This window comes from Haliotis rufescens, unplaced genomic scaffold (assembly GCF_023055435.1).
Source record: "Haliotis rufescens isolate VD_foot unplaced genomic scaffold, xgHalRufe1.0.p SCAF_12, whole genome shotgun sequence".
Taxonomy (NCBI): domain Eukaryota; kingdom Metazoa; phylum Mollusca; class Gastropoda; order Lepetellida; family Haliotidae; genus Haliotis; species Haliotis rufescens.
In genome coordinates this window covers 33,822,024-33,966,202 of record NW_025963802.1, presented here as the reverse complement: position 1 = coordinate 33,966,202, position 144,179 = coordinate 33,822,024, and positions in this window count along the sequence as shown.

Here is a 144,179-nt window from a genome sequence, read left to right as displayed (position 1 = left end):
GGTTGGGCGGTCGGCTAGCCTAGTGGTTCGCGAAGACCCGGGTTCGATTCCCGACATGGGTACAATGTGTGAAGCCCATTTGTGGTGTCCCCCGCCGTGATATTGCTGGAATATTCCTAAAAGCGGCGTAAAACCTCACTCACTTATTCCTTCAGGTACGAAACTTTACTATTTGAAATCTGTTAAATCTTAACTATGTTCTGTTACCTTCTGATATACCTGCAAGTTCAAATGTTATTTGAACATGAAGTCAGAAGCTAAATAATATAATCAACATTCGCGTTTCTGGAAACGTGTTTTTATTTTAGCATTCATTAAATCTGGCCGTGGTAAGATAACTTGTAATGTAACTGCTCTAGTGTAATTGAAAATGCTCTTGGCGTCTGTTCATTTCTCATTTCGCAGACGGGGGCAGTGGCCCATGGGCTAGCATTGTGGTTAAAGCGTGCGCTCGTCTCGCTGAAGGCCCAGGTTCGATTCCCCACACGGGTGCAATGTGTGAGTTGATTCCCTACTCCCAGGTTAATGAATGAAAGACATGTCGTTATTCAAGAACGACTCCGTATGTGTTGACGGTTTCCATATTACTTTGACATTCCGGTGTCTACCATTTCTCAAGGGTATCTCGTACGAGTCTCTGATTCATATGCATTGAAATAGACATTCTTCCACCAGCTATCTCCCTACCTGCATCGTTCCTAGTTTGAGATAACTGACATGCGACGCACCTAATGCTTCATAAATGTCTCATTATCAACGAAATGATAAATGGTTTGTGTTTTAGTGGGAGCATGTGCAATAAGAACTTATGGTATGACCATCAATATTCATAAACCACAACTGTAGTCAGACGTAGAACGCTTCACAAAACAAATACCACATGGTACTTTATCACCTGCAAATACAGAAAAATATTCGTATTGGACAGGCAGTATGATATACGTGTATTCACGAGCAGACATAGGAATTCAATTATCTATTGGAGGCTGACCACACGGAATGAGGGGAAATACATCCCCAGTCTACAGGTTGTTGGACTCAAAAGGAGGCAACCGAAGTTGTGGGGAATGGAAAGGAGATCGGTACGATGGGGCGTCGCGTGTGTGTGTGTGTGTGTGTGCGTGCGTGCGTGCGTGCGTGCGTGCGTGCGTGCGTGCGTGCGTGCGTGTGTGTGTATTGATCACTGACTTGGACCCACTTCCTGTGACACCCCCACCTGCAAAACTTAACTCACATGGTCAAACAACAGAGATCGGCCCAGGTCTCCGGAGAAGACAAGAAGACAAATTCCAAGGCAAGTCGCGGCGGCGTCTACGGTCGTCTCATCACCAACGACGAACGACGATAAAGATGCTGTAAGTCACAGAACAGGCCACCTCCCATCAGCATCTCGATGCGCGACATTATGAACCAGGGTGCCGTTTCACGAAAGCCTCTCATCGCTACGTGAGTGAGCGAGTTAACAGTATTCCAGTTATATCGGGCGTGTCAGCTTAATGTGGGAGGAAAGCCTGAAGTGATGCAGGTCTCAGACGTTTACCACTTCGGTGAAACCCACGAGCACGGGTATGGTCTCCCAGCGCTACGACCTCCTAGCCGCTACCACCTTGTTTAGGATGCCCTAGCTAAATGTTTTACGACCGTTTCACAAAGGCATCGTAAGCCCGTCCTAAAACACTCTTAAGACATACTTACTTGCATAGCAAGGCTATGCTATCTCACCGGAAATGGAGTCGCACCTGTATATATTTTTCCCAAGGAAATGACAGATGACAAACATGAATGAAATAAAGTGTATAGGGTAAGTAACAACAAACTAGTTGAAGTATAATGATAGTCTGTTACACATCGAAATTCCATCATTAGTTTCCAAATCTGAGGGTTTGGATGGTGAATCTAGCGACATTTACCTCCCTCGGCAAGAATAGTAACTCTCCTGTTTGGAAACACGGAAGATTGTAATATTAGAGTTATTTCCCTTCGAAACGGCAGACGTAACAGTAATATATTATGGACGCTCCTGAACTGAATATAAGAAAGAAACCTTCTCCATGGCCTACACAGATGACATTGTGTCAGGTGTGGAAATGATTTTAACACGCTGAATTAAGCCTTCTCTGGTACGGTGACAAATAATGCAAAGAAGGAGATTTGGAAAGATTTCCCCACGAAGTAAGCGCCTTTAATTTTTTCCAATATGTTATAATGAAACACTATTTTTGATGACCCTTATTCAACCTTAACCCCCCCCCCCCCCCCCCCCCCCCCCCATCTCCCCCCATTCCACACACACACACACACACACACACACACACACACACACAAATCAACCGAGCAAGGGGCAGAAGTAGCATGGCCTCCCCGCTCAGACACATGATGCTGGCATTTACCCCGAACGCCGAGCACCAGACAGGGAGACAGGGTCACAACAAGTACCATCACCCAACGCCTTTACAATGCTGTCAAAGTTGTGGCCGTACACGTAGTCCGTTGGGACAGAGGCTTCTAGTTTGCAATATCCTGACGGGTATTAAGTGCTAGTGTCGTTCAGCAAGGACTGGGCCTCCTAGGCGGACACAGCTGGTAGTCAAATGTTATTGTTATAAGACTGGAAGCAGGTGAAGATACGTTTGCCTCGCTTCAAAGCTGGTGCTGTGCAAAAAGCTTTATATGTTTTTGGTTGTTTTCTTGTTGTTGTTGTTGTTGTCCTTGCTCAATTCTATTGTGCAGATTAACTTAATTGCAAAACAATAAATCAGTATTTCGCCATCTGGGAGGATTTTGTTTTTATTTGAACAGCTTGGCGACTTGGGTAACAAAGAGATGAAAAAAGTTATTAATTAATATAAAACGTCAACGCCAGAGACAAACAAGATTTGGATAAAAAAGTAAGTGTTTTTTGACGCCGCACAGCAGTACATCTGCCATGCGACGGCGGCCTGAAACTACAACAGGCAATCGATGGACCTAAACATCCAGAAAACATGGAAACTGAACCATCCAGCTCCACCTAGAAAGAGACTTTGAACCTTCGTAGAGTTGTAACATTGTGGAACTTGTTTGACGAGTCACATCTCAAGGAGATATTTCTTGATTTAATTCATATTTTCATATTTGTTAACGTTAGTGCGGTGTAAAACACCATTCACACACAGCATCACATGAATACATATACACGCATGTCTGAACTCATACATTGAATTGGACTGAATTATACACGACTCTCGACAAGAGACAGGAGACGTGTTAAGAGGATGAATAATGCGATTTACCTGTGTTATTTGGCAGACAAGCACTACTTTATATTTTTTCCCTCCACTGCAATGTAGCTACACTCGTGTTCATTATCATTCCGCATATAAGAAAAAAAACTCCATGGCAAACACACTGGCTTTTCAGGCACTCGAAGCCCGCGAGAATAACTTACTCAACAAGCTTTACCACTCAGAGTTTTTTTTCATTTCTTTTTTTTCACCCCATTGTAAATTCGATCTCGTATCGAATGGCGCATTGACAAGGAGATTTGAAAAGCGCTTGAGAGAAAAAATCCTTGTAAGAACTAATTAATCAAATTCTTGCCACAGGCCCTACTTTATGGTGAAAGTTACACCTTGTTCATAGCCAGGCGAATGAATACATCCTTGAGGAAAAAGTCCGGATTAGATTGCAAAGTGTCACTTCTGGAGGATCGACTTGCAATACGTGCTTGTGAAGAATTTACAGCCTTGTTGTAAGTTGTGGTTTAATTTCATTACATTTGGCTGCCCAGGTATACATCAAATTATATGACAACAATTCTGTGTACTTGAATGTATTTCAATTTAACGTAGGCCGATAGACATGAATTGTCATTTGAATCCACTGCAAGCCTGGAGTCATATATTCAGCTGTAAGGTAGGGGTTTGACAACCGTTTTGAAATTCCAAGCATGATCATCTGTTTTTGTCCTCGGGGATAACATAAAGACTTGCTAATTTAACTAGGTTCGTGAATATTCGTCCAGCGTATATTTGTTACTGAATGATTTAGCATCTAGCATTTTGGGGACGGGAGAAACTTACAATATATTGGGGTTACCGTGGGCATTCAATTATGGAGTATCTGTCCGTATGTGATTGGTGCTTGATTGCTGATTCCCGATGAGATTCCTCTGGCTGAGATAGTTGTAGTGTTGTCCAGTGTCGTGGTTGTAAGGTATGTGAGATGTGTCGGCACTGTAATGCATATGTCAAGTGAGCAAGACAACTGTATTTCAGGTGTACGTCAGGAGAAAAGGGTTGTAGGTATTTAATAGGTAAAAACAGCAACTGTAGGTGTGAATCAGGTGAATAAGACGAGTTTAAGGTGAGGTGAGGTGAAATGGGGTTTAACATCGCGTCCAAGATTATTGCACTTATATAGCGACGTGTGTGCGTGTGTGTGGCTACTTGTACTAGTCCGGACTGATGCCAGTTTATAGTGCTAGCACACTGAGATACCATGCCGCAATTTTAACATGAATACCCCACTCAGACACAGTATATTGAATCCGAGCCGACCAGTCCCTGTTTTAGCCCCTTAATGCCGAGCGCCAGACAGGGTAACAACAAGTACCATCTTTTAACGTCTTTTTGTATGACGCGCCCAGGTCATGTAAATGTGCTCATCACTGACGTTGACCATGCCAATGAAGCCATGAAACAGATACGGTATCATTATAATAGTAGATAATCTTGGATCCATTTACCCGTTGTGTCTTGAAGGCATAGGAATTATATGAAATCTAGTTTAATGTATGAATTCGGTCATACACAATCCTACTTGTGTAAAGATATATAAGTACTTATAACAGAGGCTCCCCTTACAGCCGGGGCTTGACCGGGTAGAGCGCCACGTGACCGGGTGTCCATGACAACTGTTGTGTCAGGTACACGCATGCTGTCTCGCCATTATTGCTAAATAGTAAAATCAATAGACTTGTTTCTGGAAATGTGGTTTTATATTTAGTGTTGAATAAATCTGGCCGTGGTAAGATAACTTGTAATGGACGCCCTATTGTAATTGAACATTTTGTTGGCGTTTGTTTATTTCTTGTTTCGCAGGAAGCGGTGGGGTAGCCTCGTGGTTAAAGCGTTCGCTCTTCACGCCGAAGACCCGGGTTCGATTGCTGATATACGCCAACCTGATCTTGCTGGAATATTGCTAAACGCGGCGTAAAACCATACTCACTCAGCCACTATTTTGCAGGCAACCTTTTCAAGAATGTACTCGTATTTACATTGAAACATTTATAAACTGCCTTAAACTAAAGAAACGGCTTAGCAGAATAAAACTAGGATCAGCTGTTGCTCACATTCAAAATTATAATTTTTCTGCTAGTAAACGACACTCATCGGTGACCATCGCCCTCTTGGAAGACACCTGGGAACGATTCCTGTTCTTGAACAGCCATGAAAGTTGTATTTGAAAGTTACAAGCGGACTCTGCATTAAACAGGATGATATGCCGGAACAATTTTCACTGACATATGGGGGCACGGGTGGCCCAGTCGTCTAAGGCGCCGCGATTCGCTGTGCAGAGTTGCGTCCCTTGGGCACCCCAGAAACCTATGATTGTGGGTTCGAATCCCGGTTAGCCCCGATTATGTTTCTAGGTTTGTCGGCCCCATACCCGTGCTCGTGGGTTTCACCGAAGTGGTAAACGTCTGAGACCTGCATCACTTCGGGCTTTCCCCCCACATTATGCTGACGCGCCGTGATATAACTGGAATACTGTTAAAAGCGGCGTTAAAAACCCAACTCGCTCGCTCATTCATTGACACATCCATCAACACAAGTTTTATACGGAGCCTCCATTGATTCATCTCCATCAGTGTAACCAGCGTCATACTGGCGCCTCATTTACTGCTGGGCGTGTCGTGTTCTCGCCGAACAAGTCACATTGACGTTGTAGTCAAGTTAAGACAAATGGACATCAGTATGCTTTACCAATTGCACGTCCACTTGACTGGTCTTTTAACATTTTTTTCATTCATTGCGAATAAGAGAAAGTGCAAGATATCAAGTCTGGCCACATTGGTACCGCTGTGTCGATACGTCTGAGTAGAGCGGAACACGGGGCAGTGAAGGAAATGACACAAGTTCCTGGAAATAACTGTAAAGTCTGCCAAACTTGTCCAACTCAGTTGAACACATTCGGGGAAGGCGTGACTTTCAAGTAATGGCCTTATTGAGTTTTAAAGATAGCTGTGCTTGTTGTCTTCGGCCCAGGGTTGATTTGTCATGGCGTGAGTTAAGAAAGGGGAAGTATTTCTACCACTCAGTGTATAACACATATTCATATCTAGCCGTACAGGTTATAACACACGTGGAACATATTACACATCCAGTTCCATGCACTTTATAACAGATTTACCACTGCACGCAGTGTGTGACACATCTACTGGTATATGCAGCGTGTAGCCTTGATTCTGCGTGTAATTGAGCTGGCACCGTGAGCCTCGATTCTTTGTGTATTTGCGCTGGCACCTAAGTCTTGATTCTACCTGTATCTAAGCGATTCTACGTGTAGCTAAACTGGCACCTGGGCCTCGATTCTGCGTGTAGCTGAGTTTGGGAGCCTCGATTCTACGTGTAGCTAAGCTGGCACCTTGAGCCTCGATTCTACATGTAGCTGAGCTGGGGAGCCTCGATATTACGTGTATATGCGCTGGTATCTGGAGCCTCGATTCTACGTGTAGCTGAGTTGGGGAGCCTCGATTCTACGTGTAGCCAAGCTGGCACCTTGAGCCTCGATTCGACGTGTAGCTAAAGTGGCACCTGGGCCTCGATTCTACATGTAGCTGAGCTCGGGAGCCTCGATTTTACGTGTATTTGCGCTGGTATCTGGAGCCTCGTTTCTACGTGTAGCCAAGCTGGCACCTTGGCCCCGATTCTACGTGTGGCTGAACTGGCACCTTGGCCCCGATTCTACGTGTGGCTGAACTGGCACCTGGGCCTCGATTCTACGTGTAGCTGAACTGGCACCTGGGCCTCGATTCTACGTGTAGCTGAAGTGGCACCTGGGCCTCGATTCTACATGTAGCTGAGCTGGGGTGCCTCGATTTTACGTGTATTTACGCTGGCATCTGGAGCCTCGTTTCTACGTGTAGCCAAGCTGGCACCTTGGCCCCGATTCTACATGTGGCTGAACTGGCACCTTGGCCCCGATTCTACATGTGGCTTAACTGGCACCTGGGCCTCGATTCTACGTGTAGCTGAACTGGCACCTGGGCCCCGATTCTACGTGTAGCTAAACCGGTGCCTGGGCCTCGATTCTACGTGTAGCTGAACTAACACATGAAGACACGGACATCGCCACTGATCATGAGGCGCAAGACACAGCCAGATGAGATACACCGCGTATTTAAGCTCTTTTACATCTTGTATTTATCATACACGCCGACGTGTTGACGTTCATTTATACATCCGTTATTGCGGCTCACGTACAGCTTTCAACTGAGTTCAAATACGAGAACGGAAAACAAACATCCTTAGTGAGCAGGACACTATTTTCATGGATGGGACATTCTTCGTGTGCCCTAGCTTGTGGCTGCAGGTGTACACCATCCATTTGAGTTGTGAAGATGACCTCATATACAAAATGAAATTACAGTATCAAAAGTCATTTACATTCTTTGTTATCTTGTTTGAAGAGTTCATTTTACTTAAGGGATAAGGGTACAATTGTGATGTGCACTCATCAATAAATTTGTTTTGATAGTAGTGTAGGCGATATGAGGTGTAGGCCAGATGAGGACAGGCCAGAATATTACCTCAGTGCAAGTATGGTAACAAGACCACCGATTATATTCTTAATAAACATTCATATTTCTTTCAGAAGAGCTTTACCTTTAAAATGATTGCGGAAGTCTTCAACAGAGAAGAACTGCAAACTCTAATTTACAAACACTTCTCACGGAACAGTGAGTGAGTTGAGTTCTAACGCCGCTTTGAACAGTTGTATCACGGCATATAAGCTTGATGTGGGAGGAAAGCCCGAAGTAATACAGGTCTCAGACGTTTAACACTTCGGTGAAACCCACGAGCACGGGCGTGGTGCTGACTTACCTAGAAACATAATCGGGGCGAACCGGGATTCAAACGCACGATCATTGGTTTCTGGCGTGCCCAAGGGACGTAACTCTGCACATCGAATTGCGTCGCCGCAAACGACAGCCTTCCTATCTGTAAATCTTTAGTGGTACTGTTGGATAGCTAAAAGCTACATTTTCCGTATTGGTTTTGTAGTTAGTTTGCAATTCGGGTTTTCCCTATGTTAGAAACACACTTAGTTAGGCTTCTCAGGCTATTGTCTTCCCATTGCTGACCAGGCTGTCCTGGTGTTTTACCCTTGGGCTTCGCTAGACCGTTTGCGGATCTTCTTTCTTCTCTGAGGCCATTCGAAACCCGTTCGTAAGTGATTAACTAGTACTGACTTACACTGGTTGTGATGAGCTAAACCTATTAGCATGGGTTTCCGTGGATAACCAACTTTCCCGTTATTACCTAGCTATAGTTAAGGTCAAGTACCTATTTACGACCTGGAGTCAAGTTACTAGTTGGTCAAGTACCTTTTGAATGATTGTGGGTCTACATACTCAAGTACTTTATATATTTGTGGACATTTTGCAACTGAGTCTTTAGTCTATAAGACTAGTTTGATATTCAGACAATTTTCCACTAGTTTATTGTCCAAGAGACTTATTTTAGGCTTGGGCCCTCAGTTTTTAACCCAGCTCAGAATATTCACTCATTAGAGTGTTGAGTTAATTAACTCGTAGCAGCAGATTGGTCGCAGCCGACCTTATAGGCTGTCAATGCATCTTGTCAATATATTGTCAAAGTGTAGTTTTAGCTCTTCTCATTCTATTACTGTCATACAGTTGCTTAGCTAATCAGCTTGTGTATTTACTCTGATTTAATTAATCAGTGATCTTTGTCAGTGTAAATTGTTTTTTTGATCCTTCATATTGTCGTCTATTGATACAGTTAGCTGATGGAAATAAATCTGTGAACCTATGTCCGCGTTTTCGTTATTACTTTATTCTAGTTTAATGACAGCTTGGTCTCGGAAGCACAGCTCCATGACATTACATACATGTAACTTTCAATTTCAAAATTGAAATATATAGAATTGGTATAAAAGATCACCCGAACTGTACATGTTCGAATACCTGTGAAAATGCATATCATTATCTCATGGAATGTACATTGTTTAGTCATCAGCGTGAAATTATGTTAAACAGCCTTAAAAATATTGTTCATAACATACCTGTTGATGTACACTTACTGTTATACGGCAATGCAGATCACGTTGTTACAGAAAATGAAGCTATATTTAAGGCAGTACAACATTATATATGTACAACTAAAAGATTTGTGTAAAGAACTGTTCATTCAACAATGTATCTCTCTCTCTCTCTCTCTCTCTCTCTCTCTCTCTCTCTCTCTCTCTCTCTCTCTCTGTCTCTGTCTCTCTCTCTCTCTCATCTATAGTGTTGTATGCATATATATTGAATTTGAAATTGTGAAATGTTTGTAAATACCAGGGAAAGGGCATTCTAAGTTGGAATAACTTGTCCCCCAATCCCGTTCACTCCTTGTGAATAAATATGTTTAAATATAAAAAAAATCAACTATCAAAATGTGGTCATGTTTCATACTGATGGTCATGTGAGCCTTCAGAGCTTGAATTGATATTTGCCTTCCAGTTTTATAAACATGATCTGTAAGTTTGTGTTCGAAATTTGACTCGAGCTATGGAGTTGTATATAATAACGGCCGGGCAAAAGTAGGTATACACCTATGTTTGATGGTGGTTAAAAATGAAACAAACAGGAAATCGTTAATCGATTGTGATGTATGTATTTGATACGGGTTTCATAGTTGTGTTTTGCACCTTAGGTTTGCACTTTTTTTCGGCGACTGTTTTCTGTCACGTTTGTGTCGTGCAGTTCAGATGAGTTTGCGAATATCTCCAATAATCCGACATCCGACCTGATGCTAAGCAAGGATGACAGGTATAGCCCTAACGCTCTGGAACGAAATGTAGTGGGGGTCAAGTCATAGTGTACGATGTAAATAAAAGTGGTAAACCTTTTTTAATAAAAATAAGAAATCTCTGCTAAAATGGGAGATGATGGTACGACCATGGGATGAGCATGTATGTTGGAATCACTGTCATATAGTGATGATACCAGGTGTTCGCGATAAGGTCATCGTATCCTTCCTACTGGTGGCACCTGCCACAAACACATGCAAGGGCAAATTGTGACCGTGCAGGAAAACCTTGGCAAGAGAACAGTTGCCATTGTTGGTCAGGAACAGATGAAGCACTAAATAGGTCATGAAGTTGGCAGAACATGTCTTGGAACAGTTCAGACAAATACCAATTAAGAAGTGTCAAGAGTGTGTGATCAACTTGAAGGGGGTCTAATTAAACCACGAAGAAGCAGTTCGATCAGGACTTTGAGCCATGACAAATTGCCTAGACTTTTGAGCAGTGGCGAAAATGGAAAAAGAGAAGGAGGGTAGACCTTATTAGTCTGCAGTCAAATTACAAAACCGTCACTGAATGACTTGATGAAAGTATCGCTAGATATTTTGAGGGGCGGCGACAAGTTGTTCAGAAACTAGACTGTGTGGTCCCGGACTCCTCTAGGGGGATTAACGGGATCGTGTGTGTGTGTGTGTGTGTGTGGGGGGGGGGGGGTTGTGTGTGTGTGTGTACTAGTCCTGACAAATGGCGCTTATATAGTGCTAGCCCAGTGAGATGCCATGCCGCAGTATATAATGGCTGCCCCAATCAGACCAAGTATCCGTATAAGACTCCGTATACATTCCTTATTTTACCCCTTTAATGCCGACCGCGAGGCAGGGTAACAACAAGTACCATATGTTAACGTCTATTGGCATGACGCCGCAGGGGATCGAACCCCCGACCTTAAAACTCTCCTGACAGTCGCTGTGTCCACTGCACCACGTAGGCGGTCAATAATTGAAGAAGACAGGACGCGAGTTAACGTTTGTATCAATCAACATTTTGCCGTCCTGGGCGTATTTACATTATAACAGAAGGACTATGAAGGTTTTCATTTATTTTAAGAGTGACTGAATGAGTTGGGGGTTAACGCCGTTTTGACCACTATTTTTGTTATATCACGTCGTGTCAGCGAAGAATGCGTGAATTCATCTCAGATTTGACAAATTTACCCATGAGTGAGTGAGTGAGTGAGTATGGTTTACGCCGCTTTTAGCAATATTCCAGCAATATCACGGCGGGGGACACCAGAAATGGGCTTCACACATTGTACCCATGTCGGGAATCGAACCCGGGTCATCGGCATGACGAGCGAACGCTTTAACGACTAGGCTACCCGACCGCCCCAATTTACCCATGAGCACCTGTATGATGTTCATAAACCCAGAAACATGATCAGGGAAAACTGGAATAGAACCCAAGATCAAACGTTTCTGATGCCTAAGGGAAACAACTCTGTATGGCTAATTGCGGCGCCTTTGACGACTGAGCATAGTTATATCAAGCTTCTACACAAGACAGACATCATGTCCTCGAACCCCTTGTACAATGGTGACGTCTATGGTCAGAGGATAGAGTCAGAATATGATAAACGTTACGTATGTGGCAAAATTCATAACGTATAAAGACTTTGACCAATAGGAAATACTTGTCGGTTTACGCGTAACCACACTTGTAACGCGCGAACGGCATTGCACGCAAAGCTGCACTGACAGCCATAGCAAAGTTTACCAATGCAACTTAATTAGTGACTTTCACTGTCCACTCACACTCCAGACACGAAAGTGTAAGTAGATTTTAGTGACTAGTAAGTAATGTTTGCTAATTAGATTAGTAGGTGGTCTATCGTATATGTACTAATCAGGTAGTAGAGATTACTATTTATCTTTCAAAGAATTACTGGTTTTATATGGTTTAATTATGCTATGACCGAAAGGCATTACGAGCAAAGCTGCACTGACCGAAATAGTAAAGTTTACCAACTTAAAAATTTACTTTCACTGTCCACTCAGACACAAACATGTCAGTAGACTTTAGTAACCAGTAAGTAAATGTTTGCTGGTAAGACTAGTAGGTTTTCTATCCTAGATTTACTTATCAGTTAGTAGAGGCTACTATCAATCTGTCACAGAGCTACTAGTTTTATGTAGTTAATTATACTTTTGTTATGAGTGATATTAACTAATCCTTATCTTAAAGCTGTAATAGTATTTTTAGTGATCTTCTAATACGGTTTGCTGCACTTTAATGAATTATCGTTTCTTCGTCTTTCTGCGCTCCCTGTTTTCATCTGCTGAATACAATTTACAACAAAAACAATTAAATAATAAATGACAATCATTAAAGTTGAAAGATACCATACAAAATTATAATGATTTGCAGTGCCATTTTAAGTATACAGTTAGATCAATCGGGTCCGATGTTCAATCGTGCAAGTGGTCAGTTAAACCCCTAAGCTCGGAGCGTCGAGGGGTTTAACGGACTGTTTTAACGATTAAACATAGCAACCTCCGTCAAGAAAGCGAATCTGTGCACGTAAACATTCGACTCCCGATGCTCCTCCAAGAAACTTGATGTGGATCTTCCAAGAATGGAAACTAAATTCATTACCATGCGTGATTTGGTCACAATGCCGTATTTCCCCAGTGTCAGGTTTGTTTCAATTCCACGTAGGCGAGTGCTCTTGAACCCAAGTTTAATGCTCACAGAGAAGGAACATATCATTATCTGGATATTTTGCTTTAATGGTGACTTACTTTACTTTCATGTAAGGGGGCGGTGGGGTAGCCTAGTGGTTAAAGCGTTCTCTTGTCATGCTGAAGACCCGGGTTCGATTCTGGAGACCCCGACGTGATATTGCTAGAATATTGCTAAAAGCGGCGTAAAACCACAATCACTCACTCACTCGCTTTCATGTAAGAGTCCTCTTTCGAATCCAGGTTTTCATGCTAATAGAGTTTGGATGTCTCGCTATGACTTTGTTTGAAGGTGACTAATGAGATGTGTGGGGGTTTTGTTTGTTTTTTTGTTTTATGTAACTGGCAATCGTATCTATATATCCCAGTGCCAGATTTAGTTTCCATTCTATCAAGGGTACTTTGTAAAACCCAGATTGATGCTAATTAAGTTCATCACATTATAACGGACATTACCATGGAGATATTGTATTTTATTAATGACAATCTGATGCAGAAGTTCAGTTTATAGCGGGGGTATGTATCTCGTTTTCGTTCAAATATTTGATGTGTTGGAGCTTTTATGTTTAACTAGATAGTTTTGCAGATATTTTTAGATAGTTCTATGGCTATACTACTTTTTTATCGCATTCCTTGTAATATATAAGTTCTAAATGCCACTTAGAGAAGATATTAATGTCCGTTTACAAACTTTAACCAGTGATTGAGTTCTTTTATTCCAATTAAGGGTATTTTCTTACCCAATATTGATGATTGATTGACATTATCGCATTTCAATAGGTAAGTTTGTATGGTGACTTTCGTTTGAGTTTTGTTGATATTAAAAATCAGTTTACAGATATATTTTGCGAACTATCTTGTTTTCTCCACAAAATGGAATATTTTCAGGGGACAATGTGCTACTTCATTTAGAGGTTGTTCACGTTACAATACATAAAACCTGATCAACAAATGTAATAGCGTTTAAGTCTCCAATAACGTATTTTCCACTAACGTACTTTCAACTAACGTATTTTCCACAAACGTATTTTCCACTAATGTATTTTCCACTAACGTATTTTCCACTAACGTATTTTCCACTAATGTATTTTCCACAAACGTATTTTCCACTAACGTATTTTCCACAAACTTATTTTCCACTAATGTATTTTCCACTTACGTATTTTCCACCAATGTATTTTCCACTAATGTATTTTCCACTAATGTATTTTCCACAAACGTATTTTCCACTAATGTATTTTCCACTAACGTATTTTCCACTAATGCATTTTCCACTAACGTATTTTCCACTAACGTATTTTCCACTAATGTTTTTTCCACTAATGTATTTTCCACTAACGTATTTCCACTAACGTTTTTTCCACTAATGTATTTTCCACAAACGTATTTTCCACTAACGTATTTTCCACTAACGTTTTTTTCCACTAATGTATTTTCCACTTACGTATTTTCCACTAATGTATTTTCAACTAACGTATTTTCCACTAATGTATTTTCCACAAACGTATTTTCCACTAACGTATTTTCCACTAATGTAATCTTGGTAAGCTTTACCAACTATTTCTGTCACTGCAGTTTTGCGCGTAATGGCTTTGGCACGTTACAAGTGTTGTGACGCGTTAAACGACAAGTATTTCCTATTGGTCAAAGTCTTTATGCGTTATGAATTTCGCTACATACGTAACGTTTATCATATTCTGACTATATCCTCTGACCATAGACGTCACCACTGTACGAGGGATTCGAGGACATGATGTCTGTCTTGTGTAAAATCTTGATATTAGTGGGCTCCGTCGTCTGAGGTGCCACTATTCGCTATACAGAGTTGTGTTAGGCGTATCAGAAACCTATCATGGCGGGTTCTATTCCTAGTATTACCTGATTATGTTGCTAGGTTTAATAGCAGCATTCACGTTCTCATGGGTTTCAGTGAAGTGGTCAACGTCTGAGATAACTTAAACCTAACTTAATAACTCACTCTTGAAATAAATGAAACACATCCTAGTCCTTCTGTTATGTAAATATGCCCAGGACGGCAAGAATTTGGTTGATACAAACATTAACTCGCGTCCTGTCTTCTTCAATTATTGACCGCCTACGTGGTGCAGTGGACACAGCGTCTGTCAGGAGAGTTGGATGGTCGGGGGTTCGATCCCCGTCGGCGTCATGCCAATAGACGTTAACAAATGGTAATTGTTGTTACCTTGCCTGGCGGTAGGCATTAAGGGGATAAATCAAGGAATGTATACCGAGTCCAATACGAATACTTTGTCTGATTGGTGTGTCCATGTATTACTGCGGCATGGCATCTCACTGGGCCAGCCCTATAAAACCGGCATTGGTCCGGACTAGTACAAGCAGAAACACACAAACACACACACACACACACGTGAACGTCGCTATACGTGTAATGATCATAATACGATGTTAAATCCCAGTTTAACCCATCTCCCTTCTTTAATCATTACAATAGTACCAGCGTAGCACGCTACATACATATACTTGCATCAATGAAACAGAATCTTTCCAACAATTCGCTATGCATACTAGACTCCAACACTTACTCACACTCACTCACTCACACAAACACTCACACACACACACACACACACACACACACACACACACACACACACACACAAAAACACACTCACACACACACACACACACAAACACACTCACACACACACACACAAACACACACATACACACACATACACACACACACACACACACACACACACACACACACACACACACACACACACACACATACACACACACACACACACACACATTCCTGTGATAATTAGGTTTCCTTACCAACACCAACTGGAAATACCCCCAAAAATATAAATTATGAAACATACGACTGTGACTCAAGATACTGTATCATGTGCATACCTTTGTTGAATTGAATACTAGATTTTACATACATACAACTTATAAATACTTTAAATATTTACAGTCAAAAGCATAATTCTCTGCGTGACGCACGGTTAGACAGATCCTTGACTGACAATCAGCACCGAATATGCCATGTTTGAATATGTCGTTAATTAGCCCTCAGATGGGCACGAGAGGCTAATTAAGAGAACAAACTGTGTGAAGGAGACACAACACCTTAAGGAAGTTTATCTGGGCGTTGAATGCTGTGTTAATTAAATAGTAGCATGGACGGCACCTGGCTCTGTGAAAGGCATCATTATAATATTGTCGTACTTGCCACCAAATGCTGCTCAGCTCATATAGCCTCGAAGGTTTCCGTATCACGGAAGTATGTTGTTATTTTTGTGTTCCGTGTCTCTGTCATAGGTTCTATCAAAGACTGCAAACAGAATCTCATCTCGTCAGCTTTCTATTAGTACAAGCGCACTCCGGATTTAATGGAGACACAATCATTCTACCAAAGAGGAATTTATTGCATTAATTTCACCATAAGTTTTCATAAGTAAATTTCATGTTTGTAGTGTGTGCAAACTAATGAACTTCCGGGTTTATCTTATTGTGACATCAGCAGACATGTCGGGTAATTAGGAGCCTGGAAATAGTCTCCCAAATATGGCGTCTTTGGCAAAAGATGATAAAACATGGCATTATTTTTAGCGGTCTTCCAAATTACACGAACTGAGCTGATGATCAAACGACTATAACACATCAGACATAAACAGGGGAGGATTATTGGCCGCGTGCTCAGAGCCGAGAAATGACTTTAGTTATTTATTAGAATGTTTAACCAACCTTTGGCAGTCCTACCTGGCATACACAGCATAACGAATGAAAGCATACAAAACATTTATAGTTAACATTGTTCCAATAACATATGAAGGCATACACTACATCCATAGCGAACATTGTTCCAATAACATATGAAGGCAAAGACAACATCCACAGCTAATATTGTTTCAATAACGTATGAAGGCATACACAACATCCATAGCGAACATTGTTTCAATAACGTATGAAGGCATATACTACATCCAAAAGCTAAAATTGTTCCAATAACGTATAAAGGCAAACACAACATTCATAGCTAACATTGTTTCAATAACGTATGAAGGCATACACAATATCCATAGCGAACATTGTTCCAGTAACGTATGAAGGCACAAACAACATCCAAAGCTTACATTAATAATGTTCCAATAACGTTTGGAGGTCCCACATAGCAAAGTACAAATTCTAATCCGGGATTCGAACCCACACTCTCAGAGTACTAGGATTTGTACTTTACCAAGAAAGTGCTATCCCAAATATAACATTAGTTACCCATCTATTTATCACCGTAACGTGTTTATCTATACCAAGCATCATCGGAAAGTTTATATGTCATAAATACATTCTGTTTGTGACACCTCCCTGATTGCAACCTCTATCATATATGATCGGTGTCTAAGATAAATGAAAGCGACAAAATCCTATTCATAATCATAAGAAATCTCTACTAAAAGAAGTCCGTTGTATGATTCCTACCACATCATTGGGCATGCAAAAGTAATCGTGCGCTGCCTCATATACTCCAACAATGTATTCCGACTTTATCCACGACTGTCAGTTAGGCGAGGACAAGTGATCGTTGCAATACAATTTATTGCTGATATCGCTCCAAGAATCATCTCGGTGTATGTTATCTTATAGAAAACACTACCACTGTAGTGTCCGTATTTCATCCCTACTTCCTGGCTTCTGGTGTATACTGATCGAATGAACTATTTCAGCAAAACAATGTTAAAGCTCTGACTTGGTTTCTTAACATAAAGGGCGGTGGGGTAGCCAAGTGACTAAAGCGTTCGCAAGTCACGCCGTAGACCCGGGTTCGAGTCCCCACATGTGAAGCCAATAGCTGGTGTCCCCCGCCGTGACACTGCTGGAATATTGCTAAAAGCGGCGTAAGACCATGCTCATTCACCCTTATGAACATAAACTGCCTCCAGCTCAACAGCGTATCTTTTTCCTTTGGCCGTCCAAACTATATATGGAAGACAATTTAGGTTGTAAACTTATATATAGTTTCAGTATCAAACAAAACATGTTGTTTTCTGAATAATGAAATCTCCCTGGAAATGGAATTTGAAATTAATAAAAGTAGGATAAACTTTTACAGAAATACTGCGTGTGTTTAAAACTGATGTTTTATAAATATTAATGTACACCCATCATATTTCTAACTGGCATAGGTATATTGACCAGTACTGGTCCTGTAATGACGAATTACGGTAACCAGTCTTAAATTAGCACCACGTGTCTTTTCTACGGTATACGTGAGAAAATGAAGCATACAATTTCTGCGTTGACTTTGAAATCATTAAATTCATATTTCTTTGATAATCGACTAAATTTCAAGCATTTTTTCGCATCATATTCTTTCAACGTATTTGTTTACCTTTAATCAATTGTAGAACTAACTGTAGTCTGTGTGGATGAACCGATCACCATGTGCCTGACACACAACAAGCTACATCAGACACTAGCTCCTTTTAGCTATTGAATTATGTATTGCTTGATTTGGTTCACAAGTGGGGCGCTGTCACGAGCTTTGAAATACAACCTAGAAGTTTGTTCAATTATATGTTGTTATTAAGCCAAGTGGTGGCCAGCGAGGAGTCATTACTGCAACGAGTGCGGCAGCCAGACATCAGAAGTCCGACAACTTGCAAACACAATGAGGCGGGACGGATGTGGCATCCTTGTCTCCTTAATTGTAGAATTAATCACTGCATCGTGTACCTTCGTCCGGTCATAATAACTTGAGGCCTTTACAAATTGGAGGCTGTTTAATACGGCGTAGTAGGGTCAACCGGGTTGAACCGGCGAGACATATAAAGACGGTATTGTTTGATTAATTATTTCACAGGCTTCCTCACATGGAAACATACTACCGTATTGTCCAATAGCCCTTCATTGCCCTCTGAGCTCTGCAATCCATTATATAACGCTCTGATATAGGAAAAATATCCACTAATTCAACGCAATATTCAATCGTCCAGTAACGGGTTGACATTCGTGTCAGTTCTTATAAATTATATAAAACGTCAACGCCAGAAAATAGTTAATTCGCCGGAACAGATTCCATTGGGAGTAGAAAGGAAAAATGGTGGTAAACATTGTATGAAAATTATGAGTTATGGAATCAGGTTTCTACATTATCTGCATTGTTGTGTTTTTTCTGGACGTATCGGTCATGCTCGTTGATCTGGTTGATGCATGACATCGTATCTCAAATCCGTAGATCGATGCTCATGGCGTCAATCACTGTATTGTCAGGTCCAGAATCGGTTATTAACAAACTGACATCATACAGCTAAACTATAGCTGAACAACAACAAACAAAAAAATAAACAAACAGCGCGTTATAACACCAAGCAAAGACTTTAGTTTGTAGCGATGAGTAAATGAGCGATGAAGATATCAGGCTGTGCTCTGCAATGTTCATGTCATATCACGAGGGGAGGCATCTTGAATTGGAGGATGGCGTCACGAGATAAAGTTTCAACCATTAGGTTACCCAACCTGACAGAGTTAAAATTGATAAGAAATATCAACCCCGAAAAACATATTAAAGGCCACTAAATATAAAACGTCAATGCCAGAGAAGGACCAGGGTCGACTTTCCACCAACACAGATCCCAGTGATCGTGAAAGGCAAAATTGTTATGACAATTACATGAATGGAACACCGAAAATCAGCGATAACACCAGGGGTCGCGAAAAGGAGTAGGTCAGCAAACGGTTGATACAAGGTCAAATGACGTGAAATTTGTTCGTAAGGTAAGATTCATGCCTTGTTCTTTTATCCTTCTGTAATTAAATCTGATGGGGTTTCCTGTAAGTATACAAGGCACTGAGAATAAACTTGTACGGACTCTCCTGAAGGTTAATTTACTGACCGCGCCGTCTTGGCTTCAGCCCTATCGCTCGCGGATGACGTTTACATTGCAATTATATAATATCCGGAACTAGGTCTGCACTATTTGAATACAGAAAATGGATTCTCCAATTCTACAAACAAATTAATAAACAATAACGAAACCTATTGGTTACGTGACAGTTTGTAACAAATGGTGCAGCGATGTGTAATGAGGTACTCAGTAGCCATAAGTGTCCACACAGCTCGTTACCGTGCGCCCTGCACAATTAAGGTTCATGGTAGAGGTCACTTGCTTCCGCTAAGTGCCCGGACAAAGATTTATGATAAAGTAGTCATTTGTGACACTTTTCTTGACCAACGATCCCTGATTATATCAACTATTATAATCTCGTCAGACTGGCTCTGAAAGAGCCATCAAGGAACAAGGAATGTACGCTCAATCTTCTGTCCTCTCTTGACCTGTAATATTATCATCAGTGCAGGATCGGTAAATGGCACATATCATTGCCTCATTTTTTGTATATTTACTACTTTTGTGAATACAAAGGTTTGAATAATATTTTATTTTCTGTAAGTATTCTCGAGAAACAAAGGCATTTGGGCTCTGAACGCGAGGTCACAAAGGCAGAGACAACGATAATCAGATATTCAGAGGGTTGGATACTATATAAGCTTATCAGAAGCTTAATCGACAGTTGCAGAATTTCCGACAGACAGAGAGTTAGATAGATAGATTTTCAGAGGCATTATTGCACCGTGAGTTGCTTACCAGTCCGAGATTTATGTAACAGTAGCGAGACATTAGTCTTGTGAGGAACGCCTATCTTGAAGTATCGAGGGTCATGAAACAACAATTGTGTTGTATAGTTTAATTACAACCATATGACGGCTTATTACAGGCTCTCTACCCACATATATCATGTAGTTCCTGGCAGTGGAAGCCTTCCATGCTCGCCATATCTTCCTAAGTATTCAATTATGTGGACGAAATCAATTACAGTTTTTAGTCTTCAGTTGACATGCGCAGTGTTACTTCTTTTATTGGCCAATAAACATGTCACAATGTGTAAAATACCCGGATGCAGTGCGACATGATAGGGAATTTATGCGACGTTATATAGAGTTTCAGACGCCTAATAATGTTTCTGGAACGATTTCGACATCACATCTTTATTCATTCGTCATACAGTTCCTTTCCAGGTTTCCTTCTTAACACTCCAGTCCATCTTACTTTCTAGCAGTGATTAAACATTATCGATCAGATGTTTAACTTGCTGTAAAACGGTCCCCTTGGTGTGCTAAATTATATATCAGTCGATGAATTCTAATAACATGTCAACGAAAAACTTCCAATTACTCTCATGTGAGAATTGGCCGTAAGGAAATTCAGAAAATATCACAGCTCACATTTATGTAATTTATTACCGCATAAATTCTACCAAGCTGATGGTTCTATAGCTCTACCTAGGCGGAGGCAAAAGTCATAAATAAATTCAAAAGTGGAATTGTTGATTTTACGGAGTGATAACGAAAAGATTATATCATACCATTTCAGCGTAAACGTCACTTGGATTGTCAAAATGTAAATTTGTTAGAGCACATGTAATATTATCCAAGCCAAGTCTTTTCATGTTATATATTCTGTAATTAATTGTATGTAATTCATCAGTACAATATACATAACGTACTGTGTCCGAGACAGCTTAAAATGTCCGAAACGTTGCTGATAGATCCTAACTATCACCGAAGGAATAGGCTGTGCACACATTCTTAAAAGAAAATCATCTTAGAAAAATGGTCTGGTGGTTCGATTTGACATTTGATATATTCCCACATGTACGATAGGTTCTTGATGGCAACGAAATGACACGGGGACACCGAGAGAGCCTTGATCCCAGTAAATATCACAATGAGGCTTTGCAGAACGTTGTTCAATAACAGTAAGAATAAAGGTTCTACGGCACTTTAAGGTCCCTACTAGGACTAAACCTATTATGGATTCCGGGTGAGAACTGGTCCCCACAACCGATGTTTGTCTCCTTGTATGGATTCCGGGTTAGAACTGGTCCCCACAACCGATGTTTGTCTCCTTGTATGGATTCCGGGGTAGAACTGGTCCCCGAACCTATGCTTGCCTCCTTGTATGGATTCCGGGGTAGAACTGGTCCCCACAACCGATGTTTGTCTCCTTGTATGGATTCCGGGGTAGAACTGGTCCCCGAACCTATGCTTGTCTCCTTGTATGGATTCCGGGGTAGAACTGGTCCCCACAACCGATGTTTGTCTCCTTGTATGGATTCCGGGGTAGAACTGGTCCCCGAACCTATGCTTGTCTCCTTGTATGGATTCCGGGGTAGAACTGGTCCCCACAACCGATGTTTGTCTCCTTGTATGGATTCCGGGGTAGAACTGGTCCCCGAAACTATGCTTGTCTCCTTGTATGGATTCCGGGGTAGAACTGGTCCCCACAACCGATGTTTGTCTCCTTGAATGGATTCCGGGGTAGAACTGGTCCCCGAACCTATGCTTGTCTCCTTGTATGGATTCAGGGGTAGAACTGGTCCCCACAACCGATGTTTGCCTCCTTGTATGGATTCCGGGGTAGAACTGGTCCCCGAACCTATGCTTGTCTCCTTGTATGGATTCCGGGGTAGAACTGGTCCCCACAACCGATGTTTGTCTCCTTGTATGGATTCCGGGGTAGAACTGGTCCCCGAACCTATGCTTGTCTCCTTGTATGGATTCCGTAGTAGAAATAGTCCCAACAACCGATGCTTATCTTCTCGTGTGGATTCCGGGTTAGAGCTTGTCCCCACAACCGATGCTTGTCTCCTTGTATGGATCCCTGAGTAGAACTGGTCCCCACAACCTATGTTTGTCTCCTCGTGTGAATTCCGGGTTAGAACTGGTCCCCACAACCTATGCTTGTCTCCTCGTGTGAATTCCGGGTTAGAACTGGTCCCCACAACCTATGCTTGTCTCCTCGTGTGAATTCCGGGTTAGAATTAATCCCCCAACCAATGCTTGTCTCCTCGTGTGAATTCCGGGTTAGAATTGGTCCCCCCAACCTATGCTTGTCCCCTCGTGTGAATTCCGGAGTAAAACTGGTCCCCACAAGCTATGCTTGTCTCCTCGTGTGGATTCCGGGTTAGAACTGGTCCCTACAACCGATGCTGGTCACCTCGCGTGGATTCCGGGGTAGAACTGATCCCCATAACCTATGCTTGTCTCCTCGTGTGGATTTCTAATAGAACTGGTCCCCACAACCTATGTTTGTCTCCTTGTATGGATTCCGGGGTAGAACTGGTCCCCAAACCAATGCTTGTCTCCTTGTATGGATTCCGGAGTAGAAATAGTCCCAACAAACGATGCTTATCTTCTCGTGTGGATTCCGGGTTAGAACTGGTCCCCACAACCTATGTTTGTCTCCTTGTGTGGATTTCTGATTAGAACTGGTCCCCACAACCGATGTGTGTCTCCTCGTGTGGATTCCGGGGGTAGAACTGGTCCCAACAACCGATGCTGGTCACCTTGTGTGGATTCCGGGGTAGAACTGGTCCCCATAACCGATGTTTGTCTCCTTGTATGGATTTCTGGTTAGAACTGGTCCCCACAACAGATTCTGGTCCCCTTGTGTGGATGTGTGGTTAGAACTGGTCCCCAAAACCGATGTTTGTCTCCTTGTATGGATTTCTTGTTAGAACTGGTCCCCAAAACCGATGTTTGTCTCCTTGTATGGAATTCTGGTTAGAACTGGTCCCCAAAACCGATGTTTGTCTCCTTGTATGGATTTCTGGTTAGAACTGGTCCCCACAACCGATGCTGGTCCCCTTGTGTGGATTTCTGGTTATAACTGGTCCCAACAACCTATGTTTGTCTCCTCGAGTGGATTTCTGGTTATAACTGGTCCCCACAACCGATGCTTATCTTCTCGTGTGGATTCCGGGTTAGAACTGGTCTCCACATCCGATGTTTGTCTCCTTTTGGGATTCCGGAGTAGAACTGGTCCCCATAACCATTCCGGGTTAGAACTGGGTACCGTTGTACAAACCTACCTTAGCACTACGATTGTTGTAAGTCTATGTTAAGGTATTGGAGCTACGATCACCTTAGGGCTAAGATCGGTTTGTACAACAGCACCCTGCTCCACCAAACCGCCGTCACTTCAAGTACACTGTCAGGACTACTATCAGCTTCAATGTTTAATATTTAGTTCTTAATTTCACAACTTTTGAGGTGCAATTGAGCATGCTCTTTTTTCGAATTCGAAGTTTTCAAAGGGAGTCTTAGATTCTTGTTTAAAAGTTGTTTGATCATGGTTAAAAACAATCAAGGTCCAAGTATCCCTTTCAAAACGTTTTATGGATTTATATCGTTTTATGATTACGCCTTGGGCAGCAGAATGTTGATTGATAACCTTAACTCGCGTCCTTTCTCGCGCATGTTCTTCTTAAATTATATAAGGTGTACTGGACAGAGCGTCCAGATTCCCGGCAGCATCTCTCTCTCTCTCTCTCTCTCTCTCTCTCTCTCTCTCTCTCTCTCTCTCTCTCTCTCTCTCTCTCTCTCTCTCAATCATATCCGATGCAATTCGAGAATTCCCCTGGTCTTTCCAGGTGAACAATTGACTTGCATTATTTCAATGTGTTTGTGGTTGGGGTACCGGATACGCTCCCCTTTTCGTGAAAAGAATGGTATCATCGCCATTAGATAGTGATTCATAAACACATGCTCATGGCATAGTCGGAATCGTACAATCGACTACAGTGTATGCTTTCAGCAGAGATTGCTTATGAATATGGGAAGGGTTTTTATTGCTGTTATTTGCATCATTATCAGTTCATTACCAGAACTACTAATACTGGTTATAGGCCTTTTAAAGTTCACAACTAAAACTGCCAAAACCTATCTAACGCACTTTGTAATTTTACTCATGCGAAATCTACGTCACGGTATAAGTTCATGATTTTAGAAGTTCTTTACTTGGACTGCTATTCGCAGTCCCTCGTGACGATCAGGGTTAGAACGTATCTTCAGTAACACATGCCTGACGTAAGAGGCGACTAACGGGATCGGATTGTCAGGCTCGCTGACTTGGTTGATGCACGTCTTCGTCTCCCAATTGCATAGATCCATGCTCATGATCTCAATTACTGGATTGTCTAGTCGGGACTCGATTATTGACAGTCCGCTGTCATATCGCTGGAATATTGCTGAGTGCGGCGTTAAACAGCAAACAAACAAACCTTACATATGTCAATCATACAAGCCTCGGAGGACTGGAATTAAAGTAGGTTAGTCAAACTGTTTAACATTTGATAACTCCAGTCATCACATACCAAATAAGGCCCACAAATCTGTATTAACTTAATGTTATATTATCTCCTAATTTCTGGTTGAATTCAGGTTAGTTTTCGAAATAAATCTCATATATACAGGTCACTTCTTAAAGAGCCAATTGTCTATACCAATCACTGGATTGTCTGGTCAGACTCGATACTATATAGCTGGAATGTTGATGAGTGCGGCGTTAAACAAACACACAACTAGTACAACTCCTATGCCATTGTTTTATGTATATCATAATCTCTTCTTAAAGCAAAGTCCATCGCACGATCTCGACTATATGATAAGCATGTGTTCATGAAAAGGTGGGTATCCGTCACACACGGGAACACAGGGAAACATTCAAGCCAAAATGAGAAATTAAATCGGACATCATTTTGGGCACTGCTACGTCAAATTTGGATATCTCATCCAAATGTTTACCATAAAACGTTTTGAAGATTTACTGTTACCTAAATGTTGTAATCTTGATCAAACATTTGAGCAAGATTCTTATGATGGGTTTTGAAATCTATGTGGAAAGAACATTGTCGTTTGTGCCTCCAAGCGTTGTGAAACGTAGTCAAACAAGATGGATTTGCAAGCATATAGATCAACATAAAGGGGACTACTGGAAGATTGAAGTTAACTTGTCATGCAGGCTTGTGAAGCGTTCACTTCAAGAACTACAAATACAAGTTCTATGGCACTTTAACTTCACTTGATGAACCAGTGATTATGCCTCTTCTACGTAATTTTAAGTCAATTACTACTTCCCCGTGATCTACGTACGTCAATTTATAAACTCACAACCAGAACTGCTAATACAGATGATTCTACGTCACCTTTTAAGTTCCCTATCAGAACTACTATCCTGTATTGACACAGTTGTCTGTCAAAGACCAATGATTATTTCGGGTGTTCCTTAATCTCATAAACCCGACCGTCCAGACCGTTAGATAGACCCTAACTCACTTTCATGCCTACTCGACGTGCCATAATCCAATGTACATGTTCTTCCCAGTATCTGTCGGAGTTCGTCCAGGGAAAAAAGTGTTGCCTTTGTCTCATCCATCTATATATGTTGTCCTCCGTGCCACTAATATATAATCATACAGTTATAAGAAGGCGTAGTCTGGAGACCCGCGAGTTGGGTGTTGCGCCAGTAGGTAACAGCGTGTATACATCAAGTCCAGCGAACGTACAAGGTCGACAGAAAGTCGATAAAAGTGTTAGAATTGGACAAAATATGTTTTAATATATGTCAGGAAATCAGCACTATTACCAAGGTAACTTTTTTTTAATATATATATATACTGGATTTGCAATGTTCACGTAAATTATAAAAATTATCCTCTATTAAAGGTATAAACTGATTGTTTATCTTTGTTTTACGCCACTCCACAATATTTGAGCTATATGACGGAGGCCTGTAAATATTCGTCAACCAAGTGATTGATATCATGAGCATCGATCTACGCATTTGGGATACGTTGACATGCTCAACTAAGTCAGCGAGCCTGACCACCCGACATTATTCAGCATGGGATACTGAAGACCTATAAATCCGATCGTAACGGGGAACACTGATTGTGAGCAATACGGTCTCTCCACACTGCAGCAACGCTCCTGTGTGTATAACAGATATACACTGATCCTCCTATGTTCTCAATACACTGCACTACGCACTGTATAAATATCCCACTTGCTGCAATATGGATGAGATTCACAAATGTCCTCATCTGGCCATCGACCACGAGTTGTCTGCCATGAGAGAACAAGCCAACCACCACGCTACCCGAACATGGGATGTTGATTCAGAATTAAATTTTATAACGCTGTTAAAGCTGGTGTGACTTATCAGCGTGGTCGAGGAGACTATCGCGGTGAGACTCTCGATCCAGCACAAGTCCACATTGACCATCCTAAATTACTTCATATCAGAACAAACCAAGGTAAATATTTTGTCTCGTGAACATGTTTATCCACGAGGGGTTGGTCGTATTGACTATTCATTGACCTCTTAGAGACTCAATATGCTGTTGACATGACAGCTGTGTGAAGTGCAAGAAATCCGTGTCCTTCTGGCCTCCAGGGTTTCTCAAACATATGGATTTAGCGTTATTCAATAACAGTTGTCATCCTACAAGTGTTGGCGTGTGGAAACTACTAACTCTCCTTCAGGGGCTAGTGTCACGTATTTAGTGAGTCGTAATATAGCTTTTGTTCGTGTCTCCGATATGACAGATTTCACGTCTAGTTGCCCCAAGTCCATTAGTACAGATGTTGCCAGAGACAGCAATCTGGATGATCTAAAGTGCACTCGGTGAATTGACTTCTCAGCGGCTCTGTATTTGGCTAGATAAATGTAAGACGGGAATGGGTTTTGTAACTTGAAAGTTTATTAAAAGATAACACAGGTTTGGGAAAACACCTTTAAGTCATGCTCATCTTTTGAATGACGATGGCCGAAGGCGATTGATTATTTCTGTGTATACGTTATTCTATGATCGTCATGCGATAGAGAGTTAGACAAGTCTATGCGTTTCACACCTGGGTCTTTCCCAATATATTATGGTAGACGAATCCATACGTTTCACACCTGTGTCCTTCGCGACATGGATAGGTAGACGTATCTATACGTTTACCTCTGTGTCCTCGAGGCATGGGACCGCCTCCGTGGTCTAGTGGTAGAGCGTCCGCCCGGAGAGCGGAAGGTGCGGGGTTCGATCCCCGGCCGCGTCATACCAAAAGACGTTAAAAGATAGTACTTGTTGTTACCCTGTCTGGCGCTCGGCATTAAGGGGCTAAAACAAGGACTGGTCGGCTCGGAGTCAGTATACTGTGTCTGAGTGCATGTTAAACTGCGGCATGGTATCTCAGTGAGCTAGCACTATAAATCGGCATCAGTCCAGACTAGTACAAGCAGCCACACAAACACACACACGTACATGCACGTCGCTATATAAGTGCAATAATCTTGGACGCGACGTTAAACCCCATTTCACCTCACCTCACCTCGAGGCATGGTTAGGTAGACGAGTGTATACATACATATGTATCATGGTCACTCCCGTGACATAAGGTGTACCTCCACACAGCAATACATGTACATGTATGTATACAGATGAAATTCTCTTCAGCATAAAGTTGGCCATATTTAATTCCAAATTATGCCTTGCACTGATGAAGCGTATTCGTCCACAATTTCGCGTACTAACTGGTATTTCTATTGTATTATCATCATGTTTAAAGCCTTGCATGTTGCCAGTGTGCAGACAGAAGCACACAACATGAGTTTGCCGAGTACAGGTATAAAGAGTCAAATGACGCTGTAAAGTTATCGTTATTTTACCAGATCTATAGGTCCAGATTGGCATTGACTCATTGTCTGCATGACTGAGTTGGATACAATCTGGCTTTGTTTGATGTAATTTTCTTCGGACTTGTTTCGTCGGCATCGACAACTTGGACGTCCCGTCAACAAGAACGACAATGCAGGAGCATCTAGTAGGTGTGGTCAAATAGGGTAAACTGTCCGTGTGGTGAATTCATCGGCCTGTACATGTCACACCAGTCGACCTTGTCACACCAATGTTTTGTCTTTTAGCAATGGCAGAAGAGGTTGAAATAATCCTGTTTTAAAATCTAGAGAATCCGGGGTAGAGTAGGTCTTCAGCAACCCATGCTTGCAGCAAAAGGCGACTACTCTTGTCGTTAGAGGCGACTAATGGGCTCGGGTGGTCAGGCTCGCTGACTTGGTTGATGCATGTCATCGTATCCCAATAGCGTGGATCGATGCTCATGATGTTTATCACTTGATTGTCTGGTCCAGATTGTCTGGTTATTTACAGGCCGCCGTCGTATAGCTGGAATATTGATGAGTGCAACAAAAAACAAAACAAACTAAAACGTGGAAATGTGACAATGACATTCCATACAATCCGAACGATTTATGCTGGCTCTCTGACACACACGGAGAAATAAACTGAACGGGCTACTCGAACTTGTGGTAGGGCGCGACAGACAATCAACTCCCCAAGAGATTTTGGTCTTGGTGCTGAAGGATTGAACCCAGCATCTTCATCGAATATCTGGAAACGAGTAATCTTCCCTTCTGCTTTCTATGCATGTGAGTTCTGGTATAATATTAACAATCGTGAGATCAGTGGGCTGGAAACCCTACAGAACTACTGGAGATCCTCGACAGCTGCTACAACTGAGGTTCTAGGATTGTGGTCAATGCTTGGCAAGGTGGAGAAAATGAAGCTTCTATTTCTGGGACGACTCTGTAGAAATCAACCATTGTGAAGCCGAACATCTATCTGAGATTCTCCCGGTATGCCACCACTCTCTCACATAATACCAGATCCGTAGCATATGATATACTGAATGTAGCACAAGTATGGATCATCAGACGTACCAAACACACACATCTCACTCATCAAATCTGGATAAATTCCACGTAAGAGTGTATAGGAAAGCGTGGTTCAACGAGCTTAGTGTGAGTCCGAAAATATGAAGTTGAGAAACACTCTGTAACAACGTCCAGATATGCATAGGTTCGGTGATATCCACACCCGCCTTGGTCCACTTCTCTCTGTGTGAATGGCATGATATTGCTTCTCCCCCTGTATATGCCCTGGTACAGCTCGGCATATTACCTGTAACATCAGGACTGTGTCTGCTCTGCAACTGTGAATGTGATGACGTTGTGAACACCAATTGCTTTACTGTGGCCGTCTCATGGAACAGAGAAATGTGCTGAGTGAGTCTCTATTGTCCTGACAATGTTTCCCTTGATACCTATATCAGAACTGAGGACACTTCTAGTAATGACGTCAAGGTTCAAACATACTTCCGTGCCATTGCAGATGTGGTCCAGGACATGACACTTGACAGCTGGGCTACATTCATGAGTATCGTGGCTAAACACGTTAGCTAATGGAATTTAATATGTCACATAACATGTAAATACAGTTTTGCACATATCACTTCATACCTGCTTACACAGTTCAATCTGTCATATTTATATGTCTCTTATATTTGTCATTGACAAGTACCAGTACACGTCATACCAGTACATGTCACACAAGTCGAACACGTAACACCAGTACACGTCACACCACGTCATCCAGTACACGTCACACCAGTACAAATCACACAAAGTCACATCAGTACACTATCTGACCACGTCACACGACTACACATCATACCAGTACACGTCACACCGTACACGTCACACAAGTACATGTCATACCAGTCGACCACGCCACACCAGTACACGTCACACCAGTCGACCACGCCACACCAATACACGTCACACCACCTCACACCAGTACAAGTCACACCAGTACACGTTAAACCAGTACACTACACACAACGTCACACGACGCCACACCAGTACACGTCACACCACGTCACACCAGTACACGTTAAACCAGTACACTACACACAACGTCACACGACCTCACACCAGTACACGTCACACCAGTACACGTTAAACCAGTACACTACACACAACGTCACACCAGTACACGTCACACCACGTCACACCAGTACACGTTAAACCTGTACATGTCACACTAGTCGACCCCGTCACACCATAATACGTCACACCAGTACACGTCACACCAGTACACGTTAAACCAGTACACTACACACAACGTCACACCAGTACACGTCACACCACGTCACACCAGTACACGTTAAACCTGTACATGTCACACTAGTCGACCCCGTCACACCATAATACGTCACACCAGTACACGTCACACCAGTACACGTTAAACCAGTACACTACACACAACGTCACACCAGTACACGTCACACCACGTCACACCAGTACACGTTAAACCTGTACATGTCACACTAGTCGACCCCGTCACACCATAATACGTCACACCAGTACACGTCACACCAGTACACGTTAAACCAGTACACTACACACAACGTCACACCAGTACACGTCACACCACGTCACACCAGTACACGTTAAACCTGTACATGTCACACTAGTCGACCCCGTCACACCAGAATACGTCACATCAGTACACGTCACACCAGTTCACGTCACACCACGTCACACCGGTACACGTTAAACCAGTACATGTCACACTCGTCGGCCACGTCACACCAGTAAACGCCACATCAGTACATGTCACACTAGTCGACCCCGTCACACCAGCATACGTCACATCAGTACACGTCACACCAGTTCACGTCACACCACGTCCCACCAGTCATCCACCACGTCTCATTACGGTCTCTGCAATCACCATGCTTCCAGCTGTCCAACGAAAATGAAACCAGAGAAATTCAAACGTACGAATCAACGACACCAAAACAACACAAGAATGACGCACCGACATATAATTGTCGAACCACGATTTGTCATGTGTAACCGTTAAACATTAATAAATGAAAGGTCGTAGGTTTCTTTTGCCACAGACTGTTATAACACATGCCACGTCACATATATTATCATTCAGTTGGAGTCATCTGTACCTTGACATAACATGTAGATACTAGCATCAACATTCATGTCCATAATTATCTATTTTAAAATTGAAATTAAATATCTTCTAAAAAGTGACGTTGGAAACTCAAACATATATAAATGTATCTGAAAGAGACGCAACGTTTTGTTCGTCCTTGAACTTCTTATTACTAAACTCCTAACCCGATGATCCATATCATCCAACGCAAGAGATAGTTACTCTGAGGTTCCGTCACAACACATATCTCTAATTCAATTTGTCTGTTGAATTGCCAAACAAATCTACTTTCACTTTAATAATCTGTCAACGATCTTCGTCTTGTGCATGGCTGACGGAGGATTGGTGTATATATAGCTGATTCTTGTCATTACATTAAATGCTGTAAATCGCCGCTATTGGGTGGAAGGGGATGTCACTTATGGTGATATAAAACCGTATTAGAAGCTGTAATGGCATCCGAGTCTAGACAGATGGAAGAGCTATTTGATGGCTGCCTTTCCCATGAGAACACATTGTCGTTAAAGTGTAGAACATCGAGAGCGACTTCTCTTTTGAAATTTTGTAATAGGAATACCTCGTGTTGATTACAGACTGTGATGAGGCAGTAAGTAAGTAGTTTTATTTTATCTGTCAGTTTACACGTACAGTAAGCGAGGTTCACAGATACAGTCTGTTTGTCATACAAACAGTCATATCACAAAAGTACCGTTACTCTGCTGCGACACGATTAACTCTTCGCATCGAGAAAACAATCATCGGCTGCTGCTAGACACATATTGTTGTCGTAAAAGTGATAATATCATGTAGGGATGATCGATATTTTAAAGTTTTGTGATAAAGTGTTGTATGGACGAAAGACGAATAGATTGATCCTCTCAGTTGAGGCGTTAGTCTGCAATAGTTTCAAAACAGCAGTCATGAACTTATCTGAAAGTAGTAAACTGTCTTTTGCTTCTCTAACGAAATGTGGGGCAGTCGGGTAGCCTAGTGGTTGAGGCGTTCCCTCATCACACCGAAGACCCGGGTTCGATTCCCGACATGGGTAAAATGTGTGAAGCCCATTTCTGGTGCCCCACGCCTTGATATTGCTGGAATATTGCTCAAAAGCGGCGTAAAACCATACTCACTCACTAACGAAATATATAACTACTCTTTGACATAGTTATTATTCTGCATTTCATAAAGCTGTTCACATTTCCACTATTTTCTGTTTTGTCATACATTATATAGTGAATATCACAATCTTTTCTTTTCTTTTTTATCAATATACCAACACCAGTCCATAACAGTTTAAACGCTTAGGGTTAGATTATATTTTTCACAACAAATCATTCGTTCTAGGTTTATAAACAGTAATAACCAATGTCTTGAGTGTACAAAAGTCAGCCAGTTTAAGTGGCTAAGAGATCAGTGAAGTCATTTGACTGTGGTGTCATTGCAGTCAATGATGTCACATTGGTCTGCAATTCATTGGAATGCAATCTCCAAGGAGGTATCATTTCATTTCATCCAAGCCATCTTGACCCATCCACTGGGTGGTCAGGTCCCTGAATTGGTTGATGCATATCATCGTATCCCTGCTGCGTAGATCGATGCTCATGATGTCAATCTCTGTATTGTCTGATCCTGACACGATTATTTCAGACCGGTGTCATATCACGGGGATATTGTTGAGTGCGACAACCATCACATTGCGGGAATATAGTTGAGTGCGACCGCTATTATATAGCGGGAATATTGCTGAGTGCGATCGCCATTATACAGCAGGAATATTGCTGAGTGCGATCGCCATCATACAGCGGGAATACAATTGAGTTCAGTAGCCATTATATAGCGGGAATATAATTGAGTGCGATCGCTATTATGAAGCGGGAATGTAGCTGAGTGCAATCGCCATTTAATAGCGGGAATATTGCTGAGTGCGATCGCCAGCATATAGAGGAAATATTGTTGAGTGCGACCACCATCATATAGCGGGAATATAGCTGAGTGCGATCGCGATTTTATAGCGGGAACATTGCTGAGTGCGACCGCCAGCATATAGAGGGAATGTGGTAAAGTGCGACTGGCGTCATATAGCGGGAATATTGCTGAGTGCGACTGCCAGCATATAGAGGGAATGTGGTAAAGTGCGACTGGCGTCATATAGCGGGAACATTGCTGAGTGCGACCGCCAGCATATAGAGGGGATGTGGTAAAGTGCGACTGGCGTCATATAGCGGGAATATTGCTGAGTGCGACTGCCATTATAAATTATAGCGGTAATACTGCTGAGTGCGACCGCCATCATATAGAGGGAACGTGGTTGAGTGCAACTGGCGTCATATAGCGGGAATATTGCTGGGTGCGACTGCCATTATAAATTATAGCGGTAATACTGCTGAGTGCGACCGCCATCATACAGCGGGAATATTGCTGAATGCGACCTCTGTCTCTTTGATGGAATATTGCTGATCGCGGTGTTAAACAACAAACACAAGTCTTCTATCCTGGCGTCACGACAAAATGAGCATGACGGTAGCCATGAATATAAAACGTCAATACCAGAGAATAACAACTCTATATTACTCGCCGAAACAGATTCCATTTGGCGAAAGGGCCAAATATCTGTGTAAATTACATGAATGGACCACTGAAAATCAGTGAAGACACCAGGTGTTCGCGAAAAGGGTAAGCATGTCCCGCCCTACCTGTAGCACTCACCATTCACTTAATTTGCATAAAAAGTCAGTATTCTTTGCCTGACACCGCACAGCAATACTCCTGCCATGCGACGGCGGCCTCGAAACAAACTAGACAGCAAATTGGTCGATGGAAAAGAAATTCCAGTGCCACGATAGTGCATTTACTGGTTTTGTTAAAACAAATAAGAACGGTGTTCTAATTTTGAACTACGTCTGCTGTGTTCAAGTGCAGAGCTTCTGCTGCTTATAAGTAAAGAAAACTGGTTAAGAAATATATTCGGTTTTCAACACAGTGGGGAGCAGTCTTTAATGTCTGGGCCCAAACATTCCTTTTGTTGTTGGCTCTGCATAGAAAAATGCTACTGAGCTTATGATGAAACTCGGGGACTTCAGTCCACCAGCAGGAACACAGACCCAGTTCAAGTAAATATAAAACGTCATTGAAAGAGTGAGTTTAACGCCGCTTTTAACATTATTCCAGTTATATCACGGCGTGTCACCTTGATGTGGGAAGAAAGCCCGAAGTGATGCAGGTCTCAAACGTTTACGACTTCGGTGAAACCCATGAGCACGGGTATGGTGGGGACAAACCTAGAAACATAATCGGAGTGAACCGGGATTCGAACCCACAATCATAGGTTTCTGGCGTGTCCAGGGGACGCAACTCTGCACAGCGAATCGCGGCGCCTTAGACGACTGGGTCACCCGTGCCCCCTCATTGAAAGAGAATAACAGGTCTTGATTATACGCTGAAACACATTCTATTTGGCGTTAAGAGCAAATTGAGTTTGAAAATTATATCAATGAACCAGTGAAAATCAATGATAACATCAGGTGTCCGCGAATATGGTAGGCAGTGCGTGTAACACCAGCATGCGCAGTTCATTGTAAAGAGTAAAAATACTGAAAATGATTTCCAATTATAATACGTGACGTTTCAAATTTAGGCATTTTGCAACAGATATCAATCTGGCGAGGGCTGGACGTAACCCTAGACTTTTCCCGATACTTCAATCGGAATCGGATTAGATATAGGTATATGTATATATACATGCCTCTCAAATAAGACATATGAATAAGTACGGATAAGATATATGGATATATAATGCCTATCTAAGAAAATATATCAATAAGTAAGGATAGGATAAATGGATATACAACTGCCTCTCCAAGAAGATATATCATTAAGTAAGGATAAGCTATAAGGATATAAAAATGCCTCTCCATGAAGATATATCAATGAGTAAGGATAAGATATAAGGATATAAAAATGCCTCTCCATGAAGATATATCAATACGTAAGGATAAGATACATATATAGAATACTAAACGAGCTCCCGTGTAATACTAATTTTATGTAACGAGTGAATAGTTTTGGTATCTGACGAGCGAAAGCGAGTCAGATACAGGAACTTTTCACGAGTTGCATTAAATTGGTACCACACGGGGCGAGGTTAGTATTTTATCTATTACTTGCCGTTTAAAACTTCTTTTTAGAATTTGAATGCCGTGTGTGAATATAGGCAGACATCTACGCGATCCACAGCATAATCCAATTAAGTTTAAAAAAACAATACTTCAAACACGCCTAAAGTTGACAGGTATTGATTTAATACCATAAATCGGTCCACCTTCCAGAAAATTATCGTAGCGCTAATAAACCTAGACGTACAAGTGTACGTGGAAATGGGTCCTGCACCACAAAGTTTACAATCACGTCACAATACCCTATGACGTAATTTGTTAAAAATGTTGTTGCAAGATCCTCCGGCGAAACAATGTCATGTGACGTCAGCCTAGCAACAAGGTTGCTAGGGTCATCGAGTGTGCATAAGCTCCTTTCATTGATCTATCATCTCTATACGTAATGTTGTTGAATAAGCCCAGGGATGTTAGGAGTTTTCAATATTTGTTCATGAAAGTTGTTCCCGCAGTACATTAACACGCGCTTTGGTGTTACACAATGTGTAATACAGCTGTATGTTTATTAAACGGGTGATCTCTTCACGGGCAAGTCATAAATGTATATGGATATATAAATGCTTCTGCAAAAAGATATAACATAAAGTAGGATAAGATATATGGATTATAAATGCCTCTCCAAGAAGATATACCAATAAGTAAGTTATGTTTCTCGTGTCACTGTCTAGTGTCCTCATTGCTCCCCGTCTTTATTTCCAACACCGCTCGACAAAGTCAGGCGATCGTCGTCCTACAGTGTCATTACATTACTATGTTAGTGATTTAGTGACCCGACTACAGTAAACTACAGTTATAACGAACACGTTTATAACGAACTGACAGATATAACGAACTTATTTTTTAGTCCCGGCCATTTGTTGTATATATGCTTATAACGAACTACGGTTATAACGAACCAAGATTAGTGGTCCCTTTGAGTTCGTTATAACCGTAGTTTACTGCATTTCATTCTCTTGTGACGTAATGGCACACTCATACCATGTGTTGACTTGATGTTATCGCTTATACGTTTTTTGTAACTATTTTCAAACATTAGGGGAATTTATATGTACACTCAGACATTTTTCATGTATTTATGATCAATTTTGCTTCCTCACAGTTTGTACATAGCTTGTTGTATATCTTTAATGACACCGTTGGATAGCTTATGTTCAGTGCTTTATTTTGATACTTGCATTTTCACTATGGATATAGTAGTTAGTTTGCTGGTCGTGCTTTCCTCGTGTTTAGAAACACAGTTTGGCTAAGCGCCTCTGACTATTGTATTCCGCGGCTGTCCAGGAGAGATTGCCCTCACTGAAGTCCGCGCGTTGTATCAATAGACTCTTTCTTGATCTTGTGTTTTTACCCCCAGGATTCGTTAAATCATTAACTACGGTTTTCTCGCGACTGGGTGGACACGTTCGAAACTCAGGTTTCGTTAGTAAGTGGGTACGGGACACCTGTGAACTTCCACTGACTTACTCTGGATGTATTGAGCTAAACTTGGTTACTGGGTTCGTAGTACTCAGTTGTTCTAGCAATCGGTGGATAACCAACCTTCCCGTGATTGTCTAACTTTATTGGCATTTTAGTATTTTCTTGCTCCGTCAAAGACACCGAATTTGTAGTCGATTAGTCTAGTCTGATATTCATACGTTCTCGTCTATTTTATAGTCCAAGTGACTTATTCTAGGCATATGCCCTCCGTGTTTATTTCCCGTCATTTAACCCAGGCGATGTTAATTGACTCAGGTGTTAATTAGAGGAAACCTACTTAATTAGCTGTCTACGCATCTTCTCAATTAATAAACCTGTGAACCTATTACCACGTTTTCATTATTGTTTTATTCTTATTTAATGACACCCCTGATCATTCGAGCACAGCTCCTTAAGCTTGACAATGTCTCTCCAAGGAGATACATCAATAAGTAAGGATAAGATATATGGATGTATAATGCCTCTCCAAGAAGATATATCAATAAGTAAGGATAAGATATATGGATGTATAATGCCTCTCCAAGAAGTAATATCAATAAGTAAGGATAAGATATATGGATGTATAATGCCTCTCCAAGAAGATATATCAATAAGTAAGGATAAGATATATGCATGTATAATGCCTCTCCAAGAAGATATATCAATAAGTAAGGATAAGATATATGGATGTATAATGCCTCTCCAAGAAGATATATCAATAAGTAAGGATAAGATATATGGATGTATAATGCCTCTCCAAGGAGATATATCAATAAGTAAGGATAAGATATATGGATGTATAATGCCTCTCCAAGAAGATATATCAATAAGTAAGGATAAGATATATGGATGTATAATGCCTCTCCAAGGAGATATATCAATAAGTAAGGATAAGATATATGGATGTATAATGCCTCTCCAAGGAGATACATCAATAAGTAAGGATAAGATATATGGATGTATAATGCCTCTCCAAGAAGATATATCAATAAGTAAGGATAAGATATATGGATGTATAATGCCTCTCCAAGAAGATATATCAATAAGTAAGGATAAGATATATGGATGTATAATGCCTCTCCAAGAAGATATATCAATAAGTAAGGATAAGATATATGGATGTATAATGCCTCTCCAAGAAGATATATCAATAAGTAAGGATAAGATATATGGATGTATAATGCCTCTCCAAGAAGATATAACAATAAGTAAGGATAAGATATATGGATGTATAATGCCTCTCCAAGGAGATACATCAATAAGTAAGGATAAGATATATGGATGTATAATGCCTCTCCAAGAAGATATATCAATAAGTAAGGATAAGATATATGGATGTATAATGCCTCTCCAAGAAGATATATCAATAAGTAAGGATAAGATATATGGATGTATAATGCCTCTCCAAGAAGATATATCAATAAGTAAGGATAAGATATATGGATGTATAATGCCTCTCCAAGAAGATATATCAATAAGTAAGGATAAGATATATGGATGTATAATGCCTCTCCAAGAAGATATATCAATAAGTAAGGATAAGATATATGGATGTATAATGCCTCTCCAAGAAGATATATCAATAAGTAAGGTTAAAATACATGGATGTATTAATGCTTCCCTAAGGAGACATATCAATATGCATTTATGGATGGTTTTCATTAGTCATTCTTCATAAAGGGGGCACGGGTGGCCCAGTCGTCTAAGGCGCCGCGATTCGCTGTGCAGAGTTGCGTCCCTTGGGAACGTCAGAAACCTATGATTGTGGGTTCGAAACCCGGTTCGCGCCGATTATGTTTCTAGGTTTGTCAGCACCATACCCATGCTCGTGGGTTTCACCGAAGTGGTAAACGGAGACCTACCTCACTTCGGGCTTTCCTCCCACATTAGGCTGGAATAATGTTAAAAGCGGCGTTAAACCCAACTAACTAACTCACTATTCTTCGTAAAACATCGTATGACAATTTGATTGTCACAACGCTGAAAATGACAAATTTAGGATGCTATATAGTGCCATTTATTGATGAATTAGCATTTTGACGTTACTTAAACCAGATCAGGTGCACAATCACATATACGATCAGTGAATTAACGCGTTATATATATATAGACCGAAGGATCATGAGAATTTGGGCGAAGATGTAGGTTATTGCATATTGATGAACACCGAATACACACTGATACACATCCATATCTTTCAGATCCGAAAATGACACATTTCACATTTAAAAACAGAAGTGTATCTACTGTTCCAATATGAACTAAAGAGATAAACTAATGCGATAATCTACCCCGCAACTCAACATTCCATATTTATAATCAAGTGTATAGGTAGTTATAAAAGGCATATCTACATTTCATTCCAAATTAATAGTCAATATGTCCTATGCTAGGTCTACAGATATTCAAATAAGAAGACCTATGGTCAATATAGACACTACGAAACGTGAAATATATTTGGCGAATACTTTTGAAACTGATCACATGGTACTTATACGACGCTTCTGTGATATTAGAATATCAAGGTATCGTATCAAAAGTATACATTGGTGATTGCAGTTTATGCTTCTTCCAAGTAATGATGGAAACAATTCTCCCCGGTAGTGATGGAGATGTATGATCATCATTATTGATTGAGATAAACATATTTATTGTTGTAACGGTTTTATTTGAATTGGAACGTCAAAATGTGATGTAACGCCAATGTTGGCCGTTTCAGTTATACAATGGAAATAGCAAAATATGTATAGAATGACAGACTCCTGTCAGCCGTCTCAGTTGTATAATGGAAACAGTAAGATGACATGTCACCTTCACGTCACAACCTCAGTCGTATAGTGGAAACAGCAAGATAGCATGTCACCTTCACGTCACCATTTCAGTCGTATGGTGGATACAGCAAGATAGCATGTCACCTTCACGTCACCATGTCAGTCGTATGGTGGAAACAGCAAGATAGCATGTCACCTTCACGTCACCATTTCATTCGTATGGTGGAAACAGCAAGATAGCATGTCACCTTCACGTCACCATTTCATTCGTATCGTGGAAACAGCAAGATAGCATGTCACCTTCACGTCACCATTTCAGTCGTATGATGGAAACAGCAAGATAGCATGTCACTTCACGTCACAACCTCAGTCGTATGGTGGAAACAGCAAGATAGCATGTCACCTTCACGTCACCATTTCAGTCGTATCGTGGAAACAGCAATATAGCATGTCACCTTCACGTCACCATTTCAGTCGTATGGGGGAAACAGCAAGATAACATGTCACCTTCACGTCACCATCTCAGTCGTATGATGGAAACAGCAAGATAGCATGTCACCTTCACGTCACCATTTCATTCGTATGGTGGAAACAGCAAGATAGCATGTCACCTTCACGTCACCATCTCAGTCGTATGGTGGAAACAGCAAGATAGCATGTCACCTTCACGTCACCATTTCAGTCGTATGGTGGAAACAGCAAGATAGCATTATATCTTCACGTCACCCCTCAGTTGTACTGCCAGTATATCAGCCACACACATCTATGGAATACTGGCGTTCTCGCGATCTCGCATTCTCGTGTTTTTTTTGCATATTTAGCTTAGAGATTCTTTATTTCCTCCAGATGTCATTCCGAAGATTACAATGAAAATATATTCAATTACACGCAGTTAACACAATAAAAGAAGGCATAACATATTTACAATTACACACAGTTTATCAAATTCAGATACCTAAATGAAGACAGATATTCACCAGAAGATATATATCAAAAGATGCCTTAGTTTGTACAGATATGAGGCGAATTGTAGTATAATAGCTTCCCAGGTGTGTTGATTGTGAGTAAATTTTGTTTCAGCCCTAAATAAGACTGATAACATATCTGTTTCGTCTTGGATTTCAAAATCAACATATTTTTTAACGTCAAGTACGTCAATGAGAGAAGAGAAAAACGCATTTCTCTCTGATATCAGCGCTTCACAACGTAAAATAATGTGGCTGTCATAGTCGAAAGCATGCCTATTACAGAGCATGCACTCTTTCGAAAGTTTACTGCGTGATGAGACTTTCACACAGAGTTGTAAAGCAGGTCGATATTCCGGGTACAGAAAAGGTAATTGCCAAAGTACATGGTATGTTAATTTTCGTATGAATTCTCTTATAACGGGACATGCTTGCGTTATTTGATACATTTGTGAGCCATGATTGTTCTTCGTATTTGCAAATAGTTTCGTTAACACGATTTCTCCATTTCAATTTTGGAGGGAAAGTACCGTACTGAGTATATGTACAAAGGAAGGGACCCAGATTGTATTTATCAAGTGTTGATTTAAGTCCTCAACAGATTGTCCTTGAATTGACAGGGCTTGCAATGGACGCGCAAAAAATATCTTTTGCAAAGTTATTACAGTTCAGATTGCATAAACGACCAAGAAATAAAAATTTGCATTTATTAATATATGCAGTAATTGTCCAAAGTCCAAGGTTCGAAATAGTAGATTCTGATGGAGATCTTTTATCAAGACCCTATATAATGCGTGCAAAATATCTTTGCGTGCCTTCCAACAGAGCGGCATGTTGACCCTTGATGTCATAGAGTAATTCACATCCATAAAGGCTGGTTTTGAGTATCATTCTGAGCCGTATTTTCACTCTTGAAATTGGATGAAGATCATAACTATTTAATCCTTAAGATCCTAGGGAGTTAATATTTTGTCTTGCTTTCTGACAGTACTTTTCAATTCTTGTTTTACAGGACAGATTGTATGTTAGAAGTATTCCACCATACACCGTAGAGTCAGTTGTAGTAATGTGTGTATTACCAAGTTTACGATGACAGTTATACCCCTTGCGTTTTGCTTTGTTGAACACAATTATTGCACTTTTTGATGGATTATATGTTAGGCGCCACCTTGAGGCATATGTATGTACAATATCAAAGGATGTTTGTAAGCCTCTCGGTGATGCGCTAATAAGTGAAGTATCGTCGGCAAGCAAGACTGCCATACCATATGCACGAATGCCACTTTGTGCTTGTCTAAGGGCTGTAATGAGGTCATTTATAAAAACAAGAAAAAAACAAGCAGAGATTACTCTGCCTTGGCCAACACCTTGTTGAACCATATATCTGTCTGATTATTCACCTTGGTAGGAAATATAAGCATATTAACTATTTGTATAACAATGATGTAGTAATTAGGGTACATACTGTAGTTTCATCATATGATTAAAAAGTATACGTAAGGAATAGATAAGATGTTCTCCTGCATAGATAGTATGTTGATTTGTAATTGTATCGGACCGGGGGATTTATTCCTGCTGAGGGATTTGACGGCCTCTCTTTTCTCTTGACATGTAAATTCTTTTTTCAATTCCTCGTCAGGCCTCTCTCGTACTTGTTTTAATATATGTACCTTACTAGTTATATCTTCTTTAAATACATCATCAAATCCTCCTGAATGGTAGGGTTTGGCTAAATCTAAAAAATATTTACCCTATAATCTGCAAATAACTGAGGGTGTAGAACCACATTCATCCTTATAGTTAAGTATATGTATCTCGGCCACCCGCCCTCGTTGTTTTCTAATAGTTTCATAAAAAGAGTTTATATCAAGTTCAGCTGACCTCTCAATTTCCCTTAGGGTATTCTTTTTGTTGGGTCTTTTCGATTTTCGATAGAGGCGCCTGAAGTGTCTCTTTTCGGTTTTATAACAGATGCGAGAATCTGAGTTTTCGTCCCTGGGTTTACCGTTTTTTAGCCATGCACGTCGAGCAACCCTCATACGGTAATGTGCATCATTTAATCCATCAGGTTTCCAGAATGGTTTAAGATAAGGTTTATATTCACATTTAGGGATACATTTGGAACTTGCAAGTAAAAGGCATTTACTTATATGGTCGCTATATGTGTCAACATTTTCAGGCTGACAAGAGAGATTACAGTCGTGAAAGGAGTTAAGATATAGACCAAATTCACATTGGTACATGCGTATATCATCTTGACTTGACTTGCTTTGTTCCATTTAATATGGTTAATATTGAGATTATTTCGACCAAAGGCTCTCAATGATATAGATAATAAACATGGGAGGTGATCTGACACCGTATAAGGGCATGTATCTATAACATGGAGATCGATAACATGGTCTTTTATCCACGAGGGTACCAGGATATAGTCAATCATACTCTTTAAGGTGTTATCCTTGGATCGACATGTATAACGTGGGGAATGGGTTGCAAGCTCATTAATGGTGTGTAGGAGGTGTCTATCAGATATAGCAGTGCTAACTAGCTTATCCCGGCAAGAGAGATTGTGCTTACAAATATCTGTATTAAGATCACCAAGGATAAAAGTATCACCCTGTTCACAGAGATCATCATACGTATCTATGAGTTCGTTAAGGGCGTCACAATACACAGAATGTAGTACATTAGTTGAAGGTAGGCGACATGCTATTACATAAATATCACAGTAGTGTCGCTGAGTTAGTTTGATAGCTATTGCGTGGTCTGTGCTTACAGTGATAGTGTGAGTTTTCCACTCGCTGTTGCTATTCACTAAGATCGCTAATCCATCTGATCCCCGAAAACAGCATGTTTCCGGAGAAACAGCATTACAGGATATCAAATTTCGATCCTGAAACATATTTAATGTAGGGCCACAACATCAACATGTCGAGACAATGTCTGACGAATATAGTCCGTACCGTGGAGAACTCCACGTGCATTCCATGTTAATAATGATAGCGTCATTAGGAGTACACCCACCTTGATCACAGTGTCCCTTCTAAACTGGATGTGACACATGAATGATTTATTACCTGTGGGTATGAGAGTCGGCGTTACGAGATGTCATCCGGGTCTTGGGTACATATTCTCTCGTTTTAATACCTGGAGGCCAAAAATCTGGATTAGTAGAAACGAAGTGTTCATAGTCGTCATAGTCGATGTTCACTTGCACAGTGTAGGTGTGTTGGTACATTGTAGTTGTAGGGTTGGTTCTTCTTCATTAGTCGGACAAAGGTGACACGCACACGCATATCCTGGGCGTACTCGTATATCAGATGTTTGACAGAGTCAAATGGTTCATCAGCTTTGATGTTGTACAAAACTGGTCGTTTTGTCCGGATTCTCGGTACACCTTCTAGGGCGTGATACGTCTTTGCCAGTGATCTGATGGGGTAAGATTTCGGTTTCTCGTGGGTGAGGTGGTTATCAGTGGGGGATCGGTAGGTTTTGCTCGAGCTCATCTGTTGCCACGACTAGGTGAAGTCATAGTCGTAGTTCCGTTCAGTTAGATCAAGGTAATTGTGTCCTGATTTATCCTTGCCCGTAGCGATGTTATCTTGGGTAGGTGTTGGGGGTCTGAGTGAACACATGGCTTTGGCCTGTCTTGCGCTGATCTGTTTTCATCCGTGTTAATATCAGGACTGGTGTATTTGACATCGATGCTGTTGGAGACGTAGTTGTGGGAGATGGTCCAACTGTTTTATGTGATTCGACTTCATGAGTTAGAGTCGCGTTGTGTTTATTTTCATCATTAGATTTATGCTGTCAGCCGTCTCAGTTGTATAATGGAAACAGCAAGATGGCATGTCACCTTCACGTCACAACCTCAGTTGTATGGTGGAAACAGCAAGATAGCATGCCACCTTCACGTCACCATTTCAGTCGTATCGTGGAAACAGCAAGATAGCATGTCACCTTCACGTCACCATCTCAGTCGTATCGTGGAAACAGCAAGACAGCATGTTACCTTCACGTCACCATCTCAGTCGTATGGTGGAAACAGCAAGATAGCATGTCACCTTCACGTCACCATCTCGGTCGTATGGTGGAAACAGCAAGATAGCATGTCACCTTCACGTCACCATCTCAGTCGTATCGTGGAAACAGCAGGATAGCATTATATCTTCACGTCACCCCTCAGTTGTACTGCCAATATATCAGCCACACACATCTATGGAATACTGTAAGGGGCATTCTGGCGTTCTCGCGATCTCGCATTCTCGTGTTTTTGGCATATTTAGCTCGTTTCCAAAGGGCGAGAATGCGAGATCGCGAGAAAGTCCCTTACAGTATTCCATACATTTCGCATGCTGTTTGTAACATTTTGAGTTATTTACGGAAAATATTCACTTCTGTCAGAGACCATATCGGTATATGGTCTCTGCTTCTGTATAATTACTGGTCATAGCAACACACTACGATACTACTAACTGTGAATTAATGCTGAAACAGAGGCACGGTTCACTGTTTTACGAGAGCTGGTGTTATTACAGAACAGTTGCAACATGTGTGATTTGAAACTGCTGACTGGAAATTGTCTCCATCAAACATTCCATTACGTATGATATTCTGTTGCAACCACATACGAGTAAGTAGGACGAGGCTATTCTACAAATATCATATCCACCAAAGTTATCCAATGCGCTAAACATGTGACTATATAATTTATAGTTATAAATATATTTATGAGATTGAAAGGAATGGTGAGGTGAGGTGAAATGGGGTTTAACGTCGCGTCCAAGATTATTGCACTTATATAGCGACGTGCATGTACGTGTGTGTGTTTGTGTGGCTGCTTGTACTAGTCCGGACTGATGCCGATTTATAGTGCTAGCTCACTGAGATACCATGCCGCAGTTTAACATGAATACCCCACTCAGACACAGTAAACTGACTCCGAGCCGACCAGTCCTTGTTTTAGCCCCTTAATGTCGAGCGCCAACAGGGTACCAACAAGTACCATCTTTTAACGTCTTTTGGTATGACGCGGTCGGGGGTCGAACCCCGGACCTTCCGCTCTCCGGGCGGACGCTCTGCCACTAGACCACGGAGGCGGTCAAACAGGAATGGAAGCGCGATGCCCAGTTGTCATTATTCGGGAACTTTGAGATCATCACAAGATCACATCTGCCCGTCAGTTGCAGGACATGGATGTTAGAATTACGACTTGTCTCGCATGACAACCTCGTGACAACACCCTGCTAATCCTGTACACATATAGCTCCCTGTTAATCCCAATGGACTACTTAATGTTATATCCGTCAGCTGGGAGAGCGGATGTACGAGTTACGTACTGAGAATCCGTCGCTCAGTGTCATCACGGCATCCCTGACCGACACATTCTTACCAGGATTCAATTTACTATGGTAAACACTGGCACTGACTCATGTAAATTTGAAGGAATGGGCGTGTGAACCAGTCGATGTCCGTTTACCTGACAGCGTTCCTCAGGTGGACATCAACATTTATTGCAGGGGTGCGAAAGTGATATTGAATATCGACAAAAAAGCGGAAAACACTTTCGATATTGATAAAAAACATCAGCTTAATCAGAGTCGATTGTATGACTCCGACTAGATCTTGAGCATGTGTTTATGTATCACAAGCACACAGTGATGATATCAGGTGTTCGAGAAAAGCCGATGTTATCCTGTCGCTGTGGCCTCCGTCATAAACACATGCAGAGGCAAATCAAGGAATTGCAGAGGGCATCATTTTCGTCACTGATTTAGAAATGTTATCCACACTAAAAGTCTTGTTTACCACAAAACTTTTGAAGCTTTCCCGAGGCCTTAATGTTGAATCCTGATCAAACAATATTTTACCACGATTTGTATCGGGGTCCTTGAAATCTTTGTAGAAAGAAGGACATGGTCGTTTGTACCGCCAAAATTGTGAAAAGTAGACGCCAAACGATGGAGCTGCAAGAAAATCGATCGAAATAATCATAAAGAAAGAACACTGACTTTTGGAAAGTTGAAGTCACCCCTCTTGTCATACAATCTTGTTGATAGTTTTCTTTCACACTGAGAATCTTTATGCATAGGTCTAAACATAAAACAGGAGAGATGTTTTCACCAGTCGCTAAATTTTCTAGTTCAGGTGGGTAAACTTGTGGATGGGAATTGTCTGTTTGACCACCATTGAACGATATCATATCAATTTTCCTGACGCTTAAGTTAAACTTCTTGGCCAAATTAGCTTTTTCATTTTGCCAAGCCGCTCAGAAATTCCGATGTTTTTACTTAAAGAGACAGATGAGCAGGGATGGTAGCTCAAGTGTGTCCATGGGGATGTCTACTGTCCTTGCCTATGTGTTCTGTGCCCAAATTTATATGGACAATATTTCCTTCAGTACAATTCCTTCCTAATCAAGGAAAATGCTTCTTCAAGAACAGACTACGCGAGTTCGAATACTGCTTGCAACACCTATTACTCATGACACTCGTGGAACTTGCAGACAAGCAGATCTTGATCGTTATGCTGATGTATTTATAATGTCGTACATTAGAATGTCATTACTGAAGAAGAAGAATATATATTTCAGATTCGTTATTCTCTGGGTAGATTTCTTTTCAAATATATGAACATATGTTTGATGATAGATTCTTTTGTGGTAGATAGATCATTAATACATTTTAAAAGGATTTCCCTGATATTTTTGTAAAATGACCAAATAAACAGCAGGCAATAATGACTCTCTATTTCTGAAAGGCTACATTTCGAAGTGATGGATGTATTGTATATTCAGTTTTTTTTAGCCAGACAGCGAATTTACATAAAGGTGTAAGGAGATCTCTTTCACGTGCTAACAAGACAGATATGTCTCTGCTACAAGAAGCAATTGATAAGAGGTATGGAATTCAAGGCAATTTTGAAGGCTAATATCATTAATGCACCAGATAAAGACGTCTATGTGTAACTTTATGTGGTAATAATGCAACAGTTAGAAAGAGACCCTTGACGATCCCGTTTAGAATTAGTCTTCAGCAACCCATGTTGGTGGTAAGAGGCGACTAAAGGGATCGGGAGGTCAGGATCAATGATCAAGACTTAGTTGATGCATGTCAGATTATCGTAAATCGATGCTCACGATGCCAATCACTGAACTGTCATGAAATCATCAACTCTTTCCTCCTGGATGCATTTGGCTAACACACATTAACAGTGACGTCGGTATTTCCTGCCCCTCCAACTATCTCCACCAAATTATATTCTTTATTGTTTGAGGGCAGTGGTGTTGTCCAGCGTTTAAAGTGTTCACTTGTCAAGCACAAGGCCCGCGTTCATTCCCCACACGGATACAATGTTTGAAGCCCATTTCTGGTGTCCCCCGCCGTGATATTTCTGGAACATTGCTAAAAACGGGGGAAATACATACTCACTCACTGACCATGTTCCAGGTTGAAACATTCCCATCGAATTGTGAACTAAAAAACAGATAGCGTTTTTATCAATAATGGCTTGTACATTTCTCCTAAACGTTACATCGCACGCTTGATATTTGATATCATGCTCACTTCCGAGAAGTGACTGGAAACGTCAAGTATGTCACACTCCAAAGAGATAGTCTACTTCAACTGAAGAAGTATTATACAATTTACATTTGTATTGTTACAGGAGTAGGGTCAATACCCAACAGGAGATGTCAGTTTATTGGCGACATCAGTGTGTGACAACACGCCATCCGGGTAATAGACGTTAATTAAGCTTTTACTGTTCTTACAACTTATTGTCATGCACACAAAGCTTCAGCTTACTAAGCATTGTGGTTCTTGAAAATAGAATGATTGAACATTTTGTATATATAATATATATATATATATGACGTCAACGTCAGAGAAGAACCAGTCTCGATTATCTCGACAAACAAAAAACAAATCTTAACAATAAAGTAATAATGATGTATGATCTCATTGTAAGAGGAAATTTTAAACGTTTGTGTCAAGGCTACTCTGGTTTGGCGCGTTCTGAGACGAGAGCGAAGAGAGGTTTACATGGCCAAAATTGCATGGTGAATAAAGAGCATGGTCAGACGTACAAATGAACAGAACACAACTGAGTCCCTCAACTAGATATTCCTGTACACAATTTACTTTGAACAAATGATTGATTGATGCACATGTAGCGGCCATAAAATTTCCGAGTCCGGTGATGGGATTCGGACCACGGACCTTGTCCACATGAGGTTAACCCGTCAGCAAGCTGAAAGGATGTCAGCCCCAACCGACGTCGGACATCAGACAAGCAGGCAATGATATAATATCACACGACTTTCGCGCCGGAACTCGCTGTGCAGAATACCCGTTGGTCCTGAACATGTTTCCAGGTTGTCAGAACGAAACCCAGGCTGGAGAATTTCCGCAAAGTGGTAAAGGCCTAATTATAAGACCTGCATCATTTTGGACTGTTCAAAGCGGCGTTTAAATGACGCACATGAATTTCAGCCCGATGAGCTCAAAGAGAAAAAAGAAATCGAATTCCTGTAAGTAGTCTTGAAACCCTTTTTTCCAAAGTTATTAAAAAAGCAAGAGTTGAGTATTCTGGGAAATAATTCACATGAAAAAAAAGAATCTCGATTCGTTTCAAATTATGCTTTGACGGAAGTTGTTTTACACGAGGAAGGAAGAAAGGATTACAACATCAGAACGACGTAATTTTGTGTCATTTGTAAAATCAATGACTTATGTAAATATATCAGTTCGGTGTTAAGGGAATGAAACGAGCTACAAACAGCAATAATCTCACAACGAATCTGTTTCCGATTCAGTGTGAATAACAGCGCTGGTCATGAGTGTCGCCATCCACATTCTAGCTGTGTGTAATCATCTTCAGAAATTATTGTCAGGAACAAACGCAGGGACACATCCCCGCTGGGCATATTTCCTAGGAACTTGTAAGACCTGTTCGAGCGGGCTTTTGGTTCAGATGTGTGCATAATCATGTTAATTGTTCAAAGCTGAAATGAACAGAGCGTTACAACTCTTTCAAGTCGTTTGAAGTAGAAATATTTAATGATTTTGGGACCAATACACCATTCTTTTTGGCGTCGTATTTGACCAGGGAACACCATTGGTAAACATTTTTTGTCGTTTATTATAATTACCCCATCCCTACTATGATTTTGATCCTGTGGGGAGATTTATGAAACGAAGTTAATGATATAATATAGAATGTGATGTAACTGAATACACGTTTACGGTGTAGCAAAGGTATCTACACATAAAATGCACGTCCTCTCATCACATCCACATGTAAAGATAGGTCTACCGTGTGTGGATTAAGAATGAAATCAGATGCCTAATTCCACTCGATGCCTGAAAATTAACATGCCAATCACACAAAAACTGGAGTATGAAAACATCAGTTTCATGTTGTTTAACGCCGCACTCAGCAATATCCCAGCTATATGACGGCGGTCTGTAAATAATCGAGTCTGGACCAGACAATCCAGTGAGTGACATTATGAGCATCGATCGACACAATTGGGATACGATGACATGCATCAACCAAGTCAGCGATCTTGACAACCCGATACCGTTAGTCGCCTCTTATGACAAGCATAGTCGCTCTTGACTGCAATCATGGGTTGCTGAAGACCTATATATTCTCACCCGGATCTTCACAGGTCTCGATCTATCGATAGCCTACGCATCGATGCATATAACCAAGGCTGCCGTTACTAAATATAATTGTGTATGTCCGATATCAGAACAACAGCTTATCAAACATGTTGAAATCTATTTCAGAACACAAACTATTTACAAGCGACAAAACCATTTTCATAATCATAAGACATCTCTACTTAAAGCAGTGTCCATTGTACGATTCCGACTGTATGATGAGCCATGTGTTTGTGAATCAGCATCAAATAATGATGATACTAGGTGTTCGCGAAAATGTGAAGGAATCCTGCCCCACTGGTGACACCTGTCACAAACACGCAAAGGCAAGTCAACTGTTCACCTGGCATCATCTTGTACTGATGCGTTACGTTTGGAAATGTCCTCCACTTACGTCAACCATAAAACGTTTCAAATGATTTACTCAGGCAGAAAGAGAAATGCTCATTTGCACCTCAAAAATACTAAAATGTAAACACCAAAAGCTCGAACTGCTGAAATATAGGTTCTTGTGGAAAATGATTTCCAAGAAATGACTTGGTTGAGTCCAAGAAGTGCAAATATGGCTGTGATGAAAAGAAGTAAACAGATACCATCAGACAGTTCGGGTACAGAAATCATTTTGCTCACACCGCCGACACTATGAAAAACACTTTAAATGACACTCTAGTCAGAATACAGCTCACTTTAATAGCGTGTGTGACCACCCCGGTTTGCGTCACGTGAAATACGTTACTATCTGTCTTGGAGAGCCTGCGCCAGCTTTTGTCGGTTGACTGGTGTGCGTCTAGAACGTGATCCATGAGTCGTGTGGGGACGTGACAAGACGTTGACGTTGTTGGGGGCAAGGAAATCCTGAACGATTCGGGCCATATGGGGTCTGGCGTTGTCGCGTTGGTACAGAAGTTTGCTGGTGCTGGAAAGGTAGGATTGCAGGACAAAGGAGCGGTTAGGTATCCATCAACGGTGATCAGGGGCGTCCTCTGCTCCATACAGATCCCTCCAAACTCCATTGGGGCTTGGGGGTGTTGCCCCTATCTCTGTACCCAAGGCCCTTTTCTTCCAGTTTCGGTATAGTGTACATTTAGGACATGATCGTGCATGTGATGTTTACGAAAAGTCTGGACATTTGTTGTCCTACACATGCGTCCTCTGCGTTTGTTTCAATTTCGATCTTTCTAATGTTGACTGAATAGACGTGCATTGTATTCGAATTTGAATGTGGTAGATTGAGGTTTCAAATATGAGACATTCGCAGGTTGAAGTATACGTGAATCATCGGGTGTAGCTACAATACATTCGTCACCACTCGCCCCTTTCCGTAACCTTCAAGAAGATTCGTCCCCCTATCGATGAATGGTATGTGCGAAAATACGACGAACCAATCAGAATACGCGTATGACTTCACGTTCTTCATCAAAGAATCCCACAGGAATAAGTTTTTATTTTACATATGTCTTGCATCTAAAAATATACCTAAGACACGGTTAAATGTGTTCAATCATACCGTATAATTCCGCACATACCGATGTGCTTTAAATTGCATTTGAAATATATATAATATATGGGAAAATGTATGTGAAGCATTACGCAACGAGTTGACAATTGTTTTAGGTATGCCCGTTTGTGCCAAGACGGAACCCGGTCGCAAAAATGGCCATGAGAGGGGCACGAGTCGCCATTCGGCTTGTCCCGGAATAACACGAGTTGGTCACGAATGGCTACAGTAATTACTTGTAGCTTGTAAAGAACGATAGATATTTGACATAATTATCTAAATCTTGGGGTTTGGGGGAAACATGGATGAAAATATGTTGTAGTTTTTCGTAATGGCGTCTTTCTACGTTAATATGAGAAGTGGTTCATTTTAGTTAAAACAACAATTTACTGTTACTATTTGGGTATTTTATACACAACGAGATTGTCGTGGAAATAGTGTACTCATACTCTGGTTAGAAAAGCTAGCAAGGCTCTCTTGCCATTAAAGAAACTGTTTATCAAATTCCAAAATTAGTAACGCCAAATATGTGTTGTTTGGGGGTTTGGAGAAAGAAAGGCCATTGAAATCTTTCATACGAACTTTTCGTGTTTGGGTGCAAAGCCTATGATGCCATTCGTACCAAATGGACAAATTAACAATGTTGATGAATGTTATAAATAATTAGCAGTAATCGTACACATATTCTTAGAAGCTGTTCGATAGACATTATGGAAGGCTTAACTCAAGGAAAATCTGTATTAACAAATGTCACAGTCTAAAACATATTGTCATTGAAATCAAAGGCTAATGTGTGAACACTAAAATGTTTATTTTTATTGTACATAGGTCTATGGCCTACAAAACCAAAATAGAATTCAATTGAATTGTAGCTTCATATTCCGTCACAAACATCAAGGAACTGTTCATTTTTACACTGTCTAAAGTTCAAGTTCCAAATTGTGTAATTATAAGCCTGTGACCTTTTAAACATGACATGATTATGTCGTGTATGTCCATGGAATTCAACAGTTAAATCGACAAACGTTCCTTCAATATCTCCATGTGTTAAAAAAGTACAATTGATGTGATATTAAAAAAACAAGTCTGCTTTGGGAATAAAAATGTATTTATTTGATTGCACTGAAATGTTAAGACCTTGGGTTTATTGTAAAATGTCACGAGCTATATTTCTCAATAACCAGGTTGTCCCTAAATGAGGCTCAACTCGCTACACAGTCACATGTTTTTTTTATGGGAAAATGTCTTCAGTTCATGTCACCTTGGAGACTCCTTATGTTACGGTGGATTTTAATGATAACGGGATGTTTTCACAAATGATAAACGTTTCCTTTCAGTTAATCTGAAGTCTCTGTTAAAGCCAGCCTGACACAAAGGCTAGGCAGTCTGTGCACATATTCAGAAGGGCGCTCTTGATAAAAGATTTCATAGTGTCTTTAGATCTAATGTCTCTGATTTCCTTAGCGAGATAGTTCCAAGTAGAAGACTACTGAAAGCTAAGGCATGGTTTGATATCACATGTTTGCAGTGCTTCAATGGAGGAGCGGAGGCAACGTGGTGGCATGTAGACAGATATACAGTCATTTAGATACAATGGTAGGTTGTTGTTGCGGGCATCATGGGCGAATGCGTTGAAGGCTTTGAACTTTCTTCAAGTTGCTTGAGTCAGGTTCATAAATGAATGTCCACAGGGCCAGCTGACGTATCTCAGAGTTGTAAGCATATACCTCAAAACTGGTGGTAAGTAGTGAAGTTTGTTGTCCTATCGCTTGAAAACAATAGATCTGGTCCCTGGTAGTGAGGACGTCCAAGAGAAGGTCAATATGTTTTTTCATCAAGATTAAAAAAGAACAGTGCCATTTCAAAAAGCGCTTTTTAAATCATCCTTTTACTCTTCTTCATCAAGATTCAGAATGACGTCTCATTCATCGACAGGCCAAAATTGTGAAGATTGGGGCACTGTGTCCGTAGAACCTAAAATATCAGTATGAATGTTTGTAAGACGCTGCATGTCGTCACCTGCCTTTAGGGATGTATTCAAATACACTTATTTCCATATATTTGCATTCGTTTCAATTTGATTGACCACGAATGAAAATGGGCGTGTTCGAATAGTGTCAAGCAATTCGGTATTCTGAACAATGGCATTCTGCATTACAGCTCATCAATGAACAGATGAAAGTTGTTTTAGACATTTGAGTTTTTATTCAGGTGAACACATGGCTTGCCTTTGCATGTGTTTGTGACGGATGCCACCCATGGGCAGGATACGCTCACCTTTTCGCGAAGACCCGGTGTCATCACTATTTGATAGTGATTCATAAACAGGTGCTCGTGATATAGAAAGGGTTTTGCGGCTTTTATTTATTGTCATTTAGAACATGTAATACATGAAACTTTATACACTGCAACTTCATCGTTACACGTCAAAAAAGTTTCAGGGGTATTTCTTTCCCTCCAATAAATGCAAAAGTCCTAAAACGTCGCTGAGAAAAAAGGAAATGGTGTATTCTAGATTAATGACTTTCTTTTCCAACATTTGTTACAAATATTCGGGTTGACAATTTCGTCACCAGATACCATTTGTGTCTTCCTGATTGTTATGCTTAATTCGTCTTGAGATGTAAATTATTAACATTTGTGTTCAAGATACTAGGAAGCCATTCCTCGAGGGTTTAAAAAAAGCATCTATTTCTTAAAGTAACAGTATCTATTTGCACTTTGAGAGGCGTGTGTGGGAAGGCTTAGCAGGTTTTCTTATCCTATGGAATCCTACAGGGGGTCTTTGATGAACACGTGACAACGATAATTCGATTTAATAACGATTTTTAGGAACGATGTGAAATTGTACTTGACCTGAAGAAGAACAACAACGGTCAATGTTGTATGTGTTGTGACTTCCTCTTCTGAGATTTTAGATTTAGGAAAGGAAGTAACATTTAAGAAAATAGATGCATCATGGGTATGTTTGCTCATATCCCTCTCAAATGCAACAGCCCAAACAATAAGCCACACCAGATTAAAAACAGATCGACAGCTGGACAATCATACAGACAGATAGTTTCTTTGTATACTTTTATATGGCCCAAAGCCAATAGTACATCCTGCATACAATAACACTGTACAGGTTACAGCGCAACCTTGACATTGTAGTTTAAGAACATGTCAAATCGGTTTACAAACCTAAAGTTCATAATCGATTCATATTGACATCTCTGTCCTCATAAGAAATATGCGGTATAATAATACGTACAAGTTAAATAACATATTCGCATCTTCGGTTTGGAGTATATCATGCAGCTTTTCTCGAGATTGTCCATTTCTTAAATACTGATGTATGTAATCCTTTCCCTAAACTTGCATATCCTGGACACATTAATGGTACGTGATATTCGTCTTTATTTGGGTGGTTACAGTTTGGACAGGGTGCATTTTCAATGGCCGGATTTGTTTTAAAATCTAGCTGCTCCATTGTTAAAACTATGTACATTGCATCTACATTTCGTTAATACAAAAAGGATCGGACCCATTTGATTAAGTGTTTGTGTTTCGAGGAGTATGAGTAAAATAAACTTTCATAATATTATAATTAACGTATACATGTGTATGTAATCTTGGTAACAAATTTGGAAACGAGTTGTGTTTGTTTATCACAGAAAGAAAAACACAATCAGATGTTTTATGAGAAAGCTAATAATACACATTTACAGTATATCTGAAGACTTGATGAGTGATGGCATATTGCAAACAGGTCAATGGTGGGTACGTGTCCAATATGACGATATCAGGGAAAAAGGACACAGTTCACGAGGTGTCAAATTCCCGTGTGTCAACCATAAGAGTCAAGCACTGCCCATGGACGAGATGAGAGTAGGGGAATGTTAGGGCACCGGTCCTGCTGTGCAAGTGCATGCTGTCTCAGTGCCTGTACCGTTCTACAGATAGGTGTTGAAAGGTGTTCAAATCTCCCTTTTGGAGAGCCAATGAGGGTCGCTACATCATGGTTCTACACGGTTCTGCTGTTGTGTATACAGTCTAGCATTGTCGTGTGGACAGTTGACGCTAGCGCGGTTCACAATACACAATTCACAATAATACAGCAATATTGTGTGGGCAGACGACGTTAACCGGGTTCATAGTACATACTAGCACTGTCGTGGCCGAAGATGGCGTACGCTCCATGCAACATACATCTTGAACTGTTGCTGAAATAGTCCATGTTGTACCTGGTATGGCAGGGAGAATTTTGATATATTAAAAAAATACCTTTCCAGGCAAACATTTGCGTATAAACACCGATGGGTATATATTGTTTCAGGCGTTTGAGAAAGTATTTATGTTGTAAACATATATGAAGCGCTCACCCATGCTTGCTGTTCAACGTTCATTATTAAAGCTGATTGGTTTTCATTATGTTAGAATCCTCAAGTATTGGTTAAGATTCTTCCAATGTCTGTTGCAGGCTCGCTGTCGTGGATGAAGCAATTGCGTGGATCGATGCTCATGATATAAATCACTGGACTGTCTGGTCCAGACTCGATTATTTACAGTCCGCCGCCATATAGCTGGAATATTGCTGAGTAAAACAACAAACAAACAAACCAATGCCTGTTGATGGATAACCAAAACAATGCTATAATTTGTTGTTATTGTATAAACAACATGGAATTCGTAAGTGGGTATATTATGTAAAAGCATTGCTTAATGAATATGGCTGCGGATATGTTTCATTTGGCATAACCAATGAGTACCCAATAAACCAGATGCGTTCTCATTATATATAGGCCAAAGACTGAAGGATATCTACTTACAAAAATGTTTTTCGCAAGTTTTATGTTTAAAATGTAATTATTACAAACTTTGTGAGACAAATATTTCCCCAGAATACAATTTGTGTGATATAAATTTTAGCCCTAATCCAACTTACACGCAGCTCTCATAGACGTCAGCTACAGGCACATAGCTGTGAGCAATATGATTTAAATGTGATTGAAGATGACGTTCATTTTTTTTTGCTTGTCCACAATACGTCTATTTAAGACATAGATTTATTACTTGCCCGTGAAGAGATCACCCGTTTAATAAACATACAGCTTTATTACACATTGTGTAATTCCATAACGCGTGATTATGTACTCTCGGAACACGTTTCACGAACAAATATTGAAAGCTCTCAACATCCCTTGGTTTATTCAACGACATTGCGTGTGGAGATGATAGATCGCTGAGAGGAGCTTATGCTGTTGCTAGGCTGACGTCACTTGGCATTGTTTCGCCGTTGGATCTTGCAACAAAATTCCACAGATTACGTCATCGGGTATTGTGACGCGATTGTAAACTTTGAGGTGCAAGGCCCCGCTCAACAAGGCGATCGTATTGTAGCGCAACGACAGTCGTTAGTCTAAGTTAATGTATGTGAGTTGCGGTAACCTTAGAGCTGCGATAGTTTTGTGGAACGGACGCCTGAATTCTAAAAGTGGACCGTTGAATGGTATTAAATTCATGTTTTGACGTGTTTGAACTCAATTGGATTATGCCATGGATCGTGTAGGTGTCAGCCTATTCACACTCAACAGTATAATTCTGAAAAACGTTATTGTTGGCAAGTAATAAATAAAATAATAAACTCGCTCCCGTGTAGAACCAATTTTATGAAACTCGTGAATAGTTGTGGTAGCTGACTCGCTTTCTCTCGTCAGGTACCAGAACTTTTCACTCGTTTCATAAAATTGGTATTACACGGGAGCTCGTTTAGTATTCTATATATATATATATATGTAACTGCTATTTTATGTACATCCAACTCAACACATCATTATATCAGTTATGTCAACAACTGATAATTCTAATAAACACTATCAATGTTGATTTATCAAGCTATGTTAGTTAGAATCTAAATTGTTAATTATATTGCTATATGGCAGTATATTTTATTGTTGAACAATGATTGTATACGTATTACATTGTTTCTGTTGAGATTCGGCAGAAGCTCATTGCATTGTATTTGGACAGTGATTACTTTTCAGGAATGTAGTACTGTTTCATGTAATCAGTTTTGAGGAAAGTACTAGTAACTATATTTAGATCCTAGTGTCTTTTGTAAACTCCCGGAATACTGTGGACTGTGATAAAGTGTTATAGAAACATGTAGAATATTCTATGTTGTGATGGAAATTGTCATTACACCAAGACCAGCTTTCGTGTGAAGATCACTCATCACCCTTGATTCCCTGCCTAGGCCAATCTCGGAAGCTTGACCACCGTCGCTGCTGGGTAAATATATACTATTATCACTGAGTTTTGCTATCATCACTGTAATTTTGGAATAATACTGACCAGTGCCATCACTGAATATGATACCACTCTATTGTGTACGGCCATTGCAATTGCTGTGCAGTAATTTGTTGTTACACCTAGTTAATTTTGTAATACATTTGTTGCATGTATATCACTTGTTGGTTGTTTGTTGGTTTCACACTAAGTTCTTGTCCGTACAGATTTCTGGGTTAACATATTGTTTCAACTTGGGAATAGGCACGTAACACTATTTGCAACCACTATTAAAAATAGATTTGTACCATGGGCCTGTGGCTTCTCAGTGTGGATTAAACTACACCTACTCATTTGTGAGAATAGGTTACCGATGCCTGATCAGTGAAAACAGTTAGTCCGGATTAGCGTCCACGAGCGTCCAAAACTTGATAAATTGCGTCCTCGTTTCACAGTTTAAGTCTGAATCAAGAGTAATTCAAATACGAGTTAGACATTTAACTTGATAATAAATTAACTTAGTCAACTCGTGTATATTTATAAGATACTACATTACCATTTTTACAACTTTAATTGTGCATATCAATTCTATCTCCCTTCCAAGGATATAATCTTCAGCTTTCTAAGATGTGTGATTCTTGAAAATACAATGCTAAAATATTTTGTAAAATGTTAAAAAGACGATAAAATACGAATGATCTGAAACAATTATGACATTATCAGATTATGTTTTAAGAATACATGCCAAATTTCAGAATATATTTACAGAGCAAACAATTGCGTTTTGAATTTGTTTGTAATTTGTTTAAAGCTGCACTCAGCAATATTCCAGCTATATGACGGAGGTCTGTAAATAATCGAGTCTGGACCAGACAGTCCAGTAATTTGACATCATCAGCATCGATCCACGCAATTGGGATCGATGACATGTATCAACCAAGTCAGCGAGCCTGACCCACCGATTCCGTTAGTCGCCTTTTACGACAAACGTATTCGCCTTTTACGGCAAGTATGGGGTGCTGAAGACCTATTCTACCCCGGAATCTTCACGGGTTTTTGAATTTACGAACATGCTCAAAACTAAAGGTTAAATCAATATATAACAGAACTTGAAAAGTACCATTACTAAGTACACATGCACCTAAGTTCAATTTAGTTTGAATACAAATAGCTGAGTAATGCAAATAAATAGGGTTTCCGATGTGATGGTCAAAGCGGCCATATTGAAAATTGGTTTGTCGACATTGATGGGGATAAGCAATATTTTCTCTATTTTATGGTCAAAATAGACCTCGATCAATATTCATTCATGAATGTAAATGCACAACCCAAAACGAGGTTTTACCGCATTCCACAATATGGCGGCAAAATAAAATCCTTGAAGCGACTTGACTCGCGTACTGCTCATCTTTGCGCTCGCTGAGAACTTTGCTCACGCTGACTGCAGGAGTGTAGGAACTTCTCAACCGAACGAGGGGTTCAAATACTATAGCGAGGGGTTTCACATCCAGCCTGAAAGGTACGTATCTCGTTCATGTGTACCAATTTGACGATCACTTCACTTTGACAGGTCACACTGGCCTTGTCAGATTAATGTTTTCTGGGCACTTAGGCACCATAGTGACCCACAGGTGCGTCATATAAGTTACAGACACATGTTATATCTTGGGTGAAAGTGTGTGGCTTTGTCTGTCAGCAATAGTCAACCTTCACTACATATGATAAGCATTGAAGACATTGTGTTAGCATATCGAAAATTTGAATAGCTGAGAACGCTTGGTCTGTCTATGTCGGATACACCAACTGTGATTCGAAATTACATTCTGGCATTGTATGGAAAGGTCAGCGACGAGTTTACGACTCGTGATGAACTGCTGGTCCAGATTGAATGACTACAAAGAAGCCTGCTTCGCCCCCGACACACCCCACCCACTCACACCCCCACATCCAAACAAAACCCACCCCCTCACACACCCACCCCCTCACACACCAACATCCACACCCACACACATCCACACTCCCACCAAGCAGTTCAGGTGATGTCAGTAACAAACTTGTGTGGTGTCACAGCCATGTTCGTTAGACACATTAACCGCCTCCTACTTCTTGTGGATTGAGACTGAATTTAGAAAAATCCCTCGTTCTTTTCAAGTTCTTGAAAGATGCTGCTCCACAAGGAAATGAGAGATTTGACCCATCTGTACTGTGCTGATACTCAGTGCTCAACTTCAAGAATGCGTCAGTGCTTAACACATGCCATCTGCAGTGTGTGAGTGCACATAACTGTGGGTTGGCCTGGTAAAACATCAAAAACGTCTCTGAAGTACAAGATCAAGAGCCTCAGTAGATTGTGACAGGTTGAAATGTTGGTAACATGAACTAGTATTGTTTTAACGTAGTTATACTAGTGCCAATGTTTCAGAATTTAAATTTAAATTTCTCTTCTTTCAACGTACATTCTAAAACACTGGTGGTATTTCTTTTCATCTTCACTGATGATATTTTGTATCAAGGGGATCACAGCTGTAGAAAATATCCAAAATACACAACATTGTACACATTTGTGTTACATTTATTGAGCACATGGTCTACTCCATGTTCCTTTTTGGCTAAAGTTGAATTGTATTAATTGTTATAAAACTCTGCATGGACTCTTGCTTACAGTTTCCCTTCCACTATCTGATGGGAATAAAACTTCACCATCTTCATCCAAATCTGCCTCATGTTTTAACTTGCAGCCCCGATGCTGGACTTGTTATTAACACGCCCGGCTTATTTGACTAAACACTTGATTGATTATGAAATTTCAAGCAGCGTTTTCAAGTGACCTTGACATTTGAAAAATTGTATGTGCTTGTGGATATGAGAACAATTGAGTTTAGTGATATTTTAAAACACAATTCCTTATTAGAAAATCATTGAAAGTCCTGGTTGCCACAGAAAGGCATCCAGAAATCATATCGTCCAAAACTTGCAATTGGCAACATTGGATCTCTTAAAGGACAGACTATTGCCCTGAAGCGACGATGCTTATATTAATAAGTGACAAAATATTCATTTTTTGTGCACATTACCTACAAAAATGATGAATGTGACCTTGACCTTTGACCTTGAATCATTTTTAGCCACATGTATAAATGACGCAGGGAGATGGATGACACGAACACCCGTAAAGCAGCATCTAGTTGGAGAATGACATTTATAATGGACTTGGCAATTGGAAATGCATGGAAACAATGCCTTATATTTACCATCCTAGAATGTATTTTGTAAGAAATGTAGAAACTGTGAGGTTGCATATGATACCAAATACATGGTGCTGTACTTATAATGTTCTCAGCAGTTAAGAAGGATCTGATAGATACACTATTTATTTAGCAAGAATAGCTACAAACATGATTGCTGTGATTTTTAACCGTGACCTTGTTTTTTTTCACTTGACTGACAGGACAGCGTAAGAAGCAACACAGACATCCCGAAAATTAACACAATATCCTTTCATAGTGAAAATGTATCCATTTATATGTAGCAGTAGAGATATTTCGAAAATAGTATGGTTACCATGGAATCATTGGTTTTGGAAAACTAGATATTCCATGATTTCCAATGATACTAAATATATCTTGCTATACCTTATGTCAGTCCATCAAATAAAACGTTCCACTGAATAAGAAACTTGAAACTGTTCAGTGTGATGGGTATTGTTTTAATGCATGTATCACGTGTAACAATATTATCATTACAAGCACAAATACATCAACAAGACAATTAAATAAATAACACAGCTTGCTAATGTAAGTAGTTTTATCATTAAATATGAACATACAATAAGAAGCCGCAGAATATATATAAAAACACCCATGTATCCAATATAATCATTGTGAATCACTTCCAATCATCCATTCCATTTCATAAGTGTCATATTTCTGGAGCACTGTTTTAAAGTATATTTCTGATGTCCTATTGAATCCATTTAGGAATCTAAGTTTTTACTTCAGACGTCAACTTTTATCAATATTAATCATTATCAATATCAATAGGAAATGTGGTCTTCTTGAAGACAGTAATTTAATATTTTGAAGAAACTATATAGATCAGTGACTAATTAAATTGGTATCCGCAATCCGTGTGCACGTGATAGAGGATTCGTCTCTAATCATAACGCATTGTCAAATACCAATGATGAAATTAAAGATATGAGCCACTGTGTGATACATGTATACACTTGGCAATTAAGAATTGACTTTCACTTTGTGTGAGTTCATTGGAGTATGAACCTTCATAGAGTGAGGGCCAAACTGTATGAACGTCGTTTTGTTCACTAAGGTTCGGTCGTAGCGAGGATATTCGTAAACGATCACGCAGCCAAGCTCTCTGACGTTGCTCAATGTATACCGAAACGCTGAGTTTAAGATTAAAGGGTCTAAATGATCAGAAAGAACGCTTCTGTATGAATTCGTGCAGGGAATTCCCAGGGGTTTCCCCAGGTATGTGGAAGTAGTCCGTCAGTGTTTACGTCTTTTCAAGAACACGTGAAATACGTATGAACGTCAAATTGTGTCGTTCATACACTTATGAACGTCAAATTCGCGGTCATGTGATCGATCTCTCGTCCAATGGAAAAGCCGTATATCGTGTTAATTTCAAATTAAAAAAATATTATGTGAAATTTCTAAGAACATAACCTCATGCTTGTTTGCCAACATATTCATGTTTTGTCAACACACTGTAAAGGGTTTGGTTTCCTGTAGCCTCATGACTGACAGCAATGGATTAATAACAGCGTTTATGACACAATAGCAAAGATGTAATTAACGTCAAATGTATCTCACTTGCTCTTCACCATGAAGATTATAAACATTATATGAAAAAAACATGACGTTATTCAGCATCTACATGATGTAATCCCGGCAAGATGGGCAAATGGCAGAATAAGGACCATTAGCTGAAACAGAAACATGGTCACTGAGAATATACGCACGTCGCTATGTAAGTGCAATAATCTTGAACGCGACGTTGAATCCCATTTTACCTCACCTCACCTATTATTCACGCTATGGGTATGATTGTTTCTCTTGATGATGAATCTTTCCTCGGTTACTTGGTGGAGCCCTGTCCCTTGCTTTCTTATCCTGACTTGTGTGTACTTGTTGTCATCATTCTTCAAATTGTTGGGATTATGCTTGTCGTACGAGGCGACTAACGGGGTCGGGTGGTCAGGGTCGCTGACTTGGTTGATGCATGTCATCGATCCCAATTGCGTGGATCGATGCTCATGATATTAATCAATGGATAGTCTGGTCCGGACTCGATTATTTACAGACCGCCGTCATAATGCTGGAATATTGCTTAGTACGGCGTAAAACAACAAACCAACCAACCAATGGAACAGACACACATTTTCTTTGTTTAATGAAGATATGATAATTATGTCAGATAAGCCCTAGATCTGTATAAACAGAAGGTTTGTTCCGTTAGGTCAACAAGTAAGGTATACAAAACTATAGTTATATCCATGCATCCACATACAAGTATCATAACATGCAGAAACTTTACATTGTCTTCTGCTGAGTTGGTATCTTAAACAGATGTCAGGAACAAGCAATGACAACGGTGATGTGATGCATATATAAAACTGCCTTTCATCGCGTCGAATAGCCACTATCCGAAAATCGGCATCCTAAGGGAAGCTGTGAAACTTGACCCATTTTTGATAACGTGTCCCCGATGGGCTCTGAGGCACACGGCAGTGTTCGTAGGGCATGAAGTCATAGCATGACAGCTTGCGAGTAAAGCCTCAATTGGGATTTCAGTGTTATGAATATACATAAATATTTAATAGTCGGCAGTAGTTTTCGTGTAGATAATATTCACAGACAGAGACGACGAGCAACGCCGGACAAACGGGCCATTACATTAATATGAAACATCAACGCCCGAGAATAATATATAATCAGTCTCGATTATCCGCCGAAACAGAATCACTCGGTCCCTCGGGCGTACAAGACAAAACAGTATTGAGAAGGGTGGAGAGTGTCACCTCATAGATATGCTAGAAGCCTAGGATCGTGGGTTCGAATCTCGGTTCGGCTTGATTAAGTTTGTCAGTCGGATGAACCCAAAAGGCCAAAAAGTAGTCATTTTGAAAAGTGTTTTTCGATCGTTATTCAAAAAGCTGGTGTTGATTGTTCTGGACAATAATTCGCATAAAATACGAATCTTGAATTTTTTTAAATTTTTTTTAAAAGAATACTTTGACGGAAGTTGTACTACATGAGGAAGGAAGAAAGGATAACAAGATTAGAGCGAAGTATTTTTGTCATTTATTCAGGCTGTGTGTATCAAGATCAACAGAAATTGCTGTCAGGAAGAAACACGCATGGACACATCTCCGCAGGGCATATTTCCTTGGAATTTGTAAGACTTGCTCCAGCGGGTCCATGATCCATGTGTGAGCATAATTATGTTAATGGCTAACAATTTAAACGAACAGAGCGTTACAATTCTTTCAAGATGTTTTAAGAAATTTTTTAATTATTTCAGAACCCATGAACCATTCTTGTAGGTGTCGTATCTGAACCGGAAATGTTGTTGTCAGTTTTAATTACTAGTACCCAATCCCTACTATGATCTTGTGAGGAAATCTGTGAAATGAGGTCAACAAGGTTATATAAGTTGAAGTTAAATTTTAATGCGTTCTTTGCGAGCAAACGTGTCTACAGACGTGAAGGAATAATGCACGTTCGGACATCACATCCACAATGTAAAGATAATTAGATGCTATGGAATGCTACCAGGGACATTGCCGCATTGTCGCGTTTTCGCCCTCACAAAAACAGGCCCCAAAACAAGCAGAATGTGTCAAAATGAACCAAAGCAAGACAAAGCGACAACGCGACATTGTCCCTTCAAGGATTCCATAGGATACCCTTTGTGATGTACATTGATGCACAAACAAATAATATTGGCAGATGACACTGTTTAGCCTCGAAGGAGGACTCAACAAGGAGAATCTGTTTTTGAGTGTGGATCCTCAATTGGCAATAAGTTGAGTAATGAGGTGAGTAAGGGGTGTTGGGGATCTGTGCTGAGGAGGTCCAGGATATTAGTAGTAGTAGTAGTAGTAGTGGTAGTATTGATGATGATGATGATGATGATGATGATGATGATGATGATGATTTCCACTATCCCCGACTATTTTGGCACAGTATTTAAACATATATGCACGTGAACATGTAGGCCGAGATATACAACAGCATAAAGATATGCACAGACATACTGGCATGTGGAAATATACAGACATACAAGTATAAACGTATGGCAGTGTATTTTATTGTTTATCAATGATCGCAACTGTGTTACATTGTTTCTGTTGAGATTCGGAAGCCGCTCATTGCATTGTGTTTGGGCAGTGATTAGGTCGTCAGATATGTAGTACTATTGAATGAAAGCGGTCGTCAGGAAGTTACTGTACTTAGATGCTTGTGTGGTGCGTAAACTTATGGTCTGGTATACCGCGAACAGTGATAGTGTGTTGTAGACACATGTAAAATGTTCTAGTACCGCTGATGAGGGCACTGTATAGAAATTTCCAGCAGCTAGTTTGTGTTTACAAACTTTTCAAAAACGTCACATCAAGACCAGCTTTCGCTTGTGGATCAATCATCACCCCTGAATCAACGCCCGGAAGCTTGATCGCTGTCGCCACTGGCCGGGTGAATATATATTGCTGATACTCAATGAGTAAAACATATATACTTAGGGTATCAGGGTGCCGTTGTACAAAACAACCTACGACTGCCGTAAGTCTATGTTAAGGTATGGTAGTTACGAGCACCTTAGCGCTCAGATCCTTCTGTACAACGGCACCCTAGTTTGGGTAATCTCTTGTTCACCTCCACACGATGTTTGTTATGTTTATTTGTTGTTTTACGCCGCATTAAACAATATTCGAGCTACATGACGGCGGTCTGTTAATAATCGAGTCTGTACCAGACAATCCAGTAACTGACATCATGAGCATCGTTCTACGCAAATGAGACACGATCACTTGTATCAATCAAATCAGCGAGCCTGACCACCGGATCCCGTTAGTCGCCTCTTACGACAAGCATGGGCTACTGAAGACCTATTCTACCCCGGATCTTCACGGGACTCAGGTAAGTGTGGTAGATCTGGACATGGTTTAATTGTCCCGGTTCTTCACGTGGATCCACTTTATAAATGTCATGAGAAGATCACTTGGAAATGGCAGACACACCCCGCTTGGTCGGAAAGACGATCAATGTTAAAGCGTTATAGTTCGTTTAAGCGTCTTGTAACAAAACTCACCACCAAAGAAACGCGAATATCATTCATGTTGGTTAGTATATGAAGAATTACTCATATTCAAGAGATATTAGATGCATAAACGAACATACTGTGTTGTTGCGTGAACCGACGCTCATGACCGCATCACATAACGTCATAGATCCATGAGTCTAGATGCACCATTTGTCTCGCGATCGTGCAGTATTAGCTTGTAAAGTTTGGAAATCAAGTGCAGCATATCGTGACAAGAATAAAGACACTCTGCGGTAACATTTGACTGATTGTTAGTTTTGTCATAAAGTGGTACACATTGGAAACATCTCTTCTTACGTACATACTTCTCTATATGTTTCCATGGTTCGCCCTTCCATTGGCGGTGAGTACATTAATGTGTGATGTTTATCGACACTTTCCAACTCGAAAGCTCAACATAGACAAACATTCATTTAAATAATCGCTGTTACGTTTCTCCCGTGCCCCATCGATATTCACAGCTACAAATATGTTCCTCTATTGAAATCGCAGCAAAGTCACATGTTAGGATTTACAATAATTTGAAAAAGAAACTGACAATGCACAGTCGACTTGGTGTGCTCCTTCCTTCCCATGTGTGTTCAGGCAATAAAGTGGACTTGCCTGACAGTGTACTATTTGTCCCATAAAGGAACCAGCCTACGCAGTGGATACATTATACCCCCCTGATGAGGGACTGCAGTATATCTCATAATTATAAGGGCGTTTACCTTCTTCAGGGAGTTAATACTTCTAAACATTTTGGAAGATTAGTCTTGATTTATTTTAGATTCTTAAAACACATTTTACCTCAGTCAAATCTCAGTGATGGCGTCATACATTGTGTTTAAATTCACAAAATAGTTTATGTACATTGTTTTGCTGTCATTGTTATTTCAAAAGTGTTGTATGTTTTTATAAGGAAGCGAATCGATGCACTCAGAAGCTGGATCAGTAGGAAGCTAAGAAGATGGTGATGGATGATGATGCATTGGTTGGCGCTGTCCCTCAGCCGTTTTTATTAAAACTATAAAACGTGCTTCAATCATTCCTAACCACCGTCAAGTACACAACTGAACAAAGCATGTTTATCAATATTAATTTATATAATGGATACATTTACTCAAGTTTCTATTTCTATATATATATATGTAACAGCTCACTCGCCAAAATAGTCATGACTCGCTGTTGGGTGGGAGGTATGAACATATATATACAGATATAGATATTTACACAGACTTAAAGGTATGAACAGTCATTCAGGTATGAACATATGCTACAGATAAACAGGTATACACAGACTTACAAGCATGGTTTGTTTGACTTACAAGTATGAACGTATATACATATATACAGGTAACCCCAGATATACACAAACATACACAGACATACAGATATATACAGATATACATTCATATGTATACATTGATGGAGGTATTCCATTAGCATGTGGCCTTTAAGCCCCGAATAACCCTTTGATCAATAAGAAAATCAACGTAGGACTTGTCCTAAATATGATGTGCAGGATGATGTATTTCATTGTTATTGAGTCACAGTTAAAACGAGAAAAGCTTCAACATTTAAGTAATTTCTATGATGTTCTAATAACACCATAAATCTGCTTCAGGCCTAAATTTTATCTGATTACACATCAAAGTTTTTACTGTGAGTTTGATTTTAAAAGGTCGCGTGTTTTTTTCTCAATGACCAAGTTGTCCTTTAATAATACTCGACGTGCTACGCTGTCACGTGTATATTTTATGGGGAAAAGGTCTTCAATTTACGTTTCCTTGGAGAACCATCACGTTATGGTGATATTTAATGATAATTTGATCTTTTCAAATTCAATTGATAAGGGCTTTTTCTTCCAGAAAATCTGGTATCTCTGTTAAAGCCAGACTGATTTGCTGTAGGTATTCTATACTCAATGAACGAAAAATAAATAAGTGTATCAGGTTTGGTGAATCTCTTGTTCACACTATGTTTGTTATGTTTGTTTGTTGTTTTACGCCACACTAAGCAAACGAGCTACATGACGGCGGTCTGTAAATAATCGAGTCTAGACCAGACAATCCAGTGATTAATATCATGAGCATCGATCGAGTGAGTGAGTGCATAATACTCCCCTGACGAGGAGCTGCAGTGAATCTCATAATTATAAGGGCGTTTGCATTCTTCAGGGAGTTAATACTTCTAAACATTTTGCAAGATTAGTCTTGATTTATTTTAGATTCTTAAAACACATTTTACCTCAGTCAAATCTCAGTGATGGCGTCATATATTGTGTTTGAATTCACAAACTATTTTATGTACATTATTTTGCTTTCATTGTTATTTCAAAAGTGTTGTATGTTGTTTTATTAGGGAGCGAGTCACTGCACTCAGATGCTGGATCAGTAGGAAGCTAAGAAGATGGTGATGGATGATGATGTGTCGGTTGGCGCTGTCACTCAATCGTTTTTAATTAGAAATTAAACTTGATCATCATTACTTGTGTGTTTGTTTGTTGTTTAACGCCGCATTCAGCAATATTTCAGCTGCAAATAATCGATTCTGAACAAGACAATCCAAGACATCATGAGCATCGATCCACGCAATTGGAATACGATGACAAGCATCATGCCAATCAGCGAGGCTGACTACCCGATCCCGTTAGTCGATAGTCGACTCTTACGACCAATCATTCCCAACCACCCTTTAGTACATAATTGAACAAAGCAGTGTTAATAATTTAATTATATAAATATATATATATATATATATATATATATATATATATATATATATATATATATATATATATATAACAGTTCAGTCGCCAAAGAGTCTTGTTTCTCAGACGTTTCCCAGGCGAATATCACACATTTGACCTTGTAAACATGCCCATTCACACATTGGATCACAGACAGTTGACCATTGCAATTAAAAGCATCTCAAATCACATATCACAACATACGTTCACAATTCAACAACAGAAAACAACACACCACAAGACATGATGGGAAAATTCCCAACGGACCACCATAACGCGTCCAAACATTCCAAGAAGTGAAATATATTTTTACGCATTTACTGAAATGATCAGAAACAAACACGTGCTAACAATTGTGGTGGTACGGTGGGGTAGGTCGGTACGGTGAGACACATGACACATGTGGGTGCTAATCCAAATCTACTGAGAGCAGATCTAGTTGTGCCACAACGTAATTTGGGGTTCACCCAAACGTGCGTCTCATTGGTTCAGAAAACTACAGCTATGATAAATTTAAAAAACGTCGTAATATGGCTTCACTTATTGAATAGAGTATCCTCTCAGGCTCAATACTGCTAAACCTAATTAGGAAACACAAGTTCTACGGACAGTATTAAAACATGGTAGGGACCTTGTGGTAGCAAAGTCATTACTTACCCAAGCCTGCATTGAACCCATATATCTTTACACAAAATTACCCAGTGACAGCTTACATTTTACAAAATGTTGCATGAATGAGTCATGGTTAAACAGGGGCGGTCGGGTAGCCTAGTGGTTGAAGCGTTCGCTCGTCACGCCGAAGACCCAGGTTCGATTCCCGACATGGGTACAATGTGTGAAGACAATTTCTGGTGCCCCCCGTCGTGATATTGCTGGAATATTGCTAAAAGCGGAGTAAAACCAAACTCACTCACTCACTCATGGTTAAACAGACTTAATCAAATTGAAAAAAACGTTCTTTCAATATTAAATTGCATAAAAACAAACTCAGTATACTTTCTGGGGGCACGGGTGGCCCAGTCGTCTAAGGCGCCGCGATTCGCTGTGCAGAGTTGCGTCCCTTAGGCACGCCAGAAACCTATGATTGTGGGTTCGAATCCCGGTTCGCCCCGATTATGTTTCTAGGTTTGTCAGCACCATACCCGTGCTCGTGGGTTTCACCGAAGTGGTAAACTTCTGAGACCTGCATCACTTCGGGCTTTCCTCCCACTTTAAGCTGACACGCCGTGATATAACTGGAATACTGTTAAAAGCGGCGTTCAACCCAACTCACGCACTCACTCAGTATACTTTCTTTTACCCTTCAGTTTATGTGGCGTGATAGATCGCACACTAGACTATGGCACAATTGCAGCGAGTGCAGATAAATGGACATTATTATATATCCAATCTGGCAAATAATCCCCAGAGTGTTTTTGCTTTGAAAATGTACAGTTATAATTACATTTCCTCCAGGAATATTTTTTTACGATACCGTTATAAGTTAATTATACTGATAAATAAGAGTTCATATTAGATTATCTGCTTGGTTTCATTATTCTTTTTAAGCTCCTTGCCATTGTGCTGAAAGATGTCCCCCGTTGTTCTTATTTTGTAATAAATATATTGGAAATGATTTCATGGCGTTTGATTGGCTAATAACGTAATTGCTATTCCATAAACCAAAAAGAATTAGTCCACCTCCCCTAGAAGACAACTGTTTCCTAAATGGTTCAAATAGAGTGGGCGGAGCTTGTGTTGCGTTATACAGACAGTCAGACAGTTTATTCGTATATGTGGCCAAAAGACCAATAGTACATCATGTTTACATTAAGACGTTATTATGTTGCATTAATCAGTTAATGATAAATCTGCTAAACTCTGAAAATCCTGATATCATCCATGCTGTTTCTGGATTCTTAAAACATGTCTTTATAATGAGGAATGTGTAATTTGATTCAAAATCTAATCATGTACATCACGTGACAAATGTTAGTATTAAATCTGCATTGTACTTCGGGCCTTGATGCCTAAATTACTGAATAAACTGTCTGTCTGAAACACACTAACAGATAAGGAAACGTACAACCTTATGGATAACAACTTCTGGTTCATTGTATACAGCGACGTTTCGATGTAGATTTTTACACCGTTTTCAGTGAGAATCTATATCGAAACGTCGCTGTAGGCAATAAACCGGACGTTGCTCTCCATTAAGTTATATATTTTCTTACTTATTCAGCAACTTCAAGAATGCCAATCAAATAGTTACACGTGACAGATGTTTCACAAGTAAAATAATGGCTAAAAGTCGTTCAGAACAAGTGATAGGGTATGACACCTGTTCTGTTGAAGTGTGGTATGTCGTCCTTGAGGCTCTGGTCACATTCATCCTATGTGTTACATATATCTTGGCAGTTTGACAGAAATGACGTCATCGATATATCTGAAACTGAGGTTGAATGTTTTGACAGCGTGTCCCTTTTTTCGATGAACATCTAAAGTAGTCCAAAGTCATATTTGTATGCAAAGATAAACAGCACTGTTTTCCTGTCTTTGATTGTACAACACCCAGTAAATAATTTGATTTCTAAATCCCCATTTGACTAACTCCACTGGTCTTATATATTCTTTGAGAGTATGTTTAATTATTAGGCCTTACTTGATTGTTGTCAGAATCATTGTTAGTCATTGAGACAAGGATTTGGAGATACATTTGCTGGATCCTGCAATATCCCTCTCTTTGCCTTGGTTTTTATGAAGCTAATGAATCCAGTGTAAAGTTGAGAGTTATTCTCAAATGTAATAAAAAATCCACAAGTGGGTAGAAATATTTCACAATTGTAGCATACATCCTTTTCAGACATGGAATTGGCTTTGTATGTTGGCTCAGTAAATGTAGATTCCCCATCAGTGCGCAGTTATTTGTATGGACAGTTCAAATAATGTTGCTAACAAATGAAATTGATGTTGTTTGACATTTTGTGCGTTTTGTCAATAGCAATCTACACATGCTTTACAAATCAGGCAGTCGATCGAAATCTATAAGGTTAAAATCCATGGTGTTGACTCATAAGTCCAGCAAAAGGTAACTCCGGAATTCCAGCCTAGTTCGGCCAGCGTGGAAACTGGACTTTTATTGTCAGTTAATTCCCTTGTCTCAGGAATATGGATTTTATCAATCGTAGCAGTTAGTGAGTATTGTTTTACGCCGCCTTTAGCATCGGCGGGGGACACCAGAAATTGGCTTCACACATTGTACCCATGTAGGGAGTCGAACCCGGGCCTTCGGCGTGACGAGCGAACGCTTTAACCACTAGGCTACCCGGCCGCCCCTCAATCGTAGCAGAATTTCTATTCAGAAGAAGCTCAAAGTGATACAGATCTGAGACATTTATCATTTTGATGCGACCAACGTCACGGGTATGGTGGTGACAAACAATAAAGCATAATCAGAGAGAATTTTTGGGTTCTCACCCCATAAATTGTTACGCCTCGGCCGACCCGGCGTCCGTACACCGATACTTACAGAGAGAAGTATCAAGAATGGTGGAGGTATTCACCGCAGTGAGGTTTGGTGGTAAGAAGTGACTTTGAAACAATAAACAGTTTTTAATGTGTTCTCAGACATTTCCGAGACATATGTGTTGCAACATCGTTTTTATGATTATCAAGAGACCCTAGTCAAAACAGACGCAGGTCTGTCAAACATATATCGTTGAAACGTTCATTTTCAATGTCCTAGGTGCACGGGTGGCCCAGTCGTCTAAGGCGCCGCCATTCGCTGTGCAGAGTTGCGTCCCTTGGGCACGCCAGAAACCTATGAGTGTGGGTTCGAATCCCGGTTCGCCCCGATTATGTTTTTAGGTTTGTCAGCACCATACCCGTGCTCGTGGGTTTCACCGAAGTGGTAAACGTCTGAGACCTGCATCACTTCGGGCTTTCCTCCCACATTTGGCTGACACGCCGTGATATAACTGGAATAAGGCGTTAAAAGCGGCGTTAAACCCAACTCACTCACTCACATGTAGGTCACGAGCATCCAAACCTGGTCGAATGGGTAGACTTTACGACTAAGTTGATCGTCTCATCGTTCTCCGAAACCATAGATCGGTGTTCATATTATTAATCACTGGTTTGTCTGGACCAGCCTAGATTATTTACAGCCGCTATCATCTGCACGCCGTTAGACAATAAACTACCAAATAGACTTTATGGCGTACTTCTGGGGACACGTTTTCTTAATTATCATATATCCCAAATTAATTTAATGGCATATAACTCTATACAAGTTTATAACTTCTCCAAAATGTATTTACCCACGGAGGCGATCTCACCCATATTAGGACATTTTTTATAAGAGAATGTTCCACTTATGTCAACGGCGTAGAACACTAAAAGAGGGTGTTTATATTGCAGTATTGGCCTGCTTGTAAATACTCAGTGGTTGAACTTAAATCAGAAATAATACAGTTGCGTGTCGTTTTGTTTACAAAAAAAGGAACACAAGAATAATATATTATTTCACGTATTATACACGTATTTCTTCTCGGCTTCTATCAGTTTGGAGGCTTATTACATATATTTAAGAAAGATTTGTACATTTAATGATAAGTTTGGCTATTTCTAATGTATTCGTTATTTCATCTGTCTGCCTGTCTTGTACTTTGATGTCAGAACAATACAATCCATCGTCACGAAGCCACGCACAAAAAAAACAAAAAAGCTTTTCCGTAGTAAAGACATCAAAGCCAAGCAATACAATGCAACTGAAAGTTTATAGTGTACTCGAATGGCCCCTTAAGTAAATGTAATTTTAGTATTAGTGCTTCGCAACAAACCTATTTGAGAACACAGACGGTTTTATAGTTTGTTGGTTGGAATTGATTATTCCGCTCTCTGAAACATGTGCCAATCGGTTCTCGTCTTCAGGAAAATAAGTCACATTTGCCATAATCAATTTGACCAGCGTAGTATTTTCTTGACATAGAAAATACACAAAGGGGAAAGTATATGATTACTTCTACAACTTTGAGTTACCTTAATTCTGGAGGAAAAAACAACTTTTGCAGCGAGATCGAGGGATAAGAAAATCTATAAACACATGACCTACCCAGTTGGAAATGAAATGAAATGAGTAAAAACAAAATGGAAGCGAGTCCTGATTAGAACTGGTCCTCACCAGCATGTGCTGGTCGTAAGAGGCGACTAAACAGATCGGAGAGTCAGTCACGTGAAGATTCTGGGTTAGAACCGGTCTCCACGAGCATGTGCTGGTCGTAAGAGGCGACTAAACAGATCGGAGGGTCAGTCACGTGAAGATTCTGGATAAGAACCGGTCTCCACAAGCATGTGCTGGTCGTAAGAGGCGACTAAACAGATCGGGGGGTCAGTCACGTGAAGATTCTGGATTAGAACCGGTCTCCACCAGCATGTGCTGGTCGTAAGAGGCGAATAAACAGATCGGAGGGTCAGTCACGTGAAGATTCTGGATTAGAACCGGTCTCCACCAGCATGTGCTGGTCGTTGGTCGTAAGAGGCAACTTAACAGATCGGAGGGTCAGTCACGTGAAGATTCTGGGTTAGAACCGGTCTCCACCAGCATGTGCTGGTCGTATGAGGCGACTAAACAGATCGGAGGGTCAGTCACGTTAATATTCCGGGTTAGAACCGGTCTCCACCAGCATGTGCTGGTCAAAGTCAAGTCAAAGACGTTTATTGTATCAAAGGCCATCGGCCCATATACAAGTTCAGATAAATACAGTTGGTGAGAATTTACAGATTGGGAGATACAACAAAAATTATGAAAGTATAACATTCATTTAACAATCGGTGATAATCATGAGGACTTTCTAGGGTAAGGTAATTAAAATTCTGAATTTCCACTCAACGTGTTATTTCGTAGTTCCATCCCATGTTTTACAAATAAAGACAGTTTAAACATTACATCGGCATCATTCGATGACAAAATAGAAACAAACGCTATTCTACTCGTCTTAGATAAGAAACATACTGGTATATATTTAGTACGTAATTCTGCATAAGAAGGACATTCAAAGGTAAAATGTATTTCGTCTTCTATAGCAGAGTTACAGAATGGACAAATTCTTTGTATTCTTTCAAGTGATATATTCCGTCCATAGTTAATCATAAGTTTTGACAAGCCAAGTCTGTATTTAATATATACATTTCTTAGGTGACTATTTGTTAAAACTGATAGATATTTTTCTGGCTCTAATAGAGTCTTAAATGTTCTGTACAAATCATAACGTGAACTCTTTTCCAAGTTGCATTGCCACCCTTGATACAACATATTTATTGCTATTTTACGAAAATCATTTAGAAATAAATGTTGATCACCAACTGATTGGTTAAGCCATATATACCCGTATCCATGTGAGAATAATAGTGTCCTAATATGCGATACCCATGTAACCTCACCGATACTATCTAAATGAAAGAGCATGTTATAAGCTTTTTTCGGAAGCCGATGTTCTGGCATACGGATGATATTAAACCAATATTTTAAACACTTTATTTGCGAATTAATGTAAAGTGGGTATCTTCCACATTCTCCATATATCATATTATTTGGTGTTGCTATTCCAACGCGAAGAAACTTTTTACATGCCAGTAGGTGAATTCTTTCTAAACATTCATATCTTCGGTAACCCCACACTTCAGATCCATACAATAGAATTGGCTGTATTTGAGTATCAAATAATTTGAAAAATACTTTTGGTGTAATAACTCCAAGTTTATGTGAAACAGACATTATAATAAGTAAAGCTCGTTTCCCTCGCAGTGATAAGTCAGATACACATTTGTCCATATTTAGTGTTGAATTAAACATTATGCCGAGATACTTATAACCATTAACTACATTAATTTGTTGTCCATTTAAGTACCATCTTTCCCTAAAATTTAAAGGACCCCCTTTTCTGAATACTATAATTTCTGTCTTATCTAAATAATGGTCGTATGAGGCAGCTAAACAGATCGGGGGGTCAGGTCGGTGACTGGGTTGATTGCGTGTATTCGTACCCCAAAGCGTGGATCGTTGCTAACAATATCGAACACTGGATTGTCTGGTCCAGACTCCATTATTTACAGACGGACGTCAAACGGCTGGAGTATTGCCGAGTTCCGGCGTTACACAACAAACACACAAACACAGGGCCTGTGCATGTACACGAATGTGAGATACCCCGCATACACTACCCGTGGCAACTGTACATGTACGTCCGTGTGGGATGTCCTATCAACGAAATACAATATTGTTTCTTTGTTTAACGCCGCATTCAGAAATATTCCAGCTACATGACGGCGGTCTGGACCAGACATGACAGAGATTGACACCATAAGCATCGATCTATGCAATTGGGATAGAATGACATGCATCAACCAAGTCAGCAAGCCTGACAACCCGATCCCGTTAGTCGCCTCGTACGGCAAGCATGGGTTGCTGAAAACCTATTCTACCCCGGATCTTCACGGGTCTCTATATATATGTAAGTCAGAGTGTAGTGTTGATTTCTATCGTTATTTATTCTACTGCTTCTCAAAGTACCTTACACACATTTTCTCTACACACAGCCTCTTACGACAAACATAGTCGCCTTTTACGGCAAGGATGGATTACTTAATGCAATAAGTAAATATATATAAAACGTCAAGTCCAGAGAATAACAAGCGATAAAAAAAATATATGAATGACACCAGTGATGACACAAGGTGTTCAAGAAAAGGTTACGCATGTCCTGCCCTGAAGGTAGCACGTGCCACATACATACTTTGCATAACAATGAAGTACTTGCTTGTTTCATGACGCCGCATAGCAGTTCTCCTGTTGGGTCATTTAAATTTTGTGTTTGATAAATAGGGTTACAAACTCGCAAAACCTTCGACACTATACATCACTAGTTCTCGACCAACTCTCGCGTGATACCTTCTCGTAAGGTATATGGCCTTTCATTCAGTCAACATTTGCATGAGGAATATAAAACATCAACGCCAGAGAAAACCCGTCCTCGATTACCCGACGAAACAGACTCCATTGGACACAAAGGCAAAAGTGCGATGAAAACCACATGAATGGATCACAGTCACAACATCATGCACCACGACACCGCGTGTACGGCCCTGAGTCTGGTATGTGCTGATATAATTCCACCTTTGGTTAATCACATTTCTATTGCAGAGAAAGTTAACCATAATGTGTCCATATTTGCATAATTATCCTCCACAGACTAGACACTGCCTCATCTCCATCCCATAGTTTATGCAAGGACAACAGGCAGATGCTACAGATCAGATCACGGCCAACTACTTCAATTTGAGCGTATTACTCGCCTGCTTTATTTAAGACAGCTGTACTAAATTACTGTTGGAAATCCTAGAAAACCGCTTTTGCCTGTTAATAAAGGATATAGTTTTGCACAGACTGTTCTTTTTTTTAAATATCGAGTAACTACCGATCGCCCTACCTGTGGTTTGAAGTATTTCAGAAGCAAGGAGTCCTATCGACAAGTTGACAGGAGACAAATTCGAACGAAAACAAGAAGTTCACATTTATAAGTCTAATGGTGACAGTCTGAAATCACTATAGAAATATGCGCACGTGACTCTGTTATAATGATAATAATGTCGTCTTCATAAATCATCTAATCCACACACACAAATCATTTTGAGAAAATTCTAGACGTGCAGCTTCTGAAATGATAAAATGACGCTGCGGTTGTTTTTGTTAACATTGCTCCCATGATGCTTGTTACATTACGCTTGCATAGCCATGACCAAGGTACACGATATGGAGTCTGTACTGGGAAATGTCTACAAGTTCTTTACACTTTTGAGGGATAGAGGGAAACCATTTATTAGTTTAGATAGGGTTACCGAACTGCCTATTGGGTTTTCAATTCATACCATCAAGTCTACGGTATGATAAGAAAACAAAACAGGTAACGGGGTGGTCTCAAAAACAAACTTTTGGAAGTAAAAGGATATTCGACAGCTTTGATACAGGGTGATTAGGCGTATAGTGTACAAGCTTTGAGCAGAAGGTAACCCTGACTTGTAGTAGAATTTGGGAGGAATTAAAGATACAATTAATGTTTCCCGGACTGCACTTACTACAACGCGCGTGGCGATGACCGAGGGGAAAATATTCCATCCTGTCTATGAGGTCACATTATCTCCGAACCATTCATAACTATCAGGGCGACCAGATAATTTACCTTGATGAATCAATCCACTGACTACATGTGGCTATCGGCAGATGGACAAAAGGTGATTTTCATAAGGAAATTATAGGAGGTGATGTGTTCATGAACTGGTTGGAACTTCAGCTATTGGCCATTTTAAACAACGCCAGTGTTATTGTCATGGATAACGTCCGGGAATCAGATACTGTCGCCTAAACCATGAGTAGTCTGAAGGCGACAATACAGGAATACATGACATTGTCGACTACAGACCATATGAAACGAAAGTTCAACTCATGGAGAAAATTCGGCTGAATGAGAAACCAGTAAAGTACAAGACATATGTGCTGGCGGCACAACACGTTACGTTGTCTTACGTTCGCCAGTCAGACATTGTGAGTTCAACCCTGTTGTGCCCATCTTGGCTAAGTGTTACGGGTTCGTAGCAAGATATAACATTCAAAAGTACAGATTCATATACGTCATCAGCGGAGATAAATGCTACCTCAAGAAACCATCTGTAGAACAACAAATACTTCTGGAGTCCAAAACCGCAACCTTCCAATACTCATTCCGTTTCATAGCTCTTAACTAGTCCATCATGTTTCAAAGCAAATCTAATGCAGTAATGCAGTCCTAAATTGCTACCCCATCAACACATGTCAATTAAATACAATAACAGCAATATTTTGAGGCCACCCCCATCTCGGTGACATTTGCACATGGTAGAATGCACGGGACGGTGTGAGGTCATCATATCGGGGCAGTTTATCATCATTTTACCTGTAAAAGTACATTTTTAAGGGTAATTTCAATGTCAGTTAGGACAGGCTAGATAAGGTCAGTTCGCGTTATTTTGATATGTGCCCTTTTTTATAGTCTCATGACTCGTATTTATCACATGAAGCCAGAAAAGCAGTTTTCTAGCATTTCCGACAGTACTGTAACCTATTTTCAAAATGATATGAAATATAATTATGTTACTGTATGTCGTTATCCTTTAGACGGATGACTTGGTGTAGATGTGACAATTGTCTTCCATCTGCTTCTCATCTTGCCAACGCAAGTACGACCAGATCTAGCTTCAATCTATCATCAGACTACAACAACTGGGATTCACGAACTTATTTCAATTTCAATTCACAAGATGTTTTTCTGAGTGTATAATCACGTCTGGTTGCTATTCATTTTCTTGTTTTGACAATTACGAGTCGACTCCTGTGTGGGTGAAGCGTCACTCCAGGCCGCGCCACTGTAAGTTCAGCACCGTGACATGGTAATCCTCTGAGACCTGTTCTCCTTACCTCAACACACACGTACACGCACACATACACACACACGCACACATACACATACAGACGTACATACACGCACACATTCACACACACACGCACATACACTCTAACGCACACGCACGAACACACACACACACACACACACACACATACATAAACGCACGCACCCACACATACACACACACAAGATCATGCACACACAAACTCCTCGTATAATCATATCAAACGTTCTGAGTATAGATCTCAAGGTTTCAAACGTAAGAGGCGACTAACGGGATCGGGTGGTCAGGCTCGCTGACTTGGTTGATGCATGCCATCGATCCCAATTGCGTGGATTGATGCTCATGATGTTAATCACTGGATTGTCTGGTACAGACTCGATTATTTACAGACCGCCATCATATAGCTGGAATATTGCTGAGTGCGGCGTTAAACATCAAACAGACAGACAGGGTTTCAAAGGTCTGTTCTCTGCATCTGTGTGTACACATTGATGTCGTTAACGTGCGCATTATGGAAATAGTGTTCTATCAACTTCAGTGTTCACCTTTTGAATAGTTGTTAAATGTCAGACACTTCCATATGTTCTACATTCCGTGAAGGTCAAACGATGGTAATATGTTTCTTGTACATAGGAATATGTTTATGTCTCCCTGGCGGCTACATTCAGGTACCAATTATGATTTGCATTTCATAACTACATTGACTTGTCATCACTCTTCCCGAGATAAAGCCAATTAGAAACCGTTATGAGACACGGGTTTTTAAAGCCGTAGGGCAAACGTACCTTCCTCTGTGGCAACATGTATGAAGTAAATATTCAGATCTTATGCAAGTTGCATTTGAAAAAGAGTTCCTCGAAGCTATTCATCTGTAATTCATTTCATTCCATGGATTTTGTTTTAAACAGATTACATTCACATAAAGTGAAAACGATAAGGTGCATATCCTGACAATGCAGAATGCCCGCTCCTACACATAATGACCTGAACTAACAATAACATGTATCACAAGAACGGATGACAGAAGACTGAGAATAACAGAATAAAATGTAGATACCGTATTCGACGTAATAAGCGCCCCGCTCTAATAAGCGCCCACGGCTAATATATTGGGTAGAGAACAATCCCAATCAGCACCCCTTCCGATTGACTAATGTACACAAGACTTATCTATTCGTGTATAAGACGTGTGTTATATGCATCCTTAATTGTGGGAAATTAAATTCTGGAAAATTATATCTGTCGTATATAAACATTTCAGGCTGTCAGCATAAACCACGAAATTTACCATCTTTCAACTATGGTTTTTTCACCAAAATTATATTCTAATAAGAGCCCTCTATTTCTAATTTTGAGGGCGCCCTTGGCGCTTATTACGTCGAATACGGTATTTTCGGTTTAACAAATCGTTGTGAGAAATATGCTTCCATTACTAGTATGAGAATTGCCGTATGAAACCGTAGTTGAAGGTCGATTTGGAATATGTGACAGATGTTGATAAATCCATGAACGAAGGATACTATTGAAAGACTGAAGCAATCTCAGAGATGAGTACTAGGATATTTTATTTTGAGGCTTTGGTGTTACTACGAAACCCTATACTTAGCAAAGCAGATATTTCGAATTCTTACACACCTGTGGGTGAGAAACCACCCATTTGGGATAACTGGTATCAAACATATGTGTGAGATCAAATTCCAGGCCAGTGATTGGCTACTCCATGGTGATGACCTGAGGTCAGATTATGACGGACTACTTTCCAGATCATAAGTCATTGATAAGTTGCTCGTGCTTCAGTCGAATGTCTACCTACATCTGTGTTGAACGTAATGGTTTTGGAGTGTAAATAGATGTATCCCCGTGTTATGGGTATTCGGACGCTAATCATAAGAACCGTAAAACATCTCATTCACTGATCAAAGACAGCTTTATCGAAAAATCAAGCCATCATCTGAGTATTTACAATGTCTGTTGACACCACAACCCTCGTTATAGCGGGAGTAGTTCGCGATTAACATTGCCGTCTGAAAACGTTTGATGTCCGAAAACATATGATCCGACGAAATATATGATTGTCTATCCTCACTTCGATGTCGACTAAAATTTTAAATAAATCACGCACACTAAAAGTTTTGAATTTTGTTGGAAATTTCCTCTTCTGTGATATCATCCACTGTCATTTTAGGCAAAGCAAAATAACTGTGTTTAAAAATCTAAATATCGGATATTTAGTCGAAGGATTGAATTTCAAAAATAGCACATTAGTGATCACGTGAATCTGTTTCTCACCAAAACACCAATGATAATTCTGAAACGTCGCCGAGGAGCCTGGAATCGTTTAGAATGTTTTGGAAAATACCCAAACACGAACGCCGAAGTGCACTTTCCGCCATATTGGATAGTGTTGACAAAAATCACGTTTCACGTGTGCGGGTTATGAAACGCCTATATTAGGTCGCGTACATTTCAAACTGAGCTGCGATACATTCATCCCTGAATTCCTCCTACATTTTAGAATCAAGAAACAAATGGTCTTTGTCACCAATACAAATTATCGAGATGACATCAAGCGAAATAAATTAGGTGTGGAAACGAACAATGTGCTCGGAAAACTGTACTTGATGAACATTTTTTAATGTAAACAAAGCAAAAGTCAGAATTTACACTCTCCAATTTTGAGAGATCAATTCGTCTAATTGTTGCATATATTGGCTGACGCGTTTGAGAATCTTCGTGGGAAGAGTATCGTAGCACGAATTATGGAATTAAAGTTATATACATTACAATGATCAGGGAAATTCAACAGAAATCGTAAAAGTTCCCGTCCTGTGTGACGCCATGACTGACGCAAAGTCACGCACAACGGCGACGGTAGTTATCTGCATTTCTGACAAATTCTCTTTGTTACATTGGAAAACATAAAAACAAATAACAGTACGTAAATTGTCTGATTGTTTCCGATTACTTACATGGCACAGTTATGTATATACCATCCCTCATTCAACGAAAATCCTCCTCTGAAAATCCCGCGTACTGGTGTCAGTGAAGACGCCATTTTGTAGAAGTCGGTCACCGGCAGTGATGTCATACAGTAGTGAACATTGTTGTACATATTTGGTAATTTCTTGGAGGTGAATTTTTTTAAGTCGGCATCATGAGAGTTCTTTGATCTTATCCAATTTGGACTATCATCATCGCCTTTGTAATCCACAGATGGCGGAAACGTTTTTAGGTTTAGGTGTAGGGTCACATTATCTATTGATAGTAAGTTGTACGTCGGATGACGTCACTCATTACCGGTGTGTTATGTATTACTGCGCCACTGCGATCATGAGAACAGACAAAATGCATCGAGTCGATGCTAAAAAGGTGCGATTTTATAGTGTGTAAGAAAACGTTTACTGCACTCGTGCCTGTCAGATACCATTTATCTTACAACTCATTCTTTGAAAACTGTTTTGAAACAACTCGTTGTAAGATAAATGGTATCTGATAGACACTCGTGTAGTAATCTCTATTTCTTTTTTTAAATGCACGGGTCCCTGTCTCTTGCCATGTTCACATACAACTAGATATTTAGATCATATTTCACAGATACATAGCTTGATGAACTGCACTTTATTAAACATGTCTAGATTATCGAGATATTGTTTAGGTTATTGTTATATTTCATGTGTTTAGTCTCTAAACGTGTTTAGATGGAACACACCAAAATGTGCATTCCGTTTAGGAGTGAAACACATTCCTAAACATGCCTTGTATGTGCCTACATTCATAACATGTTTTTTACAGTGTGGTTTAAGTAGTAAATTATACTAATTTAAAAAGTGATATTTACTAATCTTCAGCATATTTGTGCAATCAAGGAAGGATAATAAATAGTATAAATTCGTTGTAACCTTTTGCCTGCTGTGACTAATTAAGTTTGTAGAATTTACTAGACGTTTTCCTCAGTGTATACTTACGTCTTCTCGCTATTCATTTTCTTGTTTTGGCAATTATAATTACGAGTCGATTCCTGTGTGGGTGAGGTGTTACTCCAGGCGGCGTCACTGTTAGCTCAGCATCTTTACATGTTAATCCTCTATACCATAAGTTCCAACCTACCATCCGTACGATACGAGCAAAGTTCCAACAAGTAAACTAAGCGGCAAAAGAAAGTATAGGTTCGCAATTTGTAATTTTCCCCCAAACAGCGATAACTAGTGGAAAGTGGGTATTGGGAATATGACTACCCAGGAACAGGTACCAAAAAACACCTCATCTGAACGCGCCACCTTTGACGGCGCTCGTGCGGTGAGAAAAAAATGGTGAAACGGGTTTCCCGCCTATGGCATAAACTGCACGTGCATGTTAGCTGTATAAATGCGTTCGTCTGCAGGGTATAACCATACGTGATGAAAGCACACAAAGGAAATGCCACGACTGTCACAGGAGTAGAGAGAGAGAGAGCCATCGGTATGGCAGAAATGGGGGCAACACAGGTCCAAATTGCCAGAAGGTTTGGTTGTACACCATTGACAGTACCCAGGCTGATTCAACGGTACAGGCAGACAGGAAGGACACAGGACAGGCCTAGAACCGGACGACCCCGAGTGACAACACCACTGGAAGACGGTCATATACGGCTCATTCACCTGCGAAACAGATTCGTAACGGCGACGGCGACGGCAGCAACAGCATTGGGACATCCCATTAGCCAACGTACAGTACTACGACGACTTCGTGCTGCTGGAATCCGAGCGTATCGTCCTTTCCGAGGAATGGTACTGACTGCTCAACATCAACGCCTGAGACTGCGATAGGCGAGGCAGGTTCGACGCTGGCAAGTGAGAAATTGGCGTCGGGTGCTGTTTACTGATGAAAGTCGGTTTAACTTGTTTCGAAATGACGGCAGAGCACGAGAATATCGACGCAGAGGGGAACGTTTGGCTCCGGCGTGTATTCGAGATGTTCATCCATTCGGCGGGGGAGGTGTCATGGTGTGGGGCAGTATTTGTGGAGATCAGAAGTCTGATTTGGTGATTATACAGGGAAACCTGAACGCTGTGCAGTACAGAGACCAAGTGTTGCAGCCAGTTGTGCTTCCGTTCATACAAAACCAACAGCAGGGGATATTGTTTCAACACGACAATGCCAGACCAAATACTGCAAGACTGACTCGGAACTTTCTAAACCAGCAGAACGTTGACGTTTTGCCCTGGCGTGCCCACCCACCCGATATGAATCCTATTGAACATCTGTGGGACCATCTTGACAGAATGATTCGAGCACGCCATCAGCCTCCCGTCAACAGACAAGAATTGCAGCAGGCCCTGAGAGACGAGTGGCAACGGATTCCAGTCAACGTCATCAGAAGACTGACGTCATCGACGAGGCGGCGTATCACAGCATGCATTGAGGCAGCTGGAGGTCATACACGCTATTGGAGGCAACTGTGTCGACAATGAACTTGTAGTGTGTCTGACAATTTTTTGGTGAAATTTCAGACAACTTTTGAAAATGAAATTTCTTACCCCACCATTGTTTACCTTGAGCTTACATTACCTGTGATTGCTCAATTTCATTCAAACTGTGGTTGATCAATCATTTGTTACCTCTCCCTAGATTATATCATAATTCACAACAAAACCTCTTCTTGTTATTTTTAATCGATCATGGAACTCGACCTATACTTTCTTTTGCCGCCCAATTTTTTTTATAGCTTCTTAAGTTCATGAGGTATGTTAAACGCAGATGCACATGTATGAACGAGCCCCAAAACTATTGACAAGCTAGACAAGTATGTGAGTCAACACGCCTAGAGGACGATTTGTTGGATGGGGGGCTACTCTGATATTTCCTGATGTTGGTACATATATAGTGTTAAAACCAAATGTCTTCATATTTCAAATACATTGTTTACCTGAGCCGAATACTGTGTACTGCGAGACATCAGATTCCTACAAAACCACGTGTTGATTTGAGATACCCTATTACGTCTCACAAGCCTACACAAGACAGCTCCGGGCTAATAATCCCTGTCACAGCATCCAAGGAGATTAGCAACCTATTGAATTATTCCCCCTTAGGCCTCACCGACGGCAGCCACACGGCACAAATCTTCATTAGAACTACATGTAGTTTCGTGCATGTGACACAAACTGGCTGCAGGCATGCCTTTACAAATAGTTTCTTCTTCCAGTCAAAGTGAAAACCTAAGTTCATTTGAGCACAAAATAGCATGTCTTCAAAACGGCCGTGATGCGGAAGAAAAATACAGCTTAAAACAATGCGGACTCAGAGTGATGATCAACATGCTCTTTGTATAATTTTCTATTTGTTGCATTTAATATTGTTTTTGTTTACAAAACAGAAAAGAATGACTTCCATGACACAAAAAATGTGCATGACATGATGACGAATATTTATAGAATCTGTCTAAATTTCCACCCACAAGTGCTGTACATTTGGAGATGAAGCTATACTGCTTAAGTTCATTCTGGAAGATCTGGAACGATGAAATATGCCTTGTGTCTTAACGTGAGGAAATAAGAGTTTTGCAAAGAATAATTATTATATTTAATGGGTCATTACTTCTGAATTGGTATCCAAGCAAAACATGTCTTTTGTTGATATTTACTGTGATTTAAGCGCTGGTATTTAGCTAAAGTTCCTGTGCTGTCCAGATCGTTTTTACTTGCAATCCCAAAAAGTAGGTAGGAAGTGGTGTATATATTTATACCGATACCATTGAAGTTTAGTATCTACAGTGCACCTAAAGGGTATTTTGTTATAGTTTGTCCAGTCCTCTAAAGATATAACTACTTGTAAAATATGTTTCCACATTATGGGAGTGTTGATTTTTCCACAATGTGTTTTTACTAATATTTTTTAAAATATTGAGTGCCTCTTTCACAGTTTTGTAGGTGTTGCATATTAAAGGGTTTAATGGGATTTAAAGGGGTTTCAAATTCATCCACGTGATGCTTTTTGTCTGCAGTATTGTTTTATGGAGTTATTTATGCCCAAGTATGTCACGGAATTTGTTTGTAAACCAAATTTCTGAACAAAAGATTCAAAGAATAAAAATTTGCCTTTCTCTTCCAACAAGTCATTTAAATAGCGTGTGCCTTTTCTGTACCACCTTTCATAGAATACACCTTTTCATTAATCTGAATGTTTTTAACCATATTATTCGTAAGTAGATCCATTCCTGAAAGTTCTTTGGAATGAATAGATGAAAAGAAATTCCACCAAGAAGTAAAATACAGTAATTCATCTTGAAATAGAATGTCCAAAATTAAAGAAGCACAATGTTTTATCAATGAATGTCCAATCATCTGAATTGAAGGCCTTTTCGAAGTCAATTAGTAGCAGTAATCCTGGTATTTGAACAGTTTTTGTATGTTCCATCAAGTCATAATTGGTAGTGTAATCTCAACCTTTTTGGTCTAAATCAAACACTTGTTTGATTCTTCGAGATCGTGTCAGTGATGCAACTTCATAGAACACAGATGAAAGAGAAATAGGTCGCCATTTTTCAAATATTCTTTTGGTTTGCCCCCTTTCGGAATGCAGGTAATGAGACCTCGTTTCAGTGACGTTGATAAATTCACCTTTTGTATATGCCTTATTAAGACATTTACTAAAATATTTTATCTATCCAAAAGGATTTTAGAAATTCAGCAGTGAAACCATCAGGGCCGGGACTCTTGTAATTTTCAAGCATTTCAGGGCGGCAAGGACCTCTCCATATTCTAGTTTACCTTCCATTGTCGAAGCTATATCATCGCTTAGTTTTGGTTCACGAAAGTTATTGAGGAGTACATTAAAGTTGATATGTTCCTTCATGTTTTGCACACAGTTTTTGATACTTCTTTTTGTATATTTTCCTGTGAATCAAGTATTGTGCAAATGCTATCCATTATTCTGGTAATAGATTATTTCAGGAGTTTCTTGATTCAAGCCCAAGAAAGAATTTACTTGTTTTTTCCCCTTTTTCTATCCCGGTTGCTTTGGGTTGTAAAATGAGACCTTGTGTTATAAGTTTATTAATATCTCTCAAGTCTTCTTTCATTTTTTTCTCTTTCATAAAGTAATCCTTTTTTTGTGCAATTGTGGTTTGTGACGGTGAAAGCTCTTCAGTTTTTTTCTCATCTTTTCTGATAATACCTTTTCTCATTTTTCTCGTATTTCTTATGTGATTAATATTTCATCGTTTCTTCTCTTATCATTAAAATCAGCCTTTCGAAGAATAATTGATTTTCAATATTGATTTCCGTACAATTGTTGTGAGTTTTATATTGTTCTTTGGTATTGGAATTAACATTTTTCATTAGTTTCACATATTTTGTGCCCCCCAAAGGAGAGCTATTAAATTTCCAGAAGCCTTTTCAATGTTGCAAACTGATCAGGTGAAAGTGATAGATATGGGTGAATGGTCTGATTTAAAACTAGGTTCAATCATAGTTTCTAGATGGTAGAAAATATGAGAAACTCGAAATTAATCAAAACTAGCGTGTTTTAGGGGATTGGTTTGTTGCCATGTGTATCGCCTTTCAAAATGATTGCGATTTCTCCACGGGTTAAGTCAATCCATTTAGTCCTTAAGCGTTATGATTCTCTCTCTTGACTTTGGATGTTTTTTGTTTTTTGTTCTGATAACTATAATTGTAGTCACGTAGTCTTGTACTACATTCCAGTCGCCACACGCGACTACATGATCGCTGTGATAGTAAAGATAATAAGTTTGTACATGTCTAAAGAGAGTTCAACAGTAATCATGTTCATCGGTTTTCGTTTTATGAAAATCAAAGTCTAAGAAGTTTGAACAAAGTATGGCCAGACCTCTAGAATTTCTTTTAAAGGAATTACAAAAACAATTCCTATTGCCCCATTCTGCCCGTATATTCTGTTCCATAGCCTTTGTGAAGTGAGAGTCCTATAAACAATAGATTGCGGATCGCTTTTGTTTTAATAATCTAAACATCTGTTTCCGTTTTTGTTTATCACGGATATAGTATCAATCACTGGATCGTTTTGTCCGGACTCGACTATTGACAGACCGCCGTCACATAACTGGAATATTGCTGAGTGCGGCGTTAAACAGCTCACACACACTTTTTCAAACTGGAGTGTTATAGCCATTTCAAATAGAGACCACATACATACAACCAACTCACTTATTCTGTTTCGAAAACTAAGCAGAAAACATATATTAATTACCTGTGAGATGAGATATCAGAATTTTACAAGCAGTCGAATAAGGAGGGAAAATTACCCAAAGCTGATTAGGTTCTTGTTTACTAAAACTCCATTAGCCATGTTAGATGACACAACCAAAAGCTAGCTTCGATAACGGGCTGTAAAACTGGACTTGATGTTGTATTATGAGCGCACTGACTCACATGGTCACGTGAACACAACAAACAGGAGAACAAATTAAAACGCAAGCCCACACGCAAATCTTTGGAAATATATATCTTATCATGGAATCGCAGTAAAATTATACATTTTGTATGTATCTGTATACATCCTGTCTACATTATTTATTGAATTATATCAAATAAATGCTTTTGAATATAAAATATGGATAGACCAACCGGGAAAGATATCAATGGAATATTGATATCACATGTTACCGCAGATCCAGTAAAATTTATTGCACAATAGAATAACAATGTTTGGTAATGCTAAGTGCGGGATCTTATCCATGTTCGTCGCAGTAATGTACATACACGTAAATTTGATAATAATAAACAGGCGATAGTGTATCGCGGCATCGACGTTAACTATGACGCCTTACGTAAGAAATTCATTGACCATGTTAGTAGATGTAACCACAAAGCCACTTGCGTTAACGGGCGATAGCTCCGGTCGAAGGGCCAAACTGGACTAGTATGATATGAGCTGTTATGCACCGACACACGTTAATGTTTTCCCCCGTGAACACAACAAACAGAGGAACAGAACGCAAGCCCACAAGTAAATGAAAGAAACAAAAACAAAACTCTTGGAAAGGCAGTAAAATTATACATTATATATGTACGTGTATACATTGAGTCTACATGATTCAGTGAATTATATAAAAAATGTTTTTTGAATAGAAAACAAAGATAGACAAACCAGGAAAGATATCGATGGAACTTTATTATCACATGTTAAGTTCATTGCATTATAGAATAAAAGCGTTTGATAATAAAGTGCGTAATTTTGTATATGTTCATTGTAGTTATGAACATACAAGTAAATCTGATTTTAATAAACAGGCGATCGTGTAAGCCAGCATCCATGTTACATATGATGTCCTAACATGTCATCGATGTATTGACATGGGACAATGGAGGACAATTCTATGTTCTAATACGAGAAACAAATAGCTTCATTATGTGAATGTATCGGTATCAGTAGACTAACATTTAATCCTAGAAATACAATTCTCAAACTTACAATTATATATCTACATAAATAAAGTTCATTTGAGCCCAGAACAATGCTGGATTTCAAGACTAGACCTAAGACAATCTAGACTTGCCAAGTCATTCTAGACTTGTGTTTGAGTCCTTGTGAAATTTATTCTCCGGGGTCTGGGAGACAGACTATGGTGTCAGTATCGCATGGAGAACTGACTAGTAGAGGGAATTCCGCTAGGGTCAGCCCGGGCCAGTATAATCAGCTATGTTGAGGAGTCTCGAGTTTGGACTGTTGGCAGACTAGAACAAGGGCACAATGGTGTAATAAAGGGGATATATTTCTTTGTTACGGTAGGCATTATTGCATTGCCACCAGACAAATCGACTGTTTTATATATGTCACTGTGATTTGATATTCATAATAAATCTATAGAAGCTACATAATGGTGACAAAATACTGCACCAGCATCACACATATGCATACTACATTTTTGTACATGAGGTCAATTGATTACTTTGATGTTGAAACATGCATCTAAATAGTAATTTTGAAGGTTTAAAAATATACACTCCCGATGTTTCTCTTGCAATTTCCTTTGGGAAAAAGATGTCGTGACAGTAGTGACTGGTATCTGGTGGGTGCAAACAGGTGTGGAGCCGCGGTCACAGATGGCTCGATTTGCATAGCCCTAAATATTACGACGGCAAACAGCTCCCGGCTTGCTTGTCTGTCTTACAGACCTTGATGTAGTCTGTCTCCCAGTCCCAGAAACCATATCATTTTCCCTTCCTAACAGTCAATACTGTAATGGTATAACCCTAAATCAAGCAGACCTGCAATTTCTACAGGTTAGGCTGAAATATCAATCCATTTTTAATTTAAATGCATTTGGTTGTTTCTTTATGAAATTAATATAAATCTGGTTGGTCGGTTGGTTGGTTTGTTGTTTAACGCAATTGGGATACGATGACATGCATCAACCAAGTCAGCGAGCCTGACCACCCGATCCCGTTAGTCGCCTCTTACGACAATCATAGTCGCCTTTTATGGCAATTGTGGGTTGCTGAAGACCTATTCTACCCCGGATCTTCACGGGTCAAAAATATTATGAATATTTTCGGAGACTAAGCATTATCTTTAAGCACAAAAGGTCCCATGCAAGTCTATAATTGTTTTGCAAGTCCAGATTTCCTTTCGGCCATTCATCAAAAGCCAGTTGAGCCTTTTTTATTAGAATAATTTAAATGTTAGTTTTTAGTTTATTTTTCAACACTGGCGGAAAGGTTGCATATCGGCGTAGAGCCTTTAATATCCTTTTGCGCACAAAAATAGTACTTTTTGTTACAAGAGGTTTGGCATTATTCATTGCAACAAATAGCTGAAGTGATTCGCTATTCACATGTCCATACGTATGTATCAGTTTTTTCATATGTTATCTATAGTCGTGCGTTTGCCTCTTGTTCTACAGGACGTTATTGGAGTGTACTAAAGTGGCCCTATCACTCCAGAGGGCCCGATTCAATGACAAGTCCTTCTTGTATGTGTGAAACCAATATGGTAAAATGGCTGGATATTGCTAAAGATGTTATTAACCAGATTACTCACACACGTATTAAATTCTCTTTATGAACGATCTGTAATCATCTGTGATCAGTATACATTATCTCTCGTGTTTCGCAGTTAGCAGCTATTTTGACCTTTACACCCAAATTTTAATCTGTTTCTGTGTATAATCTATTCTCTTGCATTGACAATTTATATTGATATTACATGCTTGCTATCGCGTTTTTACTACATTTGTACTGGAAATGTAACTGTTTATGAAGAAAATGAAATTATCCCTTTATAGCACAGAGACGCGACAAATATATCACATATATATACAGGTATATCATCGTCAAACTCTTAATGTAAATGTCATCCGTTTGGTAAGCTGATATTAGGCATCCAGTGTTTCAGTGACGTGTGTGTGTGTGTGGGAGGGGGGGGGGGGAAGCAGCTAACGTGCTGTTGTTGTGTAGTACTGTATATCTCTAACTAAGCTAAAACAAAGATCTCTCTGATGCAAACTGTCTTGCCATGCCTGGAGTTATCACCATTCGTGCTACTATTTTGAGACACTAAACTAACAAGCGTTGCTTTATATTCCTACATGTACGTGACGTAACGTCGGCTTAAATGACAAGGATGAGGCTGTGACGAGTGCCTGAAGTGACACCCCGCATCCTACAGGCTGTCTGTGAAACAAAAGGAATGTTGCGTTCCTGTTGTTAAGTTGGAAACGTGAAAATGCTAAAGTGATTATCACTGACACCATAGCAAATAGTGCTTTAACACAAAAATGAAAAAAATGCCGCCCTATTGCGAAACTTGCATTTGATTTCATGAAAGTTAGGTCGACAGTTGAAGTTTAGTTTGTGAAAATAGCAAATTGTATCATTCAATCGAATTATCAGTCTTGGTGTTATCGTTTGCGGTAGAATAGGTCTTCAGCAACCCATGCTTGTCGTAAAAGGCGACTATGCTTGATGTAAGAGGCGACTAACGGGATCAGGTGGTCAGGCTCGCTGACTTAGTTGATGCATGTCATCGATCCCAATTGCGTGGATCGATGCTCATGTTGTCAATCACTGGATTGTCTGGTCCAGACACGATTATTTACAGGGGTCGACATTCGCATTTATTTGGTGATTCATGAATTCTTGACTTACAAAATTAATGATTTACATTAATTTTCATGTAGAACCAACCGCTTGGTGGAATAGAGGGATTTATGAGCAAAGTCTAATGCCGTGCATGAATGTATTAACGAGCATCCCAGGTACATGAGACCTTTTCGTCACCAGGACTATTCACATGGGGCTGAAATGTCATCACACTGGACAGAGTTGGTCTTTGACTGGCTGTGGCGTAAAACTCACTCACACATGTAGGGCAATTGAATGTTCATCATATTTGCTATTGATTAATAACACAATCAGATTAGTGTATGCGTACTATACAGAAGATAAGCTTGACTAACGCATTGTCTCTGCAATTATTTTTGATAGAAACAAACAACTACATTTAAATTGAAAAGGAACCCCAGTGAGTTTGGAGATTCAGACCTTGAGACAATCTAGACTTGCTCAATTCAGAACTAAAGCATTACAGTAAGGGCTGGGTGGAAGGGAAAATATTATGGTTCAGGGACTGTGAGACAGACAAGTTGAGAGCATGTATGTTCAGAATTCATGAACGTTACCCTGTCTTCCGGCTAACCTTTCCTACAAATATAACTATGTCTGTCGTTTTCACATTCATCTCGACTTAACCAGTTTGCGAATACACAAATTTATTATGTAGGCTAAATGTTCGGGTACTGATATTGCTGAACAGAAATGTTTTTTATTTTATATATTTTGTTTTATAAATATTGAGTATTCCTGTGCAAATGCCATAAGACCAACTTGAAAATTATTAACTGGCATTGCAGCAAACGAATAGCGCAACATCTGTCGATCCTGGTTGCAAAGCATCGCTCTTACCATACATATTATTCATAACATCTAAACAGAAACAGGCGCGATGGACACATATGCAAAACCTCTATGACCTCTTTCTAGATTAAAGTTGTTCAGATTATGAGATACTGGCAAACTATCAGCTGCTCTTGGTATTGTTGATTAAACTTTGATACAACGGACAATATTAGATGTTATTTGAGAGCGGGACTTTATAACGGTAACGGCGTTTATATATATAAAAGATTACAATATATTCCAATCAGTGATGATCACCATCACCAACGATAAGTAGTGACTGACGGCAGATTATTCAGCTTTATATTAGATTGTTGGTTATATTTGACTGCGAAAGTAATATCCATTTTCTATACTTAAGCCTTTCTTGAGCTGTGCCCTGTCCTAATTATTTTAACGAACATTGTCCCCGTCATCATTAGGTTTGCAGTGAGAAATGCGCGTAACAGCTTCTGTGACGTGTTGCGTCAAGTAACTGATTGATGTGACCATACAAAACCCAAAATTAGCATGATCGAATATATGACACATAATCATAATATCTAGAATTATCATAATACAAAATCATATAATAGTTTTCTGTCCTTACCCTACCACAAAAACTCTCTATTAATTTCAGCCAATACTTAACAGCACTTGTAACGCTGCACTCAGCAATATTCCAGCTATATGACGGCAATCTGTACATAATCGAGTCTTGACCAGACAATCCAGTGACTATGCATCGATCTACATCGACCAAGTCAGCGAGCCTCACCACCCGAACCCCGTAGTCGCATCTTACGACAAGCATGGATTGCGGAAGGCATATTCTCACCTGGATCATCGCGAGTCACCTTTTGCAATAACATTTGGTGTCTGAAGTCCAATATTCAGAAATTTCTTACATGCCATGAACCATACAAACTACCTTGTCCTATCTTTGTAACCCCAACCTTTAGATTCATACAACAGAGCTGGTTGTATTTGTGTGTCAAATATTTAAAAACCATACAGTCAAATAAGGAAGAGAATATATGGATGTCAACTATTTTATTATGAGGAACACAACGTTTCGGAGTATATGCTTACTCCTTCATCAGGTGAATGAATGCCATGAGGCAGAGAGCATATATATGTACAAGTAAGGACAACAAAAAGATAACAAAAGGTGGAAAGTAACAAAGGGTAGAAACTAACAAGGGAAGCCAACAGGTGATAGGTGATTAGCAATAGACAATGGAAGCCAACACTTTACAGTAATTAGCGCTGATGGCATGAAAGCCAGTACCAGGTAATGGACACTGGGCAAAAGGGAGGCCGGGGGTAATTAGCACTGATAGGTGATAGAATGGACATAGCAAGAGCAAATTGAAGCCAGCTAGGTAATAAGGTAATTAGCACCGAGAAAGATCAACACGGATCAAGCAATAAGTCCCAAGCACTAGGCAGATATGTTCCCTGGTCACGGTTCATGGCTGGCTGGTGTCTCCTGATGTCAATGGCTTCTTGTAGTTTTCTTTGTCGCCAGTTGTGGTTGTTGGTTGACAGCTCATTTCCCTATTAGACCTAATACAGTATTAAGTTTCTATATGCCTTTCAAAGACCTAATACAGTCGGAGTATTAGTTTCTATATGCCTTTCAAATACCTAATACAGTCTTACGTTTGCTTAACTTAACAGTTAAGCTCGTTTAACTCTTGCATATGGGTCTTCAAATCATCTATTTATTCTTAAAGAATTAGAGAAAATCAATTTTAAATATTTATTTGCATTTACAGATAAAACGGCTTCCCTGTAAAAAAAAAACCACTTCTTTAGCTGATAAGCGTACATCATTTCTAAATACAATCGTCCTTTTTAAATTATATGTTAGACCCCCATGCCGGTGAGTGGTTAAAAAATGTAAACTTGCTTCTGATATTCTGAAAATACAGATATTACACATGTGTTTACTGAGCAATCAAAACTATTAAGTGCCTTCAACATTTGCTCATTTATAGCAAATCAGGTAAGAACAAGGAATCATTATGTCAAAGCTCAGTCGATTTACAGAGTCAACTGATTTTCTAAAGTCCACGTAGACAAAATAAAGTTTCGTTTTATTTTCTCGATAAACATTTCTGAATAATTGCTCATAAAGTAAAAATACGTTTCCCGTAATTTCATGCCCAGGGTAACAGTCAGATATTTAGAATACTGGTGAGTATTTTTCCAACTACAGAAAGCGGATTATTTCTCGATCCTTTCTTATGAATGGGAAGTATTATTGGTTTGTCCACGAATCGGAAAATACACCAGAGTCGAATGGCACATTAAACTACTTGACAAGAAAAGATATAAAAAAATGCTCTAAACATCTTAATCACTACACAATCTTCTCCAGGTCAATTGTCAATTCTTAAGTGATGCAATGTTACATTAATATCTACTTCTGTAGAACACGCTTCAAGTATACACAGATGGAAATAATCTCATGGCAAATTCATTGTCGATATTTGACCTATAATCGTCCCGAAATGCTTCTCAGTTCTTTTCCCCAAACTAGCTGAGTCTTTAAGTGACAGGTGACACTTTGTTCAAAAGTTGTTTGATCAATGTTACCACATTCACGACCTTAGTAAACCTTTTAAAAAGAGCAAGAGCGTACCAGTCTTAGTAAAACACGTGCATTAGTATGCAGTGGGATACATCCAAACCTCGATTTGAAACGACCCAACATTTCCAGATGCCGTGCCGTCATGCCGTGACGACAAATCTGTAGTCAGTGTTTGTTTACTTGAGGAATCTATATCCAATACTGCGTGTAAACATATATGGTATTTTGTCGTAAATAATTGTCATTAAATGGTAGCCTCGGGTCACACAAACTATCACGTTATCATAAGTAAAAATAATTAGAATCATATCGGGTAAATGTATCTGTTTTGTTGGAAATTCGGACCTAATAATAATATCTTAAAATTGCTAATTCTCTGTAACCTGTAAACATTTATATGTTTGCATGTTTTGCACTGTCAGCTTTGTCAGATAGTGTTCATGTGTCATACATGTATTTCATCAGTTTGATTGTCCATACAGTTTGTGTCAATACAATTTAAACATGCGATAGTGACCATCAAATAATCCTATTATCGTTACTCTGTTATTTAAAGATGTATTGAAATGATAAATTGCAGTAAATCAGACGCATCCATCTAACCTTACGTTTTCCTGTATGTTCACTTCATCATCATCATCCTGAGAGCAATCTCGTACAAGCGCCATAGTTCATGGATGTAAAATAATACTGATACTGAAACAGAACTTGAGGTACTTTATCTCTACATTGTATGTTATTCTATGTATTTTTAGACGTAATGAGAATGAATTATCCCAGGGACATAGGTCATCAATTCAATATTTTTCTGTATCCTCTGCCATGACATTTACAATATATTTTTAAGCATCTCCTCTGTGCAGGGCTGCTCGGTACACAAACGCCATGCTGGATGTGATTCCTCTGGCGTCGTCATCAGAGTGGGCGTTTGGCAATGTGGTTTGATTATCGTTTCATAAGGTTTATACTGTTATGAGACAGTGTTAAATCTTTAAACCACCGTAACTACTTTGCACAGATAAGTCGAATTGCATTCACATGACTCTTATCGACAGAAGGTATATACATGATTAGTTGTTAGTCAAGTGTCATTTAGTAATACGTTTCATTTGTACAACGGTAGATGGATGTTCTTGATATCACGAGATTGTGGTTCAAGGCTAGTAATTGTGAACATGGTAGAACAATATGGAACCCAGCTTCAGTAGTTACATAAACAGTGATTTAGCCATTTGTTAGGATTTTCTGTTTCTCTTCAATACTTACTTCACTTATGTTCATACTTGTATTCCACGGTCAAAACTGCATTTTCACATGATATTGTATCTGCATTGTATTACCAATTATTTGTAACTGTGAGCACTCCCCAACACTTTTAATAAACAAGTACGAGCTATATATTATAATTGACATTCTCAGTAAATCTTTCCACAGCAACCTATGCTTGTCATGAGATTCAATGGCTGGGACTGAAAGGTTTGGTGACGGGTATTGGAAGTTTAAATACCATCACAAACTATTAGTGATTGTGTTAAACGTTTTTATTAAATAGTTTATTTCTACCGTTTCGTGTTTTGTTTATGACCAATTCCTTACGCATGTAATTATTTTGAGGTTATCTTTCAAATCAATCCCTGTGTCGACTCGAAACATGAAGCATGTGGGGTAAATTTTTTTTTTTTCTAACCTTAATATATTTCAGGATCGGAATGTAATGGCCTTCAAATTTCATTTGAGTCTAGTTAGCCTGTTGTGATTTGTTGTGTGTTTTTTTAATCATTTTATATTATGAATTTATTGAGGCACCTTGTTAGGTAGTCATCACTGCTCTACACCACCTTGGCAGAGACTGAATAAGTCCACGGATTCCGTCCTGTGGATTTCTCCTCCATTGTTCCTGCAATGCGTTGGCCATTTGTTCAAGTGTCTGTGGTGTATGTTGACGTTGACGTACACGTCTATCTAGTTCGATCCACAGATGCTCTACCGGGTTCAGATCCGGAGATCTGAGAGGCCGAATTATGGTGGAAGTCATGATCAGTTACAGTGTCATGTTGAAACAATTCCCTCTGTAGATAATCGGAGGAAGGAAGCATTGAAGAACTTGGTCGATGTACCGATATACCGATTTGTTGTCAGACTCCCCTGAACCACCACCAAGGGTAGGATATGGTTCCCCACATCATCACAATCCGGCAACAGAATGTTTTGACCAGTCAAACAGTTCGGTGCAAAAGGTTTTTTTTCGACGTCGGTATACACGCTGTCTTCCATGTCAGCGTTGGTGAAGAAATCGTGTGAACCAGACTCGCCACCAATCTCTCAGAGTCCATGCATGTACGGTGCTGCTCCGTCACACACGTTGTCGTCGATGTAAACGTCTCAACACAGCTTCAAGACGTCCTATGCGATTGACAGCATTCGGTCTCGGCATTTCCCACTTCCAATAAGTCGACAAACGTAAGACAAAATGTTGACTGACGTTTGACCTGTAATAGACATTTTCACTGCACATGACTGTCACAGCTTACACGTGCATTCTGCTTTTAATTTCCTTTCCATCAAAAAAATCGTACATTCTTACTAACTTACTGAAAAGCTTCATAGGTTTTAAACGGTTGCGTTTGTGTACTACACCAGTTAACGAACATGTGACTAGAATCGTTCAATAAAGAATATTGCATTTCTATTGAATGTTTCATGCATACACAAAACGTTCTAAATATCTCAAATGCGCTTCATTTTATTTCGAAGAGTGTAGGAATAGAACTTGTATTTTTGTAATCACTCCAGGAAACCCTTGAAGTCGCTAATTTGAGTCCAGTTTTAGGACACAAAAGAACTGCCCTAGGATCTTTAAAACATTTAATGAAGTAAAGGTTGACAGAACAGACTGAAACAAACGTGTTAGACTACATTACATATCTAATGTACATCAGTACATTTCATGTCAAATGTCCATCAGTACCAGAGGAAAGCGAATGTCAACTCAACTGTTCTTCGTTTAATGTTGAATATATTTTGTCAAACGTACATCAGGACTCATTTGAGACCAGAGCTTGGCCCGGTCATAGATTGTTCTCGGCATTTGATCATTTGTGCACATATGTAACTACTCGTACTTACTTATTGTCTTATGTGATAGACTCCAGTGAAACAACAACCATACAGGAAGAACCTAGTCAACATGTAACATTTCTTATAGGAAGTCAAGTAGTGCCTTGACAATGACATTATTGAACCAAGCGACATAGAGTAGTGTTCTACTGCGTTCTTGTACACATCTTCAAACGTAATAGCAGTTATAAAGACAGTTTTGCACAGACTTGAGTCGTTTGAATTCTTTGTCGAAAAAGGACTCCTATCCTATCTCTCAGATAGATCACTGAACTGAGAGGACTGGTTCTGCTAAATTTGACAAAGTTTTATCTCTTACTTCCTCTTCCTCAGCGAGCAATAGAGATTATTAATCTAGTGTGTTTTCATATCTTAAATATCATGTATAAGAATATAAAAAAATATTATTTCTAAAAATATCATGTTGAAGATACGAAACACACAAAGGCAATACTCTTTTTATCATATGATACGTGGGCTGGTCAAAAAGTTCTAAGCCTAACAAACAAAACAAAACATTGTGCATGTGTTTTTAATTTTATTTTTCAACATCATCTCCCTGCTTTTAAATACACTTCTCAAATCTATAGTGAAGCTTTTCAATTCCAATCAGGAAGAAGTTTTCTGAAGCCATACTGAAAAACCCATTCACGACAGCTTTTAGGTCATCGTTGTTCGTCATAGCGCTTTCCACGAAGGTGTTCTCTCAGTTTAGGAAATAGGTGGAAATCACTTGTAGCCAGGTATAGCGAGTATGGAGGGTGAGGAAACTCTTCGAACCAACATTGTCGCACAGGAGCCATTGCAAGTCGAGAGGTGTGAGAAGTGGCACTTAAGTAGTAGAAGTCCTGCAGTCAGCATTGCTCGCACCTTTCTTTGATAGATTCTCTCAGGTGATGGACCAAATCAGCATAGTAGGCACTGTTAATCTTTTTTTACTTTCTAAGTAATCAACAAGGATCACACCCTTTGCATCCAAGAATACAGTGGCCATAACTTTCTTCACTGATCTTGAAGACTTGCATTTCTTTGGTGCCGGAGAAGTGGAATGGTGCCATTCCTCGATTCACGTTTTGACTCGGGATCATAGTGGTATATCCATGTTTCATCACCCGTTATTAATCTCTTTTTTGCAATTGACGCAATCCTCCTTAATTATCTCTAAATTTTCTGTGGCAATGTCAGTTCTTTTTTCTGAAGATCAGAATTTAGAAACTTTGGCACCCTAAAAGCAGATATCTTTTGCATCTGTAAATGTTCGTGAATAATAGTTTCAGTTGATACGTGGCTTAGATCTGTGTCTTCCTAAAGTTCCGCCATGGTAATACGTCTATCTGACAGAATAAGTTTTTCCATCTTCTTGATTGAATCGTCATTGATGGAAGTTGAGGGACGTTCAGACCTGGGGTCATCATCACAGCTTGTTCATAGCTTGAACATAGCTGCCCAACGTTTAACAGTGTAATAGCTAGGGCACCTATCCCCAAACACCTGTGACATGCGGTCATGAATTTCTTGGGAAGTAGTTTTCTCTAAAGTCAAAACCTTGATGACTGCCTGATACTCGTTCCTTTCCACTTCTGTGTTTTCTGTGTTCCCTATCAAGTTCAACTGTCACTATAATACAAACGTTCTTAACAAACCAAATACACTTTCAATTAACTACTCAAACAATGTACTACATTGAGTAGGTCACTTTATTATGGCCCATAGTTGAAAGTTAGTCAGACTCTTTGACCAGCCCTCGTACAGTTCTTAAAGTAATGGACGTCAAAAACATTTTCATTCACTAATCAATTTCAGAACATCGCGTAGGAATGAAATTCCCGAGAGAACCGTATAGTTAAATATGCTCAGCAGCCATGTTAGCTCAGAGAAGCAGTTCCACAACTAAACTTAGTAGAACGTTAGTCAATATTTTGTAAACAAGTAGTCATTGCTTTGATGTATAGGGCTTACTAAAAGAAGTTCATGTACGTTGTCTTCATTTGTATATGTATCTGATGGTGAAACCAAGTTTGTCAGGTTGGTTTTGGATAGCACTTTCCACTACACGATGACAAGATTATATCGCCCACATGTTACATTTCAGTGACTTTTCACTGCCATACCATAGGGGTGTGAAGGTGTTGAAACGTACATCGATGACATACACAAATCATGCCATGACCTCGGATGACAATTTGTGTTTGCAATCTTTCTTCAGAATATTGACTGAAGACGAAGTATTGACTTTTAATCTTACCGAATGTGAATGTGCACAAGCACATGTATTCTTAGATCATGCTGTTGGTCAAGGTCCGTTTAAGGCGTCGTGTCAGAGTTGCGTCAGCACCATACCAAAGTTCGCGGGTTTCACCAATGAGTAAACGTCTAAGAACTGCATCGCTTTTGCTTTCCTCAAACATCAGCCGACACGCCGTGATATAACACGCAGACTGTTTAAAGCTGCGTATAACCAAATTTACTCACTCATGGTAAGATACATCTACTGATAAAAGAGCTAATTTTTCGATCATTAACCCAGCATGTGGATGCTAGCAAATGAACAAATCTTAGGTTTGAGTAAGTGAATGAATGAGTGAGTTGGGTTTAACGCCGCTTTGAACAGTATTCCAGTTATGTCACGTAAGACTTTTAGCACTTTGTGAAGCCCACGAGCATGGCTATGGTGCTGACAAACCTAGAAACATAATCGGGTCGAACCAGGATTGGAACCCACGATCATCATATATTTAAAGTAAGTTATCAATATTATCCTGTATCTTCCGCCGTGACATTTTCATTTTATTTCTCATTCACGTCAGCATCTTTTCTTCTGTGGAGGGCTACACGATACATATCGACAAAGACATACCAAGCTGGACGTGACTTCTCTGTCGTTGTGCGAGCCTTCATGATCAGTGTGGGCGTTCAACAGTTAGGTTTGATTATCATATACTTAATACTTTCATAAAGTTTGTACAGGGTCAAATCAGAAACATATGTACATGGTGGTACTGCTATGGTATGCTGCCTCAAAAAAAACGTTAAACATGTCTTGCTGCAACCTGGCGTTATGTCCCTGCTTTTGCACAAAGGGTAGAACATAATACCGAACGATGTCGTCCCGGTAGCGTCTGCAATTCAAATTGGCATTACAATGTAACAATGATGAATTGTGTTCTCCTATGAGTTGTGATGCCACCCCATACCATTACACTTCCACCTCCAAACTGTCGAAGTTGAGTAACGCAGGTGTCGCTATAGCGTTCTCCTGGACGCCCGTAGACCCTTGCACAACCATCAGAAATGTTCCAGTCTTGTTTTCTGAACCCCAAATGCTGTCTATACCAAGCAAGGCGTGGGCGTATCGCTGCTCGTCGGGGCCGATGTTGTGCGCCCTCAATCAGTTACGTTCGGTTCTGCCATTGGTATCAACCCAGCAATTGTCATACCTGTTAATGTGGCAGTTTGGTATCGAATCCGTAGATGCACCAACCGAATATGGTATTGCCCTCCTGTAGATAACGTATCGAAAGAGATGATATTGTCTAGTACCAACTTCGTTTTCCTCCATTCCTGTGTGCAGCATACCCACGTGATAACTAAACACTCTTTGTGTACTGTTCACATTCAAAACTCACGTGTATCAGTATTATGCTCACAACAAAAACGTAAGCATCCTAATTGTGCGCAGCACATTAACATACACGTGCATATTTGGAATCACGACCTTATATATATCAAAAGATGCATTGTTTAATGTTGGAATAAATGTATTTGTATTAGACTCTAAGCACAGTTGCCTTTTTTCCGTTGGTATACATGTATGTACGACTAATACTCCGACATCTTTGAAATCCTCCAGATGAATAAAGCGCCTCAAACAAACTGATGTGTATCGAGACAAAAACACTCCTTGGTGTTTCCTTTATCTCAGTTTCTTCATGTCTGAACCCCCATGATCAAACATATTTCATGAAAGCATCCCACCACAAATTTAAATGTACACTTTGTTATGTTTCAACTGGAATCAATTTATCCGTGATAAGGCCCTTTCTGTATAAACCACTTTCCAAATGAATTCATACACTGCCTGACAAGTTTATTTCTTTCAGGTATTGTTAAAACAAAGGTCATACCCATCAAAGGAAACAATGAGACCAGACAGACACAATCTTCATCTTACCCAACTAAAAATCCCCACAAACCCACACAAAGACTGATAGATGAGAGTAAGGGGGAATTCAACAGGAGAGCCATGTATTAGCTATTATAGTTATTGTCCTCATGCCTTTGTTGATGGATCAAAACACAATCCTTGACCTTTCAACGTTACATCAAAGAAAAGCAACAAAACCCATTGCATAATCATAAGAAATCTCTGGTAAATACAGTCCATTCAAAAGCATTCGCACGGATGATGACTTTCTATGTATATTTTTATTAAGTAGATACTTATAAACTCCCATTTCTGAAATTGATGAATATATATTATTATCACGGAAACGATAATGTTCGCTCCCTCAATCTAGACATAGCTCCTATACATTTACAAAGCTTTTTGACAACTGTCTGCGTGTTGACTTTTACTGAAAGCGAAAATGCTCAATATACACCACGGTAAATGTCAGGGTAATATTCAATAATTCTGGAACGAATCATTATATTTTCTCGTAGTGGCATGGGAATTTCTGACAAGACGAATTATTGTTTCTAAGTTCATTACTGTCACAACATGCAATGCATACATATGTGAAGAATAAATGCCTTGATTGTAACATACAGAGAAAAAGTATACACTTACTCCCACACCCAAACATAAGGACATGTATACTATTTGAAGACACGAACTATTCCGTTTGTTTCATTAGTAATTTGTTTTTATGTTCAGATCTGGTCGGCCACCGTGTCACCTTCTGAGCAAACAATAATAATTTGGTACACGTGTATATCCTACCATCGCCTATCCCTGAACAAATTTAGCATTTTGCTAACAATATAGCTTCAAGAACGTTGTCGTGCACTGACAAAATTTCAATCAACGCCCACATAAGTTTTGCATTCGTGTGGATATGCTTAGTCTCACATTCTAGACTGATACTCTTGATTGCAAATACATTACACATTTAGTGCCTCAGGCAAACCCCCTCATGAGCAGCTGAGCCGGATCATTCATCTAGGTGGCCTACCAACGAGTACTAACTGCATGTCATTTAAATACATCACTGCTGTTTGTGTTTGTCAATGAAGTATAATACCACACTATTGACTCTAAGAAAATGCAAACGCTAATTCTACCTGATAAAGTGGGAATCGTTCAATTGATCTTCCTTTTAGCAGAGACTTCCTAAAATAGTGGGGAAAATGTTGTAGCCTCTATGTACATTTTTATCACCGTTACGAGTGAGTAGGTTTCACGTCGCTTTTAACAGTAGTCCAGTTATATCCCGGTGTGTTGGCTTGATGTGGGAGGAAAGCCCGAAGTGATGCAGGTCTCGGACGTTTACCACTTTGGTGAAAACCTCGAGCACGGGTATGGTGCTGACAGACCTAGAAACATCATCGGGGCGAACCAGGAATCGAATGACAATCATTGGTTTCTGGAGTGTCAAAGGGACAAAACTCTGCACAGCAAATTGCAGCGCCTTACAACCGTTAGGACTTTTTTCTTTTGTAAACAAAAAAAGTCTTGTTAACTTTACGACACATCCACAAACAGAAACAGCGTTCGTGACACCAAGTAAAAGATATTGGCCGGAGACATTTACGTCACGACATAACATCATACTGAATGTAACGATTTGTGATTGTTTTTCGACCGTCAAGATTTAATGACATTGTGTCTGATTTTCCTAAACAAATACGACTCCGTATCAGTCTTCAGGACAGAAAAGGTCATCTGTCAACATAACAGTAAAGGGATTCTCTCTCTGTAGGTTTTCATCAATATCAAGTATCTGCTATAGATATTTGTAAATAAACACCAACGTGTCTTATTATTCCTGTGTTAGGGGTCTTGTTAAATTATATTTGCTCTCAACTTTATTCCACACTGTACATTGTGAGAAAATACACACCCACGTAATAATTATAAGCGAAACAAGTATTAAAAAACCCATCACATTTTCAACTTCCAAGAGATTCCCGCATCGTACACGATTGTAGCTGCCTCAAATACATATTTAATACATATGTAATATATATAAAGAGTATATATATAATAAAGATTTGTAATATTTATATATTTGACATAAAGATGATTTTATTAATCACGCGCTTGTTTATTATGAACTCAGAAGATGGCTCTGTTGAAGCAACAACCCACTGACACCTTCACGATGAACAGGTGACCTTCAAACAGATAACACGCATACGTGCACAAGTGACATGTTTCCTTCAGTTAAAGGCCGTAACATGAGATATAACAAGCCGAAGTTGAGGCCGCTGTCTTTATGCGTCAAGTAATGATAACATTATGACTGCGGACATGGCACCTGGCCGTCCAACACTGACAGAAAAGCGGAGATCCCTATTTAAGTACACAGTTTGTCTGTGCACCAACTTTTCCTCATTTTCCTGTCAACAGAAGGGCCACAATTACTATTGTTCAAATGATGGAAGGAAGTTGATAGTCGTAAGGCAAACATTCTTATTTTCTACTCCTATAACCATGCCTGGGTATTCAAGGAAGCTGTGTTGACGGAATATTCTAAATAGGTTCATGATGACATGTGTTTACGTGTGATATCGTTAGGCAACAAACAAACACTTACTTTTTATGCAGATTGAGTAACGGCTGCCACCAGTTGAGCAGGACATACGCCGAGAACACTTGGTGTCATCACCGATCCATTTGTTATACCGACATTTAAGCAAATGTTATAAAGATGCAAAGCGACAAAAACACTCCATAAATCTGTATTTCAAGAGGGATGACACGGCAGCTCCTCCTGTACAAGTCCCTGTACAGAAGCAAGGTTCACCTCGTTGAACCCTAATGTCCTGAAACGTTTCAATATTTATTCATATCATGGTATAACAACGTTACGTTAATGGCATGTGCTGCTTATATGACGACACGTAGATCATCTATACGAAAAAGATGGCCAGATGTTTTGTTTTGTTTTTGTCTCGGTCATTTTGGCTTTGTACACAAATCCAAGCTCCGTCTGTTTATTGCCTTATGTTTACATATCTACTGAGAATATTATACTTAATATGTTTGAACAAAATGAATTGTATGCTGAATTTGGTAATAGCTCGACCCCTTTGTGGCTGGTTCGACTGTGTGGTTTGAATCAAACTCTGAGCACGTGGTCTGCTAGTAAAGTACATTATTAGAGGCTCGCTGTGGATGTTCCTCCTTCACAATGATTACTGAAGAAAGAGTCTCAGAGCGAAAAGACTTCATCTTGTAATGTACCCAAAAGGTTCAACTTTGCACGGATGGACATTGATTTATTTTGGTCTTTTACGAAAAACAGAAGTAAGCCCTCGGCTTAAAATTAATGAAATCTTCTATGGTTTCACTTTAACGCTTGTCGTGTTGTCAATACATCAAGGCAAGACTTAATGGGTGTTCTAGCAAGACGTATATTTGTGTGAAATGTCACCAGATCGCTTTACGAACCTCAGGGCTTGCCGAAATATAGCCCGCATTAATGAAGAGGATTCATGCAGTGGAATAAGGTCAGGCAGGACCAATGGGAAATATATTTTACATACTTCATCATCAAAGTCGGTAGGTTGCTTTGAGCTGATTTAGCAGAAATTGCATTTGCGACATCACAAAAGGAACGCCTACTGGAAATACAAAATAGTGTGTTAGATCGCTAATTTAATGTGCTGGCGATTAGGTGCCTCACTCTGAGGGTGTGGGTTTGAGTCCCGGATAAGATACTGGTACCGGAGTTTGTACTTTACTTAGGAAAGGTTATCCCAAATGTAACATCTTTCTAAATGGCATTGTGTATTCATAGTGTTAACATTGATAACTTTCGGGCTTGTCTCCCACATATTCAAACTGCCACATGCCATGATTTTGCTGACATACCGTTCAATCCGGCGTTAAACCAAAATGACTCACTCGCTCTCCTTGAAATAAGCTGCTGTGTATTCAAGCCACCTGCAATGTGTCAGTGGAAAAGTCGACCCCTTCTCTTAAGATTACAAATATAACTTATATGTAATACTTGTGTCAATGTAACCAACATTCAATAGGTCGGAAATTACGCCATCCCAGGCCACATATTCCTTGAGACAAAGGTTTTCCCTGGACAATGTGGGCTTACTCTGTCATGACCGAGAACATTCCTCATTAAGTAGAATATTTGGTGTTCGTGTTAGTCTGTGATAACACGTGTCTGCACGTGTAGGTATGTACTAAAAGCAACAAAACTCTTTCCATATTCATAAGAAATCTCTGCCCAAAGCAGAGTCAACTGTAACATTCCGAATTTTTCATGAGCTTGTGTTTATGAATCGCTATCAAATAGTGATAATATCAGGTGTTCGCGAAGACGTGAGCGTATCCTGCCCCACCGGTGGCACCACATACAAAGGTATGTCATTTGTTTACCTGAATAAACACGGGAACATATGGCACAAGTCAAAAGAGGGAATTGCATCGGACGTCATTTCTTGTCACTGATTCGTCAAATTTGGAAATGTCCTGCACATGTCTACCATAAAACCTTTCGAAAGCTAAACTGAGTGCTTTAATATTGTAACCTTGATCAAACAGCTTCTGAACAAGCGTCGCGTGATGCTTTTTGGAATCCTGGTAGCTGCTTGAATATTCCTTTTACATGAAGGGAAAGTTGACGATTGGAAAATTGAAGTCATCCCTCTTGTCATACAGTGTTGTAAAGAATGTTTTGTCACCCTGGCTCTTTCTGCATTGATCTAAATATGAAACAGATGAGGCGGTCTCACTGATCTCCTTCATTTCTTGTTCAGGTGGGTAAATCAGTGGAAGGGAATTGGCTTTTTGATGTTTATTGAAAGATATAAGATCATCGATTAATTGATATACACAAGTTCGTAGGGTCAAATGTACTTTTACAATGACATGTGACTGTATATGTAGGATTACAACGACACCGTCTACAGTGGTACGAAGCTGTAGTTTTGACATGTGGCTTCAGGTTCAGAATGACATGTGGCTTTAGGTATAAAATGACATGCGAGTGTAGGTCTACAATGACATGTGGTTTTATGATAGCACACTCTGAGGGGATATCCAGCAATTTCAACCTGAACCCAAACTCACTCACTCAAGGTAAGATACAATGGCCAATTTATTGGATCATTAACCAAGCATGTGGGTGCTAGCTAATGAACAAATTAATCTTATGTGAAAGTGAGTGAGTAAGTTGGGTTTTACGTTGCTTCCATTTTTTGTGTTTAAATTAACTTTAGTCTTAGATGTTTACCACTTTGTAAAGCCCACGAGTACAGGTATAGTGATGACATATAATCATTATATGTTCAAATTAACTTGTAATATCTTCGTTGTGAATGTTTTCCTGTATCTTACGCCATGACATTTACAGTATATTTTTGAACGCACGTCAGCATATTTTCGTCTTTGGAAGGCTACACGGTACATATCCTCAAAGACCAGGCTGTACGTGATTCCCCTGTCGTGGAGCGAGTCTTCAGTGTGGGCGTTCAGCACTAAGATCCGTTTACTGAGACAGGGTTAAATCTTGAAACCAATTTATACATAATTAAAATAGATACCTCACTGCAAATCCAGGATCTAGCTTTAACATAATTCTAACGGAAAAAAGTAACTGTGCTTCATATTTGTTGGTTTAAATGTTATGTGAATGACAATAACTACATAATATCGTCTTATCAATGTTTTATCTCACTAAATGCATTGAAAAAACCCATACCTAGCAACAAGAGACAAAGCGACACGCCCTAAAAGAGGGGTGATGAAACAATCCAATGTCATTATTGGGTGTGACCACCATTTGCGTTGATTAAGGTGAGGCAGCGGCGGCACATTGAAGACACCTGATGATTGAAAACATCCTTGGGGATGTTGTTCCAAAAGTTAACCGAAGACTGGCTACTGGCTCGTTTTGGTCATCCCAGATATGTTCTATGGGGTAGACATCTGGAGAAACAGCCGGACATGGAAGAACTGCTATGGTATGCTGCCTCGAAAAGAATCTTGAAAGGTGAAACATATCCTGTTGTGACGTGATGTCACGTGCCTGCATTTGCACAAAGGGTAGAAAATTGTCTCGAACTATGTCGTCCCGGTTGCGTACGCCACTTACACTGCCATTAACAATGATGAATTGTGTTCTCCCATGAGTTTTGATGCCACCCCACACCATAACACCTCCACTTCCAAAATGTCGACGTTGAGTAATTTTTAACGCGAGTGTCGCTATAGCGTTCTCCTGGACGCCTGTAGACCCTTACACAACCTATTAGAATTCTCCGTCTTGTCTTCTGAACCTCAATTGCTGTCTACACCAAGCGTGGCGTGCCTGACGGTGACGTGGAAGCAAACATGGGCGTATCGCTAATCGTTCGGGCCTGATGATGTCCTCATTCAATCGGTTACGTTCGGCTCTGCCATTGGAATGGTCATAACTGTTAATGTGGCAGGTTGGTTTCGAAAACGTAGATGCACCAACCGAATATAGTTGTCGTGTTGACGTGACGTCTGGCGTGGACGACAGGACTCTGACAAGTCGTAAATATTGCCCTGCAGTAGATAACGTCTCCAAAGAGATGATCATGATATTGTCTAACAACTTCGTTTTGCGCCATCCTGTGTGCAGCATGCCCACCTGGTAGCTAAACAATATTTGTGTACTGTTCACATTCAAAACCCACATGTATCATTATTATGCTCCCAACAAACACGTAAACATCCTAACCTAATTGTGCGCCGTACATTAACATACACGTGAAAATTGGGAATCACGACCATACAAGCGTCATGTATATATATTGAAAGATGCATTGTTTAATTTCAGAATAAATGTATTTGTATTAGACTCAAAGCACAGTTGCTTTTTTCCGTTGGTATATCTGCAACTAATACATCTATGAAATCCTCTAGATGAATAAAACGCCTCAAACAAACTGATGTGGTTCGAGATAAATACACTCCTTGGTGTTTCCTTTATCTCAGTTTCTTCATGTCTGAACCCCCATGATCAAACATATTTCATGAAAGCATCCCACCACAAATTTAAATGTACACTTTGTTATGTTTCAACTGGAATCAATTTATCCGTGATAAGGCCCTTTCTGTATAAACCACTTTCCAAATGAATTCATACACTGCCTGACAAGTTTATTTCTTTCAGGTATTGTTACAACAAAGGTCATACCCATCAAAGGAAACAATGAGACCAGACAGACACAATCTTCATCTTACCCAACTAAAAATCCCCACAAACCCACACAAAGACTGATAGATGAGAGTAAGGGGGAAGTCAACAAGAGAGCCATGTATTAGCTATTATAGTTATTGTCCTCATGCCTTTGTTGATGGATCAAAACACAATCCTTGACCTTTCAACGTTACATCAAAGAAAAGCAACAAAACCCGTTGCATAATCATAAGAAATCTCTGGTAAATACAGTCCATTCAAAAGCATTCGCACGGATGATGACTTTCTATGTATATTTTTATTAAGTAGATACTTATATTTCCCATTTCTGAAACTGATGAATATATATTATTATCACGGAAACGATAATGTTCGCTCCCTCAATCTAGACATAGCTCCTATACATTTACAAAGCTTTTTGACAACTGTCTGCGTGTTGACTTCAACTGAAAGCGAAAATGCTCAATATACACCATGGTAAATGTCAGTGTAATATACAATAAATCAGGAACGAATCATTATATTTTCTCGTAGTGGCATGGGAATTTCTGACAAGACGAATTATTGTTTCTAAGTTCATTACTGTCACAACATGCAGTGCATACATATGTGAAGAATAGATATGCTTAGTCTCACATTCTAGACTGATACTCTTGATTGCAGATACATTACACATTTAGTGCCTCAGGCAAACCCCCTCATGAGCAGCTGAGCCGGAACATTCATCTAGGTGGCCTACCAACGAGTACTAACTGCATGTCATTTAAATACATCACTGCTGTTTGTGTTGGTCAATGAAGTATAATACCACACTATTGACATTAAGAAAATGCAAACGCTAATTCTATCTGATACATTCGGAATCGTTCAATTGATCTTCCTTTTAGCAGAGACTTCCTAAAATAGTGGGGAAAATGTTGTAGCCTGTATGTATATGTATATCACCGTTACGAGTGAGTAGGTTTCACGTCGCTTGTAACAGTAGTCCAGTTATATCCCGGTGTGTTGGCTTGATGTGGGAGGAAAGCCCGAAGTGATGCAGGTCTCGGACGTTTACCACTTTGGTGAAACCCTCGAGCACGGGTATGGTGCTGACAAACCTAGAAACATCATCGGGGCGAACCAGGAATCCAATCACAATCATTGGTTTCTGGAGTGTCCAAGGGACAAAACTCTGCACACGAAACTGCAGCGCCTTTAGGACTTAATTATTTTATAAACAACAAAATCTTGAAAACAGCGTTCGTAACACCAAGTATAAGAAATGGCCCGGAGCCATTTACGTCACGACATAACATCATACTGAATGTAACGATTTGTGATTGCTTTTCGACCGTCAAGATTTAATGACATTGTGTCTGATTTTCCTAAACAAATACGACTCCGTATCAGTCTTCAGGACAGAAAAGGTCATCTGTCAATAAAACAGTAAACGGATTTGCTCTCTGTAGGTTTTCATCAATATCAAGTATCTGCTATAGATATTTGTAAATAAACACCAACGTGTCTTCTGATTCCTGTGTTAGGAGTCTAGTTAAATTATATTTGCTCTCAACTTTATTCCACACTGTACATTGTGAGGAAATACGCACCCAGGTAATAATGATAAGCGATACAAGTATTAAAAAAACCGTCAAGTATTAACATCTTATTCATCACGCGCTTGTTTATTATGAACTCAGAAGATGGTTCTGTTGAAGCAACAACCCACTGACACCTTTAACGATGAACAGGTGACATTCAAACAGATAACACGCATACGTGCACAGGTGACATGTTTCCTTCAGTTAAAGGCCGTAACATGAGATATAACAAGCCGAAGTTGAAGCCGCTGTCTTTATGCGTCAAGTAATGATAACATAATGACTGCGGACATGGCACCTGGCCGTCCAACACTGATAGAAACGCGGAGATCCCTATTAAAGTACACAGTTCGTCTGTGCACTAACGTTTCCTCATTTTCCTGTCAACCGAAGGGCCTCAATTACTATTGTTCAAATGATGGAAGGAAGTTGATAGTCGTAGGCCAAACATTCTTATTTTCTACTCCTATAACCATGTTGTGATCCATTCGTAATATTTTCAGAAGTTCAGGAAAATTTGTTTAAAAATAAAGCAAATGTCATCTGAAGTTATATGTGAAATGTTTGACTTTATTAGATCTATGCATAAAGATTCAAAGTAACAAAACCTCTCCACAAGACTGCATGAGAATGGAGACGCCTTCAACTTTCCAATAGACAACTTCCCCTTCATGTCGAGTAATATTCCATCACTTCACATTTACGCGAACACCTGGTATCATAGGTATTTGGACTTCCTCGTTGACAACATATATGTAAACATTTAGGGCACGATATTTAGGCAGGAGGTAGGAATCCCCATAAACTGAGCACCCCTTCTTGCAGACCTGTTTCTGTATGCATCAGAATCGTAATGTCTGCTTGGAATGGCAAATTAAAAACAAGGGAATTTGGCCAGGAAACTTTTACTTAAGCTTCAGGTATATAGATTTTAGATCTATGCATAAACATCTCCACATCTGTTTGACAACAGGGATGACACAACAGCTCGTCCTGTCTCTTGAGACGAGTTTCAGACTGGGCGCATTTACTTTACAGAAGCAATGTTCACCTTAATGAACCCGAATTGCCTGAGATGTCGCATTACTTATTCATACCATGGTATAACAACGTTACGATAACGGTATTCCATACTGATCCATGCATGAGCTACATATATGACAACACGTAGACCATCTATCTATACGTATCAGATGGCCAGATGTTGTTTTTTTGTCCCGGTCAGTTTGGCTTTGTACACAAATATCAGCTTCGCCTGTCTATTGCGTTATGTTTACATAATCTACAAAGAAGATTATATTTCCTAATATGCTTCAAAAAATGAATAATTGATAACAAACATATCACACCGCCATTTAGTTTATACAAGCATTCACACAGCATAAATGATTCATGAATGTTGAATTTGATAATAGCTCGACCCAAAAGTGGCTAGTTCAACTGTGTGGTTTTATTCAAGCCCAGGGCACGTGGTAGGTCTGCCACTAAAGTACATTATTAGAGGCTCGTCGAGGATGTCCATCCTTCACAATGATTACTAACGAAAGATTCTCAGAGAGAAAAGACTTCATCTAGTTATGTACCCAAAAGGTTCCTTTTTGCACGGATGGTCATTGATGTATTTTTGTCTCTTACGAAAAACAGAAGTAAGCCCTCGGCTTAACATTAATGAAATCTTCTAATGATTTCACTTTGACGCTTGTCGTGTTATCAATACATCAAGGCAAGACTTAATGGGTGTTCTAGCAAGATGTATATATGTGTGAAACGTAACAAGATCGCTTTACGAACCTCAGGGCTTGCCGAAATATAGCCTGCATGAATGAAGAGGATTCATCAGAGGGATAAGGTCAGGCAGATATCGTTGTTTCTTTCAAGGATCAATGTGAAGTATATTTTACATACTTCATCATCAAAGTCGGTAAGTTGCTGCCTTTAGCTGATTCAGCAAAAACTGCAATTGCGACATCACAAAAGGAACGCCTGCTAGAAAAACAAAATATTGGGTTAGATCGCTGACTTTGTGTGCTGGCGATAGGTGCCTCACTCTGAAAGTGAGGCTTGGACTACAAAAAGCACTAGAGCCTGTTACATTTGACAACTTTCAAAACCATTTTATGTATTCATAATGTTTACATAGATAGAGAAATACCTGTCAATCCGCTGTTAAACCAAAATCACTCACTCGCTCTCCTTGACATAAGCTGTTGTGTAGGTTGCATTGCAATGTGTCAATGGAATAGTCGACCCCTTCTCTTAAGATTGCAAATAGAATTTGTCTGTAATACTTGTGTCAATGTAACCAACATGACTGATGTGGGCTTACTCGGTCATGACCTTGAACATCCCTGATTCGGAAGAACAGTTGGTGTCAGTGTTAGTTTGCAATAACACGTCTCTGCACGTCTAGTTATATGATAAAAGCGACAAAACACTTTCCATATTCAATTATAGTCAATTATTATATTCCGACATGAGTATCTGTTTATGAATAACAATGAAACAGTGATAGCAGCAAGTGTTCGCGAAAACGTGAGCGTATCCTGTCACAAACACATGCAAAGTCAAGTCATTTATTTACCTTAATAAACACGGGGACATATGGTACAAGTCAAAAGACATCTTACTGGCCACTGATGCGTCAAATTTGGAAATGTCCTGCACATATCTACCATAAATTGGTTTGAAAGCTTATCTGAGGCCTAGAATGTTTTAACCTTGATCAAACAGCTTTTGAGCAAGAGTCGTATGACACTCTTTGAAATCCTGGTAGAAACAGCATGCTCGATTGTACATCTGAATAATATTCAAAAATTGTGAAATGTAGACCCATAGGATTGAGGCTGCTGATATATTGCACGACATAAAGGGAAAGTTTACAATTGGAAGTTGAAGTCACCCCTCTTGTCATACCGTCTTGTGGAGAGTGTTTTATTGGCTATTTGATGTCTATTGGACTTTATCAGATCATCGATTAACTGATATTCACGAGACTCTAGTTTTACAACAATATGTGCGTGTCGGTCTGCAATGACATGTGGCTTTAGTTTTACAATGACATGTCCGTGTAGCTTGTACACATGGGAAATACTGCCGATCGATAAACTTTAACTCACTCACGCGCGTAGCTCTACAAAGACAAGTGGCTTTAGTTTTACAATGACATGTCCGTGTAGCTCGTCCACGATATGAAATACTGCCGATGTGACTATAAACCTTTACTCACTCACGCGCGTAGCTCTACAATGACATGTGGCTTTAGTTTTACAATGACATGTCCGTGTAGCTCGTCCTCGATATGAAATACTGCCGATGTGACTATAAACTTTAACTCACTCACGCGCGTAGCTCTACAATGACATGTGGCTTTAGTTTTACAATGACATGTCCGTGTAGCTCGTACTCGATATGAAATACTGCCGATGTGACTATAAACTTTAACTCACTCACGCGCGTAGCTCTACAATGACATGTGGCTTTAGTTTTACAATGACATGTCCGTGTAGCTCGTCCTCGATATGAAATACTGCCGATGTGACTATAAACTTTAACTCACTCACGCGCGTAGCTCTACAATGACATGTGGCTTTAGTTTTACAATGACATGTCCGTGTAGCTCGTCCACGATATGAAATACTGCCGATGTGACTATAAACTTTAACTCACTCACGCGCGTAGCTCTACAATGACATGTGGCTTTAGTTTTACAATGACATGTCCGTGTAGCTCGTCCTCGATATGAAATACTGCCGATGTGACTATAAACTTTTACTCACTCACGCGCGTAGCTCTACAATGACATGTGGCTTTAGTTTTACAATGACATGTCCCTGTAGCTCGTCCACTTTTTATGAAATAATGCCGATGTGACTATAAACTTTTACTCACTCACGCGCGTAGCTCTACAGTGACATGTGGCTTTAGTTTTACAATGACATGTCCGTGTAGCTCATCCACGATATGAAATACTGCCGATGTGACTAAAGTATAAACTTTTACTCACTCACTCACGCGCGTAGCTCTGCAGTGACATGTGGTTTTAGGTTGGTAATGAAATGAGGCTTTTGTTTACAATGTATGTTGGTCTACAATGACACGTGGCTTTACGTCTGCAATGACATGTGAGTGTAGGTATACAATGACATGTGAGTGTAGGTATACAATGACATGTGAGTGTAGGTCTGCAATGACATGTGAGTGTAGGTCTGCAATGACATGTGAGTGTAGTTTTGGAATGACATGTGAGTGTAGGTCTGCAATGACATGTGAGTGTAGTTTTGGAATGACATGTGAGTGTAGGTCTGCAATGACATGTGAGTGTAGGTCTACAATGACATGTGGCTTTAGGTTTGTAATGGCATGTGAGTGTAGGTCTACAGGAACATGTGGCTGTTGGTTAAACGACAGCACATCCTGCGGGATATCCTGCAATTCCACCTTGAGTTGTTACAATTGTTTCTCATTTTCATTTTCAAGGATTACTGGAGTAGGCATTCGTTAACTGTAAACCCTGATAAAACAACAATTTTTGTATTCGAAAATGATGGAATATGAAAAATGGTATTGTACATGTGGTAATAGTAGATTTGGCTGTGTGTCTTCTTTAAAAAATGAATATAATAAAATTAAAATAAAACTGGACTAAACATGTATCAAATTTATCGCCACTGGCTAAAATAGTTTAGTTTTGTTTTGTGTTTTAGAAAACACTGGGAAATATGAAACCAGGTGTATCTCGTTAAGATATTGAGGCAAAATTTGCTTTATTTGTATTATGTGAAGCTGGTATGTAGGTGTCACGCAACTGGTCGGAAACTGATTCTGCCCATTTGTTTGGATGTAGGAAGTGTTTAGGGTTAAAGTCTTCCGCATAAAATCCAACTGTGCGTGGTGAGTAGATAGTCGTTGCATATATCAGCCTACAAGATTTGTATTTCACAATTCTAACCACACCTGACTCTCGCTATCCTACAAAAAGCTGTTATATAAAAGCTATGTATATACTTTATACATGTACTAGTATCTCCTCAAATTCGGTTTTATTTGTTCCCCGGCCAGTGGATCCGTTTGCATTCCAGTTATCATTTTCAAACCCCTGGGGAGTATACAACCCGAACTGCCTAGACGCAAGAAGGTTTTCACATCCACCTCACATGTCGGGTACCCATTACCTGCTTGGTGAACAGAGGCACCTTTGAACTTAGTCATTTGCCCAGGATGGCACCATAAGTTTTGGCACTTGTGTTTCGGGTGTATGTACGTGTTGGTGTTACCACCGTCTGGTCATCTGCCATCGGAGGGGTGGGTTCTTTGAGTGAACAGGGTAAATGTACGTATACTGTACACTAGGGGTAGTGACAACACTGAAAGGACGCTCTCTGCATTTAAAACTGTTAATGGTAAATGTGCATGTATTTGAGCATACGCAATTACGTTGTTTTGGTGTATATAAGGGAAAATAAGGGTAATGATCTGAATATTTTAATATTTAGTCTTTTTTGTTAGGGCGACGTTTTTATGTTGTTTCATCACCTTATTATCGCTTAATTTACGAAATGTCGAAGAATTAGCGTTACATTTATTAGTTCGCTCGCGGGTTATAGTGAAGACACTGACAATTTCCAGAAAGTTTCAAAACTATAAGCATGTTTATTTCATAATATGTTTAAGATGTTTAAAACTTTATTGAAATCTTTAATTACGGATATGCGATTCAATGCAGGTTTTTTGCTTCTATCAGCCTATTGAGTCTGCTTATTTTGCCGTCTTTTGCATTCAAATGCTGGCAGTATTTGTGGCTCTTGGAAATTTAATCTACTGAGTAGTTTATGAGCTGCAAAAAAGTCAAGTATGAGATAAAATCCACGTAATATATCTTTCAGTGCAATACGTTCGTGGTTTTGACAAGACACAAATTCTTCCCAATCTTTCAGTAAATTGTATTGAACTAATCTGGCCAAATGGAGGACGTTATATTGCAAATTCGTCTGTCACCGGCAGACATGAGATTCTGTTGTAGCCATAATGCATCCTTAACATCACGAAAATCCTGCCATTGTCAGCGCTAAGATTTCACTCTGAGATAATCTACTCTAATCTCAGATCTCGGACCGTTGAAGGGATGTTTTCCTTTTTTTGCTTCGTGCACAAGTATGGACAATATTGCAGGACAACAGTTACTGAAGCATTGAAAATATTGCCCGGGTTCTGGGGACAATGGACTTAAAGCTGACTTCTGCGATTGAACAGAATCTTCACAGACTGCACAGACTCTGTAAGGTAATTCCAACGTGTATTTGACAGTCGGCCTAAATAAATACAATATACATCGACTGAGAGAGTGTATTTTCAAGTTTTGGGTTTTAGCTTGAAATATTACTTTTTATATCCGATTATGGTTTCATATGTTTTGTGTTACAAAGGGTGATCTGACGTCATACTAATGATATAAGTTGTACTGAAACAGATCCTTTGAAGGTTGCTTTTGTTTCTTTACGGGTGCTCGAGAATTAAGTGTACTGGACACTTTTAACGCCTGTCATGTATGTGAATAAAATAAACATGATAACGATGTTAACAAAAAGTGTTTTAGCGTGTCAAAAGCCCTACTTTGTTTGAAGGCTGTTTTTGGTGTTCGTCATTCACTGAAAACATTGAACTCAAACCATGCCGCTTCCCTCAACATCCTACAGCAGAAAGACAGTTCAATTCTCGTGTGATGATGTTACTTAGAGCTAAAGGGGGGTGGCAGGGGTGTCACGGGTGGCCCAGACGTCTGTGGAGCCGCGATTTGCTGTACAGACTCGCCAGAAAACTGTAATTGTGGGTTCGAATCCCGGTTCGCCCAGATTATGTTTCTAATTTTGTCAGCACCATACCCGTGCTCTTGGGTTTCACCGAAGTGGTAATGGTCTGAGACCTGCATCACTTCGGGCTTTCCTCCCACATTAAGCTGACACGCCTCGATATAACTGGAATACTGTTAAAAGCAGCGTTAAACCCAACTCCTTCACTCTCCTAATTAACGCCACCAACCTTCAGTTGTTCAACGTTGTGTGCCATCTACACCTGTTGAATGTCTGTTGACACCACGTGCATCGAGACTTTTACATCGTTAACATCACGTATCGTCCCGTGAAGATCCGATGTAGAATATGTCTTCAGCAACAAATGCTTGCCGTAAAAGGCTACTATGCTTGTCGAATTAGGCGACTAACGGGATCGGGTGGCCAGGCTCGCTGACTTGGATGATGCATGTCATCGATACCAATTGCGAGGATCGATGCTCATGGTATTAATCACTGGATTGTCTGGTCCAGACTCGATTAATTACATACCGCCGTCATCTAGCTGGAATATTGCTGACAGCGGCGTTAAACAACAAACCAACCAACCAACCATCACTTATCACAATTCCACAGTGATTCATAATACATTCTAGTGATGTAGTCGAAATCAAGAATGATGTAAACATTTCTGCTTATTATGGAAAGAGGTTTGTGGCTTAATGTCATGTGAAAGTGTCAGTGTGTCGATTCGAACTCCCCTAATCCATGGCCGGAAGTAAACGGGGTATCCGCTTATCTAAATTACTGTAAAATATATCATATATATAATATGATGATATAATATAACTCATTGACGTATGACTGTTTGTCGTATTTTTACTAACGTTCATGAAAACACAAGGCATACTTGCAATAACATTGAAGGCCACGCTATAGCAACGCTATTTGTAGAGTCATTGCTATTGCCAAGAGAGATGAGATTGTGAACAAGACTTGAATGTTTGTTTTCCAACGTCTTGCCTTTCTTCAAAGGCATTTCCAACCTCTAAAGAACTACTTTTTATAACCGACGGCTCCAAGATTCGCTTGTTAGTTTAACTTAAATTATAGACTTGTTGCATTCAAAAGAGTCACCTTCAAATTACTTGGTGGAAAACCATTCCTTTGACTTCTTAGGTTGTAGAGATTTTTCTGGGGTTAAATGTGTGGTGACCTTCACCTTCACTCACAACCTGACTGTACTTGACAGGGACTAGCAAACGTTTGTTTGTTTGTTGTTTATCGCCGCACACAACAATTAGATCTATACGTGTAAATTCATGTTTACACTGACAGCCATACAACAACCAGCTTCATCGCGTAATAAAATAGTTCCCCCCAAAGAGAGGTGATACATGAGCGTATGTATAGTCAACTTGTTTTACAGGAATATCTGTTGTACTTTGTTCACAATAAATGTATCAGATAATTTTTATGGGTGAGAAAGGCCTGCTACGAAATAGCCTCAGTAGGTCAGTCACAATGACAGCGCGTCGAAATACATTTACATCAAGTACAAGACGTCAATGAACGTGACTGGATAGATTTTTGAAGTTGTTCATGGACCTGTGGCGGTTACAAGTGTCAGTCATTATTGATCAATTGGCCGATCATTTAAAAGGTGATTGTAAAGATGTGTCAGTCAGAAACTGGGATAAATTCATAAAGAGGGCTGTACACTGTAAATGTCAGTCTAAACACGGATCGAATCGATACTAAGATGGAGCCTAGTGGACGTGCATTTCTACTAGGGCTGGGACGAGTCCAAATTTACTATCCGGGTACCCACCCCCCTATTACCCGACCCTACCCGGGTACCCACGGTAGGTCTCAAAAGATACAAAATGTCCGATTGGGAATTTACCACATCACTTGCAAAACGTATTTAGATACATGTATTGAACGATCACATCGGCAATATTTCAGCCATATCGTGACGAAGTTGACTTAAGTTACATCTTTATTCAACCATATGAAAAGTCAGAAGGAATGGGTGCATAGTCAGAAAGAAATGCGAACATTGTAGTGTAACCATAGAGTTCCAAATAATGTTTGTCCTACTTAGTACCCACCCGACCCGGGTACCCGAGTTATCCGTCCAAACCTTAATCTCTACGCTTTGTTCACTAGGATGGGTCGTAGCGAGGATATTTGAGAACGACCAAGCAGTCAAACGCTCTGACTTATCCCAACGTATGCTAAAACGCTGAGTTCAAAAGGGCTTAATGTTCAGAACAACTTTTATTTTGGTGTATTCGTGCAAGGGTATTTCCAGTGGTTTCCCCAGGAATGTAGAAGTAGTCCGTCAGTGTTTACGTCATTTCAAGAAAACATTATCGTGAAAAACGTAACAAATGGTGTCTCAGTTTCGCTGTCATGTGACCAGTTCTCTTCCAATGGAAAAGCCGTATATCGTGTAAACTTAAAATTAAAAATTATATCTTCACGCACACTTTAATAATTGCTTCTGAGGCATTTATGCTTTTAAGAGTGAGTTGACTCCTCTTACAGCATATGCCACTAATATAAAGGGTATCGAGTAACCCAATGTTGCTATGTTAACGTCACGTGGTTTCTATACCGGCGTGTTTACCTACATTTCATCATTACCTTTCAACTAACTGAAACAATTCATCGTAGGATACGACATACATGTAGATAATAGCCTAAACTATGTATAAGGCAGAATTTTACCGCACGTGTTTCAATATTCCAGCGATATCAAGGTTTGGGGATACCGGAAATGGGCTCTACACTCACTCATAGCACTTATGTCAAAACATGTGATTTTTCAACTATATACACCATTCTTTCAATTCCTTTGGGCATTTCACGGGGCATTTGTCATAAAACGTGGCGACAGTAGAATGGTTACTTCTCTGTCTTCAAGGGTTGGGACAAAATGGATTAAATGAAAACACCTGTTATCGGAAGTCTACTGAATAAGACAATACAGTAAACTACGGTTATAACGAACACGCTTATAACGAACTGACTGATATAACGAACTTATTTTTTAGTCCCGGCCATTTGTTGTATGTATGCTGTATATATGCTTATAACGAACTACGGTTATGACGAACTAAAATAAGAGGTCCCTTTCAGTTCGTTATAACCGTAGTTTACTGTATGTGAAATACTGGACTTACTCATACATGATAGCAATGATATTTTGGGGTAGCTATAACGCATTTAGGCAAGGCATCCCCAAGGGCTCCAACTGTGCTCCGGTTCTTGTTGATGTCTTTCTTTATGCTTACGGACCGCCTCCGTGGTCTAGTGGTAGAGCGTCCGCCCGGAGAGCGGAAGGTCCGGGGTTCAATCCCCGGCCGCTTCATACCAAAAGACGTTAAAAGATGGTACTTGTTGTTACCCTGTCTGGCGCTCGGCATTAAAGGGCTAAAACAAGGACTGGTCGGCTCGGAGTCAGTATACTGTGTCTGAGTGGGGTATCCATGTTAAACTGCGGCATGATATCTCAGTGTGCTAGCACTATACATCGGCATCAGTCCGGACTAGTACAAGCAGCCACACACACACATACACGTGCGTGCACGTCGCTATATAAGCGCAATAATCTTGGACGCGACGTTAAACCCAATTTCACCTCACTTTATGCTTACCAGTCAGACTTTCATCCCCGCAAAATCAAAACGAGGGTATTTGGCCAAGACGTTTAACTTGAGCTTGATCTGATATCGTTCAATAACCACCAAATAGGTAATTCCATTCCACTGATTTGACATCTGAACAAGAAATATAGGACACCAGTGAAACCGACTATATATTCAGATCCATTCGTGAAGATGCAGAATGGCTAAAATTTACAAGAGACTGTAGGACAATAGGAGTCTGGTGTTACATTTCAATTACCTCCTTATGATTTGATTATTATATTATTATTAAATAAATTATAGTATTGAATTGGAATCTGATGTCAGCAAATATGTTTATATTTACACGAAGTTATCTACAGTTTTTCGTATATGTCTTCACGTTTCTTTGTTGGTGCGGCATAAGGCATTTAAGTTATGTATAATACAAACATTATGTTCTGAATGTAATCAACCGTATTTAGTTAAGTCATCAATTATTTTTAAATGTTTGAATTGCGTTTTCTTGATTTCGAGTTACATAACGAATACAGGATACGTTTCTAACAACACAAACTAATTTTCACTTCACATTTATTTTGGAGACTTGTTCCTCCTCCGCAAGTTATCCTAGATATTATCTTTCCTGTTCTCGTCGACATGTTGTACCGAAACACAATCATTTAATCATGGTACAACATAATCTCTTGCAACATCGCATCCATTTTGTGTATTGTGTAGTACCTTCTTGTGTAGATACTGATGGTGTTGTGTGAGTGTTGTGTTTGACGCGTCGATACTCGTGGTGTTGTGTTAGTGTTGTGTTATGTTCGACGCGTCGATACTGACAGTGTGTGAGTGTTGTGTTTGTCGCGTCGATACTGATGGTGTTGTGTTGTGTTTGACGCGTCGATCCTGACAGTGTGTGAGTGTTGTGTTGGGTTTGACGCGTCGATACTCATGGTGTTGTGTTGTGTTTGACGCGTCGATCCTGACAGTGTGTGAGTGTTGTGTTGTGTTTGACGCGTCGATACTGACAGTGTGAGTGTTGTGTTATGTTTGACGCGTCGAAACTGACAGTGTGTGAGTGTTGTGTTGGGTTTGACGCGTCGATGTGTTGTGTTTGACGCGTCGATACTGACAGTGTGTGAGTGTTGTGTTGGGTTTGACGCGTCGATGTGTTGTGTTTGACGCGTCGATACTGACAGTGTGTGAGTGTTGTGTTGGGTTTGACGCGTCGATACTGACAGTGTGAGTGTTGTGTTGTGTTTGACGCGTCGATACTGACAGTGTGTGAGTGTGGTGTTGTGTTTGACGCGTCGATACTGACAGTGTGTGAGTGTTGTGTTGTGTTTGACGCGTCGATGTGTTGTGTGAGTGTTGTGTTTGACGCGTCGATACTGACAGTGTGTGAGTGTTGTGTTGTGTTTGACGCGTCGATACTCGTGGTGTTGTGTTAGTGTTGTGTTATGTTTGACGCATCGATACTGACAGTGTGTGAGTGTTGTGTTGTTTGACGCGTCGATACTGACAGTGTGTGAGTGTTGTGTTGTTTGACGCGTCGATACTGATGTTGTCGTGTTGTGTTTGATGCGTCGATCTGGTGGTGTTGTGTGAGTGTTGTGTTATGTTTGACGCGTCGATACTGATGTTGTCGTGTTCTGTTTGATGCGTCGATACTGATGGTGTTGTATGAGTGTTGTGTTGTGTTTGAAGCGTGGTGTACTGTGCATCTTGAAGCAACTGCACAATTGCGTCTCCCAAATGCAGAAAATGTTTAGGTGGACGTGGCAACGAAAGCCGTCAAACCAACTGACAACTACACTCGCATAATGAGTGTACCTACATGTTGTATTGCCACAATCATGTTTTCAATCTCATGATACAGCTAGTGATCGCAGTTCATTTAATGGCAACCGACGCATCATTAGATTACCGACGTGAATAACTACGGGGTGTGAATCGAAGTTCTGTGAAGTGCAAAGTCACATTTTGTTAGTTAAGCATATTGATCTCCTCCAATGTGAATATTTGAGACGGAGTTTCCATAACTGTTGTTTATTTTATTTTCCAGAACATCATTTACCAATATCAGACAGCTGCGCGATAGATCGCAAAGAACAATGAAAAACGAATAGTGGTTTATTTCACAATAACCATCGTCCTACCATAACGTCATTTCTGGACTTTCGAACATACGCTCACAACTTGATGACATCGTAAATTGGACGACGTTATTTCTGAAAGGGGAGTGCCTACTGAGTCGTTCCCCATAGATGTTGCTGGACAACGCAGATAAACGATATGGCCGAAAGACTGCATCCAAATATGGGCGAGATATGACAATCGGTATTGGGAATAAAGGTACAGACAATCTACGTGAAAATTGTGAGAATATCCGGGAAATATCAAACTTACCCCCCTGTTCATGATCATAAAATGGACTTGCTCGACATTGCCGAAGTCGGATTGTATTCAGGGAGTCATCATAATTTAAATACGTATATTAAGTCAACATTGGAATCAATCAGGCGCTATACACACGCCACCCTGTCCATTACGCCAGCTGATGTCTGTGTCCTTGAAGGGGCGGTCGGGTAGCCTAGTGGTGAAAGCGTTCGCTCGTCACGCTGATGACCCGGGTTCGATTCCCGACATGGGTACAATGTGTGAAGCCCATTTCTGGTGTCCCCCGCCGTGATATTGCTGGAATATTGCTAAAAGCGGCGTAAAACCATACTCACTCACTCACTGTGTCCTTGGAGGGAAGCTGGATTGACAGTCGTGGACAATAACGTCTCCGCAAAAGGTCCCATATGACGTCGTGGTGTCGTGGCGTGGCGTCGAATACGTTGCTGTGAGCGGTCACGACGAGACTGTGACTGCACCATGTAGGAGCTGGGCTACGTTGCCTTGTTCAGACTTCGTGTGTGTCAGTGTATATTGCCCGAGTGCCACGTATTGCCAAACGCATAATCATGTATAACCACTGTGCTCCAAGATTGGAGTGACATCGGCATAGGGTAACATCGATGTGTTAGGGTAACTAAACCAGGGCATGGTGCTGGAGTGACATTAAAATAAAACTAAAGTGTTGTAGTGATTCTGACCAGCCACACAGTAGCAACGAATATTTATTACTAATGATTCTGAGGAAGAGCGGCGAAACACTTGCGTTGAACAAGTACGATGCTTCTCGCGATACTGTAAAATCCGGACAAGGACCAAAAGTGGGTATAGGAATGGCGAAAACCGGACTGTACCATAGCATCCTCGGCCATGTGATGCATCCATTATACGGTGTTCAAACAAGTCAAGGGATATTATGCTCACAAGTGGTAATTTAAAATATGATTTGGCATAAAATTTGTTAAAAAATGATACATTATTGGAACAAAAATGTACGGTATAATTTGAGATGAATATCTTCGTGAAGTTAGATATGTATGTCGTCCTTCGTGGTCATAATCCTTTTTTTCATGGTAAAAATTATACATTTAGTTTCACTTGTCGAAACAAAATATTCGTAGAACTATATAGGGCAAAGCCTTGGCTAATAGGATGGACTGCATTTTCACCAAGGGTCTTGAAATTGTCAGTGAGTGTCGGCACACTGAACGGCTGATGAATAATGTATGCATGCTTTGTAATAATTTCTCACAGGATGACGACGTATTCGACCAAGCTTCCCAGGTGGCACACCACTCACCATACAACCTCCCTTGTCAGGGACCATGCTTCGAATTATCGCTCACTTTAAATTTCAACCCAAGGGTCCGTTGAATGTTGTCATGTTTTCTAGTCTCACTGACGGCCTCACAAAACTGTCATCTCAGGACCATCCACAATACACTAAAGTAGAGAATGGATATCGTTCCATACATCCATCCTCTACTAGCCATCTAGCCATCCACCTTTCCATTCCATCCATCCATAGTACATGTACGTATGCGTAGCGGCATGTAGGTATGTGTAGCGGCATGTAGGTATGTGTAGCGGCATGTAGGTGTATGTAGCGGCATGTAGGTGTATGTAGCGGCATGTAGGTATGTGTAGCGACATGTAGGTGTATGTAGCGACATGTAGGTCTGTGTAGTGGCATGTAGGTATGTTTAGCGGCATGTAGGTATGTGTAGCGGCATGTAGGTATGTGTAGCGACATGTAAGCATATGTAGCGACATGTACGTACGTGTAGCGGCATGTAGGTATGTGTAGCGGCATGTAGGTATGTGTAGCGACATGTAAGCATATGTAGCGGCATGTAGGTATGTGTAGCGGCATGTAGGTATGTGTAGCGGCATGTAGGTATGTTTAGCGGCATGTAGGTATGTGTAGCGGCATGTAGGTATGTGTAGCGGCATGTAGGTATGTGTAGCGACATGTAAGCATATGTAGCGGCATGTAGGTATGTGTAGCGGCATGTAGGTATGTGTAGCGGCATGTAGGTGTATGTAGCGGCATGTAGGTATGTGTAGCGACATGTAGGTGTATGTAGCGACATGTAGGTATGTGTAGTGGCATGTAGGTATGTTTAGCGGCATGTAGGTATTGGTAGCAGCATGTAGGTACGTGTAGCGGCATTTAGGCATATGTAGCGACATGTACGTACGTGTAGCGGCATGTAGGTATGTGTAGCGGCATGTAGGTATGTGTAGCGGCATGTAGGCATATGTAGCGTTATGTAGGTATGTGTAGCGGCATGTAGGTGTATGTAGCGGCACATACGTACGTGTAGCGGCATGTAGGTATGTGTAGCGGCATGTAGGTATGTGTAGCTACATGTAGGCATATATAGCGACATGTAGGTATGTGTAGCGGCATGTAGGTATGTGTAGCTACATGTAGGCATATGTAGCGACATGTACGTACGTGTAGCGGCATGTAGGTATGTGTAGCGGCATGTAGGTCTGTGTAGCGGCATGTAGGTATGTGTAGCGACATGTAGGTATGTGTAGTGGCATGTAGGTATGTGTAGCGACATGTAAGCATATGTAGCGACATGTACGTACGTGTAGCGGCATGTAGGTATGTGTAGCGGCATGTAGGTATGTGTAGCGGCATGTAGGTGTGTGTAGCGGCATGTAGATATGTGTATCGACATGTACTTATGTGTAGCGGCATGTAGGTATGTGTAGCGGCATGTAGGTATGTGTAGCGGCATGTAGGCATATGTAGCGACATGTAGGTGTATGTAGCGGCATGTAGGTGTATGTTGCGACATGTAGGTGTATGTAGCGACATGTAGGTATGTGTAGCGGCATGTAGGTATGTGTAGCGACATGTACGTGTGTGTAGCGGCATGTAGGCATATATAGCGACATGTACGTATGTGTAGCGGCATGTAGGTGTATGTAGCGACATGTAGGTATGTTTAGCGATATGTACGTGTGTGTAGCGGCATGTAGGTGTATGTAGCGACATGTAGGTATGTTTAGCGATATGTACGTGTGTGTAGCGGCATTTAGGTGTATGTAGCGACATGTAGGTGTATGTAGCGACATGTAGGTGTATGTAGCGACATGTAGGTGTATGTAGCGACATGTACGTATGTGTAGCGGCATGTACGTATATGTAGGTATATCGGGAACATTATATTGGCTCTGAGCCGGTCTGGTCAGATACTTCATTCACTACACCACGGAGGCGGTTTGGTCAGACACTTCATTCACTATACTATTGAAGCGTCTGGCCAGACCGCCTCCGTGGTGTAGTGATTGAAGCGTCTGACCACCACGGAGGCGGTCTGGTCAGACGCTTCATTCACTACACCACGGAGGCGGTCTGGTCAGATGCTCCATCTACTTCACCAAGGAGCCGGTCTTAGGGATGCTCGAAGAAACAGGATATATATCATCATTAGCATCTATTTCCTTCTCATTTGTCATATCAGACTCATTGAAATTATCAACAGCTGATCATGATCCCATGATCTATCTATAATATAAAACATGATACCAGGTCTCTTTTTTACCTTAAATAGCGCGTTGTTGTCTTATTGAACAGTAAACTAGGATTATGTTCAGTCCTTGTGGGTCACCATCACCATCACCATCGCAATCACCATCATCAGAAGCGGATGATGAAGATACTCAAAACAGTATAATCCGCTGTGCCACGAAGCAAAGGTTGTTTGATTACATGCAATGTTTAAGATTATTCGGACTTTTTAATAAACTGTCAGTGCACAAGACAACCATTTGTCAAACTGATGAATGCCTGTTATTGTAAAGTGTACGGTAACTGGCGACTTTGTCCGCCATGGCTTTGTGGTCTCAATATGTCCGTGTGTGGTAAAGTCTCTTTGTATGTAATTGTAATGATACAGTTTGCTTGACTAGGTTTTGTTTGTCCAAATCAGCCTTTGTGTATCAACACTACGACCGAACACTGCCTGTGAATAACGTGAACTAGCTCCCAACGAACACCACCAGGGTCGAACGTGAAATTACACACAACTTTCTCCACCAGTGACGAACATAAACGTCTTCCCAGCTAACACTACCAGCGATGCTGGAGTGAGTGAGTGTCTTTGGTTTAACGCTACTTCATCACGGCGTGTCAGCTTGATGTGGGAGGAGAGCCGGAAATGATGCATGTGTTAGACGTATCCCACTTGGTATTCATCGTGTATTACAGGTTTTTGGCGTCTCACTCACTCACTCACTCACTCACTCACTCACTCACTCACTCACTCACTCAATCACTCACTCACTCACTCACTCACTCACTCACTCACTCACTCACTCACTCACTCACTCACTCACTCACTGGCGTACACAACTGAAGAGACAATACCAATGCAATACCGAAATGAAGCATTTCAGTTTTAATTATAAAAAATTCATCAGTCCTGACAGGCACCGTTGAAACTTAATTTCACGACAGTTTAATTTTCGCGTTTTTTGTTCGCGATCACAACTGTTCACATCAAATGTCTAATTACACTGACATTCGTTGGCGTGTCTATGTTAACACGGAGGTGTGGACACATCTTGGATTTTTATGTAGCTCCGTTAATATCCACACGCCCTAGTAGAAGTTTCGTCCTCATCACGTGATCGGCTACAACTTTGTAGGTATATGCTTGCTGAAGGTTGTTAGCTGTGTTGATAGAGGATCCATTGTATGTGTATATGCTTGCTGAAGATTGTTAGCTGTATTGATAGCGGATTAATTGTATGTGTATGCTTGCTGAAGATTGTTAGCTGTAATGATAGAGGATCCATTGTATGTGTATCTTGCTGAAGATTGTTAGCTGTATTGATAGCGGATTAATTGTATGTGTATGCTTGCTGAAGATTGTTAGCTGTATTGATAGAGGATCCATTGTATGTGTATGCTTGCTGAAGATTGTTAGCTGTATTGATAGAGGATCCATTGTATGTGTATGCTATCTGAAGATTGTTAAAAGTATTTTATTAACCACTGTATGTATGCTTATTGCAGATCGTTAGCTGTATTGATATTGTATACACTGTGTTTGTATTCTTGTTGGAAATCTTGTAGATTTTAATTTAACGGTATGTGTTGATTCAATTTTGTAATCTCAACAGAAATCGAACTGACGTTTGTCAGTATGATTGAACAACTTAACACAATAAAGTTAATCACTTATACGTTACCGATATAGGAAAAAAAGAGAGTATGTAAGAATAATCAAATCGTTCCTCGATGGTGTTCTCCCTGTGTGGGAGTTTTACATTTTTGGATACATTCGCTATTCCGCCCATTACCTATGGTTCTGTTGCTTGTAATGTGCGAAACAAAAACAACACATCAACTTCTATGTGATCATATTTTGTTGTAAAAAACAGGATTGTCTCAGTTCCAGGAAAATTGAACTGTTTTCAGTGTGTGACGTTAATATTACTTCTAAAACAACAATAAAATTGATTCACAGCATAACGTCACAATTCAAAACTACACTTTCCACAGTGACGTTAACATCTTGTGTAACGTCACGATTCAACACTAGTTATTTTGCACCATAACTTTGTTGACATGTTGTGTGACGTCACTTCCATCAATAGATTGAATCGTGACGTCACGATTCAGTTAAACATTGTGTGTTGTCGTGATACAGTCCAAACACAAATAATGTAAAGCCGCCTCACGTTGAAAACATGAACTAGAAATATGTTTTATTATTAATATTTTATATATAATCACGTATCATCCATATGTTGGTTACTTGTTTGATAACGGTTCTGGCATCGCTACCGAAAGGTGGCATTTAACGTGAAAATAAGTTAAAACCCATGTCAATCTCATTAAAATCAGAACTTAGTTTTTGCTATCGCTAAAAAAAGATCTGAGGACATCCCATTACGGGTCACGTTAGAACGACCTGTCGCGAACTTTGACCGATCAATGAAATGACTGACAAGAAATCGACATTAGCCAATCAGAAGGCAGCTTTCTCGAGCTTTACGACACTAGTTTCTAACTGGCGACTACGCTTCGAAACATATTTTGACGTATTCTCGGTTAAAAAAAATAAAACTGATAAATTGAACATTCTGGAATGGCTAACAGTAGGCCTAGATTGTATGGATATAATCATAAAACTCGTAACTGTCGTTCGGAATACCCTCTGTTAAATATTTCGAGGCTGCATGATCAGAAAACACATTCCGTCTGTCACTTTAATGATCTGGTAAGCGACGTTCTGATTGGTTGGATGAAAGGTCGTTCTGACGTGACCCTTGGATGTCCTCAGATCTTTGTTTAGCGGTAGCGAGAACTAAGATCTGATTTTAATGAGATTGAAACCCATGTCAACACTGTCTTCATTGATACCTCAACTTCTAAACACCACTGAGAGATGTAAACATATATATGTGGACGTTTCCAATGAGAATATTTAACATTTTACATCTTTACTGTACAGCTGGACACAGGCTTATTATAATAAGTAATAACAAAAATGTATTACCACTTCCACTTTCATGACATCACTTCCGGTTTGGGAAGCACTATGCAGTACGTTGACTGACAACAAAAACTAGACTAGTGAATTCTACTAACTTAATTAGTAACTGCGGCCAGAAAGTTAGTAAACGGCGAATCGGGCCTGGTAGTGTGCACGTGGCAGCGGTGGAGAGAAAGGAATCTTATTTCAGCCAAGACCACGTGATATTGCTCACTTCCGCCTCGGTCATGATCAGTGTCACGCTCGTCATTTTGAGACAACAAGGTGATGATAACAAATCAGATTATTAGCTATTTATTGGCTTTGTCACGTTGTTTTCATGACTGACCAAATTATCAAATTTAGAGCATGTACTTGTCAAATCAGCAAATATTTACCATGAGGGTGTTGTTGTACAAAGCGATCCTAACCCTAAGGTGATCGTCACTCCCATATCTTAACATAGACGTACGATAGACGAAGCGCTAAGGTGGTTTTGTACAACGGACCCGGGTTTGTAAAGTCTACTAACATGTTAGTGTCTGAGTACTCAGTGAAATTTACCAACTAAGTTAGTAAACTTTACGAACTATTTGTCAGTGTCTTTGAAACAGAAAGTCGGCTGCCTCGAGCCATTTAATGCTGACTATGTTGAAGGGTTGCGTCTTCTCTTTCAGTGGCAACAGTAAAGTGTGAAATGAACCCTTAAAAGAGCTCGGACTGCGACTAACATAATTGTCTCTTTGAAATGTGAAAAAAATAACAAATATGCAATTTCTTTCCCAGAAGATTACCGGAATGCATCAGTGCTCACGATGCCGCTTTGATGCTGTGAGATTTAACTTACTATGTATCATTGGTGCCTACTTACCTCAAGCCACAGAGTTATCATGCACCTCACAAATGTCATGGGTCTTGCAAAAGAACGACATTAAGTACTTCCAGGAACAATATTTTTTGCAATTGTTGTAATGGCTTTTTTTTCAACCGGAGAATATTTCACGATTCCTGGGTGATTTAACGCGAGACAAAAAAAACATTTCAAAGTTAGTCTGGCACGCCGAACACTGCCCTCCCACCTCCCATCACATACGCATGCAAGTAATTTCTCTGGACAAACTTTCAGTCCCTAAAATATTTCATTGCATGAAAATTTGTCTCCTACTGTTTTTGCTGATGCTGATTTCATAGCAAGCTAGCTTTCCCTCTTTGTATAATCTAGATTGGTTTGATTTATGTAAATGCAGATGTTCCGAAGTCATGGTGCAGGGCTATCATTTTCTAGTGCCTCCAAATACCTTTCCCCAAACCCGGCAAATGTCAGTCAATAACTATACTGACTTCACAGTGTGTTACATAAATACCCATGATGTAGCTCTTCGTCTCCAGTCATACACGATGTCTACAACATGACTTAATCAAGTGCTTAATGTACAAGTCTTCTCACTGAAATTAGATTTCACAACAGAACATATACCACGTACACAAGTCATCAATCTCCTGTTCATACAGCCTCCTCAACACTGAAATGAAATTACAGCAGTATCTGATAACGGATCAAGTGTGGCAGTGATGAAACCAATAGAAGGTAAGATACTTACATTTATATTGCGTTCATTCTCAGTGTTATTGAAAAGCATTTCAGATTGAGAAATATTGATTACAGCAATTAATGAGACTTCAAACCAATAACTAATACACTTTGGGCAAATCGTTGACATATATGTGAGCGTTTATCGAAACAGGATAACGTTAGATGCTCCTTTTCCATCAAATTCTACAGGTTTTGAGAAACAGTCAGCAACGACTTCCAGATCTTGGACTTCATTAATTGATAAATGAGTTTTCTTAATAATGCAGCTGTGATTGTCAAAATTACACAACTGTAGAAATATCTTTCTCTGAGAGTTAGGTTTCCGAACTCGAAGAAGTCCTGTGTGTTCAACATCATGACTTCATAAGGAAGAGAATTTATGGATATAAACTTCTTCTTATTGTGATGAACACGTTTCAGAGTATATAGTTACTCCTTCATCAGGTGAATGAAGTAACGAACATCCATACATGTATGTACCTGTAAGAACAACACAAGTTCCAAGATCCAATCACATCAGTCCTGTCCTCAAAGCACTACACTTGCTTCCAGTCTCCTTTCGTATACACTATAAGATATGTATCATCACTCACGACTGCCTCAACAATAGCGACTATCCAGACTATCTCAAAGATCTTATATCTCTGTACACTCCAGAGCGTGCTGTCCGTTCCTCTGGTGGAACTCTACTGTATCAGCCTCTGTTTACTTCTGCTATGTCTGACCGTGCCTTCTCCTTTTGCAGTCTACAGTTATGGAACGCTTTGCCTTTGAATCTGAGAAACTCTGCTTCTAAGGAAACATTTAAGTCTCTCCTCAAAACCCACTTCTTCACCTCAGCTTTTCAATAGATCTCCTTATTGTTGGCATATGAACATAGATATTACTTTTTAACCTTGTCTCAGCGCCAGTGAGCAACTGTCGATGGATATTAGGCGCTTTACAAATCAATTGTTATTATTATTATTATTATTAAGTAATAAGATAACAAAGATGGAAACTGAACAAGGCGCCAATCGGTTTCCCTTGTTAAGTTTCCACTTATTTTTTTACTTTTGTCTCTTTGGAGTGGTTATCTACAGCAGGGAAACACTCGTGACCAGCGACGGGATGGTCGTCCACGTGTGACGTCACGTATAACAAGACAACCATATTCGGTTGTTGCATCTACACATTCGATACAAAAAACGTCAGTTGTACGTCAACAGCTCGTACAATTCCCGGATTGAGTCCAATTAGTGGAAGAACCTATGCAACCGGTTGAGGGAGCACCACACCGCCCCTGACGTGAAGATAACATCTGAGATTCATAAGACTGGAGCAGTATACTGTTCTCTGATGAGTCCAGGTTTCATCTGGACAACTCTGATGGTCGTGCAATGGTCTACAGACATCCAGGGGAACGTTTTCGTGATGCTTGCGTAACTCAACGTAGTCACTTTGGGTGGCATCACAACTCATGGGACAACACAACTTGACATGTTTGACAATTTGAATGACCAACGCTTCCGGGACGATGCCGTTCGAGATCATGTTCTGCCCTTTGGGCAAATGCAGGGACGTAGCTTCACGTTGCAGAAGACTGATCATGACCGCCCACATATGCATTTTGCACGTGTTCTAAAATACTTTTGGAGGCCTCATAACATACTAGTGTTGTCCTGCCCGGCTGTTTTTCCCGACCTCTCCCCTATGGAACATGTGTGGGATGAGATATCGACGCCTACGACAGGACCAGAACCAGTCGGTTACGCTGGCTCTGGTGAGCAAATCTTTGGTTGACATTAGGAACAACGTCCCAAAGGCTTATTTTACCCCCACCCTTTTAGGGCGCGTCGCTCTGCTTCCTGTTACCAGGTGTAAGGTTTGTCGATGAATGTGCTATGATGAAACATTGATCAGACGAATAACCAAATATCATGTTGAGGTTTTCAATATCATAACATTCACACCACATTTTTGAAGCATGGTCACATTCTTTCGTTAGTATATGATGACAAACCATTTAAATGAAGAATGTTGTATATTTTATTTACGAAACGAGAGCAAATAAAACAATCAAAGAAAATTGTAAAATTGTAAAAGTGTACAGTGCAATATGTGTGTAGTGTGTCATGATCAATATGCTACATGAACCTGATAGGAGAGAACCTAGGAGAAGACAGTCGTCTCATATGTAATGTTGGACAATAGTCCATAACACGCCGTGGTATATAACTGAAATATCACTTCAAGTGTCGTTAAACGACACACTAAATATATCACTCGTAAACAGGAAGGTAATGGTTTCATAAACCAAGGACATACACCAGTTAGTGCTTATGCACCGGTGCCGCGTTGCAGCTGGTGATGGTTGTCATGAAAACGGCATTAATTACTGCACAGAAAAGGAGGAAAAACTGCACTATGTATGGAAGCTGCAGACGTCGTACAGCCAAAATTCCCCAGCATTTTACCATTTACGAGGGCTGGCTGAAAAGTTCTAAGCCTAAGTGGGATATCTCAATCGGATTGAAACAAACTTTTGCCACCAAGTAGTGTTATTATTGTCTTTGTACCAGACCATCTTGTGAACCTACCCATTGAAATCACCAGAAATCGACAAAACTGGCTATAGGGCAGTCATCAAGTACTTGCGACTGAAAGGGCTAACTCCAACACAGATACATGCTGACATGGTCTCCACTTTAGGGGATGATGCCCCTTCCTTTTCAACTGTAAAGAAGTGGGCTGCGGAATTCAAGCGTGGCAGAGAGGGCCTTGACGATGACCCGCGTCCAGGAAGGCCTTCAACAGCAACCATTCCGGAAAACATTACCCGGGTGCATGACATGGTGATGGCTGATCGACGATTGACCACTCGACATATTGCCAGTGTTGTGGGCATCTCTCATGAGAGGGTTGAGCACATTATCACCAACGAGTTGGGAATGACAAATGTTTCTGCAAGATGGGTGCCAAAGCTCTTGACAGCGGATCAGAAACGTGTCAGATTCCTGACGTCCCGTGAAATTTTTTGCCGTTTTGAAGCAGATTCCGGTGATTTGTTGGCCCGATTTGCAACCATGGATGAGACCTGGATCCATCACTTTCACCCAGAAACCAAAATTCAGTCTAAACAATGGAAGCATCCGGAATCACCCGATTTGGCCCCGTCAGACTTCCACCTGTTTCCCAAAATGAAAAAGGAACTAGCCGGTCGCCATTTTCCTTGTAATGATAAAGTCATTTCCGCTGTGAATGACTTTTTTAGGGAGGCTGAAGAAAATTTCTTCTTGACCGGCATCCAGGCCTTGCAGCATCGCTGGCGAAAGTGTGTAAAGTGTGTAAACCTGGAAGAAATAAATGAAAACTATCGACTTGGTACGGGTCTTTCACAGTTAGGCTTAGAACTTTTCAACCAGCCCTCGTATGTTGTCCAAGATCAAGACATCGATTTAAGGCAAACACTTGTGTGACCAAAGTATTTACTTGAAGTATTATGAAAAGCCAACCTCTCTCAGGAGGGAGGCGTCGCATGTCGAACACCACGTGCTTTAGAATGCGAATGTCTCACTATTGTGGACGTCATAATGTTGATCTGCCACATGTGACTGAGATAAAGTAAAACATATCTGTGACACGATAATGTGAACGCAAAACCGCTTTCTCTCCCTCTCTAATTACATATCTCTCTTCACCCCCTCTCTCTCTCTCCCTTTCCCTCTCCCTCTTTCTCTCCCTCTCTCCCTCTCACTCACCCACTCTCTCTCTCCCCCTTTCTCGCTCCCTCCTCCTCTCTCCCTCACCCTCTACCTTTCTCTCTCTCTCCCTTTCTCTCATCAGTCTTTCTCGCTTACTCTCCATCTCTCAATCTCCCACTCCTCTCTCTCTCCTTTTCTTTCTCCTCTCTCTCCCTCCCCCGAACCTCTTCTCTCACTCATTAAATTCTAACGCTGAATGAGATCATTACATGTCCCCCAGGCCTTTGTTTTTAATGGTAAAGTAATTCTATCATCAGGATTATCTGTATTTAGAACAGCGGCCATTAGTCATTAGAATAATTGCAATGTGTCCCGTTGGTAACTGTATTTACCCCAGGATTTGCTGCGGCTTTACTGGGGACATCGGGAGGCGATGTAAGTATACTACATACGATAAACAATGGCGTGTATCTACCCAAGGATCTGCCGCGGCTCTACTGGGAACACCGGTTGGCGATGAAAGTATACTACATATGGGAAACAATGGCGTGTATCTACCCCAGGAGCTGTTGTGGCTGTACTAGAAACAACGGGAGGCGATGAAAGTATACTACACACGATAAACAATGGCGTGTATCTACCCAAGGATCTGCTGCGGCTCTACTGGGAACACCGGTAGGGGATGAAAGTATACTACAGATGGGAAACAATGGCGTCTATCTACCAAAGGAGCTGTTGTGGCTGTACTAGAAACACCGGGAGGCGATGAAAGTATACCACACACGATAAACAATGGCGTGTATCTACCCAAGGAGCTGATTCCTGTGTACTACAAATCTATTTGCATGTATTGGCCGTGTGTATTCCAGTCATGGTTAAATCAGTCTGAAAACGTTCATGAGGACTTCTGCTTGTGTCTTTAATATTGTGTAGTTCTGTCCTCCCAAAAGGACACCTTGTCCTTTACAATAGGCTGGAGAATCACTCTCAACAGGCGTTAAAAAACATTAAAAAGAGTATATCATTGCCCTCAGTGAGTATAACCTCAAACATGAAACGGTAGCCAGGATAGGTAGAGTTTTAGTAAATTATTAATTTGTTAAAGAAAACTGATTATGTTTAAATAATTACTAACAGACTTTAAAAGAACATTTAATGATGAGGTGATCAATTGATTTTGTTTGCATAAGCAGACAGCAGAGATTTTGTCTTTTTAGAGTCTTTATTAGCATTTAAAGGTTGCATGTAAACATGATAATGAGTATTATTATGGACAATGACTTCTTTATACACACAGAACGTTTCAGGACAACTTCTTTCTCCTTCATCACTATTCAACTGATGAAGGGGCAAGAAGTAGTCTTGTAACGTCGTGTACGTGTAATAAAGAAGCCGTTGTCTATAATGATACTGATTGTCAAACTATTGCATTGGTTTTGATAAAATTTGATTGAGATATTGTCACAATATGTATTTCCTTGCATTTATCGTCCGAGAAGTCCGAAGTTCAGTGGATAGTTTGTGAAGTTGTGATGGAGTTTAGACAGCTTCCACTGATTACTGTGTCGTAAAAAATTACAAACGTCTTCTGGATGGCTACATATGCGTTTCCTCAAGTAGAGTAGATGCAAGTTCCAATTTAACCATTACTTCATCAACTGAGTTTGCAACAATATATTAGAATCATCCAATGCGTTAAATAATTTAGTTAAGTATTTATTGACATATTAATTTTCGATACAGGGGAGAAGTTATACTTTTTCAAACAGTTTCCAAGTTTTCAAATAATTTAAGATGGTAGGTGGTTGGTAATTCTTAAGGGGTTTCTCAATGGAAGTCAAGACTCTCATTCGCCACAACAAATATGGTAATACGCCAACAGTACACTCTCGTTAACGCTTCTCCTTAACACACCCAAGTGCGAACATATTAACTCAATTGCAATTAAGGTTGCTATAGTAACCGATCAGGCGCTAAGAAATCCATTCGTCTTGGCCAGATATAGACGGTGAATGGGTTTTGTGTTGATCTGTTGTCTGATGTAGTGGAGTGACCAGTCTGTATTGATAGGACGAGGAACGCCATGACTAGAGAGATGTAATTGGTAACACGATAACATCAAATAGAATGAAATCAAGTATAGCTGTTTACTTCATATCCCCGGACCCTGCAACTCATGCTAACGCCGTCCAAAACGAGCGCCGTAGCTGCAATTGTTCATAACAGTTTCACATTTTTATCATCAATCCACAAGTGTAATTAACTATAAATGTCAATTATCAGTATTTGTGAGTACAAGGGCAATAGAATGCTGATAAAGTATTACCCAGTTATGCTGCACGTTACTTCATTCTGATTTAAAATCGTCTATTTTTAGTGACGAGGACCGAAGATGTTCATTTGCAAGTTTGTCCAATTAAGCTTCTTTCATGATCCAATCCATCAGAAGACGTTCATGTATATCCCACTATTTGTGATAAATGGCCTAATCAATCGGCGAAATGTTCAATTATGGATAAGTACGTACTCTCAGTCTCCTATGAATTGTAAATCTGTCATACATATTCAATCATGTTTCGGTCTACTCAGTAACATTCAGTTAAACAGTCCGCCATTGTTGTTGTGCCGCCCTGAACACTCCAAACATCCAGAAGTGCACTTCTTATCGAATCGCTTGAAAGTTTCACTACCATCATTGGTGACAGCAAACTTTATTTCTGATCTATGTTCAATTTAAAGTGAATTTCATGAGACACGAATACCTTAATCATGTGCATGTTTAACTACTGCTCTGCCATCTGCATTGTGTCTTTCAATGATAATGGGGGCTGGGGTAGCCACGAGGAACAATGTATAATCGTTCACTAGTCACACCGAAGGCACTGGTTCCATCACCCACGTGCGTACACTGTGTGAAGCCCAGTGTTGATGTCCTCCGTCGTTATATTGCTGGAATGTTGCAAACAACGTTGTAAAACCCAACTCACTCACTCACTCACTCACTCACTCACTCACTCACCACCCCCGTGCGTACACTGTGTGAAGCCCAGTGTTGATGTCCTCCGTCGTTATATTGCTGGAATGTTGCAAACAACATTGTTAAACCCAACTCACTCAATCACTCACTCACTCACCACCCACGAAGGACAGTGCAATAACTTGGGATGACCGTAACACCTTAAGTCTCACTTAAGTCTCACCTCCGTCGTAGAAGAATATGTCTGTTATGTTGATGTAAAGGAATTAAGATTCTCTATCACTTTTGATGAGGTAATCTAGTTTGGAGGAGACCCGTGAAGAAGTCCCGCAATTTATCATAAATTCATTAGCATTTATCAATTATATTTTTTTTCTTTATGCATAAGCAGAAGAATCACTAATTAAATCAAAATTAACCTTTCGTCAAAACAGTAAATGCGGCATCGTGTGACTGGATTTCTGGTCCATCAGTTGATTGTCTGGTTTGTGTTCAGCCTCCGTCGCATGGCGGTACTGCTGTGTGCTGTTAGTCAACAAATACTTTTTATGCAATTGTGTGACTGGCGGATGCAGGACACATTTACCCGGGTGTCAACACTGATTTTCAGTGATACATTGATATCAATTTTACCACTATTTTGTCTTTCACGCCCCATGGAATCTGTTTTGACAAATAATCGGGACTGGTTAATTTCTGACGTTAACGTTATATATTTACAACCAAGAGAAAGGTTCCGTCCCTCGATAAGCAAATATGATGTAATGCAGCTGCTGATTGGCTGCTTCATTCTAATTGTTCCATTGTTTTCATTGGATTGCTCCATAGCAACCCGACCGACGTCACGTGAAGGCAGTGTTCATGACATCACACGTGGTTGTTATATGACGCCGTTACAACAATTGATTGACTGAGCTGATGTCTCGACTTGAGATCAGGAAAAGACAGGCTAAGCCTCAGAACAATTTATTGTCACTCGGGACAGATAATCGTCAGTCCTCGTAGGTTATTCTCTAAATATTTTACAAGGATAAATGTCAAAGAGTGGCTGTAATCCCTCTAGGGGAGACACACATTTGAGTACCCTTGATTGGCACACCAGGAAGTAAACTGTCGTCATCAGTCAAACAAAGACAGCTCCACTGAGATACAGTTAGGAGAACTAGGGTAGCACGAACGGTCCAATGACTTGCAGTGACGTGTCCTCTGTCTATAGATGCATCCTTCAACGTGGTGGATGACGCAGATGACTACAACGATGTCATCACATATAGGATGGCCATCCTGCTTCTGAATAGACGCTGCAAATACCAACACCATCTGTTAACAATAAACTCTTGTCTAATCAAATAAACACAGAAATTGTTAATCATTTTCTTTTCCAGTCGTGTTGATCCAAAATACACTTGTTTGAAGAGACACGTAGGTACAGTTCAGAAATGCACGTCATATCAGACAATGCTGAGAGGTGTCCCACTCAATCGAATAATCTCGGAGTTGTCACACCGTTGCCAGTCGAAGCTTTCCGTTATGTACTGCTGTATGAGAATGGTTGAGTTTATTTTGAACAACATTCGTCAACTAACTTATCATTACATCATTGGTCGATGACAGACTTAAATCTAATGTTGAGGAATAATAACCCTGGGTTCTCAATAACGGTATTGTGTGTAACAAATTGCCTAACAACGCTTGTCATAATCAATCACTGTCTTATGAGCCCACTAAATTCATTGACACCAAACCTCACGAACGTTGTAAACTGACAATGATGACATCAGGTGTTGAGGAAACTGTCTCTGCCATGCTGGCTACTCAAGACACGTTCCCCAGCCTGTGTGCATTAAGCACCTGCAATGCAAAGTATCCCAGTGGCGTGTGTCATTACGCTTAAAAAAGAAAGAGCGATACTTTCATTACGTTGAGACTCAACATCATTATCTTAGCTTCCTCCCCAAGTGCCTTGAGACTCCGAGTCATGGGGGAAATCCATTTACCTTTCACTTGATACACCAAACAATTACACACTTACGACGTTAATGTCTGCTTAATTTCCCCCTGATCAGTGAGATCTAAGAAAAGCGTTTTTTACGATGTACTGGGAATACGTTCATTGTCCAGTAAGAACTAAGGCTGCACTTCACGTCTCCAATATTGCTTGAGACTTTCATCAAACAGTTATACATGAAATAAATAATAAATTAAACAGTGGAAGGCCCGAATAATTAGTTACAGTAGTTTAGGAAGTAACTGGGCTTCATATATAGTGGTATAAAATCTTTGTTAATAAATATGACAACATAATATTTGGTCTTTCGTCTGAACAATGTTCTATCATATTCACTGACAAAACCAATACCTGGTAAAAGGAGACAGAGCAACACGCCCTGAAAGAGGGGTGGTGTAAGAACTCACTTAACAATGTCGATGACCACCATTTGTGTTGATGATCATGAAGGCGAGGCAACAGCAGCATTGAAGTCACCAGATGATTGAAAACGACCTCAGGGATATTGTTCCAAATGTCAACCAAATAAGGTAGCCTTGGCGGTTACTTCTCGTCCTGTCGAAGACATCGAGCCATCTCATTCCAAACATGTTCTATGGGGGAGACGTCTGGAGAAACAGCCGGCCATGGCAGAACAGCAATGTTATGCTGCCTCAAAAAAACCGTTACAGCATGAGAAACAAGTGGGCGGGTATTATCCAGGTCTCAAAACCTATATTCATTGACTCACTCCTCTAAACCCATAATCACTCACTCACTCCTCCAAACCTATAACCACCCACTCACTCCTCTAAACCAAACATCACTCACCCACACCTCAACACCAAAAATCACTCACTAATTCATTCCTCGAAACCTATCATCACGCACTTACTCCTCTAAACCAAAAATCACTCACACACTCAAACATATCATCACTCATTCACACCTTTAAACCTATTATCACTCACTCACTCCTTTACACCTATAATCACTCACTCACTCCTCTGAACCTATACTCTGAATTGATGAGTGAATCAAAGACCGTTGCTTTCAGCCTTAGACAAAACTATTTCAACTCTATAACAGCCACACACGCACGCACACACACACACACACACACACACACACACACACACACACACACACACACACACACACACACACACACACACACACACACCTCCCCCTCGAATCTGGTCAGAATGTGGTGTATATGTCGACCATGTACAGGACTATGTTTGGTATTTGTTGGTAGTTGTAAAGGTCTATGTGGTATATTGGTCGGCAATGTACAGACCTATTTGGTATATTTGTTGGTCATGTACAGTCCTATGTGGTATGTTTGTCCGCCATGCACAGACCTATGTCGTTTATTTATCGGCCATGTACAGACCTGTGTGGTATATTTGTGGGCCATGTACAGACCTATGTGGTATATTTGTGGGCCATGTACAGACCTGTGTGGTATATTTGTGGGCCATGTACAGACCTATGTGGTGTATTTGTTCGACAGCATGTGTTTTTTTCTGTTTCAAGACACATAATGTTTGTTCTCTGGAGAAAAAAAAACGAACATTTTTTCTCAACAGTTTCTGGCTGGACATCCTGCGAACCATTCTGTTGGTAAGCTAAGACAAAATTATTTTCTATGCATTTTTCAGAATACAGAAAGTTTTCAGAAAATAAACCCGACTCCCTGCCCCAGCTTCCTCAGTTGGTTTGTTGTGTAACGCCGCACTGAGCAATATTCCAGCTATATGACGGCGGTCTATAAATAATCGAGTCTGGACTAGACAATCCAGAGATTAATATAATGAGCATCGATCCAGGCAATTGGGACTGATGACATGTATCAACCAAGTCAGCGAGCCTGAGCACCCGATCCCGTTAGTCGCCTCTTGCGACAAGCATAGTCGCCTTTTACGGCAAGCATGTGTTGTTGAAGACCTATTCTACCCCGGATCTTCACGGGTCCTTAGTACTTAGTAATACGTTAGTAAGACAATGTATAAACATTTAAATTAAGTGAATCCTCGTCATATATATCTTGTGATTTCTCCAAGTCTACAAGCTTTATGTGTCAATATTTATACATCAAGTACCATGGTGTTCAAACAACTACTGTGTACTGACTCTGGCAATATGAACATTGTAATATCTTTGATATTCCCGATTAGTGGTTTTACCTTTAACGTCCCATATTCCTTTGATGTCAGTGCCAGAGTTTGAAGCGTTCTTTGATAAATATTTTCACTTTC